General features: G+C 45.3%; 1 protein-coding gene and 1 pseudogene across 1 annotated transcript; one reads left to right on the forward strand and one right to left on the reverse strand.

The window, feature by feature from the left end:
• Positions 1 to 26426: 26426 nt before the first annotated feature.
• Positions 26427 to 98507, forward strand: LOC123426137 (annotated as a pseudogene).
• Positions 98508 to 109330: 10823 nt separating this feature from the next.
• Positions 109331 to 110916, reverse strand: LOC123425845. The gene is made up of 3 exons (XM_045109591.1): positions 110714 to 110916; positions 109931 to 110061; positions 109331 to 109635 (listed from the first exon to the last, which is right to left on the reverse strand). The coding sequence occupies exons 1-3, from the start codon at positions 110834 to 110836 to the stop codon at positions 109518 to 109520; spliced, it is 372 nt and encodes a 123-aa protein (XP_044965526.1). The 5' UTR covers positions 110837 to 110916; the 3' UTR covers positions 109331 to 109517.
• Between the last annotated feature and the right edge of the window lie 33263 nt (positions 110917 to 144179).

The following is a 144179-nucleotide window of genomic DNA, read 5'->3' on the forward strand; positions in this document are numbered from 1 at the left end:
CTGGCCCCCCTCTTTTGCTATATGAAGGATTTCGTTCCAGAAAAAAATCAAGGGCAGCTTTTTCGTGGTTTCGCCGCTGCCACGAGGCGGAACTTGACCAGATCCAATCTAGAGCTCCGGCAGGACGATCCTGCTGGGGAAACTTCCCTCCCGGTGGGGGAAATCGTCGCCATCGTCATCACCAACACTCCTCTCGTCAGAGGGGAGGCATCTTCATCAACATCTTCATCAGCACCATCTCCTCTCCAATCCCTAGTTCATCTCTTGTAACCAATCTCCGTCTCGCGAATCCTATTGGTACTTGTAAGGTTGCTAGTAGTGTTGATTACTCTTTGTAGTTGATGCTAGTTGGATTACTTGGTGGAAGAGTTTATGTTCAGATCGTTGATGCTATTCATTACACCTCTGATCATGATTATGATTATGCTTTGTGAGTAGTTACTTTTGTTCCTGGGGACATGGGATAAGTCATGTTAATAATAGTCATGTGAATTTGGTATTCGTTCGGTATTTTGATATGCTGTATGTTGTCTTTTCCTCTAGTGGTGTTATGTGAACGTCGACTACATAACACTTCACCATATTTCATCCTAGAGGAAGGCATTGGGGAGTAGTAATTAGATGATGGGTTGCTGGAGTGACAGAAGCTTAAACCCCAGTCTATGCGTTGCTTCGTAAGGGGCTGATTTGGATCCACTAGTTTAATGCCATGGTTAGACGTTGTCTTAATTCTTCTTTCGTAGTTGCGGATGCTTGAGAGAGGGGTTAATCATAAGTGGGATGCTTGTCCAAGTAAGGGCAGTACCCAAGCGCCGGTCCACCCACATATCAAACTATCAAAGTAACAAACGCGAATCACATGAACATGATGAAACTAGCATGACAGAAATTCCCGTGTGTCCTCGGGAGCGTTTTTCCTCCTATAAGACTTTGTTCAGGCTTGTCCCTTCCTACAAAAGGGATTGGGACACTTGCTGTACCATTGCTACTACTTGTTACTTGTCACTTTTCGCTTGCTACGTTTCACCTCACTACATCATCACTTGTTACCGCTACTTTCAGTGCTTGCAGTTATTACCTTGCTGAAAACCGTTTATCAGAGCCTTCTGCTCCTCGTTGTGTTCGACACTCTTACTTACCGAAAGGACTACGATTGATCCCCTATACTTGTGGGTCATCAAGACTCTTTTCTGGCGCCGTTGCCGGGGAGGTAAAGCGCCTTTGGTAAGTGGAATTTGGTAAGGAAACATTTATATATTGTGCTGAAATTTATTGTCACTTGTCACTATGGAAACTGTTCCTTCGAGCAGTTTGTTCGGGGTATCTTCACCACGAACGGAAGCACGAGGAGATGTTCCTCAACTTGAGGTACCTACTTAAAATATCTTTTATGAAATTCCTTCGGGTATGCTTGAGAAACTGCTGGCTAATCCTTTTACAGGAGATGGATCTTCACATCCAGACTTGCATCTGATCTATGTAGATGAAGTTTGTGGTTTATTTAAGCTTGCAGGTTTGCCTGAGGATGAGGTAAAGAAGAAAGTCTTTCCTTTATCTTTGAAAGATAAGGCGTTGACATGGTATAGGCTATGTGATGATACTAGATCATGGGACTACAATCGGTTGAAATTGGAATTTCATCAAAAGTTCTATCCTATGCATTTAGTACATCGTGATCCGAATTATATTTATAAATTTTGGCCTCGTGACAGGGAAAGCATAGCTCAAGCTTGGGGGAGGCTTAAATCAATGCTATATTCATGCCCCAATCATGAGCTCTTGAGAGAAATTATCACTCAAAACTTTTATGCTCGGCTTTCTCATGAAGATCGTACCATGCTTGACACTTCTTGTACCAGTTCTTTTATGAAGAAGGATACTGACCACAAGTGGAATTGATTGGAAATAATCAAATGTAACTCTGAAGATTGGGAGCTGGAGGAAGGTAAGGAGTCAGGTATGAATTTCCAGTTTGATAGCGTTAAATCTTTTGTTGAGGCAAACACTTCTAGAGATTTTAGCGCTAATTATGGAATTGACTCTGAGATAGTAGCTTCTCTATGTGAATCTTTTGCTGCTCATGTTGATCTTCCCAAAAGAAGTGGTTTAAGTATCATCCTTCTATAGAAATCAACATAGTCAAAACCAATCTAGTTGAGGAGAAAGTCATTGCTTTCAGTGATCCTCTTGTTCCTTGTGCCTACGCTGAGAAACCACCTTACCCGGCTAGGAAAAAGGATTATTCTAAAGCTCCAACTGTGATACGTAGGGGTTACATTAGACCACTTGCACCCCCTAAGGAGATTAGAGTTGAACCTAGTGTTGCTATTATCAAAGATCTCTTAGCTGAAAACATAGATGGGCATGTTATCAAATTCTGTGAGGACTCCGCTAGAATTGCTAAACCTCACGCGAAAGACAAATACGGACCTGTAGTTGGCCTGCTCGTTGTTTCTGTCAAGATAGGAGATCACTGTTACCATGGTTTATGTGATATGGGATCTAGTGTTAGTGCAATACCCCGTTCCGTATATGATGAAATCAAAGATGAGATTGCACCTGCTGAGCTAGAACCCATTGATGTCACTATTACGCTAGCTAATAGAGACACTATCTACCCTCTGGTAATTGTGAGAGACATAGAAGTCCTGTGTGGTAAGACGAAGTATCCTACTCATTTCCTCGTCCTTGGTACTGCACAAGATAGCTTTTGCCCCATCATAATCGGTAGACCCTTTCTCAACACTGTCAATGCTCACATGATTGCATTAAGCAGACTCCCACAATTACTTTCGAGGGTGTGTCTCATGAATTTAACTTCTCCAAGTTTGGAAGACAACCCCTTGAAAAAGAGTCGTCTGGTAGGGATGAAATCATTGCTCTTGCCTCTATTGCCGTACCTCCTACGGATCCCTTAGATCAATATTTGCTTGAGCATGAAAATGATATGCATATGGAGGAAAGAGATGAGATAGATAAAATTGTCTTAGAACAATATCCTATTCTCAAGAATAATCTGCCTGTTTAACTGCTTGGGGATCCTCCCCCACCAAAGGGTGATCCTGTGTTCGAGCTTAAACAGTTGCCTGACACTCTTAAGTATGCCTATCTTGATGAGAAGGAGATATATCCTGTTATTATTAGTGCTCTCCTCTCAGAGCACGAAGAGAAGAAGTTACTTAAAACTCTGAGGAAGCACCGTGCTGCTATTGGATATACTCTTGATGATCTTAAGGGTATTAGTCCCACTCTATGTCGGCACAAGATTAAATCCGATCCTGATTCTAAACCAGTTGCTGATCATCAAAGGAGATTAAATCCTAAGATGAAACAGGTCGTTAGAAAAGAAATATTAAAGCTTCTGGAAGAAGGAATCATTTATCCTGTTGCTCATAGTGATTGGGTAAGTCCAGTACATTGCGTACCTAAGAAGGGAGGTATCACTGTCGTTCCTAATGATAAGAAAGAATTAATCCCACAAAGGATTATTACTGGCTATAGGATGGTGATAGACTTCCGGAAACTGAACAAGGCAACCAGGAAAGACCATTATCCTTTGCCGTTTATCGACCAAATGCTAGAAAGGCTATCCAAACACACACACTTCTGCTTTCTAGACAGTTATTCAGGTTTCTCGCAAATACCTGTTGCACAATCTGATCAGGAGAAAACCACTTTCACCTGCCCCTTCGGTACCTTTGCTTATAGACGTATGCCTTTTGGCTTATGCAATGCACCTGCCACCTTTCAAAGATGTATGATGGCTACATTCTCTTACTTTTGTGAAAAGATTGTCGAGGTTTTCATGGATGACTTGTCCGTTTACGGGTCTTCCTTTGATGATTGCCTCAGCAACCTTGATCGAGTCTTACACAGATGCAAAGATACCAACCTCGTCCTGAATTGGGAGAAGTGCCACTTTATTGTTAATGAAGGCATCGTCTTAGGACACAAAATCTCTGAAAGAGGCATTGAAGTTGATAAGGCTAAGGTTGATGCAATTGAGAAAATGCCTTGCCCTACAGATATCAGAGGTATACGAAGTTTCCTAGGTCATGTTGGTTTCTATAGAAGGTTCATTAAAGACTTCTCTAAGATTTCTAGGCCTCTTACCAACCTCTTGCAGAAGGATATTCCTTTTGTTTTTGATGAGGATTGCGAGGAAGCTTTCGAAATACTTAAGAAGGCTTTGATAACCGCACGTATTATTCAACCACCTGACTGGAACTTGCCCTTTGAAATCATGTGCGACGCTATAGATTATGTTGTTGGTGTTGTTCTAGGACAAAGAGTTGACAAGAAGTTGAATGCTATTCACTACGCTAGTAAGACTCTAGACAGTGCCCAAAGAAACTACGCCACTACGGAGAAGGACTTTTTAGCAGTCGTGTTTGCATGTGAAAAGTTCATATCTTATATAGTTGACTCCAAAGTCACTATTCACTCTGATCATGCTGCTATTAAGTACCTTATGGAGAAGAAGGACGCTAAGCCTAGGCTGATCAGCTGGGTTCTCCTGCTACAGGAATTTGATTTGCACGTTGTTGACCGAAAGGGTGTTGATAACCCTGTAGCAGATAACTTGTCCAGGCTAGAGAATGTCCTTGATGACCCACGACCTATTGATGACAGCTTTCCTGATGAGCAACTTAATGTCATCCGCACTTCACATAGTGCACCGTGGTATGCTGATTACGCAAATTATATCGTAGCCAAATACATACCACCCAGTTTCACCTATCAGCAAAAGAAGAAATTCTTCTTTGATTTGAGACACTACTTTTGGGATGATCCTCACCTTTGTACGGAAGGAGTAGATGGTGTTATTAGATGTTGTGTGCCTGAACATGAATAGGGACAGATCCTGCAGAAGTGTCATTCCATAACCTACGGAGGACACCACGCTCGAGATAGAACTGCTCATAAGGTATTGCAATCATGTTTCTATTGGCCCACTCTCTTCAAGGATGCCCGTAAGTTTGTCTTGTTTTGTGACGAATGCGAAAGGATAGGGAACATCAGCAAACGTCAAGAAATGCCTATGAACTATTCACTTGTCATTGAACCATTTGATGTCTGGGGCTTTGATTATATGGGACCCTTCCCGAGTTCCAATGGGTACACTCACATCTTAGTTGATGTGGATTACGTCACTAAGTGGGTAGAAGCTATCCCCACTAAAAATGCTGATCACCACACCTCTATTAAGATGCTTAAAGAAGTCATTTTTCCAAGATTTGGAGTCCCTAGATATTTGATGACTAATGGCGGTTCACACTTCATTCATGGTGTTTTCCGCAAGATGCTCGCTAAGTATGATGTCAACCATAGAGTTGCATCACCTTATCATCCTCGGTCTAGTGGTCAAGTGGAGTTGAGTAATAGGGAGATCAAATTGATCCTACAAAAGACTGTCAATAGATCTCAAAAGAATTGGTCTAGTAAACTTGACGATGCACTATGGGCTTATAGGACTGCTTATAAGAATCCCATGGGCATGTCGTCGTATAAAATGGTTTACGGTAAGGCCTGTCGTTTACCTCTTGAGCTAGAACACAAAGCTTATTGGGCAATCAAAGAGCTCAACTTTGATTTCAAACTTGCCGGTGAGAAGCGGTTGTTTGATATCAGCTCATTAGATGAATGCAGGGCCCAGGCATATGAGAATGCCAAGTTGTTCAAGGAGAAGGTTAAGAGATGGCACGATAAACGAATACAAAAAACGAGAGTTCAATGTAGGTGATTATGTCCTCCTATACAATTCTCGCTTAAGATTCTTCGCAGGCAAGCTTCTCTCTAAATGGGAAGGTCCTTACGTTATCGAGGAAGTATATCGTTCCGGTGCTATCAAAATCAATAACATGGAAGGAAATTTTCCTAGAGTGGTAAATGGGCAAAGAATCAAGCATTATATCTCCGGTACTCCCATAAATGTTGAGACCAATATCATCAATATCATAACTCCAGAGGAGCACATAAGGGATGTTTATCAGCCTGTTTCAGACCCTGAAAACGAAGAGGTATCTGTTTCGGTAAGTAATTGGACTCCGAAGCTTTTCCAATAGGAAATTTCATCCATTTTGGAATTTTTGGAAAATTAGAAAAATAAAAAGCAGTCTGGAGAGCGTACGAGGAAGCCACAAGCTTGGTAGCCGCCACCTACCCCCTGGTGGCGGCTAGAGGGCTTGTGGGCACCTCGTGTGCCTCCCGGACTCCGTTTTCTTGCGGAGCACTCCTTCTGGTCCAGAAAAAATCATTATATATACTCCCGAAGGTTTTGATCTCCGTATCGTGCAGTTTTCCTCTATTTCGTTTCGAGCTTGTTGTCTGCCGCAAATTTAGGTCAAGATGTCTTCTCAAGATTCAGAAGAAGAGATCTACGTGGCCGATGATCATGCTAACTCTAGCACTAATGGGGACTTGGAACCATATGGCTGGACCACTCACGAGGAAGAGGACTATGAGCCCAAGGGGAAAGAACAAACGAGTTCCGATGAAGAGGAGGCTCCTTTACCTCAACCTTCAAACACCCATGTGGAGTTCAAGAAGTCAAGCCTACCCAACCAAAGGAAGAAGCCTAAGACCTTGTTTATCCCTTCTCTTTTCTTGCAGGAGAGTAAGCAGGAACTTTGCCATAGAGTGTTGAAGCTTGAGGAGGAAAATGACGATCTCAGGGAGCAGAACTTTTTGCTCAAGTGGAAATTAGACAAGCTCAAGACTTCTTCAACAACTCCACCACCATCACAACCAAAGGAAGACAACTAAGCATTGGTATGGGCAATCCCCTTGGCTTTTGCCAAGCTTGCGGGAGTTGCCCTAGTATCGTATCACCTTTATATCTTTTGCTTTTAACTTTGTTTTAGTTCTTTCCTTTTCAGTTTTTATTTCTTCTCTTAGAGGAATAAGTCTTTAGTGTTTAGTTTGAGTCTTTTGCCTTGTCTCTCCCCCAATGTATTCGAGCTTGCAAGCTATATAATAAAGAGTATCGTAGTCAAGGGCTTTGCCTTGTGTCTTGATCAAAAGTATGAAAAGAACGATAGCATGAAAGATCATGAGATGATCTTATGGAGAGTGATAGCTTCACATATGACACATATGATGATTGAAACTTGTTGAGAATAAATCGACATAGAACTCAGTCATTGTTGCAATTAATAAGAAGTAATAAGGAAAGAGAGGTTCACATAAAAATATATCATCTTAGACACTTTTTACAATCATGAGCACTCACCAAACTATTACATGCTTAGAATTAGATGTTGGACAAGGAAGACAACATAATGAATTGTGTTTTCTTGGTTCCAAACAATGTTATATGATTAGAGATCCCTTAGCATGTGACGATTGCTTCCACCTCATATTAGCCAAAACTCCCGCACCAAGTAGAGATACTACTTGTCCATCCATAAATCTTCAACCCAGTTTTGCCATGAGAGTCCACCATACCTACCTATGGATTGAATAAGATCCTTCAAGTAAGTTGTCATCCGTGCAAGCAATAAAAATTGCTCTCTAATATGTATGATCTGTTAGTTTGTGGAAAATAAGATTTGTACGAACCTGTGATGACGAAGACATAAAAGCGATAGACTGCATAATAAAGTTCTTTATCACAGGAGGCAATATAAAGTGACGTTCCTCCGCACTAAGAGGACACGCATTCAAACCTCAAAAGCGCATGACAACCTCTGCTTCCCTCTGCGAAGGGCCTATCTTGTACCTTTACTTTTTGCCCTTGTAAGAGTCATGGTGATCTTCACCAATTCCCTATTTTTGCCTTTGTCTTGGCAACCGTCACATGCTTGGGAAAGATCTATATTCATATATCAACTTTGAGTTGAGTACTTATGCTTTATTATTGTTAACTTTACCCTTGAGGTAAATAGTTAGGAGGCAAAACTATAAGCCCCTATCTTCGTGTGTGTCCAGCTGAAACTTTGACACCATGAGTACCACGTGAGTTGTAACAATTGTGGAAAATAAAAGAGATGATTGAGTGTGTGGGTTTGCCTTACAAGCTCTTATTTGATCTTTGTGATGTTATGATAAATTGCAATTGTTTCAATGACTTTGGACTGTTGTTGGTTACTTCTCGGTAAGGTTTTTTGCTTCATACTTTGCTTTGTGAAGGAATTGTTACTTTCCCATAAGAATCTTTATGATGTATTGATGTTCTATGTGTGATCATGATGCCCTCATGTCCGTATTATGTTTTATTGACACCTTCGTCCCTAAACATGTGGACATGTTTATGGAACTTGGTTTTCGCTTGAGGACAAGCGAGGTCTGAGCTTGGGGGAGTTGATACGTCCATTTTGCATCATGCTTTTATGTTGGTATTTATTGCTTTATGGGCTGTTATATTACTTTGTGGTACCATATTTATGCCTTTTCTCTCTTATTTTGTAAGGTTTATTTGAAGAGGGAGAATTCAGGCAGCTGGAATTCTGGACTGGAAAAGGAGCAAATCTGAGACCTCTATTCTGCACAACTCCAAATACCCTGAAAACTTACGTGGAATTTTTTGGGAATATATAAAAAATACTTGGCGAAAGAAGTACCAGATGGGAGCTACCAGGGCGCCACAAGCCTGGTAGCCGCCACCCCCCTGGTGGCGGCTACAGGGCTTGTGGGCTCCCTGACGGCCCACTGGCCCCCCTCTTTTGCTATATGAAGGGTTTCGTTCCAGAAAAAATCAAGGGGGAGATTTTTCGTGGTTTTGCCACCGCCACAAGGCGGAACTTGACCAGATCCAATCTAGAGCTCCGGCAGGACGGTCCTGCTAGGGAAATTTCCCTCCCGGATGGGGAAATCGTCGCCATCGTCATCACCAACACTCCTCTCGTCGGAGGGGAGGAATCTTCATCAACATCTTCATCAGCACCATCTCCTCTCCAATCCCTAGTTCATCTCTTGTAACCAATCTCCGTCTCGCGACTCTAATTGGTACTTGTAAGGTTGCTAGTAGTGTTGATTACTCTTTGTAGTTGATGCTAGTTGGATTACTTGGTGGAAGAGTTTATGTTCAGATCCTTGATGCTATTCATTACACCTCTGATCATGATTGTGGTTATGCTTTGTGAGTAGTTACTTTTGTTCCTGAGGACATGGGATAAGTCATGTTAATCATAGTCATGTGAATTTGGTATTCGTTCGGTAATTTGATATGTTGTATGTTGTCTTTTCCTCTAGTGATGTTATGTGAACGTCGACTACATAATACTTCACCATATTTGGGCCTAGAGGAAGGCATTGGGGAGTAGTAAGTAGATGATGGGTTGCTGGAGTGACAGAAGCTTAAACCCCAGTCTATGTGTTGCTTCATAAGGGGCTGATTTGGATCCACTAGTTTAATGCTATGGTTAGACATTGTCTTAATTCTTCTTTCATAGCTGCGGATGCTTGCGAGAGGGGTTAATAATAAGTGGGATGCTTGTCCAAGTAAGGGCAGTACCCAAGCGCCGGTCCACCCACATATCAAACTATCAAAGTAACGAACGTGAATCACATGAACATGATGAAACTAGCATGACAGAAATTCCCGTGTGTCCTCGGGAGCGTTTTTCCTCCTATAAGACTTTGTTCAGGCTTGTCCCTTCCTACAAAAGGGATTGGGACACTTGATGCACCATTGCTACTACTTGTTACTTGTCACTTTTCGCTTGCTACGTTTCACCTCACTACACCATCACTTGTTACCGCTACTTTCAGTGCTTGCAGTTATTACCTTGCTGAAAACTATTTATCAGAGCCTTCTGCGCCTCGTTGGGTTCGACACTCTTACTTATCGAAAGGACTATGATTGATCCCCTATACTTGTGGGTCATCAGAGATCTCAAGCTCTTTTCATATATGATGTAAGTATGATTTTCATCAGTCATATTCATTCTCCAACATCATTTTAAATTTATTATTTTCATCATTGCATCAACCTTTTCATATTCTTTATTTCGGAATGTCTCGGGAATTTTTGGTGGTGTTCTTCGCAAAATTCTGAGCTTGAAGACCGAATGAGTGTTTCTCTCAAATCTTTGTCCATTCTTTTGAAGATTGTTATCTCAACTTCGTGTTATATTCTCAATTCTTTCCACTGATGAGTAATTCCTTCCATATCTATTCGGTGCATTTCAGAATTGTTTTTTTTTCTTGATCCTCCAAAGGCCATCATTTCAGAAGATTTCTTCGTTCTCAGCTTTCAGCTTTCAATCTCAAATTCTTCTCAATTGTTGTCTCTTCATTCGTATCTCAATTATTCTGGTGCCTCATTGAAATTTTCTGTTAGGAGGCTCGAGATCTCTTCATTCTCATGTTTTCCATTCATTTCTAATATCCCCGTATGTTCTCAGTTCTTCGGGTTGATCATGATCTCTTCGTTCTCATGTATCTTAATTCATTATTGGTGTCCCCATTCGTTCAAAATTCTTACCGGTGGCTTGTTTGAGTGTTCTCAAATCGAATCATGCTATCTTTGTCCTCATTGAGCCGAGTTCATTTGTATTATCCTCAGTCGTTTGTGAATTCTTATCGGTGGTTCCTTCAAGACTTTTTTAGTGTGTGCCTTATCTATCTCTCTCTTCAATCTTTTTTTCAAGAAGAATAAGTGGTGTGCTAAATCCGTTGCTTGTCATCAATTTAAACTTGATGAAGGATAAGCATAAGATACTTCTTACTCTTGTTCATCAAGGTGATTTCAATCCTTCTTCCCGAGTTGTTCATGATATCAAATTCTTTATCCCGAGTCTTCCTGTCTTTTCTTTTCTAGACTTCCAAGTTTTCTCATGTATCTCTTCGTGAAGCTTCATCTAAATCTTGCATGGCTTTAATCTTATTGTTTTCTACCTTAAATTCCTTTCTATCATCCTTTCATTCCGGTGTTCTCCAAGAGGTTCGTCATGGTGGTTCTTCAAGGTTGTAATTCTTTCTCAATGGGTTCTTCAAGATTCTTGTTGGAGTACCTCAAGTATTCTTTGTCTTGCATTTCAAAGTGCAATTATTCCTTCTTTATCCTTTGAGGTGGTGTTATAGCGTTCTTGTTAGTGGAGGAGTCTCCAAGAGAATTTATTTCAGGAATGAGATATTTAAATCCACCAATTCTTTGACCATGAGATATTTTCAACCCATGATTTCTTCATTGAGCTATCTTGGTTTAGATTTTACCTAAAAAAATTTCTAAGGATTGTAGCTATTATGGTGATTATCATTGATCCAAGTTCTCAATGTATCCTCTTGGTGAAGAAGTTCTGAATATATTTTTGCTTCCAAGCAATCATTGTTCCCGTTAATGTTTGGTTGTCACCTCATTATTTGAGATGGTTCTCATAAGTCCTCTACAAGCTTGTTCTTTTCATTGTGGTTTTCCAACAACTCCGTTCAATTCTTCTTTCTAAGGGTGCTCTTCTAGTTCAGTTGTGGTAGAATGTGTCATTTTCTTCTTCATTTTTTCTTTCCAATGCTCTAGTTTCTATTCTCTTGTTCCGGAGATGTTGTGATGTTGCTCTTTTTATATCAATCATCTCGGGTTGTCAAGATCATGTTCTTTCCTCTTTTAACAATTTAGTTGGTTTGTGGTGAATCTTGTCAACATCTTTCCATCTTATCAATTTTTTACCTCAATTTCTTACCGAAGTACTCCTGAAATTTTGTTTGAATTCTTGCTTGCTCTTCATGTCATTCTTCAGCCTCTTTGCATACCTCAAGGATCGCTGGTTTCACTCGTTTGTCAAAGAAGCAACTAAGTTTTTACCTCTTGCTTTCTCTTCGTTTTCCCCTTTCATTCTTAGATCTCTGGGCGAGATCTCTTGTTAGTGTAGGAGAGTTGTAACAACCCGGAACCGATGCTCTAGAAGATTCCCCTTTTATTCCTTTGTCATCGTGTGATTTATTTGTTTGTCGCATCATTCACATCATCCGCATTGCATTGGCACTCTGTTGTCGCTAGTTTTCAAACTTGCATTCGTTCGTAGTTGCCAGTTCTCTCCATTTTCCTTGTTGGCCATTTTGAAACCAACCACAACGCACGCGCCCACGGCACCATTAAAATATTATTTTTAAAGGTGTGTATAAAATTTTCTCGGATTGGGTTGAAACTTGGCGTGCGGTCTTATTGTAGTGTAGGAAGGCATCCTGCCAAATTTTATCGCAGTCGGAGTTTGTTTGATACCCGAACCGTTAAACCTATAGCAGCACTATAGCCAGTCAATTGCTAGACGATTTGGTATTTTAAATTTTGTCGCTGGGTTGCCTGTTTTTCCTATCTTCTATCACTAGCCCCTCTGCACGGTGCACACACCCTAGCCTATATTTCTCGACGGTCGCATTTCAATCGTAGGGACAGATGGCCCTACCAGTCCACGTGCTATAAATATGAGACGAAACCCTAGACCTAGGATGTGCCATTCATTCCTCCCTCAATTCCCGCAGCGCAGCTGCCACCGTCTCCCTCGGGATCTCCTCCCGACCAACCAGCGCAAGCCATGCACAGCCAGCCAACCTCAATCCTCCTATGCCCCAGTGGACGCGTCCAGCAGCCCGCAGCCGTCGTCGGCAACCACCCGGGTAGACCCCATGCCCAACGCCTCCTCTTCTCCTTCCATGTGGTCGCCTCCTTTCTCTCCCGTAATCCCCTTTCTTTGTGTCTCTTGGCCCTGAGCAGGACCCTGAGCCGAGCCCCCGCCATGGACCTTGTAGCAGCTCCATTCCTGAAGTCCGTCCGCGCCGTCGTTGCTTCGATCCGATGCTGACTGAACGGATCCTCCCGTTTCGGAGCCATGCTGGAGCCGCGTTGCCCCATGGCCACCGGAGCAGTCGCCCCAGGCACGCCTCTCCGTGGACAGGAGGTCCCAAATGCCGCAGCCATGGCGCCAAGAAGAACTGCAACCATCGTTGCAGCGTGCCATGTGATGCTCTCTCGCGGTAAGATGTACCCCTGCTGATCCTCCATTTTTTTCTTCTCGTGACTCCTCTGCCTCACTTCTTCCTCAATGTACTGACGCAGCACCATGGACGGCTGCAGCCTGAGCACCAAGTTCTCCAACGCGGCCTCCAGTTGCTCACCCCGTTGGCCTTGATCTGAGGGTCCCTTCAATCCCCAGCCTCGTCGGAGACTGCCTCCCTGCATGCAGCTTCTGCCGCTTGCCGTACTTTGTCTGCACGAGCGAACGTGAGATCCCATGCGTTTGTTTTTAATCAAGGCTTTGCCTTTGATTCGGTTCAAAGAAACTAACGCTCGTAGTTGTCCCACAAGTACCGCACAAGCGCAGTGGTTAACCCCCATATCCTCAAAACCGACGTGTCTTGCCTGTTTGTTATGATATTGGTTCAGGTTGACTGCTTACATAGATTCATATCTTGCAAACCCCCTTTGTCATAGTTTCTTCGTAGCCCAGCTGACTAGTGAGCAGCGCTAGCACCCTCGAGTTCGTGGGTTCGAATCCAGTTCACCCTGCATTTTTATTTATTTTGATTGTCTCGGTTGCACGTATGGTTTTTATAGGACCGAATCCATCCCGACGGCCTCTCTTCTAATTTCATCCTTTGTATTTATTTTTCTTTTGCACGCATGTTGCATCCATGTCATTTGATCTTGTGTTGCTCGTATCTCTTAGGCCCTAACTTCGTTGGAGATGAGCTATATATGTAAATCGATTAGAATGACGTATTGTTTCACGCGCTCCACTTTATTTTGTCCGTTTAACAAACATAAAATATGTTTAGGACAGATCTGGACAAATTCGAAGTTAACACATTGGATCGTTTTGAAAATGCTATATGTCATTTCCGACCTTATTTAAAATGCCTAGATAGGTAGTTTAGTGTGCCTCGCCTATTGCCATGTTTAAACAACATTTAATATTGCCGTGTACCTAAATGGGAGTGAACTAAATAATTTGAATGTGGAGTTTCGTCAATATGCAACTCGTTGCATATTGAGCTTCACTTAATGTGTAGTGTTTGATTGTTGTGAATTGCCATGCCATGCCTTGCACAATTAAACCGATCATGCATCATATGTGTTGTGCATAATATCATGCATTTGCGGTGGTGTTATCGTGTGTTGATTTTTATTCCGGTTTGTTTCTTCTCGGTAGAGTGCCGCAAGCGTGTCGGAATGCGAGGATCCATTCGATTACGTCGGTTTGCCTGCTTCACGGATTCATTTTCTTCCAAGCGGGATCATAGGCAAGATGACCATTTACCTAGATACCATTACTATTAATGCCATGCTAGTTGTCTCGTTTCTTTCAATATGTCTCGCTGCTTACCACTTAAATGTCAGCCTCCCAACATTGCCATGAAAACCTCTAACCTTTTCCACAACCCAGCAAACCACTCTTTGACTATGTTACCGCTTGCTCAGCCTTTTGATAGCATTGCTAGTTGCAGGTGCAGTTGCTCCCATGTGAAACATGGGTTCCTTGCTATATCACCATATAATTGCTATTTAATTTAATGCACCGACCTATATACTTGGTAAATGGTGGAAGACTTGGCTTTCTAGCCTGGTGTTTTCTTCCATCTTTGCCGCCTTAGTTTTGGCAACCGGTGTTATGTTCCATAAATGAGCGCTCCTAACATGCTTGGGGTTGTTATGAGGACCCTCAAGATTTTCGTTTTGGGATAAAACTCGTCTGGCAAGGCCCAACATTGGTACTATATTTACCCAACATAATAATACTGAAAAACATAGGGCGTCGTGAACCCGAGGAGTAATTCAACATGATACAGGGAGGGCCAATGCTGATGGTGCTGGTCTTAAACAGAGCACTGTGCGGGGCCAACCCGGGGCAAGTTGGGAGATTTCTATCAGGCCACTGTACGCTTCGATCATCCGTTGTGTCCTGAGAACGAGATACGCGGCTCCTATTGGGATCGTCCACACGCTTGGCGGCCTTGCTGGACTGTTTTACCTTTCTCGAGCGTCTTGTGCGAGGGATTCCGAGGATACTTTGAGATATCTCGAGGCTGAGATTTACCAATAGGAACCCGAGGAGATCACGGGCTTTCCCTGATCGAGGTCATTCCGGCGCAGCATGTGGTAGTTTGTGATGGACTAGTTGGAGCACCCATGTAGGGTTAAATCTTTCGGAAAGCCATGGCCGCGGTTATGTGGACAACTTGGAAACTTGTTTAACATCCGGTTCTAGATAACTTAAAGTAAATTTAATTAAAACTTGCCAACTGTGTGCGTAACCGCGAATGTCTCTTCTCGTGAGTTCTGCGTCCGGAAGAGGACATAGTGGGGTTATGTCTGATGTAAGTAGGTGTCCAGGATCACTCATTTCATAATCATTAGATCACGTCCGCTATGCGTAGATCACCCCCTCTTTATTCTTGTACTCGTAAGTTAGCTACTCAAATAAATGCCTAGTCACTTGCTGCAGCCTCACCACGGAACCATACCTCACCCATTAAGCTTTGCTAGTCTTGATACCTTGGAAATGAGATTGTTGAGTCCCTGTGGCTCACAGATTACTACAACAATAGTTGCAGGTACAGGTAACGAGTTACTTTGACGTAAGCGCGATGATTGTTCTATTTGAAGTTTCTTCTTCTTCATCGTCGATCTAGGATGGGTTCCAGGTCGGTAGCCTGGGATAGCAAGGATGGACGCCGTTCTTTTATCGTTTCTTTTCGTCCGTAGTCGGACCTTGGTCTTCTACATGGTGATTGAATATGTTATTGTATTGATCGGATCTTGTTGTATCTTGTGGCGAGTGTAAGCCAATTCCATATACTCATCCCTTATGTACATGTCGGTGAATACTCACAACTTATGCCATAGGTAGGCTAAAGTCGGTGAGAACCGAATGGACAAAGGAGGGCGCTGGGAACGAGGTTGGTACACCCAAGGAACGCACGATGTACCCAGGTTTAGGGCTCTCCATAGAGATAAGACCTACCGGAGTGTTTGATGTGTATGAACAGAGTACAGAATTGCTCCTGGAGCTGTGTTGGGAGGAGGAAAAGGGGAGCAGCCGGCTCGTCTCTGCCTCTCTCTATGTGGTTGGTGAGTGTGTAGTATTGTTCGTCCGTGGAATGATCCCCCCTGCATGGAGGGCGACCGGGGGGTTTTATAGACGAACCGGCCGGCCTACAATATGGATAAAGGGTACAAGTGTGGGACCCGGCTGGCAACATCGTCGGCTGGCTAGGGGCCCACTAAAGTCTTGTCTTGTCGCTTGAGGGGCCCGCCGGCTGCATGGTCTCGATTGGCAGTGGGACCCGCCGGCTGGCCAATGAAGCTCTCGCGTAAGGTTGACGCCGAGCACGCGTTGTACGTCGAGCGTCGTCCAGCGAGATTCGTCATGGGTAGGTAGTACGACCTCCTCCATTGTTCCCCACGCTGAGTGCAGTAATGGAGTGGGAGTGTGATGGTCCAACACTATGCTAGGTGATGGATCAGAGCCGGGTAGGTCAGCGGCGTGGCCGCCGACGCTCGTACCTGCCGGACGCCCCGATCCAGTACCTTTGCTGACGCGTAGCTACCTCTAATCGTAAGGTCACATCCTGACCTACGATCTGATGTGACTTGTGATCCCCGGCCGGCTAGCCTGCTTGGCCAGCCGGCCTGGGCATGGCCGCCTCGTTCCTAGCCGGCTGGTTGGACCAGGCTGGCCTAGAAGAGGTAACCGCCTCGACTCTAGCCGGTAGGGATTGCGTGGCCGGCTAGAGAGATGGCCGCCTCGTCCTCTAGCCGGTAGGCGCAGCCTAGCCGACCAGAAGACTTGGGCCTTAGGAGACTGTATATGTTCATGTCCTTTGGACCAGAAATGAAGAAGCAGGCTTGATGAGCCTAGCCCGGGGTTATCCCCCTGACAGTAGTCCCCGAAGCTGGAGAGGCCTGCCACCTGCGGGCGGTCGGCCTCACCGGCTTGCTCATTTGTCTTGGTATTTTCGCGGCTATTCGTGACGAGGAACGCCGGCTCCGAAACCGGCTGGCTTCGAAACGACACCTCGGCTTCGTCGTAGGTCGCCCAGAGATCGCCACGTGTCAGGCCCCGCCTGACGTAATGATGGTGATTATTGGTGATGGGACCGGGCTTGGGCCTTGGGTCCCGCCACGAGGCCCCCTCAGCCTCGGCGCGAGAGATACTCTGTGGATTTACTCCGCGACGGTTGGGCTTAGGGAAGCGTAACCGCCCGTAATGCACGGGGCTGGTGGGGGTCCCGCACGCACCAGATCCCCTCCCCACGATGCTTCGTGGGGGTTTAAATGGAATGCGGGGGTTCCGAGGAGGCCATTCGCCCCCCTTCTCGCCCCGCATCCATGCTCTCTTCCTCCCTGTGCCGAGAGAGAAAGAGCTCGTCTTCTTCGTCTTCCTTGCCTTCGTCGCCGCAAAGCCACCAACCCCTTTGAGTTTCAGCCGCCCGCAGCCATGGTCGGAGGCTCTTCCTCAAAAAGGTCTTCGTCGCAGAAGGCATCGTCGCAGGGAGCCTGGCTGGGCAGCGAGGTTGGCGAAGAGCACATCGAGGCGCTTCGTCATCACCGGCTGCTGCCCCCAGCCTCCTAGGTGCTGGTGCGACTCCCTGGCGCCGAGACCGCTCCCACACCTGCCGTGGGAGAGGTCGTGGTCTTCATCGAACATTTCTACCGGGGCTTAGGGCTTCCGGCCAACGCCTTCTTCTCCGAGTGCCTTCGCTTCTTTGGCCTGCAGCCGCATCACCTGGTGCCGAACGCCATACTGCAGGTGTCGGCCTTCGTGATCCTGTGCGTGGGCTTTGTGGGGATCGAGCCCCGCGTCGATCTGTGGCGCAACTTGTTCTTTTTCAAGCAGCAATCCATCGCAATGGAGAAGTCCGAGGTGGAGAAGCTCAAGGGACCGCGCCCGATGACGCCGTGCGGAGCCGCGCTGGTGCATCACCGCTCGAAGTCGTGCTTCCCCCAGATGCCACTGCAGGAATCCATCACGCAGTGGCAGAAGGGCTTCTTCTACGTGAAGAACGCCGACCCCGCCCTGGACGCCCTCAACATTCCCCCGTTCAACATCGACCCGCCGACGCGGTTGAACTGGGCGGCGAAGACCCCCAAGCCGATTCCCGAGGTTGCGCTGATCTGTGCCCACCTCGAGACCTTGGAGAAGGCCGGCCTCCTCGGCCGTGACCTTCTCACCACTATGGTGACCCGCCGGATCCTGCCGCTGCAAAGGCGGCCACATCTGGTTTGCCAGATGAGCGGCCGGCATGATCCCTGCAGGTTGTCCACCAAGAGGCTCACCCCCATCGTGGTAGCGCGCAGGGTGAACTTGATCTCCACCGCCCGCATGGACGACGGCGGGGAGTGGTCGTGGGGGATGACCCCCTTCAACAGGTCCCGTCCGCCTCCAATGGTAAGCGGCCTCTTCGTTTTTTCGTTGTTTGTCTTGTAGCCGGCCATCTTGCTGAGCTGGCGATCGAATCCCTTTTCGTAGTTGTTCGAGAGTGTGCAGGGATCCCTCCGTCCGCCTACTCCCGACGTGGATATGTCCGACGCCTCGGAGATTGAGGACAAGGGCATGATTGAATCCCGCTCGGACTCATCCGTGGGCTCGGAGAACCCCCTGGAGTCGGAGGGGACAGAGCCGTCTGGTGAGTACCCACGGCCCTCCATCGCAGACTGGATGGATGACGGCGGTACTCCATCATTCTTCTCTGGTGCAGCCTTCGAGGAGGACTCTGATGGGGTGGAGGAGGTCACCAGCCCGCCATTAACGCGCGGCCGGCGTCAAAGGGCCGGACCAACCGTCGTCAACAAGGCGGCCGGGAGGAAGGGCAAGGGTGCCACAGCATCCAAGCCGGCTCCCAAGCGGCCGGCGCCCGGTCCTGCCGCTGGAGCACGGGCCGGTGGCATCAAGAAGCGCCGCAGGGCCGGCCAGAGGCCGGTGCCTATGGTCGCGGGGTAAGATTCTCTCCCCCCTTTCCTTGCTTATTTTGTGGGAAGCTTCGTTCCTTGAATCTTCGCTTGACAGGGAGGCGGAGGATGTGGAGGAAGACACCGCCTCCGCAGCAGAGCGGGCTGGCTGGGCAGCAGCTGATGCTGCCAAGAGGGAGCTTGAGACGCAGTCCAAGCGCCGGTGGGACATGGCCGTGGGGAAGACGGTCGTGGGCTAGTTTCGCCCCAGCCGGACCGAGAAGCCGGAGGAGAAGCGTGCGAAGGCTAGACATGACCCCTCCACGCATGCTCGCGTGGAGGAGCCAGCTAGCGAGGCGGCTTCAAGGCACGCCCTGAGGGCCGAGGGGGCCCAGCCCTCCGAGCCGGATACCTCGACGCCGGTGGATCTGGAGACGATCCCTGACTCCCCTAGGGCCGAGGCGGCGCCCAATGCGTCGGAGCTGATCCTGAACGTGCCGGACGCGCCCCCTGAAGCGCCAGGGGTGGCCATGGATGCGCCGAATGCGGCCCATCTACCTCCCATGGAGGAGGCAGCGCCGGCCGGGAAGATGGCGGAGCCGGCTGCCGAGCAGGCACCTGGAGCCGGCACCATCGTCGTTCCCCACCACGGCCCAGTCGCGCCGGGAGATGGAGACCGGGTCGGGAGCCGGCCCATGAAGACATGGCGGGTGGCCAACCTGGCGCGCCTGCGACTACCCGCCGGCACCGCGCTCACCGACGTCCCGGAGGTGGTGTCGTTGTTTACCAGTGGCCGGTCCAAGGTGGAGCAGTCGGCCCGCGTGGTGTGCAGCGATATGGAGCGCCTGGAGGCCTACACGCAGGTAGGTGCCTCCTCTTTGGGTTTTAAATTTCTCCTCTTTTACGTCAGTCGGGGCGCGACAGCGCACCCACTGGGTGTAGCCCCCGAGAATCGGGCCGGCCGATCGTCGGCCGGTCCGAATCTCTTAGAGATTATTTTCCTTGTTTTGCTTGTTTAGTGAGGGCACGCTACCGCACCCACTGGGTGTAGGCCCCGAGAATCGGGCTGGTTAAGTTTTAATCAGGCCGAATCTTAATCTTGCTTCTTTTTTGCTTTTTGGCAGGAGCTTTATGACGCTCAGGCGTAGGCCTATAATGAGCTGCGAAATCAGCACCTGGCAGCTGATGGCCAGATCGCCGAGCTCGAACTCCGGCTGGGCGAAGTTGCCACGGAGCGGGATGCTCTGCCTGGTGCCGGCAACCGGCTCCAGGAGCATCTGGCCCTTCTCCAGACGGAGAAGAAGGAGCTCGAGGCGGCCAGTCGGGTCGAGCTGGATCAGCTGCGCGGCACGCTGCAGGAGAAGGAGGCCTCCTACTCTGCTGACGTGGACCGCCTTGCATCGCTTCATCTCAAGGAGATGACCCTCAAGGACGCCGCCTTGAGCGAGAAGGAGGAGGCCCTTGTCCAGAAGCAATCGTAGCTGACCAAGGCCTTGGAGTCAGCGGCGGCTCTCCACGAGGAGGTTACCCGCCTTACTCATGCAAGCAAGGTGCGGGAGCTCGAGGTCCTCGAGAGCGCCCATGAGACCGATGGCGCCTTCCATCGTGAGTCTCTCTCCTTTGCTTTGTCTTTAGCTTTTTGGCCGTCTCCTCTTCTCACTGCGCCCTTGTGCCCTGGCTTTGCTATCTCAGGTCTCTTCCCTACGATCCAGGTTGCAGCCGACACTGCCGTTGAGGTGAGCCGTGAGGAGTGCCGCGCGGCTGGGCAGGAGGTAGATACTACCTCCGGCTGGAGTATTGAGGAGATCGGGGTGGGCCTTCGGGCCCGCCTGCACTCCCCGGGCAAGTCTGTGGCTCAGCTCCAGGTTGCAGGCTCATCGATGTTGGCAGCTCTATGGTCGGAGGGCGTGGAGCCGGCATCAATGAGCCGACTCGCCCGCTGGCTTGCAGCTGGCGGGGAACACCTGGATGCCTGGCGCGCCTCTGCTGCGCGCGCTGGAGCCTACATGGCCCTGCGCTTGGCCAAGTCCTGGTATCGAAACCTGGACTTGGGCAAACTCGTTGCTAAGCGTGACGGCTCGGAGGCGGAGCTGCAGGGCGTGGAGGAGGCGCTGCGTGTGAGGGCCAACGGCATCGCCGAGTACGCCGCTTGGGACGATTTTGTTTTGGAGCGGGGTAAATATGGCGGTGTGATCCCTGAAGATCTGCACGGCCTTCAGCCCTATGACCCCGATGGCAGCTCCGGCAAGGCGGCCCACGCTGTGGAGTCTACTGTCGCCTCCAGCAGTGCGGGGTACGCTGACTCCGGTGATGATGGAGCCGTGAGCCCTCGCGATGGAGACGGCGCAACCGCCTCGGGAGCAACCGGGGATGGTGAAGCCACCACTTCAGGAGTAGCGGCCGGGGCGACCGATGAGGCCGCAGCCCCGTAGTCGGTGTCCTTTTTGTTTTGTTCCACCCCGTGAGGGATGTAATGAACGTGGTCCGTGGGCCAATGCTTTTTTGAATGTATGTATTCAGCATTATATTCGTATTGCCATGCATGTTGTTTTACATCTTTATCTTTTGATTCCTTGTTGACTCCTTTTTCTCCAATCCTTGTATTCCCAAGCTTCCACCCCGCCAGCCCGACAGCCGGGAGCCGGTCTATGGCTGGGTCGAGGTTTCTGACCTTAGAACACAATAGTTAGATTTTTGGAAGCCATCAAGATTTAAAGATTAAGACATAAACCAACAGAGGCCGGCTTGAATGAGATCGTAAATATGATCGAGCCGGCGACCCTTTTGTAGTTGAACTTTGCATGCATCCGGCCTGACCTGGCGTCACCTCGCAAGCCAGACGGTCGGAGCCAGTCTGCAAGCTCGTACAAGGTGACCAGGGATCGGTCGGCTTACACTATGTGTTCTCCTATAATATAGGGAAGGCGTCCGAGCGGCTAGCGAGCCCCCGAGCTTGTTAAAATCAGCAAGGGGCATCCGCTACGTAGCCCCCGAGCTTGATGAAGCCAGCAAGAGGCGTACGCGGTGTAGCCCCCGAGCTTATTGAAGCTGGCAAAGGGCGTAGACGGAGTGAAAACTCTTAATAAAAAGAAACATGAGGCATGCTCTTTTTATTGCATCCCTGAAGAGGGAGAAAGATACATATGCATGCTCTTTCCCTTGTTTGATACTTGCCTTCTAGCAATAGAACGGGCGAAGCAGCGCCGCGTTCCATGGACGTTCCGTCTCCTGGCCGGAGTCGTCCCTCTTGCGCTTCCTGGGCTTTTGGGCATTGATCAAGTAGTAAGCATTGTTGTGCAACGCCCTACTGATGATGAAGGGTCCCTCCCATGGGGATGAGATCTTGTGCTGGCCGACAGTGCGCTGGATTCTTCTGAGGACCAAGTCTCCCTTTCTGAAAGAGAGAGCCTTGATCTTTTTGCTGTGGTAATATCTCAGCTTCTGTTGATAGATGGCCGTCCGACTCAAGGCCAAGTCCCTTGCTTCTTCGAGGAGGTCCACACCGTCTTCTCTTGCCTCCTTCGCCTCCATTTCTGTGTATAGGGTGACCCAAGGCGAGTCGAGCTCGATATCCGTGGGAATAATAGCCTCGGCCCGTATACAAGAAAGAACGGAGTGAAGCCTTTCGACCGGTTCGGCGTGGTGCGGAGGCTCCATAACACAGCCGGGAGTTCTTCAATCCAGCAGCCGGCCGATCTGACCAGTGGTGCCACCAGTCTTGGCTTGATGCCGGCCAGAATCAGGCCATTGGCCATCTCCGCTTGGCCATTCGACTGGGGATCTGCCACTCACGCCAAATCGAGCCGGATGCCTACCTTGGAACAGTAGGGCGCCAGAGCGCCTTTGGCGAAGTTGGTGCCGTTGTCGGTGATGATGCTGTGGGTAACGCCATATCGAACAGAGATGTGTGTGATGAACTTGACGACCATGGGGCCGTCAAGCTTCTTGATAGGTCTGGCTTCAATCCACTTGGTGAACTTGTCGACGGCTACAAAGAGGTGGGTCATTCCACCACGAGCCGTCTTGAAGGGCCCTACCATGTCCAGTCCCCAGACGGCGAACCGCCATGACAGGGGGATGGTTTTGAGGGCCGAAGGCGGCATATGGCTCTTTGCACTGAAGAATTGGCAGCCTTCACATTTGTCGACCAGATCCACGGCCTCCTCGAGGGCTGTGGGCCAGTAGAATCCATGGCGGAACGCCTTGGCCACCAGGGTTCTAGAGGCGGCATGATGCCTGCACTCCCTCTGGTGAATGTCTCTGAGGATCTCATGTCCCTTTTCAGATTCGATGTAGCGTTGGAACACGCCAGTCACGGTACGCCGCACCAGCTCGCGATTGATGATGGCGTAGGCTGCAGACCTGCGCTGGATCTGCCTCGCCTCCGCCTCGTCCTGAGGAAGCTCGCTGTGAAGGAGTAAGGCCAGGATAGCTTGAGCCCACAACGGAGCCGACACAAGGGTCGCCCCGCCTCTACCTGACTGTTAGGGGCTTCTGCAGCCCCCGAGCTTGATGGAGCCGCAGTCCTGGACTCGAGACAAGGTGTCTCTGGTGTTGCTGTGGCAGTTGGCTCGCCGTCTACCTCCATGACGTCCACCCACTGGGTGTCGAGACGACAGGATTCAAGACAAGGTGGAGCCAGAGTTGTTGTTGTAGCCGGTGCTGCTATTGGAGTCGGCGCGGCCAACGTAGCCGGCATAGGAACTGTAGCCGGCGTAGTTGGTGGAGCCGACGGCGTTTGCACCGTGGACTCGGCCGCTGCCACTATTGGAGTCGTCACAGCCAGCGTAGCCGGCATAGGAGCTGCGGCCGGCGTAGCTGGTGGAGCCGACGGCGCTTGCACCGCAGAGTCAGCCGACACGAAGATCGATGCCGACTCGGGAGGCGGCCTGATAGACGGCTTATGGAGTTGCTCGAGGGAGACATCGGCTGGAATAGCCTGTCTCGTGGAGCCGATCCTTGCCAGTGTATCAGCCGCCTCATTTTCTGCCCTGGGAACGTGGTGGAACTCACATCCCTTGAAGGGGCCGCTGAGCTGCTGGATGACGAAGCGGTAGCTTGCCATGTAGGCGTCCCTGACGTCCCATTCGCCAGAGACTTGCTGTACCACCATGTTAGAATCGTCGAAGCAAATGAGCCGCCGGATGCCAATCTCCTTGGCGAGCCGGAGGCCGTGAGCAAGTGCTTCGTACTCGGCGACATTGTTGGAGGCGGGGAAGTGGATCTGGAGAGCATACTTGAGCTGGTCCCCTTTCGGAGACGTCAAGACGATGCCGGCTCCCAGTCCTGTCCGCATCTTCGAGCCGTCGAAGTGCATCCGCCAATGCGTGGAGTCTGGAGGCGGTGGCTCAAACTGGGTCTCGGTCCAGTCGACTAAGAAGTCGGCCACCACCTGAGATTTGACGGCGGTGCGAGGCTCGTACAGAATATCATGGTCCGCCACGGCGATGGACCATTTGGCAATCCTGCCCGTGGCATCACGGTTGCCCATGATCTCTGAAAGTGGAGCAGTGCTTACCACAGTGATGGCATGCTCTTGGCAGGATTGCTTCAACTTCTTTGCAGCAAGGTAAACACCATAACATATTTTTTGGTAATGCAGGTAGTTCTGCTTGGAGGCGGACAAGACCTCGCTAAGGTTGTAGACAGGGCTCTGCACTAGCAGTGCCTTACCCTCCTCCTTGCGTTGAACTACCAGCACTATGCTAACCACGCGAGTGGTCGCTGCAATGTATATGAGTATGGGTTCCCTTTCCAACGGCGCTGCCAGGATTGGCAGGATCAAGATGACCCGCTTGAGGTCGCGGAATGCTTCGTCTGCCTGGTCGTTCCACTCGAACTTCGTTGTCTTCTTCATGAGCTGGTAGAGTGGAAGGGCCTTCGCGCCAAGCCGGTTGACAAACCGGCTAACGGACGCCAGGCAGTCAGCGAACTTCTGGACGTCAAGGATTCGAGTCGGACGCAACATCTGCTCGATGGTGCCGATCTTCTCGGGGTTCGCCTCGATGCCGTGGGCGGACACGAAGAACCCCAAGAGTTTGCCGCCTGGAACCCCAATAACGCAGTTCTCCGGGTTGAGCCGGATCTTGTACTCACGCAGGTTGGCGAACGTCTCCCGCAAGTCATCAAGGATGCTGAAGTGCTGCTTCGTCTTGACGACGATGTCATCCACATAGACGTGGATGTTTCTGCCGATCTGTGGCAGTAGGCACTGCTCCATGCAGCGTTGGAACGTCGCACCTGCGTTCTTCAGACCGAACGTCATGGTGGTGTAGCAGTAGGCCCCGAAGGGCGTGATGAAGGAGGTCTTCAGGCGATCAGCTGGATCCAACTTGATTTGATGGTAGCCGGAATAAGCATCTAGAAACGACAGCAATTCGCAGCCTGCAATGGAGTCGATCACTTGATCTATCCTAGGCAACGCGAAAGGGTCTTTCAGACAGGCCTTATTCAGGCTAGTGTAGTCGATACACATTTGCCAGGTGTTGTTCTTCTTCAGCACCAGGACTGGGTTAGCCAGCCAGTCCGGGTGGAAAACCTCCATGATGAAGCCGGCTGCAAGGAGTCGGGTGATCTCTTCTCCGATTGTGCGTCGCTTACCCTCGGCGAAGCGGCGCAAAGGTTGTTTCACCGGCTTTGCATCCGGTCGCACTTGAAGTTTATGCTCGGCGTACTTCCTCAGAACACCCGGCATGTCCTTTGGGGACCATGCAAAGATGTCCCGATCCTCACGGAGGAAGTCGACGAGCTCGCCTTCCTATTTGGGGCTGAGGCCAGCCCCGATGGTGACGCACTGCTTGGGGTTGGCAGGGTCGAGTGGGACCTGCTTGGTCTCTTTAGACGGCTTGAAAGAGCCATCGCCGGCCGACTGGGACGGATGAGAAGGAATCGCCGGCTGCTGAGTAGCCTGGGCCACGAGCCGGTCGATCTGCCGCTTCTCCTCAGCAATCACCAAGGCGTCGGTGAGGCGGCTGCTATCTTGGGCACACTCGAGCGACTTCTTGTAGTCGCCAGCAACAGTGATGATGCCCTTGGGACCCGACATCTTCATCTTTATGTAGGTGTAGTGCGGTATGGCCATAAATTTGGCCAGAGCCGGTCTTCCCATCAGCGCGTGATACAGGCTGCTGAGGTCCACTACCTCGAACCATATGGACTCTCGGCGGATGTGAGCTTTGTCGCCGAAGAGGACGTCCAGCTGGATCTTACCAATGGGCGAGCAGGACTGCCCAGGCACAATGCCATGGAAGACAGTACTGGTCGGCAGGACGTCCGTCTCCTTGAGCCCGAGCTTGAGGAGAGTGTCGAGGTAGAGGATGGTGATGCTGCTGCCGCCATCGACCAACACCCGGGAGAATCGGCAGGTGAGCCTCTTGGAGGCGAACGTGGGGTCGAGGACAAGCGCGTATGACCCCGGGTTGGGTAGCACCGCAGGATGGTCCACCCAGCTCCATGTAATTGGTTTGTCTGACCAATGCATGTACTGGGGAACCGGGGGAACCATGGCATTCACCTCGCGCCGCCTCTGGCGCAGGTTGTGCTTGTCGTCGCCTTCACTGGTGAAGACGACGAATGCTCCGTCTTGATGTGGGTAGTCGTCATGGAGGTGGCCGCCGTCGCGAGGCGGCCGCGGAGCCGGGGCAGGACCAGGAGCCAGTGCACGTGGTGCCTCCTGCGCACCTGGGATAGCCGGCAGGCCATCCCCTTGCGACAGCCGGCGCGCAAAGCTGCACTGTTGAAGGGTATGGGTGGACGGCTGCGCCCCATAATGTATCCTGCAGGGGGCATCGAGCAGTTGCTCGAAGGACTGCCTGGGCAGCCAATTGGTGTTGTTCCTGTTGGAACGCTCCCGCGGAGGCCCGGCTTGAGGAGCCGACGTCTCGCCCTCTATGCTGGCTACCAACTTGTTGTTGGAGCGCAAAACCATCTGATCCGCCTTGCGCTTATTGTTGTTCTGGCCGCCTCGGTTGTCCCCAGCCGGCTTGAGAGTAGCCGACGTAGGGACAGCCTTGTCCGAGGCGGTCACCTTGACGCACATCGCCGAGTCGGCCGTGGCATTTTTGTCCGCCTTGGCCATGAGCACCGCCAGAGAGGTGGGCTCGGAGCACATAAGCTTGTGCTTGAGGAGGGTGCCGTCTCGGCAACCGTCGAATAAGTACTGGATGGCTTGTACCTCATGCACCCCCTCGCAGGAGTTGCGGAGCTCGGTCCACCGGGTTACATAGTCGCGAAGGGGTTCGTCGGGCTTCTGGACGCACATGGCCAGCTCGCGGGGCCGGCCAGGGCGCTTGTAGGTGCCAGTGAAGTTGCGGACGAACGCCTCCTCGAAGTCCACCCAGGAGTTGACGCTGTCGGTCGGAAGGCTGATAAGCCAAGTCCGAGCCGAGCTGGCCAACATGAGCGGCACGTAGCGGACCGCTACACGCTTGTTGCCCCTGGCAATGCCGACGGCCGTGGTGTAGTCAATCAGCCAGTCCTCCGTCTTGGCCGTGCCGTTGTATTTGGGCCTGTCCCGAGGCAAGGTGAAACCTCGGGGGAACGGCTCCCCTCGGATCCGGGGCCGAAGCAGGCCGGACCGATGGGACCATCTTCCTCTAGGAGGGTTGACTAGGCCAGGACGATGAGACGCCGGCGGGCGTCCCGATCATCCTGGGAAGTGTGAGCGCCAATCCGCGTGGCGAGAGGAGAGGCGCCTCGCGAACCAGAGACATGAGTTCTTTGCGGGTGAAGAATCTCACACTCCGAATCGCCCTCGTCGCCTCCGCGATGCATGCCCGAAGTGTGCTCGCTCTGGCGCTGGGAGTGCCGGTCTTGACTTCCCTTGCCCCTCCGGCCGGAGGGGCGATGCGAGGAAGATCCTTCCGCATGATGCCGAGCGCTAGGGTTGCGGCGTGCTCCGGGGTTGGGTCCTGGAGAGTCTGACTGGGCTTGACCGGGGTCAAGCCGAGTGTGTTTCTGGTTGGCGGCGTCAAGGAGATCCTTGACCCGCTTCTCCTGGAAAGCGCGCTCCTCGCTTTCCAGGCTTCCCATCTCTTCCATGGCCGCCTGCGCTGCTCGCATGTTGGCTGTAGGGGTCTCGTAGGTGGGCAGGTTGCCACCTAGGACTTCGGCAATGAACCGGCTGCGGCTGCGGACCGATCCAAGCCAGCTAGGGGCCTCGGAAATCGGAGTGACGCCGTATGCGGAGTTATACTCGTGATGCGTGGCCTCCATCCGACGCTTTGCCGAGGCGACAGCGATGCCCTCCTCCAAGATACGCTTGCGAGCCTCCTCAAGTGAGGCCCGGGCGTTAGTAGGGTTTGCGGAAGCAGCGATGGGTGTCTTCAGGCCGGCGATGGTGTCCCGAAGAGTATCTGCGGTGGCAACAGCAGGCTCATCAGTGTCTGCTGACGCTTTGCCATGAGCCGCACTGGTGCCAGCGCCGATAACCATCACCTCCACGACGTTGGAAACGGCAGCAACGTGGTATGGGGTGAAGAACCCCACCGACGGCGGAGGGCCGTCGAAGACGAGGACGTGGCTGGGATATACGTCATGGACACGCGTCTCAGCGATAGAGAGCCTACAAAAGCTGGCGGAGAGTGCCTCAACGTCAAAGTCCTCGCCGAAGTAGCTCGGACCGTCGTTGAGACGTAGGTCGCTGAAGAGAACGTGAGGTTCTCCATAGCAGCGAGACGACGTTAGGAAGCGCCTCATCATTAGAATCTTTGTCCGAATCCGCATGGAGGACGGGGACGTTGATCATCATCGGTGTTGCCTCGTCGAAAGAGGGCTCCACGGGCATGTAAGCTAATCCGGACGCGATGCATCCGGTGGTGTAGGTGCGGGGCCCAGCCCAGCGCGTAAAGCCAGCCCATGCCGCGATCAGCCCCATGGTGGGCGCCAAATGTCAGTGAATACTCACAACATATGCCATAGGTAGGCTAAAGTCGGTGAGAACCGAAGGGACAAAGGAGGGCGCTGGGAACGAGGTTGGTACACGCATGGAACGCACGATGTACCCATGTTCAGGGCTCTCCGTAGAGATAAGACCCCTAGTCCTGCCGGAGTGTTTGATGTGTATGAAAAGAGTACAGAGTTGCTCCTGGAGCTGTGTTGGGAGGAGGAAGAGGGGAGTAGCCGGCTCGTCTCTGCCTCTCTCTATGTGGTTGGTGAGTGTGTAGTGTTGTTCGTTCGTGGTATGATCGCCCCCCTGCATGGAGGGCGACCGGGGGGTTTTATAGACGAACCCGCCGGCCTACAATACGGATAAACGGTACAAAGTGTGGGACCCGGCTGGCAGCCTCGCCGGCTGGCCACGGGCCCACTTGAGTTTTGTCTTGTCGCTTGAGGGGCCCGCCGGCTCCATCGTCTCGATTGGCAGTGGGACCTGCCGGCTGGCCAATGAAGCTCTCGCGTAAGGTTGACGTCGTGCACGCGCTGTACGTCGAGCGTCGTCCAGCGAGATTCGTCATGGAAGGTAGTACGACCGCCTCCACTGTTCCCCACGCCGAGTGCAGTAATGGAGTGGGAGTGCGACGGTCCAACATTATGCTAGGTGATGGATCAGAGCCGGGGTAGGTCAGCGGCGTCGCCGCCGACGCTCGTACCTGCCGGACGCCCCGATCCAGTACCTTTCCTGACGCGTAGCTACCTTTAATCGTAAGGTCTCATCCTGACCTACGATCTGATGTGACTTGTGATCCCTGGTCGGCTAGCCTGCTTGGCCAGCCGGCCTGGGCGCGGCCGCCTCGTTCCTAGCCGGCAGGGATTGCTTGGCCGGCCAGAGAGATGGCTGCCTCGTCGTCTAGCCGGTAGGCGCAGCCTAGCCGGCCAGAAGACTTGGGCCTTAGGAAATTGTATATGTTCATGCCCTTTGGGCCGGAAATGAAGAAGCAGGCTTGATGAGCCTACCCCGGGGTTATCCCCCCGACAGTACATGTACTTTTTACGATATCCATTCTTGAGAAACGACGAGATGCGCTTCTATCCTTGTCGAGGCCCTCGTGCCAAAATAAGGATAACATCGCATCTTGGGTGTTATAGAGGGCCCCTGGCGTGGCCTGGTACCTCCTCGGGCGCCTGTGCCATCACCTCTAAGCTCTATAAATACCTCAATATTCCAGAAACCTTAAAGGAGTCGACGAAAAATCATTTCAGCCGCCGCAAGTTCCAAAATCCACGAAATCCAATCTAGAGCCCGTTCCAATGATGCGTGAGTAGTTCATATCAGAACTGCGTGGAGGAGTTTTTCATCCTCATTGGTTCTCCTCCAATGATGCGTGAGTAGTTCATATCAGAACTACGTGTCTGTAGTCGGTAGCTAGATGGCTTTCTCTCTTGTTTTCCTTCTCAATACAATGGTCTCTTGGAGATCTATTTGATGTAACTCTTTCTATTGCGGTGTGTTTGTTGGGATTCAATGAATTGTGAGTTTATGATCAGATCTATGAAATTATATTCATGCTTAGTTATTTTAGCCTCGTATTTCTTCTCTGATCCTTGGTTTTTGTGTGACCAACTTGATCGTTTGTCTTGCAATGAGAAGAGGTGCTTTGTGATGTGTACGATCTTGTGGTGCTCAATCTAAGTGACAGAAAGAGAGGTGTCACGCATGTATCGTTGCTATTAAGGATAAAACGGATGGGGTCTATTCCTACATGAATAGATATTGTCTACTGTTGGAAATACGCCTAGAGGCAATAATAAAATAGTTATTATTATATTTCATGTTTCAAGATAATCGTTTATTATCCATGTTATAATTGTATTGAATTGAAACACAAATGCATGTGTGGATATATAGACAAAACAATGTCCCTAGTGAGCCTCTAGTTGACTAGCTCGTTGATCAAAGATGGTTAAGGTTTCCTCGTCATGGAAATGTGTTGTCAGTTGATAACGGTGTCACATCATTAGGAGAATAATGCGATGGACAAGACCCAAACTATAAATGTCGCATGTGATCGCGTTATTTTGTTGCTATTGTTTTCTGCAAGTCAACTATACGTCCCTATGACCATGAGATCATGGAACTGACTGACACCGGAGGAAGACCTTGTGTGTACAAAATGTTGCAACGTAATTGGGTGACTATAAAGGTGCTCTAGAGGTATCTCCGAAGGTGTCCATTGAGTTAGCACGGATCAAGACTGGGATTTGTCACTCCGTATGACGGAGAGGTATCTCGGGGCCCACTCAGTAATACAACATCACAAACAAGCCTTGCAAGCAATGTGACTAAAGAGATAGCCACGGTATCTTGTATTACGTAACGAGTAAAGAGACTTTTCGGGAATGAGATTAAAATAGGTATACAGATACTGACGACCGAATCTCAGGCAAGTAACATACCAAAGGACAAAGGGAATATTATACGGGATTAACTAAATCCTTGACATAGAGGTTCAACCGATAATATCTTCGTAGAATATGTAGGATCCAATATGGGCATCCAAGTCCCGCTATTGTATATTGTCCGGAGAGTGTCTCGGTCATGTCTACATAGTTCACGAACCCGCAGGGTCTGCACACTTAAGGTTCAGTGACGTTTTGGTATAGTTGAGTTATTGATGTTGGTAACCAAATGTTGTTCGGAGTCCCGGATGAGATCCCGAATGTCACGAGGGTATCCGGAATGGTCCGGAAACGAAGATTGATATATAGGAATGTTGCATTTGGCTTCCGAAAAGATTTCGGGCATTACTGGTAAAGTACCGGGAGTGACGAATGGGTTCCGGGGTTTTACCGGGAGCGGCCACTCACCTGGGAGAAGACTGATAACCCACAAGTATAGGGGATCGCAACAGTTTTCTACGGTAGAGTATTCAGCCCAAATTTATTGATTCGACTCAAGGGGAAGCCAAAGAATATTCTCAAGTAATAGCAGTTGAGTTGTCAATTCAACCACACCTGAAAGATTTAGTATCTGCAGCAAAGTATTAGTAGAAAGGTAGTGTGATAGCAATAGTAGCAACAGTAACCAGTAGCAGCAAAGTAACAGCAGTATCAGGAGAGTAACAGCAGCAGCAGCAAAGTAACAGTAGCAGAAGTGACAGCAGTAGCAGCAGAGTAACGTAGCAAGGACCAGTAGGAAAACTCGTAGGCATTGGATCGGTGATGGATGATTATGTCGGATGCTATTCATCATGTAAGAGTTATAACACAGAGAGATAAGTAACAAGCTCCAGTTCGTCAATCTAATGTGGGCATGTATTCCGTATGTAGTCATACGTGCTTAGGGAAAAGAACTTGCATGACATCTATTGTCCATCCCTCCCGTGGCAGCTGGGTCCTAATGGAAACTACGGGATATTAAGGTTCTCCTTTTAATAAAGAACCGGACCAATGCATTAACACTTGGTGAATACATGAACTCCTCATACTATGGTCATCTCCGGGAGTGGTTCCGCCTATTGTCACTCCGGTGTTGCTGGGTCATAACACATAGTAGGTGACTACAACTTGCAAGATCGGATCAAGCACACACATATATTGGCGACAACATAATAGGTTCAGATCTGAAATCATGGCACTCGGGCTCTAGTGACAAGCATTAAGCATGGAAAAGTAGTAGCAACATCAATCTCAGAACATAGAGGATACTAGGGATCAATCCCCGTCAAAACTAACTCGATTACATGATAGATCTCATCCAACCCATCCCCGTCCAGGAAGCCTACGATGAGATTACTCACGAACGGTGAAGAGCATCATGGAACTAGCGATGAAGGAAGGTTGATGATGACGATGGCGATGATTTCCCCTCTCCAGAGCCCAGAACAGACTCCAGATCTACCCTCGAGAGGAAGAACACGAGGTGGCGGCGCCTCCGTATCGTAAAACGCGATGAACTCTTCTCTTTGATTTTTTTTCTAGACGAAAGAGGCTAAATAGAGCTGAGATTGGAGGCGGTGGAGCGTTGTGGGCCCCACTAGCCTGCCATGCGCGGCCAAGGGGGGGGCGCCTGGTGGGCTTGTGGGCTCACAGCTCCACTTCCTCCAATGATTCTTGCGCCAGTTTTTTATTATATTCCACAAAAATTCTCCGTAAATTTTCACGTCATTCCGAGAACAACACCATGGCAAGTCTGCTGAAAACAGCGTTAGTCCGGGTTAGTTCCATTCAAATCATGCAAATTAGAGTCCAAAATAAGGGCAAAAGAGTTTGGAAAAGTAGATACGATGGAGATGTATCAACTCCCCCAAGCTTAAAACCTTGCTTGTCCTCAAGCAATTAAGTTGACAAACTGAAAGAGACAAAAGAAAAACTTTTACAAACTCTGTTTGATCTTGTTGTTGCAACTATGTCTAACTCATATCCAGAATTTCAACAAGATCACAAGCAAACCACATAAGCAAATGACATCTAGGTCTCACTGTAAACTCATATCAATGGCAAAATCAACTAGTGAGCAGATAATAATAAGTTTCAAATGTCAACACTTCAATCAGAACAATCATGAAGCGGTATGAACAGATGGTATCTCGCTAGCTCATTCTGAGACCACAAACCATAAATGCAGAGTACCTTCAAAGACCAAGGGCTGACTAAACATTGTAAGTCATGGCAAAGAAGATCCAGTCATAGTCATACTCAATCACAATTAAAAGAAAAGCATAAAAATGACAGAGGTGCTCTCTAATTAGTGCTTTTATAATAAGAGGAGGACTCAACATAAACATAAATAGACAGGCCCTTCGCAGAGGGAAGCATTGATTTGCAGAGGTGCCAGAGCTCAATCTTTGAAAACAGAGATAATAATTATGGGTGGCATGCTTTCATTGTCAAAGCAATGACCAAGAGTTCTCACCATCTTCCACGCTACACATGCTATAGGCGGTTCCCAAACAGAAAAGTAAGGTTTTGACTCCCCCACCACCAATCAATCACACTCCACGACTAGCCGAATACTCGGGTGCCGTCCATACCAACATCAATCCTGGGGGAGTTTTGTTTGTAATTATCTTTTTGATTTGAGCATGGACCTGGGCATTCCAATTACCGGCCCCTTTCTCGTGAATGATAGTGAATAAACACATATCGAGGATAACATGCATAGCATGGAAGATACTAATACCCCTTGTCATGAGCGGTTCGGGCATGCAAAACAGATTATTTCTTGAAGGTTTAGAGAGTGGCACATGCAAATTTACTTGGAACGCCAGGTAGATACCGCATATAGGTAGGTATGGTGGACTCATATGGAACAAATTTGGGTTTATGGAGGTGGATGCACAAGCAGTATTCCCGCTTAGTACAAGTGAAGGCTAGCAAAAGACTAGGAAGCGACCAACTAGAAAGCGACAATAGTCATCAAAATGCATTGAGATTAACCAACAATGAGTGCAAGCATGAGTAGGACATAAATCACCCTGAACATGAATATCATAGAGGCTATGTTGATTTTGTTTCAACTACATGCGTGAACATGCGCCAAGTCAAGTCACTTGAATCATTCAAAGCAGGATACTATCCTATCATAATACATCATAGTCATCTCAAAATTCATGTTGGCATCCAAGGCAAACCATTATAAGCTCCTAGCTAATTAAGCATGGCATCAGAAACTATGATCTCTAAGTCGTCATTGCAAACATGTTTCTCTCACAACAAAGCTGAATCAGGAACGATTTAGCTAGTCATATTTACAAAAACAAAATAGATCGAGTTCATACTAGCTTTTCCAGGCTCAGTCACTTCATCATATATCATCATTATTGCCTTTCACTTGCACGACCGAATGATGTGAACAATAATAAGAGTGCTCGTGCATTGGACTAAAGCGGGAATTTGCAGGCAAACACAAAGGAGAAGACAAAGTAATATGGCTCTTTGACAGATAAACAGATATGCATGCGAGAGCCACTAAACATTGTAACCATAGTCTTTTACCTTGACCCAAAGAAAAAGAAAACTATTTACACGGGAAAGCTCCCAACAAGAAAAAGAAGAAAAAGAAAATCTTGTTGGGTTTTCTCAAACTAGACAAACACACGAAAAGAAAACGAGAAAAAGAAAATAAATTAGCATGGATGATACAGTGGCAAAGTGTGAACACCGACTAATCAAAGTGAAAGCATAAGCAAGAATATAAAGTGGGTGAGAAACACGTACTCCCCCAAGCTTAGGCTTTTCGACTAAGTTGGTCTACTCCCATGGATGGTCCGGGCGATACCCAAAATCATAATGAGGGTTGTACGGGAGCGCTGCAGCCACTGCCTGAATAGCTGCCTCACAGAGACGAGCAACCTTTGACTCCCTCTCATACTCCTCTGCCTCTCCTCTGGTTATGTAATATCTCCGTTTTACCTGAAACTCAAAGAAGGCAGGAGCAGAAAGGGTAATATGGAAAACATGCTGTCGGTTAAATATTAACCGGTATAGGATGGATTCATCATCCCTCTCAAGGAACTGATAGTGTGTCAAAGCGGTGCGATCAAGGAAAGCTGTATGGAGCGGGGGATCTCCTTCGCGGATGGGTACTCCAAGAAAATTTGCTATGCGAGTGGCATAGATCCCACCAAATAAATCCCCTTCATTACCATTATTATTCAGCCTCCTTGCTATTATAGCTCCCATGATGAAACTTCTAACACCCGTTACTGCGCTCTTAAGAATACTAAGGTCGGGTGCGCAGAGGTGACAATGCTCAATCTTGCCATTAATGCATCTGCCTATGAAGAGGGCAATATAGTGCAAGGCAGGAAAATGAATGCTCCCCATGGTAGCCTGTGTAATATCTCTAGTTTCTCCAACAGTTATACTAGAGAAAAGAATCTCTAACTGAAGATTTAGGAGGATCATTGAGACTACCCCGAACAGGTATCTTGCAAATTCTATTGAAATCCTCTAAATCCATGGTATATGATTTGTCATAGAGATCAAATAGTACGGATGTGTCACGGCCAACTGAAAATTTGAATCTAAGAACAAAAGAGGCAGTGAGAGCAACATACTGTTCACATTTATCGGAGATGAATTCTTCGAGTCTGACGTTGTGAACAAGTGTATCAAACTCGTCTTTGAAACCTTCCTCAATCATGAATTCGTCAGAAGGCCATTCACATGGTTGTACATGTGCGTTCCTCGGTTGGTAAGGATCGGGCTCCTGAATCGCAAGACATGGACCTCTCTTGCTTGTGGCCCACTGGTGCAGCCCCCTGACTAGCTCTTCGTCTCATTATTTTTCAAAAATTCCAGAAAAAATCATACTTGATTTTCAGGACGTTCGAAGAACTTCTATTTTCGGGGTACTTTTCTACGGAACGCTAAAACAGAAAACAGGGAAAACTAAACTAAATCTATCATTTTTCTTCTAAGCAACCGAAGATGAAAGCTTGGAACAGAGGTTTGTGGCTCCTCGATTCATCCATCCCGTGGTCATCGAAAGAAATTCGTCAATGAGGTTGATCAAGTCTCCTTGACAAACTTTTTCGAATAGCAAAAGAGAACGGAGAATTTTTTAATAGTCACTAGGTTACCTCAATGGGGATGTGAATCTCCCCAACAAGCAAATCATACTTCATCTTAACACGAGGAATAGGGCATTCAAAGCTCCCAATAAGAATCGATGAAGTTTTTTTTTATAGCATTGATGCAATGTACTCGATATTGTTTCTTCGGAAAGTGCACTATATGCTCATTACCGTTGACATGGAAAGTGACGTTGCCTTTGTTGCAATCTATAATGGCACCTGCAGTGTTTAAAAAGGGTCTTCCAAGGATGACCGCCATGGCATCGTCCTCGGGAATATCCAGGATAACAAAGTCCGTTAAGATAGTGACGTTAGCAACCACAACAGGCACATCCTCGCAAATGCCGATAGGGAAAGCAGTTGATTTGTCGGCCATTTGCAGAGAGATTTTAGTGGGTGTCAACTTATCCAGTTCAAGTCTACGATAAAGAGAGAGAGGCATAACACTAACAACGGCTCCAAGGTCGCATAAAGCAGTTCTAACGTAGTTTCCTTTAATGGAGCAAGGTATAGTGGGCACTCCGGGATGACCTAGTTTCTAAGGAGTTCCACCCTTGAAGGTATAATTAGCGAGCATGGTGGAAATCTTAACCTCAGGTATCCTCCTCTTATTAGTCACAATATCCTTCATGTACTTAGCATACGGAGACATTTTGAGCATATCTATCAAATGATACATCTCAAACGTATCTATAATTTTTGATGGTTTCACGCTATTATCTTGTCAACTTTGGATGTTCTGCTTACCTTTAATATCTTTTTTGGGACTAACTTATTAATCCAGTGCCAAGTGCCAGTTCCTGTTTTTCTATGTTTTCGACTCTTTTCAGATCTGATTTTGGAACGGAGTCCAAACGAAATAAAATCCCCGAAATAAATTTTTCCAGAACGGAAGAAGATCGGGAGACTTGAGGGCCAAGGCAGGGGGCCCATAGGGAGCCCACAAGCCATGTTGCCGCAGCCAGGGGGGCCCGCGGCAACCAAGCTGGTGGCCTCCCTGGCGCTCCCCTGCCCTAGCTCTTTGGCCTATAAATTCCCTTAAAATCCAGAAAAAATCAGGGCATCCACGAAAACACTTTTCCGCCGCCGCAAGCTTCCGTTTCCGCGAGATCTCATCTGGAGACCCTTCCCGGTGCCCTGTCGGAGGGGACATTGGAGTTGGAGGGCTTCTACATCAACATCATCGCCTCTCCAATGACTCGTGAGTAGTCTACTTCAGACCTACGGGTTCGTAGTTAGTAGCTAGATGGCTTCTTCTCTCTCTTGGATCTTCAATAAAAAGTTCTCCTTGATCTTCCTGGAGATCTATCTGATGTAATCCTCTTTGGCGGTGTGTTTGTCGAGATCCGATGAATTGTGGATTTGTGATCAGATTATCTATGAATTGTATTTGAGTCTTTTCTGATTTCTTATATGCATGATTTGATATCCTTGTAAGTCTCTCCGAGTCTTGGGTTTTATTTGGCCAACTGATGTCAGTTGTGCTTCCCCGGCAACGGCGACAGGAATAGTCGTGTCGACAGCACCAGGAATCCTTCTACTATAGCTATGGAGCCTTTCATTGGTGTTCCCTCGAAGCGGAAAGGGTGATGTAGCACAGCGGTGGTAAGTATTTCCCTCTGTTTGAGAACCAAGGTATCAATCCAGTGGAGGAGTATCACAAGATCCTGCACAAACACAAAGAACTTGCTCCCAACGCTATGAAGGGGTTGTCAATCCCTTATAGATTGTTTGCCAAGTGAGAACTGAAAGCAACAAAGTAACAAAGCAAAGTAAAAGAAGAGGTGTAAACGGTATATGTGAATAGACCCGGGGGCCCTAGAGTTTACTAGTGGCTTCTCTCATGGAAGCAAGTAGACGGTGGGTGAACAAATTACTGTCGAGCAATTGACAGAACCGCGCAAAGTCGTGACGATATCTATGGCAATGATTATATATATAGGCATCACGTCCAAAACAAGTAGACCGATACTGTCTGCATCTACTACTATTACTCCACACGTCGACCGCTATCCAGCATGCATCTAGTGTATTAAGTCCAAAAGAATAGAGTAACGCCTTAAGCAAGATGACATGATGTAGATGGACAATCTCATATCAATGACAGAGCCCACCTTGTTACCCTTGATGGCAACTACTTAATGTATGCCTTGCTACCCCTACTGTCACTGGGAAAGGTCACCACATGGTAGAACCCAAAACCAAGCACTTCTCCCATTGCAAGAATCATAGATCTAGTTGGCCAAACAAAACCCAAGACTCGGAGAGACTTACAAGGATATCAAATCATGCATATAAGAAATCAGCAAAGACTCAAATATATATCATAGATAATCCGATCACAAATCCACTGTTCATCGGATCTCAACAAACACAACGCCAAAGAAGATTACATCGGATAGATCTCCATGAAGATCATGGAGAACTTTGTATTGAAGATCGAAGAGAGAGAAGAAGCCATCTAGCTACTAACTACGGACCTGTAGGTCTGAAGTGAACTACTCACGAGTCATCGGAGGGGCGATGATGATGATGAAGAAGCCCTCCAACTCCAAAGTCCCCTCCGGCAGGGTGCCAGGAAGGGTCTCCAGATGAGATCTCGCAGAAACAGAAGCTTGAGGCGGCGGAAAAGTATTTTCGAGGCTCCCCTGATTTTTTGTCGTATTTTAGGGAATATATAGGCCAAAGATCTAGGTCAGGGGCGCTCAGGGAGGCCACAAGCCCTGCCACTGCCGCCTCCCCCCTGGTGGAGGAGTGGGGGCTTTTGGGCTCCCTGGAGCCCTCCTGGCTTGGCCCACAGGCCCCCTGATCTTCTTCCGTTTGGGAAAAAATCATTTCGGGGATTTTATTCCGTTTGGACTCCGTTCCAAAATCAGATCTAAAAAGAGCCAAAAACACAGAAAAAACAGGAACTGGCACTTGGCACTGAATTAATAAGTTAGTCCCAAAAAAGATATAAAAGGTACATAAAACATCCAAAGATGACAAGATAACAACATGAAACCATCAAAAATTATAGATATGCTTGAGACGTATCACCAACTAGATCTATGATTCTTGCAATGGGAGAAGTGCTTGGTTTTGGGTTCATACCGTGAGGTGACCTTATCCAGTGACAGAAGGGGCAACAAGGCACACATCATGTTGTTTCCATCAAGGGTAACAAGATGGTCTTTTATCGTAGATATGAGATTGTCCATCTACATCATGTCATCTTGCTTAAGGCGTTACTCTGTTCTTTTGGACTTAATACACTAGATGCATGCTGGATAGCGGTCGACGTGTGGAGTAATAGTAGTAGATGCAGAAAGTATCAGTCCACTTGTTTTGGACGTGATGCCTATAGATATAATCATTGCCTTAGATAACGTCATGACTTTGCGCGGTTCTATCAATTGCTCGAAAGTAATTCGTTCACCCAGCGTCTACTTGCTTTCATGAGAGAAGCCACTAGTGAACACTACGACCCCCGGGTCTATTCAGAACTATCGTCTCCACTTTCACTTTTACTTTGCTTTGTTTTATTTGTTGCTTTCAGTTCTCAGTTTGCAAACAATCTATAAGGGATTGACAACCCCTTTGTAGCGTTGGGTGCAAGCTTTTTGTGTTTGTGCAGGTACTTGTGACTTGATGCAATCCTTTCTCTGGTTCGATACCTTGGTTCTCAAAATTGAGGGAAATACTTACCGCCGCAGTGCTACATCACCCTTTCCGCTTTCAGGGAACACCAAAGCAAGGCTCCAAGGCCACGGGGGAATCCTTTGGATATTTGCCAAGGAAGTCCCTAAAGGCGTAGCCGTAGCAGAAGGATTCCTGGTGCCGTTGCTGAGGAGTATCAAGACAAGAATAGTCTCCCGTCAACACGCTTGTTTCTGGCGCCGTTGGAAGATCTTTTGATGCAGTAGAAGAAGTATTTCTGGCGCCGTTGCCAGGGAAGGAGAGATCAAGACCTATCCAAGTAGGTGTCACAAACTCATCTCTTGCATTTACCTTTTTTGCCAGTTGCCTCTTGTTTTCCTCTCCCCCACTTCACATTTGCCGTTTTCATTTGCCTTTTTGTCTTTCTCCTTTGTTGTTCTCTTTTGCCTTTGCCGTTTTACTTTAATGGTTTTCTTGCTTGCTTGTGTGCTTGTTTGTTTGTTGAAGTCATCATGGCTGAAAACACCAAACTTTGCGACTTCTCGAGCACTTATAATAATGATTTTATTAGTACTCCGATTGCTCCCGCCACTAGTGCGGAATCGTATGAAATCAACGCAGCCTTGCTGAATCTTGTTATGAAAGAGCAATTCTCTGGCCTTCCTAGCGAAGATGTCGCATGCCATCTCAATACCTTCATTGAGCTTTGCGATATGCAAAAGAAAAGAGATGTGGATAATGACGTGATTAAGTTGAAGCTTTTTCCTTTGTCGTTGCGAGATCGCGCAAAAACTTGGTTTTCTTCTTTGCCTAAAAATAGTATCGATTCTTGGGATAAGTGCAAGGATGCTTACATATCCAAGTATTTTCCTCCGGCTAAGATTATCTCTCTACGTAACGATATCATGAATTTCAGGCAACTTGATCATGAACACCTTGCACAATCTTGGGATAGGATGAAGTTAATGATCAGAAATTGTCCCGCTCATGGCTTGATTTTGTGGATGATTATACAAATCTTTTACGTTGGTTTGAATTTTTCTTCTCGCAATATCTTGGACTCCGCCTCAGGTGGAACGTTCATGGAAATCACGTTAGGAGACGCTACAAAACTCCTAGACAGTATCATGACCAACTACTCTCAGTGGCACACTGAAAGGTCACATGCTAGCAAAAAGGTACACGCTATAGAAGAAATGAACTCGCTTAGTGCTAAGATGGACGAGTTGATGAATTTGGTTGCTATTAGAAATGCTCCTTTAGATCCTAATGGCATGCCACTATCTTCCTTGATTGAGAGTAGCAACGCTAGTTCGGACGTTATTTTGTTGGTAGGAACAATTTTGGCAACAACAATGCTTTTAGAGGAAACTATGTTCCTAGGCCTTTTCCTAGTAACTCCTCTAACAATTATGGCAATTCCTACAACAACACTTATGGAAATCACAACAAATTACCCTCTGATTTAGAGAGTAAAATCAAAGAGTTCATCAACTCTCAAAAGATTTTCAATGCGTCCATAGAGGAAAAACTACTCAAAATAGACGATTTGGCTAAGAGCATTGATAGGATGTCTTGTGATATTGATGCTTGGAAAGTTAGATCTGCTTCTCCCAAGGTCAACTTGGATGAAATTTTAAAAGCTATGCGTGTCTCCATGAATGAGAGCAAAGAATGAACTGCCCAAATTCGCGTTAGGCATGAATGGTTTAAAAGGGTGTGTTCTAGTGATGCAAATCACGAAGATCTTAAAGTGCTTGGTGTGACTCCTCTTGAATCTTTGTTTTCTCGTGTCAAACCTATTGATGAAGGGGTTGGATATGAAACCACTTTGGTTGAAAAACGCCCCAATGATTCGGAGCCCACCTATCTTGATGATAAAGGTGTGGAGAGTGGAGTAGAAGAAATCAAAATTTTGGGTAGTAATGAAACTCCCACTTTGGATTTCAAGGAATTCAATTATGATAGTTGCTCCTTGTTTGAATGCATTTCTTTGATGCAATCCATTGCAAACTCTCCACATGCTTATAGCCAAAGCAAAGCCTTTAGCGCACATATCGTAGATGCTATGATGAAATCTCTTGAAGAGAAGCTCGAATTAGAAGTCTCTATACCTAGAAAACTTCATGATGAGTGGGAACCTACTATCAAAATCAAAATCAAAAACTATGAATGCAATGCTTTGTGTGATTTGGGTGCTAGTGGTTCCGCGATTCCAAAGTCTTTATGTGATATTCTTGGTTTTCATGAGATTGAAGAGTGTTCTCTTTATTTGCATCTTGCGGATTCTACTATCAAGAAACCCATGGGAAGGATCGATGATGTTCTTATTGTTGCAAATAAGAACTATGTACCCGTGGATTTCATTGTACTTGACATAGATTGCAATCCTTCATGTCCCATTATTCTTGGTAGACCTTCCCTAAGGACTATTGGTGCTATCTTCGATATGAAGGAAGGGAATATTAGATTTCAATTTCCCCTAAAGAAGGGCATGAAGCATTTTCCTAGAAAGAAAATAATATTTCCTTATGAATCTATGATGAGGGCTACTTATGGTTTGAGCACCAAAGATGACTATACGTGATTCCATCACCTTTTGCCTAGCTAAGGGCGTTAAACAATAGCGCTTGTTGGGAGGCAACCCAACGAATCTATCCTTTTTCTTTCTGTTTTGTGTTTTCCACACTTTCATAATTCTGTTATGATTCTGTTTTTTGTGTTTCTTTTTGCGTTTGTGCCAAGTAAAACCGTTATGATTAGTCTTGGGGATGATCGTTTGGTCATGCTGGAAAAGACAGAAACTTTCTGCTCACGAAAAGAATTTTCATTTTTGTTCTGTAAGAGATTTTGAGTTGATTCTTTTTTCTGCTGATTTCTACGAAAATTATTCAGACTGTCGTAATGTTTTAGAATTTTTGAAGTAACATAAGTATACGAAGTATACAGATTGCTACAGACTGGTCTGGTGTTAACAGATTCTGTTTTTGTTGAGTTAGTTGCTTATTTTGATGAAACTATGGATAGTATCGGGGGGTATTAGCCATGGAAGACTGAAAATACAATAACCCAACATCAACATAAGTAGAATTTAAGTTTGCTACAGTACCTAAGGAAGTGGTGGTTTGCTTTCTTATACTAATGTTATCACGAGTTTCTGTTTAAGTTTCGTGTTGTGAAGTTTTCAAGTTTTGGGTGAAGTTCTTATGGAGAAAGATATAAAGAGTGGCAAGAGCTCAAGCTTGGGGATTCCCAAGGCACCCCAAGTTGATTCAAGGATACCGTAAAAGCCTAAGCTTGGGGATGCCCTGGGAAGGCATCCCCTCTTTCGTCTTCAATCCATCGGTAACGTTACTTGGTGCTATATTTTTATTCACCACATGTTATGCGTTTTGCTTGGAGCGTCTTTTATCGTAGGAGTCTTTTATTTTTGTTGTGTCACAATCATCCTTGCTTCACACCTAGAGATAGAGACATGCACTCACCGTAATTTTGTCGAGTTTCACTTATATCCTTTGGTTAGACAATTCAGCTCACATGTGCTTCACTTATATCTTTGGAGCTAGTTGATTTTGCTCTATGTGCTTCACTTATATATTTTAGAGCACAGCGGTGTGTGGCTTGGTAGTTGATCTATGCTTTGATAGTAGTCTCAAAAAGGGTAGTTATCCAAAGGGATATGAAAACTTCCACCTTCATGTGCATTGAGTAGTTAGAGAAGTTTGATTCATCTCAATTAGTTTTGAGTTGTGGTTATGGTAATATTGAAGTTATATTAGTGAGGTGTTGTGGATCTAGAAATACTTGTGTTGAAGTTAGTGATTCCCGTAGAATTCACGTATGGTGAACCTCTATGTGATGAAGTCTGAGCATGATTAGTCTATTGATTGTCATCCTTAGTGTGGCGGTCGAGATCGCGCGATGGTTTATACGTACCAACCCTTCCCCTACGAGTATGCGTTGAATGCTTTGTTTCGATTACTACTAAAACTTTTGCAACAAGTATATGAGTTCTTCATGACTAATGTTGAGTCCATGGTTTAGATGCATTTTCACCTGCCAACATCATTATCTTCTTTAGTACCGTGCAACTTTCGCCGGTGCACAAAACCCACCAATAGCCTCCCTCAAAACAGCCACCATACATACCTACTATGGCTTTTTCAAAGCTATTCCGAGATATATTGCCATGCAGCTACCACCATGACATGTACCACAACTCCTACATTGCCATTTCTTGATCGTAAGATACCTAGCATGATGTTTCCACTAATGTCTACGCCATGCTAGATCATTGTCACGGTACACTACCGAACACATTCCATATAGAGTCATTATTGCTCTAAGATTTGAGTTGTAAGTGTGATGATCATCATTGACGGATCATTGTCCCATGTGAGGAAATAAAAGAGGCCAAAGATGCCCACCAAAAAAAAGAGGCCAAAGAGCCCACCAAAAAAAAAGAGAGAAAAAGAGAGAAGGGACAATCCTACTATCCTTCCACACTTGTGCATATTAAGCACCATGATTTTCATGATTGAGAGTCTCTCATTTTGTCACCACCATATAGCTAGTGGGAAATTTTCATTATATAACTCGGCTTGTATATTCCAATGATAGGCTTCCTCAAAATTCCCTTAGGTCTTCGTGAGCAAGCAAGTTGGATGCACACCCACTAGTTTTCTTTAAGAGCTTTCACATACTCTTAGCTCTAGTGCATCATTTGTATGGCAATACCCACTCATTCACGTTGATATCTATTGATGAGCATCTCCATAGCTCATTGATATGCCTAGTCAATGTGACTATCTTCTCCTTGTTTGTCTTGCAACCTCGACCACACTCCACACCACTTATAGTGCTTAAACCATGGCTCACGCTCATGTATTGCGTGAGAGTTGAAAAAGTTTGAGAAAGTAAAGGTGTGAAAACAATTACTTGGCCAATACCGGGGTTGTGCATGATTTATATTCGTTGTGCAAGGATGATAGAGCATAGCCAGACTATATGATTTTGTAGGGATAACTTTCTTTTGGCCTTGTTATTTCGAAAGTTCATGATTACCTTGTTAGTTTGCTTGAAGTATTATTGTCTCCACGTCAATAGCAAACTATTGTTTTGAATCTAATGGATCTGAACATTCACGTCACATAAGAGGAGTTACAAAGGAACTATATGCTAGGTAGCATGAAAGCATCAAAAATTCATTCTTTATCACTTCCCTACTCGAGGACGAGCAGGAGTTAAGCTTGGGGATGCTTGATACGTCTCAAACGTATCTATAATTTTTGATGGTTTCACGCTGTTATCTTGTCAACTTTGCATGTTTTGTTTACCTTTTATATCTTTTTTGGGACTAACTTATTAATCCGGTGCCAAGTTCCACTTCCTGTTTTTCTGTGTTTTTGACTCTTTTCAGATCTGATTTTGGAATGGAGTCCAAACGGAATAAAATCCCCGAAATAATTTTTTCCACAACAAAAGAAGATCGGGAGACTTGAGGGCCGAGGCAGGGGGCCCACAAGCCCTGTTGCCTCGGCCAGGGGGGGCCGCGGCAACCAAGCTTGTGGCCTCCCTGGTGCTCCCCTGCCCTAGCTCTTTGACCTATAAATTCCCTAAAAATCCAGAAAAAATCAGGCATCCACGAAAACACTTTTCCGCCGCCGCAAGCTTCCGTTTCCGCGAGATCTCATCTGGAGACCCTTCCCGGTGCCCTGCCGGAGGGGACTTTGGAGTTGGAGGGCTTCTACATCAACATCATCGCCTCTCCAATGACTCGTGAGTGGTCTACTTCAGACCTACGGGTCCGTAGTTAGTAGCTAGATGGCTTCTTCTCTCTCTTGGATCTTCAATACAAAGTTCTCCATGATCTGCATGGAGATCTATCCGATGTAATCCTCTTTGGCGGTGTGTATGTCGAGATCCGATGAATTGTGGATTTGTGATCAGATTATCTATGAATTATATTTGAGTCTTTGCTGATTTCTTATATGCATGATTTGATATCCTTGTAAGTCTCTCCGAGTCTTGGGTTTTGTTTGGCCAAGTAGATCTATGATTCTTGAAATGGGAGAAGTGCTTGGTTTTGGGTTCATACCGTGTGGTGACCTTTCCCGGTGACAGAAGGGGCAGCAAGGCACACATCGTGTTGTTGCCATCAAGGGTAACAAGATGGGCTTTTATCGTAGATATGAGATTTTCCATCTACATCATGACATCTTGCTTAATGTGTTACTCTGTTCTTTTGGACTTAATACACTAGATGCATGCTGGATAGCGGTCGACGTGTGGAGCAATAGTAGTAGATGCAGAAAGTATCGGTCTACTTGTTTTGGACGGGATGCCTATAGATATAATCATTGCCTTAGATAACGTCACGACTTTGCGCGGTTCTATCAATTGCTCGACAGTAATTCGTTCACCCACCGTCTACTTGCTTTCATGAGAGAAGCCACTAGTGAACACTACGGCCCCCGGGTCTATTCACAACTATCGTCTCCACTTTCACTTTTACTTTGCTTTGTTTTCTTTGTTGCTTTCAGTTCTCACTTTGCAAACAATCATAAGGGATTGACAACCCCTTCATAGTGTTGGGTGCAAGCTTCTTGTGTTTGTGCAGGTACTTGTGACTTGACGCAATCCTTTCTCTGGTTCGATACCTTGGTTCTCAAAACTGAGGGAAATACTTGTCGCCGATGTGCTACATCACCCTTTCCGCTTCGAGGGAACACCAATGCAAGGCTCCAAGGCCACGGGGGAATCCTTTGCATATTTTCCAAGGAAGTCCATAAAGGCGTAGTCGTAGGAGAAGGATTCCTGGTGCCGTTGCTGAGGAGTATCAAGACCAGAATAGTCTCCCGTCAACATGCTTGTTTCTGGCGCCGTTGGAAGATCTTTTGTTGCAGTAGCATCAAATGCATTTGCAGAAAGACAGGTCTAATCATTTCAACAAATCGCTCAAAATCCTCATCATCTTTTTTCTTGGATGGTTTGGGAGGAAAGGGCATGGGTTTCTGAACCCATGGTTCCCTTTCTTTACCGTGCTTCCTAGCAGCAAAGTCATTCTTATCGTATCTCTTATTCTTATGTTGTGGGTCATCAAGATCAGGTTCAATCTCCACATCCTTATCATTGCTAGGTTGAGCATCATCATGAACATCACTATTGATATCATCATTAGGCTCATGTTCATCACTAGATTGTGCTTTAGCATCAGAGACAGAGACATCGTTTGGACTCTCAGGTGTAGCAGCAAAAGGGTCGCTAGCGTGCAAATCCCTATCATCTTTCTTCTTCTTTCTAGGATGAGCATCATGATACCAAGGTTCCTGAGTCATTCTACTGCCTCTAGTGACGACTCTGACAGAATTGTCATTCAACTCATTGAGCAAGTCATTCTGAGCTTTAAGTACTTGTTCTACTTGAGTAGTAATCATAGAAGCATGTTTACTCAAAATCTTAAGATCATTGACATTTCTGTCCACACAAGCACTTAAATGACTAAGCATACGAGCATTCTTTTAAATTGTTTGCTAAGATAATCATTGAAACACTGTTGTTTGGCAACAAAGTTATCAAATTCATCCAAGCATAAGCTAGCAGGTTTATCAAAAGGAATATCACTCTCATCGAATCTACGAAGAGAATTTACTTCTACTACCTCTATCGGGTTATCAAGACCATGGATCTCTTCGATAGGTGGTAGATTTTTGACATCTTCAGATTTAATGCCTTTCTCTTTCATAGATTTCTTATATTCTTGCATATCTTCGGGACTGAGGAATAGGATACCTCTTTTCTTAGGAGTTGGCTTCGGAGGTGGTTCGGGAATAGTCCAAGCATTCTCATTGCACAAGATATTGTTTAGTAGGATCTCAACTTGTTCTACTGTTCGTTCCCTAAAAACACAACCGGCACAACTATCTAGGTGGTCTCTAGAAGCATCGGTTAATCCATTATAGAAGATATCAAGTATTTCATTCTTCTCCAGAGGGTGATCAGGCAAAGCATTCAGTAGCTGGACGAGCCTCCCCCAAGCTTGTGGGAGACTCTCTTCTTCAACTTGCGCAAAGTTATATATTTCCTGCAAGGCAGCTTGCTTCTTATGGACAGGGAAATATTTCTCAGAGAAGTGAACCAGCTGGGGGCTACGCACACAACCAGGAGTAAGAGAAGTGAACAAAGTCTTAGTGTCATCCTTTAGTGAGAAAGGAAACAGCTTGAGGATATAGTAGTGGCGGATCTTTTCCTCATTAGTGAATAGGGTGGCTATATCGTGTAGTTTGGTAAGATTGGCTACAACCGTTTCAGACTCATTACCGTGAAAAGGATCAGATTCGACCAGAGTGATTAACTCAGGGTCGATAGAGAATTCATAATCCTCATCGGTCACAAAGATAGGCGAAGTAGCAAACTTCGGGTCGTATTTCATCCTAGCGTTCAGAGATTTTTCTTTCCACTTGCGCAGTAATTTCTCAACATCATAGCTATCCTTACACACAAGAAAGACCTCAACTATCTCACCCTCCATAACATAACACTCAGGCATATCAGGCAATTCATATCTAGGAGAGCTAGTTCTAGCACAAAATAGCAGGTTCTACTTCAATAGTATCGGCAGTTTCAGAAGTATCATCACATCTAGCAGCAACTCTAGCAATTTGTGCATCAAGGAATGCACCTAGTGGCAAAGCAGTATCAAGCATAGCATCATCAGGCAAAGCAGTATCAAGCATAGTATCATCATAAGCATCATGGGCAGCAGAAGTAGCATCATCAAGCACAGGTAACATATCAAGATTTCTAGCAGGAGGTGGTGTCACAAACTTACTCATAACTGAAGGTGAATCAAGTGCACAGCTAGATGGCAGTTCCTTACTTGTCCTCGTAGTTGAGGGCAAGACTTTAGTTCTTGGATCTTTCGGATTTCTCATAGTGACCAGCAGACGTAAATCCCAAGTGACTCGGAGAATATAGCTATGCTTCCCCGACAACGGCGCCAGAAAATAGTCTTGATAACCCACAAGTATAGGGGATCGCACCAGTTTTCGAGGGTAGAGTATTCAACCCAAATTTATTGATTCGACTCAAGGGGAAGCCAAAGAATATTCTCAAGTATTAGCAGTTGAGTTGTCAGTTCAACCACACCTGAAAGATTTAGTATCTGCATCAAAGTATCAGTAGCAAGGTAGTGTGATATCAACAGTAGCAACAGTAACCAGTAGCGGCGAAGTAACGGCAGTAGCAGCAGAGTAAAAGCAGCAGCAGCAAAGTAACAGTAGCAGCAGTGACAGCAGTAGCAACAGAGTAACGTAGCAAGGACCAGTAGGAAAAACTCGTAGGCATTGAATCGGTGATGGATGATTATGCCGGATGCTATTCATCATGTAACAGTTATAACACGGAGAGATAAGTTACTAGCTCCAGTTCGTTAATCTAATGTAGGCATGTATTCCGTATGTAGTTATACGTGCTTAGGGAAAAGAACTTGCATGACATCTATTGTCCATCCCTCCCATGGCAGCGGGGTTCTAATGGAAACTACGGGATATTAATGTTCTCCTTTTAATAAAGAACCGGACCAACGCATTAACACTTGGTGAATACATGAACTCCTCATACTATGGTCATCTCCGGGAGTGGTTCCGGCTATTGTCACTCCGGGGTTGCCGGGTCATAACACATAGTAGGTGACCACAACTTGCAAGATAGGATCAAGAACACACATATATTGGCGACAACATAATAGGTTCAGATCTCAAATCATGGCACTCGAGCCCTAGTGACAAGCATTAAGCATGGCAAAGTAGTAGCAACATCAATCTCAGAACATAGTGGATACTAGGGATCAATCCCCGTCAAAACTAACTCGATTACATGATAGATCTCATCCAACCCATCACCGTCCAGCAAGCCTACGATGATATTACTCACGAATGGTGAAGAGCATCATGGAATTGGCGATGAAGGAAGGTTGATGATGACGATGGCGACGATTTCCCCTCTCCGGAGCCCAGAACGGACTCCAGATCTGCCTCCAGAGGAAGAACAGGAGGTGGCGGCGCCTCCGTATCGTAAAACGCGATAAACTCTTCTCTTTGATTTTTTTTCTGTACGAAAGAGGCTAAATAGAGCTGAGATTGGAGGCGGTGGAGCGTTGTGGGCCCCACAAGCCTGCCACACGCGGCTAGGGGGGCCCGCGCCTGGTGGGCTTGTGGGCTCATAGCTCCACTTCCTCCGTTGATTCTTGCGCTAGTATTTTTTATATATTCCACAAAAATTCTCCGTAAATTTTCAGGTCATTCCGAGAACTTTTATTTCTGCGCAAAAACAACACCATGGGAATTTTGCTGAAAACAACGTTAGTCCGGGTTAGTTCCATTCAAATCATGCAAATTAGAGTCCAAAACAAGGGAAAAAGAGTTTGGAAAAGTAGATGCGATGGAGATGTATGAAAGACCTAATAGGCCTATGGGTGGCGCACCAGCCCTTTGTGGGTTGGTGAGGCCAGCCCAATAACCTATTTCTGGTGAAGGCAAAAATAAAAGGAAAAAGGAAAAAAGGAAGGAGGTGGAGAAGTGGGAGGGAGTCCTCCACCAAACCGAATTGGAGGAGGACTCCTCCCCTTGGCTCGGCCGAACCCTCCTACTTTGAGTAGGAGGCAAGCCAACCATCCCTCTGGTTTCACCAATATATAGTGGAGGTTTGAGAGGCTTTTTACACCCCAAGCCATAGTGCAACCCTCTCTCCCTCCACCACTTCATGAGAACCCGTAGCTAGTTTGGTACGACACGACGAAGCCCTGGCGGAGTTGATCCACCACCATCACCGCCACACCGTCATGTTGTCGGATAATTCAGCTACCTCTTCGTCTCTCTTGCTGGATCAATAAGGCGGAGATCCTCATCGAGTTATACGTGTGCTGAACGCGGAGGTGCCATCCGTTCGGTACTAGATCAGGACGGAGTTCGTGGGACGCTTGTGATTCGGATCGCAAAGACGTTCGACTACATCAACCGTGTTTCTTAACGCTTCTAGCCTAGCGATCTACAAGGGTATGTGGATCCGATCTCTCCTCTAGTAGATGAGCATCACCATGATAGGTCTTGCGTGTGCGTAGGAATTCTTTTTCCCCATGCTACGTTACCCAACAGTGGCATCAAGAGCTAGGTTCATGCGCAGATGATATCTTGAGTAGAACACAAAATAGTTTATGGGTGGTGATGTTCAATTTGTTGTCCTCGTTAGTATTTTCTTGATTCAGCGATATTGTTGGATTGAAGCGCCTAGACCAACATTACTCGTACGCTTACGAGAGACCGGTTTCATCGACTAACATGCAACTTGTTGCATAAAGATGACTGGCGGGTGTCTGTTTCTTCCGCTTTAGTTGAAACGGATTTGACCGGGGCGGTCGTTGGAGAATATTAAGTAGCAGTTTTCATATCACCGTTGTGGCTTTGCGTAAGTAAGATGCGATCATACGAGATACACATAGCAGCCACATAAAATTTGCAACAGCCAATTAGAGGACGTCTAACTTGTTTTTGCACGGTATGCATGTGATGTGATATGGCCAATGACATGATATGATATATTGGATGTATGAGATGATCATGTTCTAATAGTTAAATATCGACTTACACGTCGATGCTGCGGCAAACGGCAGGAGCCATAGGGTTGTCTTTAATTATTCTGCGCTTGGAGATACTTTGCTTTATCACCAGTACTAGCTTTAGTAGTAACAACATAGTTAGCGCGACAACCTCGATGGTAGCATGATGATGGAGATCATCGTGTGGCGCCGGTGAGGGTGGAGATCATGTCGGTGCTTTAGTGATGGAGATCGAGAAGCACAAGTTCATGGCCATATCATGTCACTTATGATTTACATGTGATGTTAATCCTTTTATGCACATTATTTTGCTTAGGACAACGGTAGCATTATAAGGTGATCTCTCACCAAAATTTCAAGATAAAATTGTGTCTCCCCGACTATGCACCGTTGCGATAGTTCATTGTTTCAAGACATCACGTGATGATCGGGTGTGATAGAATCTACGTTCACATACAACGGGTGCAAAACAGTTGCATTTGCAGAACACTCGGGTTAAACTTGACAAGCCTAGCATGTACAGACATGGCCTCGGAACACAAGGGACTGAAACTTCAAGCATTAATCATATAGTTGATATGATCAGAATGGAGATTTTTACCATTGAAACTATACTCAACTCACGTGATGATCAGACTTGAGTTAGTGAATTTAGATCATGCAACACTCGAATGACTAGAGGGATGTCAATTTGAGTGGGAGTTTATAGGAACATGATTAGCTAAACTCAATTGTCTTGAACATAGTCTAAGTAATCTTTGCAAAATTTTATGTTGTAGATCAATGGCTTGCGTAATAGCAACCCTGAATTTTAATGCGTTCCTAGAGAAAGCTAAGATGAAAGATGATGGAAGCAACTTTGTTGACTGGGCTCGTAATATTAGGTTTCTCCTCACGGCTGCCCAAAAGCAATATGTCCTTGATGCAGCGCTAGGTGATGCACCACCCGATATGGCGACCCAAGACGTTTTGCACGCTTGGCAATCACGTAAGGATGACTACTCATTAGTTCAATGTGCAGTTTTGTATGGCTTAGAACCGGGACTTCAAAGACGTTTTGAACATCATGGAGCATATGAGATATTCCAGGAGTTGAAGTTTATCTTTGAGAAGAATGCCCGGATCGAGAGGTATGAAACCTCTGACAAGTACTATGCTTGCAAAATGGAGGAGAACGGGTCTGTCAGTGAACGCATACTCAGAATGTCTGGGTACTCTAACCGTTTAGCTGAGTTGGGGATTTCTCTCTCGCAAGAGGCTATCACTCAGAGTTCTTTAGTCACTACCACCTAGCTATAAGAGCTTCGTGTTGAACTATAACATGCAAGGGATGAATAAGTCACTCGCCGAGTTGTTTGCAATGCTGAAAGTGGCAGAGTCAGAAATCCAGAAAGACCATATAGTGTTGATGGTCAATAAGACCACCAGTTTCAAGAAAACGACAAGGGAAACAAGGGTAACTCCAAGAAGAGTGGCAAAGTTGTTGCCCCTCCGCCGAAGAAACCCAAGGCTGGACCCAAGCCGAAAAATGAGTGTTATTATTGCAAGGGAACTTGTCACTCGAAGCAAAACTGCCCCAAGTATATGGCCGATAAGAAGGCGGCCAACGCCAAACAAGGTATATTTGATATACATGTTGTTGAAGGCTGGCGAAGGATGAAGTGACGATGCGCGTGGGAAATGGTTCCAAGGTTGATACGGTCGTTGTCGGCACGATCTCACTTTAGTTACCATCGATATTAGTGATGAACTTGAATAATTGTCATTTAGTACCTGCGTTGAGCATGAACATTATATCTGGATCTTGTTTATTGTGAGATGGTTAGTCATTTAAGTCATGCACCCAATGTGAGGGGTTTCTTCATGTTGAATGTCGATAGCGATGACACTCATATCCATAACACTGAGACCAAAAGATGTATAGTTAGTAATGATAGCGCCACTTTCCTGTGGCACTGCCACTTAGATCATATTGGTGTAAAACGCATGAAGAAACTCCATGCTGATGGACATTTGGAGTCACTTGATTTTGAATCACTTGACACAGGGGAACCATGTCTCATTGGCAAGATGACTAAGACTCCGTTCTTTGGAACAATGGAGCATGCAAGTGACTTGTTGGAGAACATAGAAACTGATGTGTGCGGACCGATGAGCATAGAGGCACGCGGTGGATATCGTTATTTTCTCACCTTCACTGATGATTTGAGTAGATATGGCTATATTTACTTGATGAAGCAAAAGTTCAAGCAATTTCAGAGTGAAGTTGAAAATCATCGTAACAAGAAGATCAAATTCCTACGATCTGATCGAGGAGGTGAGTATCTGAGTTACAAGTTTGGTGCTCACTTAAGACAATGTGGAATTGTTTCACAGTTGACACCGCCTGGAACACCACAGCGTAATGGTGTGTCCGAATGCCATAATCGTACTTTATTAGATATGATGCGTTCTATGATGTCTCTTACCGATTTGTTGTTATCGTTTTGGGGCTACGCATTGGAGACAGCTGCATTCACTTTGAATAGGGAACCATCAAAATCCGTTGAGACAACACTGTATGAACTGTGGTATGGCAAGAAGCCAAAGTTGTCGTTTCTTAAAGTTTGGGGATGTGATGCTTATGTCAAAAATCTTCAGCCTGAAAAGCTGGAACCCAAAGCGGAAAAGTGTGTCTTCATAGGTTACCCAAAAGAGATAGTTGGGTATACCTTCCATCTCACATCCGAGGGCAAAGTGTTTGTTGCTAAGAATAGATATTTTCTTGAGAAAGAGTTTTTCTCGAAAGAATTGAGTGGGAGGAAAATAAAACTTGATGAGGTTTTAGATCCTTTGATTCAACCAGATGGTGGCGCAGGACAGAAAGAAGTTTCTGTCGAAGCTACACTAGTTGAAGAGGAAGCCAATGATGATGATCATGAAACTTCAGATCAAGTTCCTATCGGACCTCGTAGGTCGACAAGGGCACGTACTGCTCCAAAGTGGTACAGGAATCATGTCTTATTGATCTTGTTATTGGACAACAATGGGCCTATGAGCTATGGAGAAGCAATGGTGGGCCCAGATTCCAACAAATGGTTAGAGGCCATGAAGTCCGAGATAGGATCTATGTACGAAAACAAAGTATGGACTTTGGAAGTATTACGTGAAGGCTGAAGGCCATTCAGAACAAATGGATCTTTAAGAAGAAGACGGTCGCTGACGGTAATGCAACCGTCTATAAAGCTCGACTTGTGGCTAAGGGTTTTTCACAAGTTCAAGGAGTTGACTACGATGAGACTTTCTCACCCGTAGCGATGCTTAAGTCTGTCAGAATCATGTTAGCAATAGCTGCATTTTTCGATTATGAAATTTGGCAAATGGATGTCAAAATAACGTTCCTTAACGGGTTTCTTAAGGAAGAGTTGTATATGATGAAATCAGAAGGTTTTGTCGATCCAAAGAATGCTGACAAAGTATGCAAGCTCAAGCGATCCATTTATGGACTGGTGCAAGCATCTCGGAGTTGGAATCAGCGCTTTCATGAGGTGATCAAGGCGTTCGGGTTTATACATTTTTTTGGAGAAGCTTGTATTTACAAGAAAGTGAGTGGGAGCTCTATAGCATTTCTAATATTTTATGTGGATGACATATTGCTGATTGGAAACAATACAGAACTTTTGAGAAGTGTAAAGGATTACTTGAATAAAAGTTTTTCAATGAAGGACCTCGGAGAAGCTGCTTACATATTAGGCATTAAGATCCATAGAGATAGATCAAGATGCCTAATAGGACTTTCACAAAGCACATACCTTGATAAGATTTTGAAGAAGTTCAAAATAGAACAATCCAAGAAGGGGTTCTTGCCTGTGTTACAAGGTATAAAGTTGAGTAAGACTCAATGCCCAGTAACTGCACAAGATAATGAAACGATGAGTGTCGTCCCCTATGCTTCAGTCATAGGGTCTATCATGTATGCAATGTTGTGCACAAGACCAGATGTCAGCCTTGCCATAAGTATGACAGGCGGGTTTCAAAGTAATCCAGGAGTGGAACACTTGACAGCGGTAAAGAATATTCTGAAGTACCTGAAAAGGACTAAGGAAATGTTTCTCGTTTATGCAGGTGACAAAGAGCTCATCGTAAAGGGTTACGTTGATGCAAGCTTCGACACTAATCCAAATGACTCTAAGTCTCAAACTAGATACATATTTATTCTCAATGGGGTGCGGTAAGCTAGTGTAGTTCCAAGCAAAGCGTCGTAGCTGATTCTACATGCGAAACGGAGTACATAGCTGCCTCGGAGGCGGCTCAGGAGGGTGTCTGGATGAAGCAATTCATGTCAGATCTTGGAGTTGTGTCGATTGCACTAGATCCAATAAATATGTTTTGTGAAAACACTAGTGCCATTGCTCTAGCCAAGGAACCAAGATTTCACCTGAGGACCAGACACATAAAGAGGCGCTTCAATGCCATCCGCGATTACATCAAGGAGGAGGACATAAATATTTGCAAAGTGCACACGGATCTGAATGTTACAAATCCGCTGACTAAGCCTATTCCACGAGCAAAACATGATCAACACCAGAACTATATGGGTGTTAGATTCGTTAGATTGTAAATCACATAGAGATGTGAAGCTAGATTATCGACTCTAGTGCAAGTTGGAGACTGTTGGAAATATGCCCTAGAGGCAATAATAAAATAATAATTATTCTATTTCATGTTTCAATATAATCATTTATTATCCATGCTATAATTGTATTGAATGGAAACACAAATGCATGTGTGGATATATAGATAAAACAATGTCCCTAGTGAGCCTCTAGTTGGCTAGCTCGTTGATCAAAGATGGTTAAGGTTTCCTAGCCATGGACAAGTGTTGTCAGTTGATAACGGCATCACATCATTAGGAGAATGATGTGATCGACAAGACCCAAACTATAAACGTAGCATGTGATCGTGTTATTTTGTTGCTATTGTTTTCTACATGTCAAGTATACGTTCCTATGACTACGAGATCATGTAACTCACTGACACAGAAGGAATACCTTGTGTATAGAAAATATCGCAACGTAACTGGGTGACTATAAAGGTGCTCTACAGGTATCTCTGAAGGTGTCCGTTGAGTTAGCATGGATCAAGACTGGGATTTGTCACTCCGTTTGACGGAGAGGTATCTCGGGGCCCACTCGGTAATACAAAATCACAAACAAGCCTTGCAAGCAATGTGGTGAATGTGTGAGCCACATGACCTTCTCTTATGGAATGACTACAGAGACTTGCCGGTAACGAGATTGAAATAGGTATAGAGATACCGACGATCGAATCTCAGGCAAGTAACATACCGAAGGACAAAGGGAACATTATACGAGATTAACTGAATCCTTGACAAAGAGGTTTAACTCATAAGATCTTCGTAGAATATGTAGGATCCAATGTGGGCATCCAGGTCCCACTATTGGATATTGACCGGAGAGTGTCTCAGTCATGTCTACATAGTTCTCGAACCCGCAACGTCTGCACACTTAAGGTTCAGCGACGTTTCGGTATAGTTGAATTATTGATGTTGGTAATGGAATATTGTTCGGAGTACCGGATGAGATCCCGTACGTCACAGGGGATTTCTGAAATGGTCCGGAAACAAAGATTGATATATAGGAATGTTGCATTTGGATTCCGAAAAGATTTCGTCCATTACCGGTAAAGTACCGGGAGTGACGAATGGGTTCCGGGGTTTTACCGGGAGGAGCCACTCACCCTAGAGAGGACCTAATAGGCTTATGGGTGGCGCACCAGCCCTTAGTGGGCTAGTGAGGGCAGCCAAATGACCTATTTCGGCTAAAGGAAAAAATAAAAGGAAAAAGGAAAAAAAGGAAGGAGGTGTATGATGATCCAAAAGTATAGAGGATCAATCGTAGTCCTTTCGATAAGTAAGAGTGTTGAACCCAACGAGGAGCAGAAGGCTCTGATAAACGGATTTCAGCAAGGTAATAACTGCAAGCAGTGAAAGTAGCGGTAACAAGTCATGGTGTTGTTAGGTGAAACGTAGCAAGCAAAAAGTGACAAGTAACAAGTAGTAGCAATGGTGCAGCGAGTGGCCCAATCCCTTTTGTAGGAAGGGACAAGCCTGAACAAAGTCTTATGGGAGGAAAAATGCTCCCGAGGACACATGGGAATTTCTGTCATGCTAGTTTCATCATGTTCATATTATTCGCGTTCGTTACTTTGATAGTTTGATATGTGGGTGGACCGGCGCTTGGGTACTGCCCTTACTTGGACAAGCATCCCACTTATGATTAACCTCTCTCACAAGCATCTGCAACTACAAAATAAAAATTAAGACAAAGTCTAACCATAGCATTAAACCAGCGGATCCAAATCAGCCCCTTACGAAGCAACGCCTAGACTGGGGTTTAAGCTTCTGTCACTCCAGCAACCCATCATCTACTTACTACTCCCCAATGCCTTCCTCTAGGCCCAAATATGGTGAAGTGTTATGTAGTCGACGTTCACATAACACCACTAGAGGAAAAGACAAAATACATCATATCAAAATACCGAACGAATATCAAATTCACATGACTATTATTAACATGACTTATCCAATGTCCTCAGGAACAAAAATAACTACTCACAAAACATAATCATAATCATGATCAGAGGTGTAATGAATAGCATCAAGGATCTGAACATCAACTCTTCCACCAAGTAATCCAACTAACATCAACTACAAAGAGTAATCAACACTACTAGTAACCTTACAAGTACCAATCGGAGTCGTGAGACGGAGATTGATTACAAGAGATGAACTAGGGATTGGAGAGGAGATGGTGCTGATGAAGATGTTGATGAAAATGCCTCCCCTGCGGCGAGAGGAGTGTTGGTGATGACGATGGCGACCATTTCCCCCTCCGGGAGTGAAGTTTCCCCGGCAGGGTTGTCCTGCCGGAGCTCTAGATTGGATCTGCTCAAGTTCCGCCTCGTGGCGGCGGTGAAACCACGAAAAAGCTCCCTATTGATTTTTTCTGGACCAAAACCCTTCATATAGCAAAAGAGGGGGGCTAGTGGGCCGTCAGGGAGCCCACAAGCCCCCACTCTGCCACCTCGGGGGGGTGGCGGTGGCAGGGCTTGTGGCGCCCTGGCAGCCCCCCTCCGGTACTTCTTTCGCCCAGTATTTTTTATATAATCCCAAAAAAATCCACGTAACTTTTCAGGGCATTTGGAGATGTGCATAATAGTGGACTAAGATTTGCTCCTTTTCCAGTCCAGAATTCCAGTTGCCTGAATTCTCCCTCTTCAAATAAACCTTGCAAAATAATAGAGAAAAGGCATAAATATGGTACCACAAAGTAATATAACAGCCCATAAAGCAATAAATATCAACATGAAAGCATGATGCAAAATGGACGTATCAACTCCCCCAAGCTTAGACCTCGCTTGTCCTCAAGCGAAAACCAAGTTCCATAAACATGTCCACATGTTTATGCACGAAGGTGTCGATAAAACAGAATACGGACATGAGGGCATCATGATCACACATAGGACATCAATACATCATATATATTCTTATGGGAAAGTAACAATTCCTTCACAAAGCAAAGCATGAAGCAAAAACCTTACCGAGAAGTAACCAACAACAGTCCAAAGTCATTGAAGCAATTGCAATTTATCACAACATCAGAAAGAGTCAAATAAGAGCTTGTAAGGCAAACCCACATACTCAATCATCTCTTTGTTTTCCACAATTGTTACAACTCACGTGGTACTCATGGTGTCAAAGTTTCAGCTGGACACAGAGAAAGATAGGGGCTTATATTTTTTGCCTCCCAACGATTCACCTCAAGGGTAAAGTCAACAATAATAAAGCATAAGTACTCAACTCCAAGTTGATATATGAATATAGATCTTTCCCAAGCATGTGACGATAGCCAAGACAAAGGCAAAAATAGGGAATTGGTGAAGATCACCATGACTCTTACAAGGGCAAAAAGTAAAGGTACAAGATAGGCCCTTCGCAGAGGGAAGCAGAGGTTGTCATGCGCTTTTGAGGTTTGAATGCGTGTCCTCTTAGTGCGGAGGAACGTCACTTTATATTGCCTCCTGTGATAAAGAACTTTATTATGCAGTCTGTCGCTTTTAAATCTTCCTCATCACAGGTTCGTACAAAGCTTATTTTCCACACACTAATAGATCATACATATTAGAGAGCAATTTTTATTGCTTCCACCGATGACAACTTACTTGAAGGATCTTATTCAATCCATAGGTAGGTATGGTGGACTCTCATGGCAAAACTGGTTTGGAGGTTTATGGATGCACAAGTAGTATCTCTACTTGGTGTGGGAGTTTTGGCTAATATGAGTTGGAAGAAATCGTCACATGCTAAGGGATCTCTAATCATATAACATTGTCTGGAACCAAGCAAACACAATTCATTATGTTGTCTTCCTTGTCCAACATCTACTCCTAAGCATGTAATAGTTTGGTGAGTGCTCACAATTGTAAAAAGTGTCTAAGATGATATATTTATATGTGAACCTCTCTTTCCTTATTACTTCTTATTAATTGCAACAATGACTGACGTCTATGTTGATTTATTCTCAACAAGTTTCAATCATCATACGTGTCATATGTGATGCTATCACTTTCCATAAGATCGTCTCATGATCTTTCATGCTATCGTTCTTTTCATACTATAGATCATGGCACAAAGCAAAGCCCTTGACTAAATACTCTTTATTATATAGCTCGTAAGCTCGAATACATCGGGGGAGAGACAAAAGCAAAAGACTCAAACTAAACACTAAAGACTTATTCCTCTAAGAGAAGAAATAAAAACTAAAAAGGGAAGAACTAAAACAAAGGTAAACGCAAAAGATATAAAGGTGATACGGTACTAGGGCAACTCCCCCAAGCTTGGCAGAAGCCAAGGGGATTGCCCATACCAATGCTTAGTTGTCTTCCTTTGGTGGTGATGGTGGTGGAGTTGTCGGAGTAGTCTTGAGCTTGTCTAATTTCAACTTGAGCAAAAAGTTCTGCTCCCTTAGATCGTCATTTTCCTCCTCAAGTTTCAACACTCTATGGCAAAGCTCCTTCTTACTCTCCTGCAATAAACGAGAGGGGATAAATATGGTCTTAGGCTTCCTCCTGGAGTTGGGGAGGTTTGACTTCTTGAACTCGACATGGGTGTTTGCAAGTTGAGGTAGAGGAGCCTCCTCTTCATCGGAACTCGTTTCTTCCTTCCCTTTGGGCTCATAGTCCTCTTCCTCATCAGTGGTCCAACCATATGGTTCCAAGTCCCCATAGACCTTGGGGTTAGCAAGGTAATCAGCCACATAGCTCCCCACCTCTGAATCCTGAGAAGACATCTTGCCCTAGATCTGCGGCAGAAACAAACTCGAAACGAAAACAGAGGAAACCTGCGCGATACGGAGATCAAAACCTTCGGGCGAGTATATATTGATTTTTTCTGGACCAGAAGGAGTGCTCCGCAAGAAAACGGAGTCCGTAAGGCACACGAGGTGCCCACAAGCTTGCCCTCCGCCACCAGGGGGTAGGGGCGGTGGCAGGCCTTGTGGCCGCCTCGCGCGCTCTCCGGACTGCTTTTTATTTCTCTAATTTTCCAAAAATTCCAAAACGGAGGAAATTTCCTATTGGAAAAGCATCGGAGTCCAATTTCTTACCGAAACAGATACCTCTTCGTTTTCAGGGTCTGAAACAGGCTGATAAACATCCCTTATGTACTCCTCTAGAGTTATGACATTGATGATATTGGTCTCAACATTTATGGGAGTACCAGAGATGTAATGCTTGATTCTTTGCCCATTTACCACTCTAGGAAAATTTCCTTCCGTGTTATTGATTTTGATGGCACCGGAACGATATACTTTCTCGATAACATAGCGACCTTCCCATTTAGAGAGAAGCTTGCCTGCAAAGAATCTCAAACGAGAATTGTATAGCAAGACATAATCACCTACATTGAACTCTCGTTTCTGTATTCGTTTGTCGTGCCATCTCTTAACCTTTTCCTTGAACAACTTGGCATTCTCATATGCCTGGGCCCTCCATTCATCTAACGAGCTGATATCAAACAACCGCTTCTCACCGACAATTTTGAAATCAAAGTTGAGCTCTTTGATTGCCCAATAAGCTTTGTGTTCCAGCTCAAGAGGTAGATGACAGGCCTTACCGTAAACCATTTTATACGGGGACATGCCCATGGGATTCTTATAAGCAGTCCTATAAGCCCATAGTGCATCGTCAAGTTTGCTAGACCAATTCTTTCGAGATCTATTGACGGTCTTTTGTAAGATCAACTTGATCTCCCTATTACTCAACTCCACTTGAGCACTAGACTAAGGATGATAAGGAGATGCAACTCTATGGTGGACATCATACTTAGCTTGCATCTTGCGGAAAACACCATGAATGAAGTGTGAACCGCCATCAGTCATTAGATATCTAGGGACTCCAAATCTTGGGAAAATGACTTCTTTAAGCATCTTAATAGAGGTGTGGTGATTAGCATTTTTAGTGGGCATAGCTTCTACTCACTTAGTAACGTAATCCACAACAACTAAGATGTGAGTGTACCCATTTGAACTCGGGAAGGGTCCCATATAATCAATGCCCCAGACATCAAATGGTTCAATGACAAGTGAATAGTTCATAGACATTTCCTGACGCTTACTGATGTTCCCAATTCTTTGGCATTCGTCACAAGACAAGACAAACTTACGGGCATCCTTGAAGAGAGTGGGCCAATAGAAACCTGATTGCAATACCTTATGGGCAGTTCTATCTCCAACGTGGTGTCCTCCGTAGGCTTCGGAATGACACTTCTGCAAGATCTGTCCCTATTCATGTTCAGGCACACAATGTCTAATAACACCATCTACTCCTTCCTTATAAAGGTGAGGATCATCCCAAAAGTAGTGTCTCAAATCAAAGAAGAATTTCTTCTTTTGCTGATAAGTGAAACTGGGTGGTATGTATTTGGCTACTATATAATTTGCATAATCGGCATACCACGGTGCATTATGTGAAGTGCGGATGACATTCCGTTGCTCATGAGGAAAGTTGTCATCAATAGGTAGTGGGTCATCAAGGACATTCTCTAGCCTAGACAAGTTGTATGCTACAGGGTTATCAGCACCCTTTCGGTAAACTACGTGCAAATCAAATTCCTATAGCAGGAGAACCCATCTGATCAGCCTAGGCTTAGCGTCCTTCTTCTCCATAAGGTACTTAATAGCAGCATGATCAGAGTGAATAGTGACTTTTGAGTCAACTATATAAGATCTGAACTTTTCACATGCAAACACGACTGCTAAAAACTCATTTTCCGTAGTGGCATAGTTTCTTTGGACACTGTCTAGAGTTTTACTAGCGTAGTGAATGACATTCAACTTCTTGTCAACTCTCTGTCCTAGAACATCACCAATAGCATAATCACTAGCGTCACACATGATTTCAAAGGGCAAGTTCCAGTCAGGTGGTTGAACAATAGGTGCGGTTATCAAAGCCTTCTTAAGTATTTCGAAAGCTTCCTCACAATCCTCATCAAAAACAAAAGGAAGATCCTTCTGCAAGAGGTTGGTAAGAGGCCTAGAAATCTTAGAGAAGTTTTTAATAAACCTTCTATAGAAACTAGCATGACCTAGGAAACTTCGTATACCTCTGATATCTGTCGGGCAAGGCATTTTCTCAATTGCATCAACCTTAGCCTTATCAACTTCAATGCCTCTTTCAGATATTTTGTGTCCTAAGACAATGCCTTCATTAACCATAAAGTGGCACTTCTCCTAATTCAAGACGAGATTGGTATCTTCGCATCTCTGTAAGACTCGATCAAGGTTGCTGAGGCAATCGTCAAAGGAAGACCCGTAAACGGAGAAGTCATCCATGAAAACCTCGACAATCTTTTCACAAAAGTTAGAGAATATAGCCATCATACATCTTTGGAAGGTGGCAGGTGCATTGCATAAGCCAAAAAGCATACGTCTATAGGCAAAGGTACCGAAGGGGCAGGTGAAAGTGGTTTTCTCTTGATCAGATTGTGCAACACGTATTTGCGAGAAACCTGAATAACCGTCTAGAAAGCAGAAGTGTGTGTGTTTTGATAGCCTTTCTAGCATTTGGTTGATAAACGGCAAAGGATAATGATCTTTCCTGGTTGCCTTGTTCAGTTTCCGGAAGTCTATCACCATCCTATAGCCAGTAATAATCCTTTGTGGGATTAGTTCATCCTTATCATTAGGAACAACGGTGATACCTCCCTTCTTAGGTACGCAATGTACTGGACTTACCCAATCACTATGAGCAACAGGATAAATGATTCCTGCTTCCAGAAGCTTTAATATTTCTTTTCTAATGACTTCTTTCATCTTAGGATTTAATCTCCTTTGATGATCAGCAACCGGTTTAAAGTCAGGATCGGTTTTAATCTTGTGCTGACATAGAGTAGGACTAATACCCTTAAGATCATCAAGAGTATATCCAATAGCAACACGGTGCTTCCTCAGATTTTTTAGTAACTTCTTCTCTTCATGCTCTGAGAGGAGAGCACTAATAATGACAGGATATATCTCCTTCTCATCAAGATACGCATACTTAAGAGTATCAGGCAACTATTTAAGCTCGAACACAGGATCACCCTTTGGTGGGGGAGGACCCCCAAGCAGTTCAACAGGCAGATTATTCTTGAGAATAGGATATTGTTCTCAGACAATTTTATCTATCTCATCTCTCTCCTCCATATGCATATCATTTTCATGCTCAAGCAGATATTGCTCTAAAGGATCCGTAGGAGGTACGGCAGTAGAGGCAAGAGCAATGATTTCATCCCTACCAGACGACTTCCTTTCATGGGGTTGTCTTCCAAACTTAGAGAAGTTAAATTCTTTAGACACACCCTCGAAACTAACTATGACAGTCTGCTTAATGCAATCAATGTGAGCATTGATAGTGTTGAGAAAGGGTCTACCGAATATGATGGGACAAAAGCTATCTTGTGCAGTACCAAGGACGAGGAAATCAGTAGGATACTTCGTCTTACCACACAGGACTTCTACGTCTCTCACAATTCCCAGAGGGCAGATAGTGTCTCTATTAGCTAGGTAACATGAAAGTTTCTACCACAATATTTTCCTCTCTCATAGCAATTACATGTGGGATCACATTCGAATTCAACAATGTAACTATCACAAAAGATATTCTTTTCATGATCCACATGCATGCAAAGTTGACGCTCTTCAAAAATAGTGGGATTGTCATCAACCAAAGTCATGACTTCTCCAATCCCACTTTCAATATTGTTGCAAATATCATAATCATCATGAGGCTTCAACAAATTTTCAAGATCATCACCCCAATCATGATTATTGTAACAACTAGGGGACATAGCAAAACTAGCATCCCCAAGCTTAGGGTTTTGCATATTTTTAGCATGATTGTCACTAGTAGGATTTATAGTGAAACCATTGCAATCATGCTTTTCATTCAAGGAGCCCTCGTGAATCACTTCATAAATTTCTTCATCACAATTTTCAGATTCACACATCTCAAGCAAAACTCCATAGAGAAAGTCAAGTTGTCACATCCCTGACACCTTAATCAAGTTAGCTTTGTGCTCATGTTTTCTTTGCAGTGCATCTAGGAAATTTTCAACAAGAACAAAGTAAGTGGTGAAGGAAAACTCAAAAACCCTAGCCACTTCTCAAATTAAAGGAAATTTCAAACTAGTTAAAATCAATGAACCCAAAATGGCCTCAAGAAAAGTTCAACTTTTCTGATAATCCTTGGAAACAAATAAGCAATGAAGGAAAACATTTCTTTTATACTCTTGGCATTTTAAATAAATGCAAAAAGCTACTGGTTTCAAGTTTAAAATTTGAATTCAAAAACTTTAAGTTTTCACAAATGTTGAAAACTTTAGGAATGGTTGGATACATTCCAACTAATATTCTGGGGTGTTCAAAATATTTTTTTAAACTATTTTGGAGCTGAAATAAAAAGCAAATCAAAATAGTTAGCAAATCAGAAAAACAAAACAGAAAGAAAAGAGAAAGAAAAGAGGAAAACCTTACATGTCGCCCTGAGGAGGCCCAGCCCACCAGGGGCAGGGTCGTCTTCTTCCTCTGCCTTCTAGCAGAGGGGAGATCGACCACGGCGGCCCCCTCCACCTCCTGCTTTGCCGTGGCGACCTCCGGTGCCCCCCAGGGCAGCGCGACAGCGGGGATATCCACCCCGAGCCCATCTCTATCCGTTCCCCTGCTTCAGTTCCCCCCCCCCTCTCGGGATCTCTCCTCCCTCCTTCTGCCGCCATTGCCAAGAGCTCGAGCTCGAGCCGCCGAGCCTCTAGCCACAGGACCTCCCTCCCGAGTAGTCCAGTAGCTCCGCCTCGACGAGTTGTTTCTCTCTACAAAGGCCGAAGCCTCCCCGAGCTCTGCAAAGTCCCCAACGCCATCGTCTTCAACCTTCGGTCGCCGGCAAATCGACGGTGAAACACCAGCTACAACCCCTCCCTGACCAGTCTGAGCCTAGCTTCACCTCCACCGTGAGCCTGCGATCATTTCCCCTCTCCTTCCCCTCGGATATGTGCCCTCTACCCACTGGACCATCGAACCCATACTCCGACAGCCGCCCTAGCTTGTCGCCGGCTTGCTCCGGCCACCTATATCCCTCCCTGAGGCCAGCGCTGGATGAGGTCGAGCCTCGGGATCATCCCAGTGCTCTCGGCATCCTTTTCCGAGCACCACAGCACGATATAGCGTGTCTCCGGCGAAGTTCTGCCGCGGATCTGGTCGCCGCCGGCCAGGCTCCGGTGGGGAACGACGTGGCCAGCTTAACCCAGTAGTTTAAACCCTAATCGCTCACTGACAGTGGTCCCAAGGCCAAGTCAAACCCACTTAGGGGTTGGTCAGCGCGGGATTAGCACATGAGATGCTGACCAGTGGGTCCCCCCCCCCCTGTCAGGTTTGACCTGATCAGGTCAGTTGACCTGCTGACGCCATGATGATGCAGTCATCACGCAATAAGTGAATTTCTGATTTAAAAGAATTCCAGAAAAATGCCAAAACTTCTAAAAATCATAGAAATTAATTTGTAACTCCAATGAAAATAACTTATATATGAAAAAGTATCAGAAAAATTCAAGGGATCTGAATATGTCATTTGCAAACATGTTTGGAAATGTTACTGAACCCAAACATGTAGATTAATGAATAAGTTAATTCTTATAAATACTTTGGAGATGGAATTTGGAAAATATTTAAATTTCACTTCACATGATATGATCAAACACTGTCCAAAGTACAAACCAGCAACCTAACATGTCATACCATGCATGTTAAAAGCAAGTTGATCTGAGCATCAGGTCGAATCAATTAAAATGGTATCCGAGAATACCTCGTTTGAAGTGATATTTGAATTTGATTCAAATCAACTTCAAACCTAATACATGTTAGCTATAATAGTATACCACCTTGCATCCTCATGCCATGCTCATGCATCATCTTGATTGCATATGTTTGATATGGATTGTTGTCATTCCTTTCGGTAGGCTCCGCTCCCCCGGATTCCACCGAATATCCGTCTGACGGATATTGTCACTCCTCTGAGCAACAAGGCAAGCAACCATTTTGATCATCCCGATAAATCCCATGTTCTCGCTCCTGCACTTACTTATTGCATTAGGATCAAATGCTTCAAATGCTTTTGCCACGTTAGTTGAACCCACTTCCTTTGCATGACCTATCCTTGTCACAGTAAATAGCTGAACCTTGCAACCTAGCATACCTGGTAGTTGCTTGAGCCATGATGTGCCTTATCCTGCTATGCATGCTATGCTTAGAGTTGTGTATGGTCTGTCATCTGGGAGATGAACAGAATTGTGAGAATGTGTTCGGTAAGCAAAGGTTGTGTGTTAAACCTGATTTTGTAAAGGTACCGGTGAAAGGCTGTGTAGGAGTACATGGCGGATTGTTTCATTGGAACCGTCCTTAGGAACTTAGTTCTGTGTATGTAATCCAAGTCGAGATACTACCACATGTTGGCCCTGAAATATGACCCCGCTCGACTTATTAATTGCCTAGTACTCGGTCCAGGAGTTGCAAGTAGTTTCTGGTGTTTATAGTCATGCTGGAGGCCGTGCATGGTGCTGACCTAAGAGGTGGGATGTGATGCGATAGGCAGTGGCACGGTGTACCAAGTGGCACCCGGATGGTGGGCTTGGGAACCCTGCGCACATCGTTTGGGGCCGTGGCGGAAACCTTGGCTGGACTTCCGTGCGGGTTACCCTCAGATAGGCGATAGACCTAGACTAGGTACTAATGTGGTTAACGGTCGTGGCCGACTCCCTCGCTGGGCTTCCGCTTGAAGGTTGCCGAGGTGCATGACGTGCACATGGCGATAAGTGGCGAGAGCGTGTGTGAAGAAGTACACCCCTGCAGGGTTATGATCTATTAGAATAGCCACGTCCGCGGACATGGACTACTTGGAGACATATGTTGTTCATAGATAACTTAAATGGCTACTCACAAAATTGTCAAGATAAGCGTGAGTGTCGGGGATGGCATTTCCGTATGGAGACGAAATGATTCACGATGGAGTATTGTTGTGGTGTTAGTGGACTCGAGTGCGAGAAATCAAGTAGTCAAAATTATTTAAAAATGCAAGTTGTCTAGCCACGAGTCAAATGCTGGCTTTCCGCATGAAACCCCACAATACCTTATTGATACATTGCATGAGTAGATAGTTATCCTAAAGTCTTGCTGAGTACCTCCGTACTCATGTTTTCTTAATAAATGTTGCAGAGGTTGCTAATGACCCTGACGGAGGGTTCTTCATAGACATCGACGACGACGAGTAGCTGGTGTCCTAGCTACGATCTGGCCCTAGGTTGGGTCTATAGTATAGTCAGGCCATGTGCCTTCTAGTTTCACGTGTCTGTACTCAGACAGTTTTAAACACTTCCGCTGGCTTGTAACTGAATGACTGCTATTATGGGTCGTGAGACCCTTACTGTGTAATACTATGTGTGTGGCTCTTCCGAGCCTCTTAAAAAAAGCTTGTATGTTTATGGTTATGTTGTGATGCCATCGATGTATCTATACATATCGGTATGCCATGCGTACGTGTGTCGTACTTGATATGTATGGGGTTCGATTACCTAGCCGTAAACTTTAGTAGCACTCCTTACCGGGAAATGCCCCTTTGTGATCCAACGAGCCATGGTAGCTCGCTACTGCTCCGGACACATTGGTTGACCGGCATGTGTCCTTCTTAGCTGTTGTGTCTGTCCCCTTTGGGGAAATGTCACGCGATGTAATGAAGTCCTTGTAGCTTGCTACAACTCGTCTACATTCGCTGGTGACCGACACCTGCTTTGTTGGGTCATGTATGTCTGTCCTTGTGTGGTACTGCCACTTTGGTTTATGGCTAGACTTGTCGATCCGGGTTCTTTGACATTGGAATGCTAGCGACACAATTGCATACGTGAGTCAAAAGGCACAAACGGTCCCGGCTAAGGTAAGGCTGCAGCCGTGGGGTTAACCGTGCGTGAGACCGCAAAGGGATGCGATGTGTTACAGGCTGGATTCCTATGGCTTAGGATCGGGGTCCCGACAGTGTTGGTATCAGAGCCTGACTGACTGTAGGATTACTGAGCCAAACTGGTCGAAGTTGAGTCTAGAATTGCTTTAGTTATATATAAGGGAATTGTTTGTTGGAAGGGAACGTAAGAATCTTGTTCTCTTCTCAAGTTATTCTATTCTGGTCATCCTCGTCTTTTTTGCGGGAATTAAGGACTAGGTTACTCATCTTCTTCTAGGCTTGTTTTTCTGATCGGTAGATTATAGGACTACGGGACAAGAGATATTTGGGTTTCTTTCATTCCTAGGAAAAAGGAAGTAAGTTTGATGATCAGAGAATTGAACTTGATAGTTGAGTGGTTACGCTATTCCATTTTGGGTTGTCTCAAAATTTGTTTTTGAGCATTTACAGCCGTTATGCTGCCCAATTTTGCATTCAGAGCTCTAATGCTTTTGCATTACTCTCTATTTTCAGATGCCTGGCCGTCCTTCTCGTCAGGTGGTACTCCTCACCAGGTGCATTGATGTGCCGGATCATACGGCCATGCTGGTCAGGGTGATGTTGGTGTGCGGTTACCGCTGGTACCCCGAGTACACAGTGGAGGAACAGTACCGAGACTTCCACCAGAGCCAGTATATCTGCACTGTTAGGGTATTTCCAGACTACCCTGGAGCTGAGGAGCCAATCCATTGGTCCTATGGGTTGGGAGTCACTGTTGACATGGCAGTACAAGATGCTGCCTATTCAATGCTGACCATTATGAGGGCGAGACATGGACTGCTGCAGAATTCAGAGTTCTGCTATGTTTCGGCCTCTTAGTCTGGTGAAGAGGGATACCTCAGCGGAGTCTATTTTGATTCTTCTATGGAGGATCCACTACTGCAGTCCACTGTTGAGATGCTAGAGAACAGAGACACGGATGCTCGTGCTCTCCGCATGGAGCTTTATGCTACCCGTGCCCGTCTGTGGACGGCTTTGACGCAGCTGGCACCGGTAGTCCAGACAGGGTACGGAGATATGGAGATGTTGAACCCCGTTAGGACCCATCTTCCGGCCCACGTTGACTGGCCAGCTATAGGAGGAGTCACCCCTCTTCGGGGACCCCTACAACCACCAGTCACGGGACCAAGGCCACATCCGTGTCCTTATGGATCCCAGGGATCTCATGCCAGAGTGTTTCCTGATCCGCAGGTTGAGCTTCCAGGCCATGGAGGTAATCTCTATGAGATGTTCTATGCGGATGCCTGAGCTGTGAGCGGAAGGATAGTATGGTAGTAGCCGTACGTTCACAGTCCTGTGTGACTTGTGAAGTATGCCTGTGATGTGAAATGAATTCCGGAGGCCTAGATTAATAATGTATAGGAAGCTTGTAAGCCTCTGATGAGTAGTTTCATAATTTCAATAGTTGCTTTTTGGTTAAGGTTGTACTGAACTATGTAAGGGTGTGTATGAACCATGGTGTATATATAGCAGTTGCTTGTTACCATGTTGTTCGGATATTCATTTCCGAATTCTGTGTGTTCAGTACATTCTTAATCCATAGCTAGTATTGTTATGATATTGGTCTACGCTGTGAGTTTGTTTGTCAGGATGGTGTTCACGAGGTTGAATCGTGCCCCTGCTCATGAGCAAGGCGAGTGTAGTCAAGCGTCGCAGGAAGACCTGCCTCACCCGCCCTCTCTGGCGGAAGTTATGCTTGAGGCAGAGAGAAACAAAAGGGAGACCAACCGACTGTTAGAGCGTGTTGAGCAGAATATGTCTCGTCAGCCTAGGAATGCTGCAGTGTCCCTCAACGACTTTGTGAAGCTGAATCCTCCAAAGTTTCATCACTCTGTCGATCCCCTCGACACTGATGACTGGCTGTGCAGCATCTCACGCAAGATTCGCTCTGCCAATGTTTCTGAGGCCGACAAGGTGACCTTTGCGGCGTATTTCCTGGAAGGACCCGCCAATCTGTGGTGGGAGAACTTCGAAGCTATGCGTCCTGCTGAACCAGCAACCACATGGGCAGACTTCAGTGCAGCCTTTCGTCTGCACCATATTCCAGAGGGCCTGATGGACAGAAAGAGAGACGAGTTATGTGCTTTCACTCACGGCAAGTTGACCGTGGATGCCTATAGCCGCGAGTTCGGTAACCTCGCCCGCTATGCAACAGAGGAGGTGTCTACTGACGCCAAGAAGCAAGCAAGATTCCGTAAGGGACTGAGCCCTGAGCTTCGTCGTGATTTGCGCCTCCGCAAGTGTGCAAGCTTTCAAGCCCTGGTCAACAAGGCGATCACTGCCGAGACTGGTCATACTGACTTTGAAGCCAGAAGGAAGCACTCCCGTGACTTTGGCTCGTCATCTGGATTCGCGTTTCCAAAATGCAGGTTGTGGGTTCCAAACAGTTCTCTGCCACCAAGATACACTCCGAGGCCATCCTACGTGGCGCCTCAAACGAATCAAACCAACCCTCCAGCAAAAACTTATGGTGGTCCAGCTAGCAATGCTGCACCACGTGCCAACCAAGTGATATGCTACAAGTGTGGAGAACCAGGGCATTATTCCCGTGAGTGTCCTCAAAATGTGGGTGCAAAGCAACCCGGAAAATCCGTCGGGCAAGGCAAGTCGGGCAAAGCTTACTATGTGAAGCCAACTCCTGCACGTGGCCGAGTGAACTATGTCTCAGCAGAAGAAGCTGCAGAGGATCCCGACATCATATTGGGTATGCTTCTTGTTAATCATCACCCAGCGTATATTCTCTTTGACACTGGGTCTTCTCATTCCTTCATTTCAGAAAGTTATGCACAGTTGCATAACATGTCTTTTTGTGATATGCCAATTCCATTGGTTGTCCAAACTCCTGGTAGTAAATGGCAAACCTCTAGGATAACCTATGATAATGAAATTCTAGTAGACAGGCTAGTTTTCTGGCCTCATTGATAGCCTTGAAATCTTCGGATATTAATATCATCTTGGGTATGGACTGGATGTTAGCTCATTATGCCAAGATTGATACCCATTCTAGAAATGTTCAGCTTACCCATCCCTCGGGTGAGATAGTCAATGTCTCTACTCGAGTTACCAAATGCCAACTCTATTCCCTAAATGCCAACCCTCTTCCGGAACTTGAAGATATTCCGGTAGTCCGTGACTTTCCGGATGTTTTTCCAGAGGAACTGCCAGGAATTCCACCTGACAGAGATGTAGAGTTCGTGATAGATCTTGTTCCCGGAACTGTCCCAATAGCCAGAAGACCATATAAGATGGCACCCCTGGAGCTAGCCGAACTTAAGAAGCAACTAGATGAGGCCTTGAATAAAGGTTTCATTCGTCCTAGCTCTTCTCCTTGGGCTTTCCCCGTCCTTTTCGTCAAGAAGAAAGACGAAACAGATCGGATGGTTGTAGATTACCGACCAATTAATCTGGTCACCATAAAGAACAAGTATCCGCTCCCCACGATCAACGATCTGTATGATCAGCTCGTTGGGTCCTCAGTCTTCTCCAAAATGGATTTGAGGTTGGGATACCATCAAATCAAGATCAAGAACAGGGACATTCCAAAACCGGCTTTTGTTACTCGTTATGGCCAATACGAGTACACCGTCATGTCCTTCGGGTTAACCAATGCCCCAGCCACCTTCTCTCGTCTGATGAATTCAATCTTCATGGAGTATTTGGATAAATTCGTCGTGGTATACCTTGATGATATTCTCATCTACTCGAAGAACGACCAAGAACATGCCGAGCATCTAAGGCTGGTATTGATGAAACTTCGAGAGCATCGCCTTTATGCCAAGTTTTCAAAATGTGAATTTTGGTTACCAGAAGTGACCTATCTAGGTCACGTAATCTCTGGTAAGGGTATTTCTGTCAATCCCGAGAGAGTTCAAGATGTCCTTGATTGGACTCAACCTGAATCGGTTAAGCAAGTTAGGAGTTTTCTTGGTCTAGCGAGCTATTGTCGCCGCTTTGTCGAGAATTTCTCCAAGGTTGCAAATCCTCTAACTGAACTCCTCAAGAAGGATAAAAAGTTCGAGTGGACACCACAGTGTGAGCATAGTTTTCAGGAACTGAAAAGACGCCTGACTTCCGCACCTGTGTTGCTACCACCAGATTTTTCTAAGGAATTTGTTATCTATTGCGACGCCTCACGACAAGGATTAGGTTACATTCTCATGCAAGATCGTCATGTGATCGCATACGCATCTCGACAGTTGTGTCCACATGAGGATAATTGTCCCACACATGACCTTGAGCTTGCAGCTATGGTCCATGCACTAAAAACCTGGCGACATTACCTTCTGGGTAATCGTTGCGAAATTTTCACTGATCACCAAAGTCTGAAATATATCTTCACCCAGCCGGATTTGAATCTCAGGCAAAGACGGTGGGTTGAGTTGATCTCGGATTACAACTTAGGGATAACTTACACCCCGGGGAAGGCCCATGTTATGGCCGATGCACTAAGTCGTAAATCTTATTGTAACAATTTGATGCTACAACAAGGTCAACCACATCTCTATGAGGAATTTCGGAAGTTGAATCTTCATATTGTTCCTCAAGGATTCCTTTCTACCCTGGTGGCGAATCCTACCCTTAAGGATCAAATTATAGCTGGCCAGAAGCGTGACAAGGGTTTATCACGGATCAAGGAGAATATTTTTAGCGGAAACGCTAAAGAATTCTTCATGAACGATCAAGGTGTTGTGTTCTTCCAGAATCGTCTAGTGGTTCCTAAGAACCTACATCTAAGGCAGTTAATCCTTAAGGAGGCCCATGATTCTCCTCTCACCATTCATCCCGGTAGTACTAAGATGTATCAGGACCTACGCGAGAGGTTCTGGTGGACTAGGATGAAGAGAGAAATTGTTGAGTTCGTTGCTAACTGCGACGTTTGTCGTCGAGTTAAGGCAGAACATCAAAGGCCTGCTGGCACCCTTCAACCTTTAGCTATTCCTGAATGGAAATGGGATAAAGTTAGTATGGATTTCATTACCGTATTTCCCAAGACCAAGAAAGGAAATAATGCTATCTTTGTGGTCATTGACCGACTCTCCAGAGTGGCTCATTTTCTTCCCGTTCGTGAGAGTATAACAGCTAGTCAGCTAGCGGAGTTATATATCTCTTGAATAGTGTCTCTTCATGGTGTTCCCCTGGAGATAAACTCGGACCGTGGAAGTATCTTTACTTCTCGCTTCTGGGAAAGTTTTCAGAATGCCATGGGGACTCACCTATCTTTTAGCACTGCTTTCCATCCTCAATCAAGTGGTCAAGTAGAAAGAGTGAATCAAATCCTAGAAGATATGCTCCGAGCTTGTGTTATATCATTCCGTATGAATTGGGAGAAGTGCCTCCCATTCGTCGAATTCGCTTATAACAATAGTTATCAGTCAAGCTTGGGCAAAGCTCCTTTTGAAGTTCTCTATGGACGAAGATGTCGAACACCTCTTAATTGGTCAGAAACCGGAGAGAGGCAACTCTTTGGCCCGGATATGATCCAGGATGCAGAAGAGCAGGTTCGCATTATTCGTGAAAAGTTGAAAACAGCCGAGTCTCATCAAAAGAGCCAATATGATCGTCATCATAAGGCTGTAACCTTTGAAGTTGACGAGAAGGCTTACCTTCGGGTTGCACCTTTGAAGGGTACCCATCGATTCGGTATCAAGGGCAAGTTGGCTCCTCGTTACATTGGTCCTTTTCGCATTCTTGCCAAACGAGGAGAAGTTGCCTACCAGTTGGAACTTCCTCCGCATCTTTCCAAGGTTCATGATGTCTTCCACGTCTCGCAACTCAGGCGTTGCTTTTCGGATCCTATCCGTGAAGTGCACCACGAAACGCTTGATCTCCAAGATAACCTTTCATACCGAGAATACCCCGTGCGTATTCTTGATCAAGCTGAGCATACCACTCGACGTTGAAACTCAAGTTTCTTAAAGTTCAATGGTCAAATCATTCTGAAAAGGAGGCAACTTGGGAAAGAGAGGATCGTCTCCGACTTGAGTGTCCTGCGTTATTTCCGACGACTTCTAAATCTCGGGACGAGATTCTTTTGAGTGGGGTGAGTTGTCACATCCCTGACACCTTAATCAAGTTAGCTTTGTGCTCATGTTTTCTTTGTATTTCATCTAGGAAATTTTCAACAAGAACAAAGTAAGTGGTGAAGGAAAACTCAAAAACCCTAGCCACTTCTCAAATTAAAGGAAATTTCAAACTAGTTAAAATCAATGAACCCAAAATGGCCTCAAGAAAAGTTCAACTTTTCTGATAATCCTTGGAAACAAATAAGCAATGAAGAAAACCATTTCTTTTATACTCTTGGCATTTTAAATAAATGCAAAAAGCTACTGGTTTCAAGTTTAAAATTTGAATTCAAAAACTTTAAGTTTTCAAAAATGTTGAAAACTTTAGGAATGGTTGGATACATTCCAACTAATATTCTGGTGTGTTCAAAATATTTTTTTAAACTATTTTGGAGCTGAAATAAAAAGCAAATCAAAATAGTTAGCAAATCAGAAAAACAAAATAGAAAGAAAAGAGAAAGAAAAGAGGAAAACCTTACCTGTCGCCCTGAGGAGGCCCAGCCCACCAGGGGCAGGGTCGTCTTCTTCCTCTGCCTTCTGGCAGAGGGGAGATCGACCACGGCGGCCCCCTCCACCTTATGCTTCGCCGTGGCGACCTCCGGTGCCCCCAGGACAGCGGGACAGCGGGGATATCCACCCCGAGCCCGTCTCTATCCGTTCCCCTACTTCAGTCCCCCCCCCCTCTCGGGATCTCTCCTCCCTCCTTCTGCCGCCATTGCCAAGAGCTCGAGCTCGAGCCGCCGACCCTCTAGCCACAGGACCTCCCTCCCGAGTAGTCCAGTAGCTCCGCCTCGACGAGCTGTTTCTCTCTGCAAAGGCCGAAGCCTCCCCGAGCTCTGCAACGTCCCCAACGCCATCGTCTTCAACCATCGGTCGCCGGCAAATCGACGGCGAAACGCTGGCTACAGCCCCTCCCCGAGCAGTCTGAGCCTAGCTTCACCTCCATCGTGAGCCTGCGATCATTTCCCCTCTCCTTCCCCTCGGATCCGTGCCCTCTACCCACTGGACCATCGAACCCGTACTCCGGTAGCCGCCCCGGCTCGTCGCCGGCTTGCTCCGGCCACCTATATCCCTCCCTGAGGCCAGCGCTGGATGAGGTCGAGCCTCGGGATCATCCCAGTGCTCTCGGCATCCTTTTCCGAGCACCACAGCACGATATAGCGTGTCTCCGGCGAAGTTCTGCCGCGGATCTGGTCGCCGCCGGCCAGGCTCCGGTGGGGAACGACGTGGCCAGCTTAACCCAGTAGTTTAAACCCTAATCGCTCACTGACAGTGGTCCCAAGGCCAAGTCAAACCCACTTAGGGGTTGGTCAGCGCGGGATTAGCACATGAGATGCTGACCAGTGGGTCCCCCCCCCCCTGTCAGGTTTGACCTGATCAGGTCAGTTGACCTGCTGACGCCATGATGATGCAGTCATCACGCAATAAGTGAATTTCTGATTTAAAAGAATTCCAGAAAAATGCCAAAACTTCTAAAAATCATAGAAATTAATTTGTAACTCCAATGAAAATAACTTATATATGAAAAAGTATCAGAAAAATTCAAGGGATCTGAATATGTCATTTGCAAACATGTTTGGAAATGTTACTGAACCCAAACATGTAGATTAATGAATAAGTTAATTCTTATAAATACTTTGGAGATGGAATTTGGAAAATATTTAAATTTCACTTCACATGATATGATCAAACACTGTCCAAAGTACAAACCAGCAACCTAACATGTCATACCATGCATGTTAAAAGCAAGTTGATCTGAGCATCAGGTCGAATCAATTAAAATGGTATCCGAGAATACCTCGTTTGAAGTGATATTTGAATTTGATTCAAATCAACTTCAAACCTAATACATGTTAGCTATAATAGTATACCACCTTGCATCCTCATGCCATGCTCATGCATCATCTTGATTGCATATGTTTGATATGGATTGTTGTCATTCCTTTCGGTAGGCTCCGCTCCCCCGGATTCCACCGAATATCCGTCTGACGGATATTGTCACTCCTCTGAGCAACAAGGCAAGCAACCATTTTGATCATCCCGATAAATCCCATGTTCTCGCTCCTGCACTTACTTATTGCATTAGGATCAAATGCTTCAAATGCTTTTGCCACGTTAGTTGAACCCACTTCCTTTGCATGACCTATCCTTGTCACAGTAAATAGCTGAACCTTGCAACCTAGCATACCTGGTAGTTGCTTGAGCCATGATGTGCCTTATCCTGCTATGCTTAGAGTTGTGTATGGTCTGTCATCTGGGAGATGAACAGAATTGTGAGAATGTGTTCGGTAAGCAAAGGTTGTGTGTTAAACCTGATTTTGTAAAGGTACCGGTGAAAGGCTGTGTAGGAGTACATGGCGGATTGTTTCATTGGAACCGTCCTTAGGAACTTAGTTCTGTGTATGTAATCCAAGTCGAGATACTACCACATGTTGGCCCTGAAATATGACCCCGCTCGACTTATTAATTGCCTAGTACTCGGTCCAGGAGTTGCAAGTAGTTTCTGGTGTTTATAGTCATGCTGGAGGCCGTGCATGGTGCTGACCTGAGAGGTGGGCTGTGATGCGGTAGACAGTGGCACGGTGTACCAAGTGGCACCCGGATGGTGGGCTTGGGAACCCTGTGCACATCGTTTGGGGCCGTGGCGGAAACCTCGTCCGGACTTCCGTGCAGGTTACCCTCAGATAGGCGATAGACCTGGACTAGGTACTAATGGGGTTAACGGTCGTGGCCGACTCCCTCGCTGGGCTTCCGCTTGAAGGTTGCCGAGGTGCATGACGTGCACATGGCGATAAGTGGCGAGAGCGTGTGTGACGAAGTACACCCCTGCAGGGTTATGATCTATTCGAATAGCCGCGTCCGCGGATATGGACTACTTGGAGACATATGTTGTTCATAGATAACTTAAATGGCTACTCATAAAATTGTCAAGATAAGCGTGAGTGTCATGGACGGCATTTCCGTATGGAGACGGAATGATTCCACGATGGAGTATTGTTGTGGTGTTAGTGGACTCGAGTGCGAGAAATCAAGTAGTCAAAATTATTTAAAAATGCAAGTTGTCTAGCCACGAGTCAAATGCTGGCTTTCCGCATGAAACCCCACAATACCTTATTGATAGATTGCATGAGTAGATAGTTATCCTAAAGTCTTGCTGAGTACCTCCGTACTCATGTTTGCATAATAAATGTTGTAGAGGTTGCTAATGACCCTAATGGATTGTTCTTCATAGACATCGACGACGACGAGTAGCTGGTGTCCCAGCTACGATCTGGCCCTAGGTTGGGTCTGTAGTATAGTGAGGCCATGTGCCTTCTAGTTTCACCTGTCTGTACTCAGACAGTTTTAAACACTTCCGTTGGCTTGTAACTGAATGACTGCTATTATGGGTCGTGAGACCCTTACTGTGTAATACTATGGTGTGGCTCTTCCGAGCCTCTTAAATAAAGCTTGTATGTTTATGGTTATGTTGTGATGCCATCGATGTATCTATACATATCGGTATGCCATGCGTACGTGTGTCGTACTTGATATGTATGGGGTTCGATTACCTAGCCGTAAACTTTAGTAGCACTCCTTACCGGGAAATGCCCCTTTGTGATCCAACGAGCCATGGTAGCTCGCTACTGCTCCGGACACATTGGTTGACCGGCATGTGTCCTTCTTAGCTGCTGTGTCTGTCCCCTTTGGGGAAATGTCACGCGATGTAATGAAGTCCTTGTAGCTTGCTACGACTCGTCTACATTCGCTGGTGACCGACACCTTGTTTGTTGGGTCATGTATGCCTATCCTTGTGCGGTACTGCCACTTTGGTTTATGGCTAGACTTGTCGATCCGGGTTCTTTGACATTGGAATGCTAGCGACACAATTGCATACGTGAGTCAAAAGGCGCAAACGGTCCCGGCTAAGGTAAGGCTGCAGCCGTGGGGTTAACCGTGCGTGAGACCGCAAAGGGATGCGATGTGTTACAGGCTGGATTCCTATGGCTTAGGATCGGGGTCCCGACACAAGTGCACTCAACTCACTAGCAATTGGATCAACATAATTGGATCTCTTAAATAGATTAGCAAGTGGATGAGGATCCATATCACTAGATTTTCAGCCAGCGAAGATGCAAGCATATTGAAGGCACATGGCAACACAAGCAACCACAAAACAAGCGAAAGAAAGGGGGAACGAAAAAGGCAAACGAAAAAGGAAAATGTGAAGTGGGGGAGAGAAAAACGAGAGGCAACTGGCAAAAAAGTAAATGCAAGAGATGAGTTTGTCAGACCTACTTGGATATATCTCTCCTTCCCCGGCAACAGCACCAGAAATACTTCTGCTGATGCAACAAAAGACCTTCCAACGGCGCCAGAAACACGTGCTGATGGGAGACTGTTCTTGTCTTGATTCTCCTCAGCAACGGCACCAGGAATCCTTCTGCTACGGCTACGCCTTTAGGGACTTCCTAGGCAAATATGCAAAGGATTTCCCCGTGGCCTTGGAGCCTTGCGTTGGTGTTCCCTCGAAGCGGAAAGGGTGATGTAGCGCAGCGGTGGTAAGTATTTCCCTCAGTTTTGAGAACCTAGATATCGATCCAATGAAGGAGTATCACAAGTACCTGCACAAACACAAGGAACCTGCACCCAACGCTATGAAGGGGTTGTCAATCCCTTATAGATTGTTTGCCAAGTGAGAATTGAAAGCAACAAAGTAACAAAGCAAAGTAAAAGCGGAGGTGTAAACGATAGGTGTGAATAGACCCGGGGGCCATAGTGTTCACTAGTGGCTTCTCTCATGAAAGCAAGTAGACGGTGGGTGAACAAATTATTATCGAGCAATTGATAGCACCGCACAAAGTCGTGACGTCATCTATGGCAATGATTATATCTATAGGCATCACGTCCAAAACAAGTAGACCGATACTTTCTGCATCTACTACTATTACTCCACACGTCGACCGCTATCGAGCATGCATCTAGTGTATTAAGTTCATGATAACAGAGTAACGCCTTAAGCAAGATGACATGATGTAGATGGACAATCTCATATGTACGACAAAGCCCATCTTGTTACCCTTGATGGCAACTACACGATGTGTGCCTTGCTGCCCCTACTGTCACTGGGAAAGGTCACCACACGGTAAGAACCCAAAACCAAGCACTTCTCCCATTGCAAGAATCATAGATCTAGTTGGCCAAACAAAACCCAAGACTCGGAGAGACTTACAAGGATATCTAATCATGCATATAAGAAATCAGCAAAGACTCAAATATATATCATAGATAATTTGATCATAAATCCACAATTCATCGGATCTCGACAAACACACCGCCAAAGAAGATTACATTGGATAGATCTCCATGAAGATCATGGAGAACTTTGTATTGAAGATCTAAGAGAGAGAAGAAGCCATCTAGCTACTAACTACGGACCCGTAGGTCTGAAGTGAACTACTCACGAGTCATTGGAGGGGCGATGATGTTGATGAAGAGGCCGTCCAACTCCAAAGTCCCCTCTGGTAGGGCACCGGGAAGGGTCTCCAGATGATATCTCGTGGAAACAGAAGCTTGCGGCGGCGGAAAAGTGTTTTCGTGGATGCCCTGATTTTTTCTGGATTTTTAGGGAATTTATAGGCCAAAGACCTAGGGCAGGGGAGCGCCAGGGGGGCACAAGCTTGGTTGTCGCGGCCTCCCCCCCTGGCCGTGGCAACAGGGCTTGTTGGCTCCGTGTGGGCCCACTTGCTTGGCCCTCAAGCCTCTTGATCTTCTTCCATTCTAAAAAAATCATTTTGGGGATTTTATACCGTTTGGACTCCGTTCCAAAATCAGATCTGAAAAGAGTCAAAAACACATAAAAACAGGAACTAGCACTTGGCACTGAGTTAATAAGTTAGTACCAAAAAAGATATAAAAGGTAAACAAAACATCCAAAGTTGACAAGATAACAGCGTGAAACCATCAAAAATTATAGATACGTTTGAGACGTATCATGCGCTACGTGAAGTATTGATGACATTCAATTGCTCATCAGGAAAGTTATCATCAATAGGTTGTGGGTCATCAAGAACGTTCTCCAACCTAGACAAGTTATCTTCTACGGGGTTATCAGCACCCTTCCTATTAACAACATGCAAATCAAATTCTTGTAGCAAGAGAACCCATCTGATAAGTCTAGGTTTAGCGTCTTTCTTCTCCATGAGGTACTTAATAGTAGCATGATCAGTGTGAATAGTGACTTTCGAATCAACTATGTAAGACTTGAACTTTTCACATGCAAACACGACTGTTAAAAATTCCTTTTCCGTAGTAGCATAGTTTCTTTGGGCACTGTCTAGAGTTTTGCTAGAATAGTGAATAACATTCAACTTCTTATCAACTCTTTGCCCTAGGACAGCACCAACAACATAATCACTAGCATCACACATGATTTCAAAAGGCAAGTTCCAATCAGGTGGTTGAACAATAGGTGCAATTATCAAAGCCTTCTTAAGTATTTCGAAGGCTTCCTCACAATCATCGTTAAAAACAAAAGGGATATCCTTTTGCAAGAGATTGGTAAGAGGCCTAGAAATCCTAGAGAAGTCTTTAATGAACCTTCTATAGAAACCAGCATGACCAAGGAAACTTCTTATACCTTTCATATCTATGGGGTATGGCATTTTGTCGATTGCATCAACCTTAGCCTTATCGACTTCAATACCTCTTTCAGAAATTTTATGTCCTAAGACGATGCCTTCATTAACCATAAAGTGGCACTTCTCCCAATTCAAGACAAGATTGGTGTCTTTACATCTCTGCAAGACTCGAGGCAATCATCAAAAGAAGACCTGTAAACGGAGAAGTCATCCATGAAAACCTCAATAATCTTTTCACAAAAGTCACAGAATATAGCCATTATGCATCTTCAAAAGGTACCAGGTGCATTACATAAGCCAAAAGGCATACGTCTATAAGCAAAAGTACCGAAAGGATAGGTGAAAGTGGTTTTCTCTTTATCAGATTGTGCAACTGGTATTTGGTAGAAACCAGAATAACCGTCTAGAAAGCAGAAGTGTGTGTGTTTAGATAGTCTTTCTAACATTTGGTCGATAAAAGGCAAAGGGTAATGATCTTTCCTAGTGGCTTTATTCAATTTCCTAAAATCTATCACCATCCTATAGCCAGTAATAATCCTCTATGGGATCAATTCATCCTTATCAGTAGGGACTACGGTAATGCCTCCCTTCTTAGGGATGCAATGCACCGGACTCACCCAATCACTATGAGCAACAGGATAGATAATACATGCTTCCAGGAGCTTTAGTATTTCTTTTCTTACTACCTCTTTCATCTTAGGATTTAATCTCGGTTGATGATCAGCAACTGGTTTGGAATCAGTATCGGTTTTAATCTTGTGCTGGCATAGAGTGGGACTAATTCTCTTGAGATCATCAAGAGTATATCCAATAGCAGCACGGTGCTTCCTCAGAGTTTTTAGTAACTTCTTTTCTTCATGTTCTGAGAGGCTAGCACTAATGATAACCGGATATATCTCTTTTTCATCAAGATAAGCATACTTAAGAGTATCAGGCAACTGTTTAAGCTCGAACACAGGAACACCCTTTGGTGGGGGTGGATCCCCAAGCAGTTCAACAGGCAAATTATTCTTAAGGATAGGATATTGTTTAAGACAACTCTATCTATCTCATCCCTTTCATCCATATGCATATCATTTTCATTCTCAAGCAAGTATTGCTCTAAGGGATCAGTAGGAGGCACGGGAATAGAAGCTAAGGCAATAGTTTCATCCTTACTGGGCAACTTTTTTTCATGAGGTTGTCTACCAAACTTGGAGAAATTGAACTCATGTGACACGCCTTCAAAGCCAACAGTGACAATTTGCTTTTCAGAGTCAATATGAGCATTGACAGTATTGAGAAAAGGTCTGCCAAATATGATGGGACAAAAGCTATCTTGGGTGGTAGCTAGAACGAGGAAATCAGCAGGATACTTCCTTTTACCACACAAGACTTCAACATCCCTAACAATTCCCACATGGCAGATAGTATCTCTATTGGTAAGCTGAATAGTGACATCAATAGGTTCTATCTCAATAGGTGCAATCTCATCTTTGATTTCATCATATAAGGATTGAGGTATTGCACTAACACTAGCACTCACATCAAATAAACCATGATAACAATGATCCCCTATCTTAATAGAAAAAACAGGTGTGCCAACAACAGGCCTTTGTTTGTCTCTAGCGTGTGGTTTAGCAATTCTAGCAGCATCTTCACATAAGTGAATATCATGGCCATCAACATTGTCGGACAGGAGATCTTTGATAATAGCAATGCTAGGTTCAACTCTAATTTGCTCAGGGGGTGTAGGTGTTCTAATGTAGCCTCTATGTATCATAGTTTAATCTTTAGAATGATCCTTTATCCTAACAGGGAAAGGTGGTTTCTCAATGTAAGCACTGGGAACAATAGGATCATTGTAGGCAATGACTTTCTCTTCAAGTGGATTGGGTTTAACTTACTTCTAAGGGAGGATGATATTTAAACCACTTCTCCTTGGTGAGATCAATATGAGCAGCAAAAGATACACACAATGAAGCTACTATCTCAGAGTCAAGTCCATACTTAGCACTAAAATCACAAAAAGTATTTGTTTCAACAAAGGATTTAACGCAATCAAACTTGAAATTCATACCTAACTCCTTACCTTCATCAAGCTCCCAATCTTCAGAGTTGCGTTTAATTCTCTCCAATAAATTCCATTTGAAGTCAATATCTCTCTTCATAAAAGAACCGGTACAAGAAGTGTCAAGCATGGTGCGATCATCATGAGAAAGCCGAGCATAGAAGTTCTGAATGATAATTTCTCTCGAGAGATCATGATTGGGGCATGAATATAACATTGATTTAAGCCTCCCCCAAGCTTGATCGTTGCTTTCTCTGTCACGAGGCCAAAAATTATAAATATAATTCCGATCACGATGTACTAAATGCATAGGATAAAACTTTTGATGAAATACCAATTTCAACCGATTGTAGTTCCATGATCCAGTATCATCACATAGCCTATACCATCTCAACACCTTATCCCTCAAAGATAAGGGAAAGACCTTCTTCTTGACCTCATCCTCACGCAAACCTGCAAGCTTAAATAAACCACAAACTTCATCTACATAGATTAGATGCAAGTCTGGATGTGATGTTCCATCTCCTGTAAAAGGATTAGCCAGCAGTTTCTCAAGCATACCCAAAGGAAATTCAAAGCAAATATTTTCAGTAGGTGCAGAAGGTTGAGGAGCAACTATTTGTGCTTCCGTTCGAGGTGAAGATACCCCGAACAAGCCCCTCAAACGATTAGTTTCCATAGTGACAAGTGACAATAAATTTCAGCACACTATATGAATGTTTCCTTACCAAGTTCCACTTACCAAAGGCGCTTCACTCCCCGGCAATGGCGCCAGAAAAGAGTCTTGATGACCCACAAGTATAGGGGATCTATCATAGTCCTTTTGATAAGTAAGAGTGTCGAACCCAACGAGGAACAGAAGGATCTGACAAGTGGTTTTCGGAAAGGTAATATCTGCAAGCACTAAAATTATCGGTAACAAGTAGTTGTGTGGTGAGATGATTCGTGGCAAGTAGCAAGTAGCAAAAGTAACAACGGTGCAGCAAAGTGGCCCAATCACTTTTGTAGCAAGGGACAAGCCTGGACAAAGTCTTATAGGAGGAAAAACGCTCCCGAGGACACACGGGAATTTCTGTCATGCTAGTTTTCATCATGTTCATATGATTCGCGTTCGTTACTTTGATAGTTTGATATGTGGGTGGACCGGCGCTTGGGTACTGCCCTTACTTGGACAAGCATCCCACTTATGATTAACCCCTCTCGCAAGCATCCGCAACTACGAAAGAAGAATTAAGATAAAGTCTAACCATAGCATTAAACTAGTGGATCCAAATCAGCCCCTTACGAAGCAACGCATAAACTAGGGTTTAAGCTTCTGTCGCTCTAGCAATCCATCATCTACTTACTACTTCCCAATGTCTTCCTCTAGGCCCAAATAATGGTGAAGTATTATGTAGTCGACGTTCACATAACACCACTAGAGGAAAACAACATACAACACATCAAATTACCGAACGAATACCAAATTCACATGACTATTTATAGCATGACTTATCCCATGTCCTCAGGAACAAAAGAAACTACTCACAAAGCATAATCATATTCATGACCAGAGAGCTAATGAGTAGCTTCAAAGATCTGAACATAAACTCTTCCACCAAGTAATCCAACTAGCATCAACTACAAAGAGTAATTAACACTAATAGCAACCTTACAAGTACCAATCGGAGTCGCGAGACGGAGATTGGTTACAAGAGATGAACTAGGGTTTGGAGATGAGATGGTGCTGATGAATATGTTGATGGTGATGAGTCCCCTCAGATGAGAGGAGTGTTGGTGATGACGATGGCGACGATTTCCCCCTCCGGGAGGGAAGTTTCCCCGACAGGATCGTCCTGCCGGAGTTGTAGATTGGTTCTGCTCAAGTTCCGCCTCGTGGCGGCGGCGAATCCTCTGAAAATCCTCATCTTGATTTTTTCCAGACCGAAACCCTTCTTGTAGCAAAAGAGGGGGGGCAGTGGGCCAGCAAGGAGCTCACAAGCCCCCTAGGCGCGGCGAGGGGGTGGCCGCGCCTAGCAGGCTTGTGGAGACCTGCTGGCGCCCCTTGGCACTTCTTCGGCCCGGTATTTTTTATAAATCCCAAAAAAAATCATCGTTGATTTTCACGACTTTTGGAGTTGCGCAGAATAGGCATCTCAAACTTTCTCCTTTTTCAGGCCAGAATTCCAGCTGCCGGCATTCTCCCTCTTCATGTAAACCTTGCAAAATAAGAGAAAAAAGGCATAACTATTGTACCGTGAAGTGAATAACAGCCCAAGAACAGATAAATATATCATGAAAGCATGATGCAAAATGGACGTATCATTATGTTCTCACCCTCACTGATGACTTAAGTAGATATGGGTATGTCTACTTAATGAAACACAAGTCTGAAACCTTTGAAAAGTTCAAGGAATTTCAGACTGAGGTAGAGAATCAACGTGACAAGAAAATAAAGTGTCTACGATCTGATCGTGGAGGAGAATATTTGAGTCACAAATTTGGCACACACTTAAGGAAATGTGGAAATGTTTCACAACTCACGCCGCCTGGCACACTGCAGCGTAACGGTGTGTCTGAACGTCGTAATCGCACTCTATTAGATATGGTGGGATCCATGATGTCTCTTACCGACTTACCGCTATCATTTTGGGGATATGCATTGGAAACTGTCGCATTCACTTTAAATAGGGCACCATCTAAATCCGTTGAAACGACACCGTATGAATTATGGTTTGGCCAGAAACCTAAGTTGTCGTTTCTGAAAGTTTGGGGCTGCGATGCTTATGTGAAGAAACTTCAACCAGAGAAGCTCGAACCCAAAGCGGAGAAATGCGTCTTCATAGGATACCCAAAGGAAACTATTGGGTACACCTTCTACCTTAGATCCGAAGGCAAAATCTTTGTTGCCAAGAACGGATCCTTTCTAGAGAAAGAGTTTCTCTCGAAAGAAGTAAGTGGGAGGAAAATAGAACTTGATGAGGTGATCGTGCCTCCTCTCGAACTGGAGAGTAACGCAGCGCAAGAAAATGTTTCAGAGGTGCCTACGCCAGCTAGAGAACAAGTTCATGATGATGATCATGAAGCTCCAGATCAAGTTGCTATTGAACCTCGAAGGTCGAGAAGGGTACGCTCTGCACCCGAGTGGTACGGCAACCCTGTCATGGAAATCATGTTGTTAGACAACGGTGAACCTTCGAACTATGAAGAAGCGATGGCGGGCCCAGATTCCAACAAATGGCTTGAGGCCATGAAATCCGAGATAGGATCCATGTATGAGAACAAAGTATGGACTTTGGTGGACTTGCCCGATGATCGGCGAGCCATAGAAAATAAATGGATCTTCAAGAAGAAGATAGACGCGGACGGTAATGTGACCATCTATAAGGCTCGACTTGTCGCTAAGGGTTATCGACAAGTTCAAGGAGTTAACTACGATGAGACTTCCTCACCCGTAGTGATGCTGAAGTCTGTCTTAATCATGTTAGCAATTGCCGCATTTTATGATTATGAAACCTGGCAAATGGACGTCAAAACGGCATTCCTTAATGGTTTCTTTAAGGAAGAATTGTATATGATGCAGCCGGAAGGTTTTGTCGATCCTAAAGGTGCTAACAAAGTATGCAAGCTCCAGCGCTCCATCTATGGGCTGGTGCAAACATCTCGGAGTTGGAACACTCGCTTTAATGAGGTGATTAAAGCGTTTGGGTTTATACAGACTTATGGAGAGGCATGTATTTACAAGAAAGTGAGTGGGAGCTCTGAAGCATTTCTCATACTATATGTGGATGACATATTGTTGATGGGAAATAATATAGAACTCTTGGAAAGCATAAAGGCCTATTTGAATAAGAGTTTTTCAATGAAAGACCTTGGAGAAGTTGCATACATATTAGGCATTAAGATCTATATAGATAGATCGAGGCGCCTCATAGGTCTTTCACAAAGTACATACCTTGACAAGATATTGAAGAATTTCAATATGGAAAATGCAAAGAAGGGGTTCTTGCCTGTATTGCAAGGTGTGAGATTGAGTAAGACTTAATCACTGACCACAGCAGAAGATAGAGACAAGAGGAGTACCATCCCCTATGCTTCAGCCATAGGCTCTATTATGTATGCCATGCTGTGTACCAGACCTGATGTAAACCTTGCCGTCAGCTTGGTAGGGAGGTACCAAAGTGATCTCGGTATGGAAAACTAGACAACGGTCAAGAATATCCTTAAATACATGAAAAGGACTAAGGATATGTTTCTCGTGTATGGAGGTGCCGAAGAGCTTGTCGTAAAGGGTTACGTCGATTCTAGTTTCGACACAGATCCGGACGACCCTAAGTCACAAACTGGATACTGTATGTTCTGAATGGTGGGGCAGTGAGCTGGTGCAGCTCCAAGCAAAGCGTTGTGGCGGCATCTACATGTGAACCGGAGTACATAGCTGCTTCGGAAGCAGCTCAAGAAGGGATCTGGATGAAGGAGTTCATCATCGACCTTGGAGTGCTTCCAAGTGTGTCAGGCCCGATGGCACTCTTCTGTGACAACACTGGAGCTATTGCCATAGCCAAGGAGCCCAGGTTTCATAGGAAGACCAAGCACATCAAGCGCCGCTTCAACTCCATTTGTGATTACATTCAGGAAGGAGACATAGATATTTGTAAAGTACATATGGATCTGAATGTCGCAGATCCGTTGACTAAACCGCTTCCACGAGCAAAACATGATCAGCACCACAACTCTATGGGTGTTCGATACATCACAATGTAACTAGATTATTGACTCTAGTGCAAGTGGGAGACTGTTGAAAATATGCCCTAGAGGCAATAATAAAGTGGTTATTATTATATTTCCAGTTCATGATAATTGCCTATTATTCATGCTATAAGTGTATTATCCGAAACAGTAATGCATTTGTGAATACATAGATCACAATGTGTCCCTAGTGAGCCTCTAGTTGGCTAGCTCGTTGATCAATAGATGATCATGGTTTCCTGATCATCGGCATTGGATGTCATTGATAACGGGATCACATCATTGGAGAATGATGTGATGGACAAGACCCAATCCTAAGCATAGCACTAGATCGGGTTGTTTGTATGCTATAGATTTTCTAATGTCAAGTATCTTTTCCTTAGACCGTGAGATTGTGCAACTCCTGGATACCGTAGGAATACTTTGGGTGTACCAAACGTCACTACGTAATTGGGTGAATATAAAGGTGCACTACGGGTATCTCCGAAAGTGTCTGTTGGGTTGGTACGGATCGAGACCGGGATTTGTCACTCCGCATAGCGGAGAGGTATCTCTGGGCCCACTTGGTAGAACATCATCATAATGAGCTCAGTGTGACTAAGGAGTTAGCCACGGGATGATGTGCTACGGAACGAGTAAAGAGACTTGCCAGTAATGAGATTGAACAAGGTATGGGGTTACCGACGATCAAATCTCGGGCAAGTATCATATCGATAGACAAAGGGAATCGTATACGGGATTCATTGAATCCTTGACACATGGTTCATCCGATGAGATCATCGAGGAACAAGTGGGAGCCAACATGGGTATCCAGACCCCGTTGTTGGTTATTGATCGGAGAGTGTCTCGTTCATGTCTGTGTGTCTCCCGAACCCGTAGGGTCTACAAACTTAAGGTTCGATGACGCTAGGGTTATAGGGAAATGATGTACGTGGTTACCGAAGGTTGTTCGGAGTCCCGGATGAGATCCCGGACGTCACGAGGAGTTACGGAGTGGTCCGGAGGTAAATATTGATATATAGGTTGAGTGGTTTTGGACACCGGAAGTGTTTCGGGCTCCACCGGCAAAGTGTCGGGACCACCGTAAGGGTTCCGGGGGTCCACTGGGAGGGGCCACCGGCCCCGGGAGGCTACATGGGCCAAGTGTGGGAGGGAACCAGCCCCTAGGTGGGATGGTGCGCCTCCCCACCCAGCCCAAGGCGCAGCTTGAGAGGAGAGGGGGCAAACCCTAGGCGCAGGAGAGGCCCAAAGCCAACCTAGCCCCCCCCCTCTCCCCAGCCCTGGCCGCCGCACCTCCCATCTGAGGGGCTGCCGCACCACCTAGGGTGGGAACCCTAGGGGTGGCGCACCCCCTCTCCCCTCCTCCTATATATATTGAGGTTTTTGGGGCTGCAACAACACAAGTTCTTCCTCTCTCTCGGCGCAGCCCTACCTCTCTCCCTCCTCGTCCTCCGCGGTGTTTGGCGAAGCCCTGCCGGAGTACCACGTAGCTCCACCGCCACCACGCCGTCGTTCTGCCGGAGCTCTTCCCCAACCTCTCCCCTCTCCTTGCTGGATCAAGGCGTGGGAGACGTCACCGGGCTGCATGTGTGTTGAACGCGGAGGTGCCATAATTCGGCACATAGATCGGAATCGACCGCGATCTGAATCGTTGCGAGTACGACTCCATCAATCGCGTTCTAGCAACGCTTCCGCTTAGCGATCTTCAAAGGTATGAATATGCTCTTCCGCCTTGCTCGTTGTTGGTCTCTTCATAGATAAATTGCTGTTTGGCGTAGGAAATTTTTTGAAGTTGCTACGTTCCCCAACATGAGGCCCCTTGGGGCGTGACACCCCTCCAGATGGTCCCCGGCACCCCTCCCGGCACTCCCGGTACACTACCGATGAGACCGAAACTTTTCCGGTGACCAAAACAGGACTTCCTATATATCAATCTTTACCTTCGAACCATTCCGAAGCTCCTCGTAATCCGGGATCTCATACGGGACTCCGAACAAAACTTCGGTCACCAACACCTATAACTCAACTATACCGAAACGTCACCGAACCTTAAGTGTGCACACCTTGCGGGTTCAGGAACTATGTAGACATGACCTGAGACACCTCTCAGTCAATATCCAATAGTGGGACCTGGATGCCCATATTGGATCCTACATATTCCACGATAATCTTATCGGTTGAACCTCTATGTCAAAGATTCATATAATCTCGTATACTATTCTCTTTGTCCTTCGGTATGTTACTTGCCCGAGATTCGATCGTCGGTATCCAATACCTATTTCAATCTCGTTACCAGCAAGTCTCTTTACTCATTATGTAATACAAGATCTCGTGGCTAACTCTTTAGTCACATTGCTTGCAAGGCTTGTTTGTGATGTTGTATTACCGAGTGGGCCCCGAGATACCTCTCCGTCACACGGAGTGACAAACCCCAGTCTTGATCCATGCTAACTCAACTGACATCTTCAGAGATACCTGTAGTGCACCTTTATAGTTGCCCAGTTACGTTGCGACATTTGATACACACAAAGTAGTCATCTGATGTCAGTGAATTACATGATCTCATGGTCATAGGAATATATACTTGACATGCAGAAAACAATAGCAACAAAATGACACGATCACATGTTACGTTCATACCTTAGGTCTTATCCATCACATGATTCTCCTAATGATGTGATCCTGTTATCAAGTGACAAAACTTGTCTATGGCTAGGAAACCTTAGCCATCTTTGATCAACGAGCTAGTCAACTAGAGGCTCACTAGGGACAGTGTTTTGTCGATGTATCCACACATGTATTTGAGTTTTCAATCAATACAATTATAGCATGGATAATAAATGATTATCTTGAACAAGGAAATATAATAATAACTAATTTATTATTTCTCTAGGGCATATTTCCAACAACAACTACCCTACATGGGCTATGGATGTTAAAATCGGTCTTTCATGTTGTGGAATTGCAGCTGCACTCATACCTCCTCCAGATCCCCCTCAAGAGGGAGTTGCACAATTAACCGAGCAGCAACAATATGGTGCTTTATACATAATAAGACACCATATCCATCCAGATCTGAAATCACAATATTTGATGGACGAATCTCCAAGCAATATGTGGCAATCCCTTAAGACTAGATATGAACAACAAAAGGCAGTTATACTACGTGAAGCTAGTCATGAGTGGACCCATTTAAGACTCCAAGATTTCAAATCCATCGGAGTGTATAATCATGAGGTTCATGAAATTTGTTCTAAGTTGCGGTTTTGTGAGAAGGAGCCTACAGAAGCAGAGAAGATAGAAAAGACTCTATCAACTATGCTCCCGGACGACACGATCCTACAACAACAATATCGTGCCCACAATTATACAGCTTATCCAGAACTTATACATGTGCTCCTACAGGCTGAGAAACACGATGAACTTTTGTTAAAGAATAGTCATCAACATCTAGTTGGGGCTACTCCTCTCCCTGAAGTACATGCAAATTTTCAAAACAACATTAAGTCCAATGGTTCTCCCAAAGTCCAAAACAAGAACTTTAAGGGTAAGAACAACCACAACAAGAAGAACAAGCCCCAAAATTCAGACAAGTGGAAGGGCATAACAAAGAATAAGTTTGATAAAACTAAACTTTGCCAGAAATGTGGATGCTACAAGCATGTCACCAAAAAATGCCGCACCCTAAGACATCTGGTAAACCTTTACCTGCAATCCATGGGACGTAACAAACCTGCCCAAGGAGCAAGATATGAATCCCACTTGAATCTTCAACCTGACAACAACATGGAAGCTGGTTGTTCGCAAGATGTTCAAGGAGCACCAAGTAACAACAAGGAATTCCATCAACCACAGACTCCGTGGACACGGAGGATATGATGACAGAATACGCCACTGACATGTTCGGGGACTTTGACTAGTCAATTGACACCATTTAGATATTTTATTAGTGTGCATCCATCACATTGTTGTAATAAAAACATATTATTAATATTATTGTTGTAGTCATCCTTTCTATATTGTAAAAACACACAATGTATACTGTATCAGCACTTTGATACCAATAAAGTTATATGTACTCTATATATCCAATAAAGTGTTTTCATTAACTCAAATTCCACATTTCAATATATAGATTTCTACGGGAATTAATCCAATGGAGGAGGAAATATGCCTTGTGGACAGTGACACCACAAACTCTATACTTAGGGAAATCAAGTATTTCCAAACTCTTACAAAGTTGAATGGAGATATTTTAACAATCGTTGGACGCGATGCGGTAATTGTTGGCACTCGACGTGCCATATTTACCCTCCCTATGGGTAGACAAATTGTAATTGAGGATGCTTTATTGTATCGTGATTCAACTCGTACCCTCATAGGTTATAGAGATATCCGCAAAAATGGTTTCCACATTGAAACTCATGAAGACAATAAACAGGAATATCTCCTCTTTACCAAAAACAATGGATATGGCAAACGAATATTTGAGAAAAATCTCTCTTTAACATCAGGATTGTACTACACTTACATAAAACCCGTAGAACACGTTGCGTATAAGGTAATTTTTCAGAATGTAAATGCATTCCAAACTTGACATGATCGGCTTGGTCATCCTGGTATCGGGATGATGAGGAAAATTATGTGCAATTCCAATGGTCATGACTTAAATGAAGCTAAATTCCCACAATCTACGGATTTTATGTGCACTGCATGTGCTACTGGGAAACTCATTTTAAGACCCTCATATCTTAAAATTCAAGCAAAACCACTCCAATTCCTTGAATGAATTCAAGGCGATATTTGTGGTCCTATCCAACCATTGTGTGGACCTTTTAGGTATTTCATGGTTCTAATAGACGCATCTACGCGATGGTCTCATGTGTGTTTACTATCTACAGGAAACCATGCATTAGCCAAAATAATGAGACAGGTTATCAAATTGCAAGCTCATTATCCCGAGAATCGAACTAAATCAATTCGACTGGACAACACTCCTGAATTCTCCTCCCATGCCTTTAATGATTATTGCATGGCATTAGGCGTTGAAGTTCAGCACTCAGTCCCATATGTCCACACTCAAAATGGATTGGCCGAATCTTTATGTAAGATAATTAAGCTCATTGCACGACCCTTACTAATGAATTGCAATTACCAACTTCTTGTTGGGGTCACGCAATTTTACACGCCGCTACTTAATACAATTGCGACCAACTCCATATCACAGCACTTCCCCTGTGCAATTAGTACGTGGAAATCAACCAAATATTTCTCATCTGCGTAAATTTGGATGCGTCACATATGACCCAATCTCACCACGACACCATACATCCATGGGCCCACACGGGAAATTGGGGATCTATGTGGGGTACAAATCAGCGTCAATAATCAAGTACCTTTAACCCCTCACGGGGGATTTGTTCACAAACCCTCACGTTGACTGCATCTTCAATGAGGACCATTTCCCAGCATTAGGGGGAGACATCAAGTACCAAAAATAATGCCCGGAATTCGATAGGAATGCCCAAGGCATTTCCTCCTCTCATCCACGTACTCAAGAAACTGAACTTCAAGTTTGGAAAATAATTAATTTGCAACACATTGCAAATAACTTGCCAGATTCATTTACTGACTATAAAGGTGTTACCAAATCCTACAATCCTGCCAAAAACGCTCCCGAAAGAGTAGAGGTACCAACAAAAACTACTCAACCCCGTGTTCAAAGGAAGAGGGGGAGAAGTATGGTCACGGAACAGGATTCAGCTCCTCACAAGCACCAAAGGAAACAGAAAAAGAAACCCTTCGAACCAGTAAACAAAAATCAACCTATTGTTGATAATCATCAAATGGGTAATATACACCCAATGGGCGGACAACCCCCACAACCCAACTTAGTTGTGCACTCGGTGACTAGGACATCGGAAAACCCTGACTCAATCGTATTAGGAAACCACGACCAGTCAACATGGGTAAATGAAATTTCCACGAACTATATAGATTCTAGAGAATGTTACAATCGTAAGTCTACAATTGTCGACATATATTTCTCAACTACAGTTGCAGACAACCTTCTAAATGATCATGATCCAAAGACCATGGCAGAGTGCAAGAATCGCTCCGACTAGCCTAAATGGAAGGATGCAATCCAAGTAGAGTTAGCCATGCTCAATAATCGAAAGGTATGCACTTAAGCAATAGCTACACCTCCCAGAGTTTTCCGTGTGGGATTCAAAAGGGTTTTTGTCCGTAAAAGAAACGAGAACACGAGGTGGTGAGACCAGGCACTGATTTCAATGAAACATACTCTCCAGTAATGAGTGGTATTACTTTCTGGTACCTTATTTCTTTGGCAATACAAAATCGTCAATCTATGTAGTTGATGGACGTAGTGACCGCTTACCTTTACGGTTCACTTGATTCGAACATATACATGAAGGTTCCCGATGGAGTCCCAATCCGGAACCCAAACGCAAAAAGCAACGCATATTGTGTAAAACTAAACAAGTCTTTATACGGCTTAAAACAGTCGGGTCGCATGTGGTACAACCGACTTAGTGAGTTCTTTGTGAAAAGAGGATACTCCAATAATGATGATTGCCCATGTGTTTTCATAAAAAAGTCCACAACTGGATTTTGCATTATTTCAGTGTATGTTGATGATCTTAACATCATTGGAACCATAGAAGATATGGATGAAGCACGCAATCACTTAAATACGGAATTTGAGATGAAGGATTTGGGTAAAACCCAATTTTGCTTAGGATTACAACTTGAGCACCTTCCCTCGGGTATTTTGGTTCAACAAACCGCCTATATCCAGAATGTATTGGAGAAATACAATATAGACAAATCCTATCCATCCAAAAACCCTATGGTAGTTCGATCTCTAGACGTAGAGAAATATCAATTTAGACCAATGAATGATGCAGAAAATATATTAGGACCTGAAGTTCCATATCTTAGTGCCGTTGGAGTGCTCATGTATCTTGCAAATTACACGAGGCCTGATATTGCATTTGCATTGAATTTACTGGCTAGACATAGCGCATCTCCCACTAAACGCCATTGGACTGGAGTTAAGAATATATTTGATATCACCAAGGCACAAAGGATCTTGGCCTATTCTTTCAATTTCAGATAAATTTGGACATTGATATGATTGGGTATACAGATGTTGGCTACTTATCTGACCCCCACAATGCCAGATCACAAACCGGTTTCATGTTCCTACATGGTGGGACAGCCATATCATGGAAGTCTTCCAAGCAGACCCTAGTGGCTACATCACCAATCATTCCGAAATAATCGCATTATATGAGGCGTCACGTGAATGTGTATGGCTTCGCAGAATGATAAACCACATACAAAAATCATGTGGCAAAGGTTTTATCGAATCTCCAACCATTATCTACGAAGATAATGCTGCTTGTGTTGCTCAAATGAAAACGGGTTACATAAAGAGCAATATCACTAAGCATAATTCTCCTAAATTATTTTTCCCCATCAATTACAGAAGAAAGGGAAGACAAAACATTTAGCAAGTCAAATCGTGTGATAATCTCGCTGACCTATTTACGAAATCACTCCCAGCTTCAACATTTGAAAAATATGTTCATGGGATAGGTATGCGACGACTTCGGGGTTTGCATAGATCAAGGGGAGTTTCTCTTTGAAAAAATAACCCGTTCAAACATTATATTGCACTCTTTTTTCCTTTATGAGTTTACTCTCATGGTTCTCATCAAGGTTTTTAATGAGGTAATATCAACATAAGAATATATGTCATACATCCTATTTTCCTCCACCGGGGTTTTTAATGGGTATATACAAGACATAGTAATTGTCCTCTAAAGCTTAACAGTGAGTTTTATCCTCTCAAGGTTTTCTCACATAAGTTATCAAAAGGACAATAACATATGTTGTATCATTTTCTTTTTCTTTTTTCCATCGGGTTTTAACAGAGTTTTAACAACATATCGAATGTTGTTCTCCTTATATTTTTCCCAAAGTGTTTTTGAAAGAGTTATTTAAGATAATACATGCTGGTAGTTAAAGAGCAATCTCTACTCCTAAAGAGTCAGTTGGTAGCCAGATCTCACCGGCTAATTTTTGTCCATCAATTTTTTTTGTCACCGTTTTCTTTTCGTCCTTGCATCCCACCCGCCCGTGCCCCCTGCCCTCCATCTCTTCCTCGAGTCCCGACCCTGTGCTAGGGTTCCATCCGCCGCCGCCCCCGCCCCCATCTCCTGCTCCGACGCCCCCGCCAATAGACATATATGCCGAGCAGCGGCGGCGGAAAAAGAAGATGGAGGAAGACGCGGATGCCGAGGAGCAGCGGCAGAAGAAGAAGATAGAGGAAGACGCGGAGGCCGAGCAGCGGCGGCAGAAGAAGAAGCTGGAGGAAGACATGGGGGGGGGGAGCGGCTCGAGGACGAGATGGAGCGGCGCCGGTGCCGCGTCAGGGAGTGGCAGGAGAAGAAGCGCCGCGAGCAGCAGGACGGTGTCGGTGGTGTCGAGGCTGATGGCATCGACAAGTCTGGGACGAAGTGGAGCTTGGACGGCGAGGAGTCGGATGAGGATGTCGGCGCCATGGACGTGCCGAACGGGGAAACTAGCGGGGCTAGCATGGAGGAGGACGAGATTGACCCCCTCGACGCGTTCATGAACTCCATACAGTTGTCGCCGGCGACAACATCAAGGGAGAGCGCGACTGCTTATTACGGGGAGTATCATGGAGGCGGCATGGTCTCCAACGATGCCGCCGGCAATGATGATAAGAAAACGCCGATGAAAGCAGCACCCACGGGGAGAATCATGCAAGGGGATGAATCTGACTCAAATTACAGCGACGAGGACCCTCAGGGTGGATCAGAGCTGATAAACCCTGTCAAGAAGACCAAGGCAGAGAAGCTGGTCACCGCCGACCACTCCAAGATCGACTACCAGCCATTCCGGAAGAACTTCTACACAGAAGCGAAGGACATCAAGGAGATGTCGGCCGAGGTCGCCGCCGCCTACCGCGAGTAGCTGGACCTCAAGGTGCGCGGCAAAGGCGTCCCGTAGCCGATAAAGGCGTGGATACAGAGCGGCCTGACGAGCAAGCTACTCGGCACCATCAAGAAGCTCGGCTTCGACAAGCCGATAGCGATCCAGGCGCAGGCGTTGCCGGTGATAATGAGCGGACGCGACTGCATCGGCGTCGCCAAGACCGGGTCCGGCAAGACCCTGGCGTTCGTCCTGCCCATGCTGCGCCACGTCAAGGACCAGCCGCCCGCCGCGCCCGGGGACGGCCCCATCGGCCTCGTCATGGCGCCCACCAGAGAGCTCGTGGTGCAGATCTATTCAGACATCAAGAAGTTCTCCAAAGCGTTCGACGTCAACTGCGTGGCCGTGTACGGAGGATGCGCCGTTGCCCAGCAGATTGGCGAGCTGAAGCGCAGCGCCGAGATCGTCGTCTGCACTCCGGGCAGGATGATCGACGTCCTCTGCACCAGCGCCGGCAAGATCACCAACCTCCGGAGAGTCACCTTCCTGGTGCTGGACGAGGCCGACAGGATGTTCGACATGGGGTTCGAGCCCCAGATCACCCAGATTGTCCAAAACACTCGGCCGGACCGGCAGACGGTGCTCTTCTCCGCCACGTTCCCGCGGCAGGTGGAGATGCTGGCGCGCAGGGTGCTGGCCAAGCCCGTGGAGATCCAGATGGGCGGTCGGAGCATCGTGAACAAGGACATCGCGCAGCTGGTCGAGGTGCGGCCGGACGCCCAGAGGTTCCTCAGGCTGCTGGAGCTGCTCGGCGAGTGGTCTGCCAATGGCAAGATCCTCGTGTTCGTGCGCTCGCAGGACAAGTGCGATTCCTGCTCAAGGAGCTGTTCCAGCACGGGTACCCCTGCCTGTCCCTCCATGGCGGGAAGGATCAAATTTTGGAATATTAATTCACCTTATATTTTGAAATAGAGAGGGTAATTGTTGGTACCAGATCCATGCACCATGATGTGAAACCCACGTATTCATGAGGTGTGACGTTAATTTTAACCAATCCGTCCATGGATGGAACTTCAATACCATGATTGATAGACCAACCCATACAGAATTCCTGCAGACTAACATATATGCGCTAATTTTTTTTAAATATTACATTTTTTATTCTTTTTGAAAAATAATGCATCAAATTCAAAAATTAGAAAAATATACCTGCCTCGGCCACTCTGTGGCCGACTGGAGCTTGTCGGCGTTGCTGCGGCCGACAGGGGGCTGTCGGCCTCGCCAAAGCCGACAGGGAGCTCTCGGCCACGTGGAGGACGATTAGTGGCCGGCCACTGCCACTCGGCCTTGGGAAAGCCGATAGGCCATTCGGCCTGGCCGTGGCCGAGTAGTGGCCAGCACCAGCCCCTTCCCCCCCCCCCTCCCCCTCCTTTCTCTATTTCTTCTCCCTCCTTCTCCCATTCTCCTTATTTCTTCTCTTATTTATTTTTGTTGTTTTGGACGGAAGTGGCATCTTTTTTCCTCTTTGGAATAATCATTCTATTAATTCTAAGAAGAATTCAAACAATGAAAAAATGATACTAAAATGATGTACTCCTTTTCTTGGAAGCAATAGACACATGGAACTAAAATTACAATTTCCTACCTCTTGAACAGATAACAACTAGATTTTGAACATTCGTAAAAAAAGATTAAATTTCGTAAAACTAAATCTGTCACTATTGTCTTTCTCATATTGCTTAGAGCAATGCTACACCCACGAACTATTTTTAGAGGATCAAAGGACAAGCTTACATGAACTGTTTTGAACGTCTCACTCGCGATGATATTTTATGTTGTGTAAGGAGAAGGGCATCAAAACTATATGTCTCACTCGCGATGATATTTTATGTAAGAAACTTATGTGTATTTTGAATGTTAGCTATTTTGCCTACTCCATTTCCCGTCCATATTCCCCCAATCGGCCACGCCATTTTGTTCCCTCCTCCGTTGCCGCAAATATTTCCACGTCTCCATTCCCGCCTAATTTTTTGCACCACCTTTCCCGCCAAATTTTGCCCGTTTCGTTTCCCGGCACCTTTCCCGCCAACTATTTACCCTCTTATTTCCCGTCAAATCTTTCCCGCCTCATTTCCCTCCTCGTTTTCCCGCCATATTCCTGGTCATCTAAGTCTATAAAAGGAGGCATTGGACTGCCTTCCTCCATCATCCAGCCTCACTTGAGAACACTAGAACTGCCTTCCATCCTCCATCATCCAGTGAATATGAGTTTGCCTTGCTCGGATCAGAGCATCAGGCCTAAGAAAATGCAGAGTGCGAGTTTGCCTCGGGGTGTGGAAGCAGTTCGATGTTGCTGCGGTGATCTCTGCAAGGTGAAGGAGGTGACGGATTTTTCAGATTGGTTGGGCATGAAGTTTTTCATGTGCGCCAATTATGAATCTGAACCGCACGTATCTATTTCTGCGTGCCTCAGGCCTCCGGTATGCTCAAGTTATCCAGAGTAAATATGTTGTTGATATTATTGTTTACTTGATATATATATATATATATATATATATATATATATATATATATATATATATATATATATATTGTAGTCTCCTCCTCCTCTCTGCATGTACTATCGTTGGATTGACACGGAAATGCCGGACTGGGCGGTGACCGAGATTCGTGAAAGAGGTCGCCGTGCATGGGCTAGCTTGGACTTGGAAGAGCGCCGCGCGAAGGCTAAAGCAGAGGAGAAAGCAGAGCAGAAGAAAGAGTGGGAAGATTATTGTGTGGAGCAGAGGGCTTTTATTGATGAGATGATAAGGAAGAACCAAGAAGAGAAACTTCGGTTGGAGGAGGTTTACAGACAGCGGGAACAGGCCCGTGAAGCTGAGAGGGAGAGAAAGAGAGAAAGGGCGCGTGCGGCCAAAGCAGCAGAAGAAGCCGGTGATGGAAAAGGGAAATATCCACGCTGGACTCAGTAGATTTATTATAATTTCAGCAAGTTGTATCTTAATTCCAGCAAGTTGTGTCAGCACGTTGTATCTTAATTTTAGCAAGTTGTATTTTAATTCCGGCAAGGTCTATCTTAGTTTGTCTGTAATCTCAAGTTATTGGTAGTATATGTGTTATCCACGAAGAACCAACTAAGCATTTTTGTTCCCGCCTTGCTTTCCCACCATTTTGTTCCCGCCTTGCTTTCCCGCCATTTTGTTCCCGCCTCGCTTTCCCGCCATTTATTTCCCGCTCTTCGGCACCTATAAAACCCTCTCCACAGCAAGGTTGGTAAGGAGTGTGCTCAAAATGTCTCATTATCCTTTCGATCATAGTTTTCACAGTGGTATGTCGGAGTGTCTTCTACGCTTGGCTAGCAATTTCAAGATAGACAATAGAATAGTTTCATGGGACGAACTCATCAGTAGTGACACGCTACTGAATGAGGTTGCTCATGCATTAGCTAGGAAGGGGTGGCCTGCAAGGACATATGAGGAGATTCGGAAGGAACTTCTGCGGTTGAATGAAAGGTGGAAGAAGACAGGCCAGCACATACGCGGTGGAGGTGGAGTAAAACATCCCTTTTTATGGATTGACGATAGCGAGGACGAACACGATATCTTCATGCCGAGTAGCAAGGACAAGAGGGCAGCATCAACGAGTGCCAAGAGTACCGCTTCGTCGAAGGGCCAGAGCTCTGCATCATCGAAGGATGACGACGACTTTATGTAGTTCTTGTTTTATGTATCTCATTTCATGTATCTTATTTCATGTATCTTATTTTATGTATCTTATTTCATGTATCTTATTTTATGTATCTCCGGAATCTTACTTTGTTTGTAATCTCAAGTTATTGGTAGTATATGTGTTATCCACGATGAACCAACTCAGCATAGAAATAGATAGGAATATGTCTCATAGATAAAATACACATAAGTCTCATAGATAAAATACACATAAGTCTCATAGATAAAATACACATAAGTCTCTTACGTAAAATAGACATAAGTCTGAAGTGATACATAGCAGGGCAAAGAGTTTGCTTCACTCACGACGTCTCGGTTGGCGCTCTGGGGGTGTGGGGGGTGTACTCCATCCCCACATGTGGGGGGGCCTAATGTTACGAGGAGGAATCTCGGATCCACCCTCGTCATACTGTGTATCCTGTGTGGGCCAGGGTGGAGGAGTCGAAAACATGTCCAACCACATGTTTTGCTGCGATTGTGGCTCATCTGGTTCACTCCCTAAGCCGGATCCGGACGCCGACACATCATGATATGCAGGAGCGACCATACCTGTTGGATGTGGATGAAACATGAAACCAGGAGTAGGATTGTGATGTTGCGGAGTTGGCTGAAACATGAAGCTCGATGACGAAGCGTGGTGTTGTGGCTGATGCCACGCTGAACTGCCAGGCTCGTCAGGTGGGGGTGGATGTGGCGTCGGTTCCACTCCTTGTAGACGTGGACGTGGCTGATGTCGATGCACAGAGGGACGCGGCACTGGTGTAGGCTATGGCTGGTGATGCACAACATCCGAAGTGCGCGTGCACGTGATAGCTTTATAGATATCTCTTATCCTCTGCTCGAGCCTCTTGAGCCATGGTTGAATCTGAGACCGAGGTACCATAAGAGGTGCGGATGACAATTGTCGATCAAAGTTCATCACGTCAGTATGAAGACTGCGCCATCTCCTCAACAAAGACATCGAAGATAATCTTCGATTTCGTCATCCAGTAACCCCGATCTCTCGTGCATAGCACAGAAATACCATCGGGATATCTAGAAATTCTGGCTGCTTCCGTGTACGGTTGCAAAATAACTCCCGTGTACGTATCAAACTGCTCATTTAGTGCAGTGTAGGCTCGCCTAGTTTGTTCACTAGCATACCGTCTCTGCGCAAGACATAAGTTAGTTTCAACAATAGTGTAAACTAAGAAGGTGGATAACATTATACCAGGGGACATACCTTGCGACGCGTCCAACACAGGCCGAAAGTTGGCAAGTCGATGTCATCACCATCAAGCATGTTGCCCACATGATAACTGTGGTCCACATCTATGTTTGGTCGTCCAATAGAGAACCTCTCCCAGGACCACAGTTGTAAAAACAGCGGGCAACCAAGAATGGCCGACTTGGCCGTGGAAAGCTGACAACCGTTGCACGGTAGCAGCTAATACCGCAGATCCCCAACTCCTCGGTGTGATCTGTTCAGCTGACTCAGCAGTCGCGATTTCCAGTGCAATGGGGATGTAACGCGCACTCAAAGTAGTGACATGGTTCTCTGTGAACATCACCTTCCCGAGAAGCCACAATAGGTACGCCTCCAGGCTACCAGTAATCTGTATAGCACTCAAAGGGACTTGTGAATAACCTGGAAATCTCTCGATCTGCAATCATGTAAGGACAAAGGGACTTGTGAATAACCTGGAAATATTGCAACTTGAAACATTTACCTTTGATAGATATGCGAGGTAGGAACTAACCCTGAAATGTTGTAACCAATCATACTTAGGTCCGTGCGCCTCTGTCACCAGTATTGGAGCCCCATCATATATATTGAAGAAACGTGCTGCCAAAGTTTGTTGCCAATCTGGTGGGTCCTCCAATGGTCCTATCGCATTTCCCACCAACGAAAGTCCGAGCAACATTGAGACATCTTCCAGAGTAGGAGCCATCTCACCCCATCTGAAGTGGAAAGTGTGGGTCTCAGGCCTCCATCGGTCCACTAAGCAAGTGAGCAAAGAAGAGTCAATGCTGAGGTGCCGCGAAGTCTCAGTGGCCTCAACTAGACGTGCGAACGCTAAAAGCCCGGCCCATTTGAGTCTGCATATCCACCAATCATAAAATTTATGTCACTTACAATGCATATTTAATACAATGATTAAAGTTTAAAATAAAAACATTTTTACCTTTCAACCCACAGCGGATGTATACTCCAGTCCACCATAGAAGTACGAGTGACTAGCTATACAATACAAAACGTAGTGCAACACATAGTACAAAATTAAAACGTAGTGAGAGTACAAACTTAAAACATAGTGCTCGTACAAACTTAAAACATAGTGATAGTACAAACTTAAAACATAGTGCTCGTACAAACTTAAAACATAGTGATAGTACAAAATTAAAACATAGTGATAGTATAAATGTTAAACTCTTCCTCCTCCTCTTGCCCTCCCTCTTCCTCCTCTTCTTCCTCGGTTGCCTCGTCCACGCCTAGTGCCCCTTCCAGTGACGAAGGTGGGACAATCAGGATCCCTATGCCCAAATTCATTACATAGAATGCATTGCACGGTGCGCCCGTCGGCCTCGGATTCATCCATGTCATTCCGGATGCGCTGACTCTGCCGCCTCCCTCTACTTGTACGCATATGCGCAGGATGTGGAATGTATCGCCTTTGAGCAGGCTCAACAGTGTTGAAGTTACCCATTGATCGGAAACCCATCAACTCACCTCTCCAGGTATTGAGGACAGCCTCTTTCAAAAAATACGGAGACACAAAAGAGATTGTGTCAAGACCTATGAGCCCGCAAGCAGCAAGTACATGTGAGCAAGGTAGGTGAAGCAACTTTGGTTTGTTGCATGTGCATTCGCACGTTGGCCACAATTCATTTCCAATTTTCACCTCGTGTGTTCTCATCTCATTTGCACATCCGAATTTGTTGTTAGCTAAGCGAACCTCAAACCTTCGCTCTAGATTTCCAATGGCGACAACACTGTGTGACCGGGCTTTCTTCATCTTTTCATCCATGTACTTCATAACCCTTTCACAATAACGTGTGTTCGGATTGTTTGTCATATGCTCCGCAGCAATTTGACGTCTTTCCCTGAAATACTTCACTATGCCATAGAAAATGCCCTCAATGATCGCTGTAAGTGGCAAAGCTCTGTTTCCTCTTAGCACAAAATTATATGTTTCAGCCAGGTTGGTAGTCATGACACCGTACCGGGCTCCATGTGTGTCATGCAAGAGAGACCACCTCTCCAATGGCTCATGCTCTATCCACTGATCGAAGGTTTTAATCTTCCTCGCTAGCCTTCTCCTTGTACCAGGAGGGTCAAATCCTGGCAAGTCACAAAGCCCAACCGGCTCTTCCTCCACGGTAACAGCTCCAGTTGCTAATTGTGCAGCTACTTCTTCAACATGTGCCCTGACAGCAGCATCTCTTGCAGCTCTCCTGTCCCTAACATGTCTCTGTGTGCAAACATTTAGTCTCTTACGTATAAGCTCATATTTCCATTGTTGGTTCTGCTTGTAGAGTTTCTTGAATAGATTCATGAGGTTCTTATTTCTAAACTGCGAGAAGAAATTTGCCCCTAGATGGCGCATGCACCAACGACTCTGAATGTCCTGCCAAGGAGTTTGTTCACCGGGAGCAGGGTTTGACAATGTCTTGATCACGTTGAGTATACCTGCATGCCTATCATGAAGGATGCACACATTCTGCTTATCTTGCACAACAGCTATTTTCAACTGCCTGAAGAACCATGTCCAACTATCGATGTTCTCGCTCTCCACAAAAGCAAATGCAAGTGGGACGACTTGATTTTGCCCATCTTGACCTATGGCTGTGAGGATCTGACCCTTGTACTTGCCAGTGAGAAATGTGCCATCAACACATATCACCGGTCGACAATGTCTGAAAGCTTCAATGCAAGCACCGAAAGAGAAGAACATCCGATGCAACACCCTAACCGTTGGGAACTCTGGCAGGTACAACTCTTGGATGTCAACATACGTGCCAGGATTCCGGTTCTGCAGTGTCTGCACGAGCCGAACAACAGAGTCATATGCATCAAAATATGAACCAAATATGGTCTCGAGTGCCTTCTGCTTAGCCCTCCAAGCCTTGCCATATGATATGTTGTACTTTAACCTGACAAAGACTTTTTTCTGGATAGCCTTCACTTCCATCGCCTTGCACTCCACAATCTCGTTGTAAAGCAAGCGAGCTATCACAGTGGAAGTAAGGTTGGGATGATCTTGAGGGATGCATGGAATAACACAATTATGACTAACTAAGTCACTTATGACCCAGCTTGTGTCGTACTTAGGGTGATATCCATGCACCCTTGCGGGACAACCCTGATTTCTACAAACCATTGTCAACTTATCCGGACAAGAAACTTGAGCTACAAATACCCTTTGAGTGGACATTGCCCAATTAAGGATGGCATCCTTCAGAGCTTGTTTGTTCGGGTAGAGGGCACCTGTCGCAATGTTGTTCTGGTGATACTGCCAGGCAGAATCATGACCGTCATTCACCAACATTGCAGATGAGAAGTCCTGATTCCATGATGCAGGAATAGGCACTTCATGTGCGTGCTCGTCTCCATCAGATTCGGCGGATCCATCGGAAATATCACCCGCTATATCTTCTTCATGCATCTCGTTTTGCATGTGCCCATCTATCTCGTCGGCATCCGCCTCACCGCTGAGATAATCATCTGCATCTCCCCCTTCGGCCTGACTACTCTGGCCTGCTTCGTAAAAAGCATTCCCAACATGGGACGCATGAATTGACTGTGAATCATGCATCCCTACACTGCTCTCACCATATTCAGAGCTACGTTCCACTTCAGGTTCAGTAACCGGCTTTAGCACGGGGAGAAGTAAGGCCACAGGATGACATCCCCTACGCTCGCAAGATTGTAACAAGCGCACCCACTGGTCGTCCCGCCCTATAGGCTTCAAATACCAGAAAATATTACCAGTGGACCGGGTCCATAATGCATGAACACTGACGGTGTTTGTTTCAGTATTGAACCCTAAACATCGCGCAAGCCATTCTGTCAACTGACTAACAGACCATGTTTTAGGGGAGGACACCTGCACCTCTGTGTACTGACATTCACTAAGATCAGCTCCCATCTCATTTGTTTGAACGGTACCACGACCATAGTGCAAACATAACGTCACTAAATCAGACATCTCTACTGACCTAACATATTATTCAACAAGGAAAAAAATTAGAAGAACGACAAACCGAAATATATTTTCCAAATCTATCGGAGAACCTAAAAATATTTAAACTACTTCATTTACTAAACTAAATTTATACTAATCTATCGGAGCACCTAAAACTAGTTAAACAACTAAATTTATACTAATCTACCGGAGCACCTACAACCAGTTAAACAACTCAATTTATACTAATCTACCGGAGCACCTAAAACTATTTAAACAACAAAAATATTTTACCCTTGAAGCGTGCACAGAAACGATGAACGACGAACGACTCTTGACGAACACCGAGATTAATCCCACACCACCACCTCCAACTCCACCAAAACAACCAACTTCACCCACACCACCACCACCACCACTACAACCTCCACCTCAACCTCCACCACCACCACCAAAAATAGCTTCAAAACAAGCACCACAAACTACCCCATCGCGAGTGAGACGGATAGTTCGGATGCCCTCCTCCTTACACAACAAATGTACGGTTCAAAAAGTGGAAATGGAAGATTTTTTGTGGGGGGAGAAGGTAGGAGGAGAAAGAGAGAAAGGAGATAAGGTGGAAAGGGGAAGGAAGAAAGAGGAAGGAGGAAGAAAGGAGGAAGGGGGAAGGCTGGCTGTCTCGGCTGGCTGGCCACTAGTCGGCCTCCCCCAGGCTGATAGCCTTATCGGCTACGCCAAGACCGACAGGCAGGGCCGACTGGGCTATCGACGTGGCCTGGCCAGTAGTCGGCCGCCACGTGGCCGAGAGGCACTTATCGACCGGGCCTAGGCCGACTGGCCTTCTATCGGCCACGCCGACGCCGACAGCATCCTGTCGGTCACGCCAGGGCCGAGGCAGGCCTACTTTTGTAAATATTCAAATGGGCGCATTATTTTTCAAAAAGAATTAAAAAAATACAATATTAAAAAAATTAGCCATATATGCCGAGTTCATCTTGTAGTATGTCCTTGAACTTTTCTAATTACAATGCACTTAGTTGGTATGCCATCACGTTCCAAACCAAACCAAACGTGTGAGCACTTTAATCATCAATACATTAAGATAACTTTTGCATAAAGATTTTGTCGTAATCCGTCCGGTGTATTTGAAGGTTGCCATTTTAGGTGGGCCAAACAGCCAATGAGCTTTTGTCAAAATAAGCATGACATCCATTTGATTCTTTTAGGGATCACTACATGGTGAAAGATACTCAGGCACACATCATTGTTGGGTTTTCTCATGTCATGTCATACTTGGTTCGAACTGAATCTTGAGAATTCATTGGATGTTCCACCAGTATGCAATCAAACTTGTATGCCTTGACATACAAATGCATTATTCATAATGAAAATAATATCATTGTATGTGCTTGAGAACTTATGTCACGATACTTTAAAAAATGGCATCCTCTACTAGATAATGAAGTGATAGTGGTAAAAATAAATAATTTCTTTGAGCAGTCTCCATATGTGGAAGGTTGGAATGTTTACATATTAGGAAACGTGCATTCATTCTCCCAATGAAAAATCGACCGGCTAGGGAATGAGAATAGCGATAAGAAAAGGGTAAGATGTAAAAAAAATGATGTATGTCTTGATAAAAGTTTGAAGAAATACGGATAACATTGTCCGCACACCACCGATACACACATGCACTCACACATGGATGGGTATGATCATTATCCTAACCATTCAACTATTGATTGGTTCCAATAACATTTGGTTTACTTGCCAATAACATATTATTATGTTTGATAGTATGATTTCTATTAGTTAATTGTAAAAAAGAGACGGCGTTATTCTTGGTTATTTTAGCTTCGTGAATTGCATCTTAAATTTTAGAAAAGCCCGTGGCAACGCACGAGCATTCTACTAGTATTCCTAAAAGTATATACAACGATACAAGAAGCAACTTTGTACTTCCTCCGTCCGAAAATACTTTTCCTGGAAATGGATATAATGTATGTATCTATAACTAAAATAAGTCTAGATACATTCATCTCTAAGACAAGTATTTCCGGACGGAGAAAGTACAAGTTTGTACAAGGGGGAATGTTACGAAACGAGACAGTGTCTCTACCGAAGGACCGAAGGGCATGATTAGCGGACGTCGTTTAGATTAGGCGTGTCCAAAATACCGATCGGGCATGTCCAACAACTGTCATCTCTTGTAAACAGGCGCCTCTACGAAGGCATCCCAAACTCCACAGTCAATAAACGCAAGTTACAATCAATTTGTTACAGTCAATAAACACGAAGTTACAATCAATTTGTTACATTCAATAAAACAGTCAATAAATACAAGTTACAATCAATTTGTTACACGCTACCGATCGGGCATGTCCAACAACTGTCATCTCTTGTAAACAGGCACAACTGTCATCTCTTGTAAACAGGCTCTACGGAGGCATCCCAAACTCCAAAGTCAATAAACACAAGTTACAATCAATTTGTTACAGTCAATAAACACGAAGTTACAATCAATTTGTTACATTCAATAAAACAGTCAATAAACACAAGTTACAATCAATTTGTTACACGTGAAACCCACCGCACGTTCAAATTAAAAAAAAGCCGTCGCTGACTTGTGGAGGATGGAGGCCATCATAAACTATGTTGACCGCGATGGTTGGGACAGACACTGAGAAGGCGAACATGGCGTCCGTTCCGCGTCGACGCAAAGCGAACTCGATTTTGGGTCGACGCGTTGGAGATCCTCTTTTGTCCACGCCGACCCAAACAAACAGATGCGAACAAAATGGGTCGCCCCATTAGAGTTGGGGTAAGTTTTGTATCTTAAGAAATCGATGAAAAATGAATGGATATATATGCAAAACGTGCTTAGCATAAATACGTCCATTAGGATTAATAATAATGTCAAACCAACTCAGACACATAGATACTTGTTACCTCAGAACCTGAGTCACTGCAACCATTCAAGCCTAGCATATACTACATACACAAACCATGATAGGGTTCCTTAACCCAGTAGATAATAAGGTTGCTTATCGAACTAGAAGAAATAAAACTACAGAGACATAAGAAGCAGGACAGTTGTTGGCACCAGCACAATAAGAGCAACGTCGCACGCCGTCTCAATTTTATTGAGCTTCTTGCGGTATTTTGCATAGTCTTCATTGCGAAGCCTGCACATAAAGGGCAAATATGTTAGAAGATAAAAAAGGCAGATATGATTTTTTACAACTAATACAAAAATATCACAAAGTACAAAGTTTATAACATAGCCCTACTTTGCGTCTGAAAAACCAGAGTAGTCTGCTTAATAAACATGAGATCACTATTTTGACTAACATTCTGCAACACATACATTGTGTTAATTTTATGTTCTGATCCAAAAGCAATTAACCATTTCTGTGAAAATACAGCGATCATAAACAGTACTAGGGTAAAAAAGCTCGTCCGGTTGGATACGGAATTTACCTCTCAGCTTCTTCCATAGCATCCAGATTCTCGTGTATCTCCTTTATATTCTTGTCAAACTCTGCAGTCATGCGCTTTATGACCTCACGGTGTTTGGCCTCATCATCATCAGAATAAACCACTGGGCCCCCCTATAATTTTTTAATGACATGTGTAAATATTACAAATGCTAGAAATTTATAAAAAAGTTGCAATACAGTAAATTCAGCATGCATGGCTCTCAAGAGGCTAAAAGATCCAATAAATGTCACCCCAAATCTAAATAAGTAAACACTAGTCCATCCGTTCCATCATACTCATAGTGCATATAGATTTTTTGACCAAATTTATATACAAAACTATTTATATCTATCTATAATACTAAATAGATATAATAGTATGAAACTATGTCTTATGATGAATCCAATGATATATGTTAGGCACTCCAGATGTAAATATGTTTTTACACAAACTTGGTCAAAGTTGATTAAGTTTGACTTTTTCAAAATCCCATATTTATATGCACTACATTATGGAATGAAGTGAGTACTTAAGAATGGATAATCATTGCCCAGAAAGATTTTCGTCATCCAAACATCCACCAAAAAGTAGTATAAGGGTGATTGATTTCTCTAAAAAGATGATAGTAGAGGGGAGGGGGCAAAACCGCACCAGCTCGGATCGGATCTAACTTGACTTGTCTAAAAAGTTGTACGTAAATTAGATGAAACGAGAGAAAAAGTAGAGCAAAATCGGACCAGCCAGCGGGGATCAGATGGCGAGAAATCGAACAGAAGTGCTTACCGTGCCACCCTGGGACATGAAGCGAAAACCAGTCGCCGGCGAGAGAGCGTGGACGGGGCGGCCCATCGCTGGCGACCTGGCACCGAGGGCCGGCATCTTCCTAACAAGAGAGCGCAGCGCCATCTGGTTTATTGGAGGCGGCGGCGGCGGCGGCGGCGGCGGATACTAGGGTTTGGCTGGCAGGAGGACTGGTTTCGTTTCGCTTCGAGACACGAACAGGATATATATCACATGAGTGAACGGGCCAGGCCGCTCTCCGACTAAACTTGGTAGTGCAGTCCCATATCCAGCCCAACTCTATCCTCTTCTTATTTTTGAGCTGAAGCCCAACTCTATCCTCTCTTTTTTTTGTTTTTTTGAGCTGAAGTCCAACTCTATCCTCTCTTTTTTTTTTGAGCTGAAGCCCAACTCTATCCTCTCTTTTTTTTTGAGCTGAAGCCCAACTCTATCCTCTTTTTTTGTTTGTTTTTTCGAGCTGAAGCCCAACTCTATCCAGATCGACCTAAAAGGGGAAAAGGGTAACCGGAGAAAGATTAGGGGCGTGCTACCCTTCAGTCGGCGGATTTTTTTAAATATCCGCTAGCTCGCGAGCCGTCAGATCTCTCGCATCGAGCGACAGAGAAACTTTTCCACTTTTGCAACTTTGGTCCAGTTACAGTTTTTCTGCAACTATAGTTTTGTTGTAGATTTTTTGGCAACAAAGATCTTATTGTAATTTTTTTTGCAATTAAAGTTTTGTTATAGATTTATTTTTTGCAATTGAGATTACGTTGCAGAAGCGTCACGTCGTTGTATTATCTAAATTTAAGAATTCAGATTCTGCAACAGAGCCGTTGTTGCGATGAAAAATTACAACAACATGCTAGTTGCAAAAAATTTTGATGATGATCATGAGGCAAGTGACGTATAAAGAAGAGGGCGGATGCGAGCGTGCGATCGGCCGGATGATTTATAGCGTTTTCTTAGGTACGTACATACGTACAGTATCTACTCCAGTTTGCGTGCCCTAAAACTTTCTCCGACACGCTAAAGTTTCTGCATCAGTTTAACGATCTTGCCTCCCTTCCCTAGCGGCCCACCAACGTCATCCAACAACAAATCCCAGAAAGCGCTTCCCTCACGGTTTCAATAGATTTTTTTTTCTCTGGAATCCACTTGGGTCTAGTCCTTCCTTGTCTCTTTTTACAACAACACATGAAGTTTTTCTACTGCAAAACTAGATGTATTCCTTTCTTTTTATTTGCGGGTGCAAAACTAAATGCTCCCTTCGTTCTTAAATATAAGACCTTTTAGAGATTTTTATACATACACTAGCAAAAGACCTTGTGCGTTGCAGCGGAAGAGAAAATAACACACGCTATGAACGCAATATATTTTCACATGGCATCACATTTGTGTTGTCGAAGATGGCCTCAGTGCTCACACAACGAAAACGCGTTTGAATGTACAGTCACTCGGAATAAGATGAGAAATATGTTGTTTCTCCCCATGAGGTTTTTCAAAGGTGTGCATGTGTGGTTAACGATGTTTTCTTTCCTCTCAATTTGATTTTAATTTAATGGATGTTTATTGCAATTCGTATCATCGTCAACGATGTTTCTTTCCTCTCTACGATGTTTCATATATAACATGTTAAAATCGAAGTTATGGTTTAAAAGATATGGATAATTTTGTTTTAGGTAAAATCTGAATTGATTAACTGAAAAGTCAGGTTTTTTTGTTAAAACGAAAAAAATATTTCGGCTGATTAAATAAGGATGGTGGGTTGATTACCTGAAACATCAGGGTTTTTTTTTAAATCGTAAAATAACGGTTCGGCTTGACTTACACAAGGACTGCAGGTTGAATATGAAAAAATATAGGGGCTTTTATGCAAAATAGCCATAACGGACGACATAAGCGATCCGTGCTTTATTATTAGGGAGAGATATGTATATAGACATATTTAAAGCATATATTCATTCATTTTGCTCCGTATGTAGTTTGTAGTGAATTTGCTAAAAGATCTTATATTTAAGAACGGAGGAAGTATATTTCAAAGTTTCAGAGGACGGGGTCATAGCCCAGTAGCTGGGATCACACTGGAACACCACTGAACATATCTGGGATTCACAATAACAAGTGTGGATGACCCTGTTGTCCCGACTTTGTCATCTCCAATGACCCGAACCCTACCGCCACAGGGAGTGGCGGTAGGAAAAGGTCAGATCCAATTTTTTTTCATGAACAAGGTCAGATCAGGTTAAACTACGTTAAAAGGGTCAAAACAGTGAAATCGGCCGCTAGTTGTACGTGTACCAGGTGACAACTGATGGAAACGTTGTTGTCAAAAACTTTTAGGCCCTTTTTGATTTGCGGGATTTTTTAAAACGAAGGAATAGAAAAAATGCACGGTTTGAGTGGCATGTACATTTGATTCCTATAGGATTAACATAAAGTGTTTGATGCCACCGAAAAAACAAAAGAATTAGAAAAAAATTGGACTGGATGCTATATTTCCAATGAAATGTTGTAAATTTGATATGACGGGAAAAAAATCCTATAGGATTCAAATATGTGAATCAAACGACAAATATAGAAAAAAAAAACTTACCCTATAAATTTTATTATAAAATTCTTTTGAATTAAAGGAGCCCTTAGCATGAAGATGATGACGGTGCTTTATCAGTGTCGGGCCCATAGTGGTACCAACTGTGCAGTCTGCACAGGGCCCATAAATTTGGGGGCCCAAATTTCTTACATAAGCCTACTAGAAAAAGCTCCATCATGCAGTGTCATGTAAACGCTGCTCTCTCCGTCCCCATCACTAATAGAAAAGCGGACCATCACATGACCTAACCTTGGCGGCGGCTAGGGTTTAGGGTTGATCTACTCCGGTGGCAAGCTGCCGCCGTTGAGGCTCTCTCTTACGCGACGCGACCGCGGATCCAGGCTTCCTCCTACGGCACGCTCGTGGGGCGATCGGGGGGTTAGATCCGACGACCATGGCTTCTTCATCAACGACTGACGCCCCATGGGGCTCGTCTTCGGGGGCGGGAAGGGGAAATCGCCGATCGATTAGAGACGACGATGAAGAACATGAAACTGAAGGAATCCGAGTTGGATGCAGTGATGGTGGGAGACGATGAGATCTCCAAGTTTGCAGAGGAAACGCGTTGTCTAACAGTAGCTAAGGTGAACACAACCAAAGCTTATAGTGTTGAATCCTTCAAAAACAACAATGAAGTTCATATGGCGGCTGGCGTATGAACCTGCGATCCGCGAGGCGGACGATAATCTCTTCATTATTCAGCTCTTCTGTGTTGGAGACTGGAACAGGGTTATGCACCAAGGTCCTTGGATCTTCAGGGGTCTAATGGTGGTTATCGAGGAGTACGATGGCAAGGGCAAACCGTAGGCGGTGGCTCTGGATCGGATACCGGTATGGGCTCAAATACATGATACCCCAGAGTTTCATCGCAGTGAAGTGGTGCTCGACCAACTAGCACGGAGGATTGGGCAGGTAAAGAGCGTGGAGATGAACCCTGTAGGGTTTTTGAAGGAAACTATGTGAGGGTTCGAGTCAAGATTAGAGTTGACGAACCACTAGTTCGGTTCACCCCGCTAAAAATCAGAGGGGAGGAAATTCAGTTGCTGCTAGTTAAGTATGAGAAAATCGGTTTCTTCTGTGAGGTATGTGGTGTTATGGGACACAATCTGGAAGAGTGTGGAGACGGTGTCCATGGCCCTGATGAGGTCGAATATGGGCAATGGATGATAGCTAAAAGGAGAACACTACCTTCAAATTAGTACAGCCAGACTAGCCACTCAAACCCTCCCCGCAATCGTCGTGGAAGGGGAGGAAGATCGGCTGGGGCTACTAGACCAACTCACACAACCAAGAAACGTTCGTCTCAGAAGGCAGGTTTGAGCGACAATGAAAACGTGGATGACACAGCCGAGAGCCCCATGAAATGTATGCCGAAGGAGCAGGAGGATGGAGAGGGAGCACATCCACCATATGCAAACCCTGCAGCAAAGAAAAGACTCGACTTGTCAAACACAACACCTATAGCAACGGAGCAGGCGAGAACTGGGGGAGGTGAGCAGAATCCTTTTGCCATGCCAGAGACCTCGCGGACCGAGCAGGTTCCGCCACCACCACAGGAGTGTGTGGCGCCAAGGGACAGGAAGAAGCATCGAGCGGGGATGTCTCCCCTTAAAAAGACAAACTCACATAGCAAGTTGGCGGGCTCCTTCGAGGAGCGCCGCCGGGCTCAATGAGTGTGCTTTGCTGGAACTGTCGAGGGGCTGGTAGACCTGAGACAGTTCGCGAGCTTCGCAATCTAGCGAGGCAGTATACTCCACTAGTGGTGTGCATTGTGGAAACTCAGCTTCCTGGGGGGCGAGTAGAGAGCTTAGCAAGTTCACTAGACTATGATTGTTCCTTTGCAGTTAGTAGTTCTGGCAGGAGTGGTGGTATTGGTATTTTTTGGAATAATTCAATAAAGATCGATACTTTTGGTTACTCGAACTATCACATTGATGCTCTAGTTACCATGCGAGGGGTTCCCGAATGGAGGTTGACAGTATTTTATGGGGAAGCACGAGTTGAGGAAAGAGGTATAACGTGGGACCTTCTGCGATCCCTAGCCTGTGCGAGTAATCGTCCATGGTTATGCATTGGAGACTTCAACGAGGTCTTACGACTGGATGAATACGTGGGATCAAGCCACCGCAGTATGACTCGGGTAAATGGATTCCGTGATGCCATCGATGTCTGTGGACTAAATGATCTCGGCTTCTCAGGACCAAACTAGACCTTTGAGAGAAGAGTTGCAGGAGGGACATACACTCGTGTTCGATTAGACAGAGCACTTGCGGATGGGGAATGGTGTAGCATCTTCCCACACGCGATGCTGCTGCATAAAGTGGCAGCCACTTCGGATCATAACCCCATCCTGCTTCAGACCGAAGGTGAACCGCGAGACCTACAATCTCGTCAAAAACAATTCAGGTATGAATTGATGTGGGAGTCCCATGATGGTTTCCAAGAGGTGGTACAACAACATTGGCAGGGCCCAGGTACTACCACAGTTGAGGCCTAAGGGTGAAAGTTGATGCTCTGTCAAATGGATTAGGACGATGGAAGAATCACTTTTGGCAATGTCCGTACACAGATTAAACGGTTAAATGGAGAGCTTGCTCACCTTCAGGCTGACCCTAGTTGAATGGAACCTACCCGCATTGAGATTAAAATCAAGGACCGTTTAGCGGAATTATATCAAAGGGAGGAGATAATGTGGCGTCAGAGATCACACATTACATGGCTTGCTGCAGGAGACAAGAACACAAAATTCTTCCACTTACGAGCGAGGAAACGGAGACGGAAGAATAAAATAAAAAGCTTGTAAGGGAAGATGGCACTATAGTGGATGATGAAGTGGAACTGGAACAAATGGCAACTGATTTCTATCACCACCTCTACACATCCGAAGGTACAACGAATATGGAGGCAGTGACTAGTACGGTTCCTCGGAAAGTTACCGATGAAATGAATCTTACACTGAACTCTGCATATACCAAAGAGGAAGTGAAGTCAGCCCTTTTCCAAATGGCACCTACTAAAGCTCCGGGGGCTGATGGTTTTCCCGCCACTTCTTTCAACGGTATTAGGGTGTGTGTGGAAATGATATCACTACCATCATCTTAAAAATTCTGAAAGGGGAAGAAGAGGTAAAGGACTTGAATGAGACTATCTTGGTTTTAATACCTAAGGTAACTAATCCCACTCTCCTTGCTCAGTTCCGACCAATAAGCCTATGTAATGTCATTTACAAGATTGCTTCCAAAGTTCTGGCTAATAGATTGAAAACTATCCTTCCAGATATTATATCAGAAGAGCAGTCTGCATTTGTAGGGGGGCATGCTTATGCCGGACAACATTATGTCTGCCTATGAGTGCCTTCACTTTATGAAGCGGAACAAGTCAAAACAGAATGGTTTTTGTGCCTTAAAACTGGACATGATGAAAGCTTATGATCGCCTCGAATGGGACTACCCGAAAGCCATGATGACAGGTTTGGGGTTTTCACCGGCTTGGATTGATACAATCATGAGGATGGTGAGCTCGGTTCAGTTTTCTATCTTATTTAACGGGAAGAAGCTTGAACAATTCACACCTACAAGAGGAATTCGACAGGGAGATCCGTTATCACCCTATCTTTTCTTGTTGGCAGCAGAGGGCCTTTCGTGCCTCCTTAAAAGTCAGAATGAGTCATCGCCTACCAGGGGAATTAAAGTGGCACCAACGGCCCCTCCGGTCAGCCACTTACTTTTTGCCGATGATAGCCTGCTGTTTTTCAAGGCTAGTAGTGAGGGAGCTACTCTGGTATGTTCTTTGTTGGAGACCTACTGTATGGCCTCGGGACAGAAAATTAAGCAAGCCAAATCGTCGGTTTTCTTTAGCAGAGGCTATGCACCCGAGGTGAAAGAGTCTATCAAGACTATCCTGAATGTGCAGAACAAAAGTTTGAATGAGAAATACTTGGGCATGCCCACAGATGTGGGGAACAGCAAGAATGGAGCCTTCAAGTATCTGAAGGACAGAGTTTGGAGCAAAGTTAAGGGTTGGTTGGAGACGATGCTATCATCTGGAGGAAAGGAGGTACTCATAAAATCAGTAGCACAAGCAATCCCGGTATTTTCAATGGCGTGCTTCAAATTGCCGCGAGGACTCTGTCTCCATATCAATTCGGTGATTCGTAAATTCTGGTGGGGCAGAAAAAATGGTGAAAGAAGGACAAGTTGGGTCTCTTGGGAAGTGATGACACGCCCCAAATATGAAGGCGGGTTGGGGTTTCGAGATATCAAACTGTTTAATCTCGCCCTCCTCGCAAGACAAGCTTAGCGCATACTTCAAGCTCCGGAAACACTGAGTGCAAGGATCCTCAAAGCACGCTATTTCCCCTCAGCTCAGTTTTTGGATGCTGAACTTGGCAACAACCCTTCACAGATTTGGCGGGCAATAATTGAAGGAAAAGATGTCCTCAAAGTTGGTCTTATTAGGAGAATTGGTGATGGCACCAGCACTCATATCTCGAACCAGAATTGGCTCCCCAAGGAGGCATCTATGCGACCAATAGCCTGCCTTACTCCTCATCGACCGACTATGGTGTCAGAACTCATCGACAGCACCTCCGCAAGATGGCGACAGGACCTGGTTAATACAACCTTCTTACCAATTGATGGCAATGTGATTCTTAACATACCCCTACCTACTCGACAGAGTGAGGACTTCTGGGCATGGTCACAGGAAAGGAAGGGGGCTTCACTGTCAGATCCTGCTATCGCATGCTTATCACGACGAAACTTAGACGGGAAGCATGGCTAGAGGGTCGCGGGGGGCCTGCTGACAGTAGCAGAGAGAAGAAATGTTGGGACAAGCTGTGGCATATCCCGGTGCCGTCGAAGATCAGGGTCTTCCTGTGGAGACTGACACAAACCTCTCTTCCCACAGCGGATATTCGGCACCACCGACATATGGCGTCGTCCCCATCTTGTGCAATATGTGGCGCCGAGGACTCATGGTTCCACTCCCTATTAAACTGTACAATGCCACGCTGTGTCTGGGCACTTCATGACCCGCAGCTGGTCGAACATATGCTAGTCACTGCGGAAGCAGACGCACGCTCATGGCACTTCAGCATGATATCTACGATTGCAGAAGGGGAACTGGTTAGCATGACGGTCACATTGTGGGCGATTTGGTTTGCCCGGAGGAAACTAATCCATGAAGGAGAACATCAAAGCCCACTGGCAACCTATTCTTTTGTCAACAAATACATCGCCGAGCTGGAAGTGACCAAGCCACAACGCTCATTATCACATGTGAGGCCGGCGCAGGTTGCTGCAAAAAGATGGATACCGCCTCCTGCTGGATATGCCAAGGTTAACGTTGATGGGGCGATCTGCAAGGCCCCTCCCATTGGCGCTGTGAATGCGGTATGTCGAGATGATCAGGGGATGTATTTGGGAGCATCAACCGTGGTCTTTCATGGGTTAACTGACCCTCATATTTTGGAAACACTGCATGTCATGAAGCCCAATCCCTAGCCAGGGACCTACTTCTCCACAGCCTCGTTGTGGCGTCGGACTGCCTCTCAACGGTAACTGAGATCAACTCTGGCACTTGTGGTATTACTGGCCCAATTGTCAAGGAGGTTAAAGAACGAAATTTGGACTTTCAGAGTATATCCTTTGTACACGAAGGTAGAGCCTCTAATATGGAAGCTCATTATCTAGCTAAGCATGCTTTGCATTTGGGGGAAGGACGCCATGTGTGGCTCCTACAACCTTTTAATACTCATGTAATCCCTGTATCCCGTACTATTGATCAATAAAACAAAGCATTTACCCCTAAAAAAATGTAGTGTCATGTAAATGTGGTTACTGCATACGTATTGTTGCTCACTGGAACGCTGCATATGATGCTGCATACGTCAGTGGTCAGATGTGCACGCTCGTGCTGGTAACCTCTACGATTCGTCTCGTGCATGGATGGATCATGCATGTATATATGGACACAATGTTGCAGTGCTCTATTTTTGTTATTTGTTTCTTCATATTTCAATCGGTTTTGTTCTAAAAAATGGTTGTTTGAACTCTTTTTCAGGATTTGAAATATTTGTAACCTATTCCAAATAAAATATATACTCCCTCCGTCCGGAATTACTTGTCCACAAATGGATAAAAATGGATGTATCTAGAATTAAAATATATCTAAATACATCCACTCTTGTGACAAGTATTTCCGGACGAAGAGAGTATTTATGAAAGGTTCATAATTTAATAAAATATGTTTAGTTTGTGTATGAAAAATGTTCAGCGCGTATTTAAAACAATATTACCGTGTATTATAAAATGTTCATTGTATATTAAGAAAATGTTCACCATATATTACAAAAAGTTTACTATGCATTATATAAAATTTTCATCATATATTAAAAAATTGTTCAACATATATTACAATTTTTTTAATTTGCATTTAAAATATCTTCAACATATATTACAGGAAGTTTGATATATTAAGAAAAGTATTCACCGTATGTAAATAAAAGCTTATCGTGCACTAAAAAAGTTCACTGTAGGTAGAAGAAATGTTCAACATACATTAAAAAAATGTTTGTATGTATTTGAAAACATGTTGACCATATACTGAAGCATATATTAAAAAAAATAGTCTGGTTCCAGGTTCAAGAAACGCAATAGAAAAGTTATGTAGAACATTACGTCATATATATTAGAATTGTTTAGTAGTTCAATCTTTATGAGATAGGGCCTCATTTTAGGCTTTCACACAGGGCCATGGATTTTGCCGGCCCGGTCCTGTGCTTTACTGCCGTGTCACGCTGGCGCATGTTAGGTCCTAACTAATGCAATGGTTGTCAGATATAGACTAACCCTAGCGACGGCTAGGGTTTAGGGTTTTCTACTCCGGCGGCGCCTCGCCGTCGTTGAGGGTTTCCTTCCGCAAATACCAGTACTGATCAGGGTTTCCCTCGGATCGGGGGCTGGGCTTCGCGAGCATGGCGTCGGCCTCGACTAAAACCCCGGGAGGATCTTCTTCGGGGAGCAAGAGGGGGAAGGCGCCGATCGATCTAGAGTCCGCGATGAAGAACATGAAACTGAAGGAGTCAGAGTTAGATGTAGTAATGGTGGGGGAGGAGGAGATCGCCCAATTCACGCAAGAAAATCGCTGGTTAGCAGTAGCTAAAGTGAACACGAACAAGACTTTCAGTGCTGAACCGTTCAAAACTACGATGAAGTTCATCTCGCGGCTGGCTCAGGAACCATCGATCCGTGAAGCGGATGATAATCTCTTCATTGTGCAAGTCTTCTGTGTCGGGGATTGGAACAGGGTTATGCATCAAGGTCCTTGGATCTTCAGGGGACTCATTGTGGTATTGGAGGAATACGACGGGAAGGGTAAACCGCATGCGGTGGCTCTTGACCGGACACACGTATGGGCCCAAATCCACGACACCCCGGAGCTATATCGCAGGGAAGGAGTGCTCGATTAGTTAGCAAGGAGGATCGGACAGGTCAAGAGCGTAGAGTTAAATCCTGCTAGGGTTTTTGAAGGGAACTATGTCAGGGTACGAGCTAAGATAAAGGTTGGTGAATCCCTGGTTCGGTTCACTCCGTTAAAAATCAGTGGGGAGGAGATCATGTTGCTGCCAGTAAAGTATGAGAAGATTGGTTTCTTTTGTGAGGTATGTGGAATTATGGGGCATAGCTTGGAAGAGTGTGGCGATGGTGTTCATGGCCCTGACGAAATTGAATATGGCCAATGGATGTTAGCTAAAAGGAGAGCTATACCTTCCTACCAGTATAGCCAAGCTAGTTATTCAAATCCACCTCGGAACCGGGGACGGGGAAGGATATCGGCGGGGAACGCTAGAGCAACTCCTACAGCTAGGAAACGCTCCTCACATGAGGCTGATCTGAGTGATAATGAGAACATAGAGGACACAGATGAGATTCAAATGAAAACGAGTCCGGATGGACAGGAGGATGGAGGGGAAGCACAACCACTAATGGTTGTTTCGTCAGCAAAGAAGAAGCTGGATCTGGCTACTACATCATCTGCCGATGATGGAGCTGGGGTGGAGGATGCGATTACATCTGAGAGGGTTCCACCACCCCCGCATGGTTATGTGGCGCCTCGGGACAGGAAGAAGCATCGAGCGGGATCGTCTCCCCTGAAGAAGACAGACTCACAGAGCGAGTTGGCGGGCTCCTTAGAGGAGCGCCGCCGGGCTCAATGAATATACTTTGTTGGAACTATCGAGGGGCTAGTACACCTGAGACAGTTCGTGAGCTTCGCAACCTAGCGAGGCAGCTTTCTCCACTAGTGCTCTGTGTGATTGAGACTCAACTCCCTGGAGGCCGAGTTGAGAATCTAGCGAGTTCACTAGGGTTTGACAGTTCTTTTGTTGTTAGTAGTTGTGGAAGGAGTGGAGGTATTGGTATGTTTTGGAACAATACAATAAACCTTGAGACTTTTGGTTACTCAAACTATCACATTGATTCTCTAATAAAAGTGCCAGGGACTCCCCAATGGAGGTTAACAGTGGTCTATGGTGAAGCGCGAGTTGAGAATAGAAATATAACTTGGGACCTTATGAGATCCTTGTCTTCTGCCAACACACGCCCATGGTTATGCATTGGCGATTTCAATGAGGTTTTGCGCTTGGATGACTACGAAGGGTCGAGCTATCGTAGTTTGACACAGGTGAATGGTTTTAGGGATGCAGTTGATGTTTGTGGTCTGAATGATCTTGGTTTCTCGGGAACAAAATGGACTTTTGAAAGAAGAGTGGCAGGAGGAACATATACCCGTGTCCGTCTAGATAGAGCTCTGGCGGATGGGGAATGGAGCACGCTATTCCCGCAGGCAAACCTATCACATAGAGTTGCAGCCACTTCAGATCACAATCCAATCCTGCTCCAGTTGGATGGTGACTCGCCCGGCACCCAGCCTTACAGCAAACAATTCAGATATGAGGTGATGTGGGAGGCGCATGATGGGTTCCAGGAGGAGATACAGCAACACTAGCAAGGTCCGGGGGCCACAACAGTTCGAGGACTTAAAGCTAAGCTTGATTCGTTGTCTAAAGGACTTCACCGGTGGGACAAAACCACCTTCGGCAACGTTCGCTCTGAGATTAAGCGACTGAATGTGGACCTGGCAATACTTCAGGAGGATCCGGCCCGCACTGGTCCTACTCAGCGTGAGATCAAAATAAAGGACCGACTAGCAGAACTATACCATCGAGAGGAAATCATGTGGCGACAACGATCCCGCATTACCTGGCTTGCGGCAGGAGACAAGAACACCAAATTCTTTCATTTGCGAGCCAGTAAACGGCGACGCAAAAATAGAATTAAATCACTGGTAAGGGAGGATGGTTCTGTGGTCGACGATGAAACGGAATTGGAGCACATGGCAACTGATTTCTATCACCACCTTTACACGTCCGAGGGTACAACTGATATGGAAGCAGTCACTAGTACAGTCCCGAGACGTGTGACTGATGCAATGAACCAACACCTGACTTCCGAGTATACCAAAGAAGAAGTAAAATCAGCCTTGTTTCAGATGGCCCCTACGAAGGCTCCGGGAGCGGATGGGTTTCCCGTCCATTTTTTTCAGCGATATTGGGGTGTCTATGGTGATGAGATCACGAACATCATACTGAAAATACTGAAGGGTGAGGAAGAGATACATGGCCTAAATGAGACTATCTTGGTTCTTCTACCAAAGGTAAACAATCCTACCTTGCTTGCTCAGTTCCTTCCTATCAGCCTATGTAATGTCATTTATAAAATAGCCTCCAAAGTCCTAGCTAATAGATTAAAAAACATCCTGCCGGAAATCATATCAGAGGAGCAGTCTTCGTTTGTAGGAGGCAGGCTGATCACAGACAACATCATCTCGGCATACGAATGCCTTCATTTCATGAAACGAAATAAGTCAAAACAGAATGGGTTTTGTGCTTTGAAACTAGACATGATGAAAGCCTATGATCGCCTTGAATGGGACTACATGAAAGCTATGATGCTAGGTCTGGGGTTTGCTCCAGATTGGATTGCTACAATCTTAAAGATGGTGAGTTCAGTACAGTTCTCCGTATTATTCAATGGAAAAAAGTTGGAACAATTCAAACCTACAAGGGGAATTCGACAGGGAGATCCTTTGTCACCCTACCTTTTCTTGATAGCAGCAGAGGGCCTTTCATGCCTCCTAAAAAATCAGAACGAGTCATCGCCTTCCTATGGAATTAAAGTGGAGCCAACGGCCCCTTTGGCCAGACACCTACTTTTTGTCGATGATTGCGTGTTGTTTTTCAAGTCAAGTAGTGAGGGCGCTACTGCCATATCTGCACTGTTGGAAACTTATTGTAGGGCATCAGGACAGAAAGTTAATCAAGCAAAATCATCGGTTTTCTTCAGCAGAGGATGTGCAACAATGCTAAAAGAGTCCATTAAAACTATCCTCAACGTGCAAAATGAAAGCTTGAATGAAAAGTATCTGGGCATGCCCACTGATGTGGGAAGCAGCAAGAATGGCGCTTTCAAGTATCTAAAGGACAGAGTCTGGAGCAAGGTCAAAGGTTGGATGGAGAAAATGATATCATCTCGAGGGAAGGAGGTGCTAATTAAATCTATTGCGCAAGCAATCCCGGTCTTTTCTATGGCATGTTTCAAACTGCCGCGGGGGTTATGTCTTCATATCAATTCGGTGATCCGTAAGTTCTGGTGGGGGAGTAAGAATGGAGAAAGAAAAACATGTTGGGCATCCTGGGAAGTAATGACCCGCCCCAAGTATGAAGGTGGACTGGGGTTTAGGGATATAGAACTCTTCAACATCGCCCTCCTGGCAAGACAAGCATGGCGGCTTCTTAAATCTCCGGAAACAATCAGTGCTAGGATCCTTAAAGCACGATATTTTCCCTCCTCTGGATTTTTGGAAGCGGAGCTGGGCAACAATCCTTCGCTGATTTGGCGGGCAATCATGGAAGGGAAAGAGGCCCTCAAGGTTGGACTGATTAGAAGAATTGGAGATGACACAGACACTAACATCTGGAGTCAGAATTGGTTACCTAAGGAGGCTTCTATGCGCCCAATAACATGCCTTACAACTCACAGACCTATGATGGTGTCGGAGTTAATTGATAACACGGCTGCTAAGTGGAAACATGATGTGGTCAATGCAACCTTCCTTCCAATTGATTCAGGTGTGATCTTAAACATACCCCCCCTACCAGACAAAGCTCGGACTACTGGGCATGGTCACAAGAAAAGAAGGGACAATTTACTGTCAGATCGTGTTACCGTATGCTCATCACGACGAAGTTAAGAAGGGAAGCATGGTTAGAGGGGCGCGGAGGCCCTGCCGATAATACCAGAGAAAGAAAGTGCTGGGATAAACTCTGGCATATCCAAGTGCCGTCGAAGATCAAGGTATTTCTGTGGAGACTAGCATGCTCTTCTCTCCCTACAACAGATGTGCGCCACCACCGGCATATGACCTCGACACCCTCTTGTGCAATATGTGGCGCCGCAGACTCGTGGTTCCATTCGTTGATTACATGCACTATGGATCGGTGCGTATGGGCGCTACATGATCAACAACTGGTTGAACATATGTGAGCTACTGCGGAACCGTCTGCTCGCTCCTGGTTATTCAGTATGTTTGCTTCTGTCTCCCAGGAAGAACTGACTCGCATGACAGTCACCTTGTGGGCAATCTGGTATGCACGAATAAAGCTCATTCATGAGGGAGAGCACCAGAGTCCAGTAGCAACGTTTTCTTTCGTTACCAAATTCATTGATGAGCTGAGAGAGACAAGACCGGTACGGCCGTTATCGCATGCTAGAGTGACCCAGGCAACATCAACAGGTTGGAGACCACCACCGTTGGGGTTTGCAAAGATCAACGTTGATGGGGCAGTCTACAAAACCCCTCCTATTGGCACGGTTAGTGCAGTTTGCCGGGATGACCACGGGAAGTACCTGGGTGCATCTGCCATGGTGTTTCATGGGCTCACTCATCCTCACATTCTGGAAACCTTGGCATGTCGGGAAGCACAAGCTCTAGCAAGGGACCTTCTCCTTCAGAATATCGTCGTTTCCTCAGACTGTCTCACAGCGGTAATGGAGATCATCTCGGGTACACAAGGAATCACATGCCCAATAGTGGAGGAAGTTAAGGCTGGAAATTCAGATTTTCAACATATTTCTTTTGTTCATGAAGGGAGAGTTTCTAATAGGGAAGCTCATCTCCTAGCTAAGCATGCTTTGCATTTGGGGGAAGGACGCCATTTGTGGCTCCTACAACCCTTCGATTTACATGTAATTCCTGAACTTCGTATTATTGGTCAATAAAGCAAAGCATTTACCCCTAAAAAAGAAGTCCTAACTAACGCTAATTTTAACCCTGTAACTGGTTTCGTTAAGCTCAAACACATTCCGGTAGTATGATTTCGTTTATGTGCCAACTGCGATGCTATAACATGTCAAATTGAAAAACTATTAACGCTCAAGTTTTTCACCCAGCTATCTAGCCCTGGCGCGTTTTGTCATCCGAGAGATCGAACTCGTTGGCATGAGCTTAATCTAAATCTGACTACTCATATTTACAAAAAAATTGACTATTATATATCTATATCTATCTACACCTATACCTATACCTATTCTACCCTACTATTTAGGAAAAAGTTTCCATTCAACCGACCAATCTTTCATCGCATCCACCGCTCACGCGGCCGTCAAATTACCCATAACTTAAGCTCACTATAGCGGACGAAGGCGTTGTCGGTGAAGCAAATAGAAGATATTTATTTTTGCCACAAAGGGCTGTTGCAATTCTTTCCACAAAAGGACGATGTTGCACCATAAAAAAACTCACATAAATAATTCTGCAACAAGACCATTGTTACGAAAAATGTCAACAACAAAACATTTGTTGTAAAAAACTCATAAAAATGATTCTGCAACAAGATTGTTGTTGCAAAAAAATTCTGCAATAAAACCACTGTTAAAAAATCTGTAACAAAAGCTCGGCTTTAAAAAACACCGTAACAATGCACTTGTTGCAAAGATGACCCATTACATAGGTAGATCACATCTCCATCATCATTTTATAACAGCCGCCGGCGGACACATAGCGTCACTCACGATGGAGTGTTTCTGCCTGTATTTCGTTGGACATTTTTAAAAAAAAACCTACAGTTTTAGGTAATCAACCTGTAGTACGTATTTAAATCAAAACGAATCATTTTTTATTTTTACAAAAATCCCCTTGACTTTTACAATAATAAACCTGCAGTCCGAGCGAATCGTTTTTTCTATTTTTACATATAACACCCTAATATTTACGTTAGACAATCCATAGTCCTTCTGCAATAGATATTTTAAAAAATAATCATAACTTTTGAACCCTAACTTCATTTTTAACATATTATATATGAAATTTGACTAGAAAAATGCGTAGAATCTGAATATGATGTAATTATTAATTATTACTTATTTAAAAAATAATCTATTTAGGGTGCAACATTCTAACTATACTAAACCTGGCTAGGTTTCTTTTTTCTGATTTTTTGAGTTTTTTTGGCAGACAAAAACCGGCCAATAGGAAGGTGATAGCTTTTTTATTTGGGGGCTTGGCTGGGTATGCCTCGGGTGTATCTAGCCAGAGGCGGAATTAGCATGGGGTTATGCCTAGGGCTAAATTAGATTGAGTGGTGTACTTTAGAAATTTTTGTAGTTCATAAGAAGATATTACACACACTATTGTCACTACAACTAGGGCTATAGCCCGATTTGCCCTAGGCTTGTTTCCGCCACTGTATCTAGCGTTTCTTCTGGGCTGTCGTTACAGCCTTTTTATTGATTTTAAGCGGTGAAGGTGAGATATTTCGGTTGACATGTTCTCCTCTAGATCTGTCTCTCGTGTTCGAGAACGATCCCATCAAAACTATGTCACCGCTTCACTGACAGCCTCGATTCGTATCCTAGCTCGTGTGAGAGCGAGCTTCGCTTCAACCAAATCTTTCATACCCTCAGCTTTACTCAAGTTAGCTTCGGCTATTTCAAGTGCCTTTTGAGCTTCTTGCGGATCAATGTCACTACCCAGCTCTGCATCATTTCCTAAAATGATGATCTCATTATTAACTATTCTCGCAAAACCGCTCCACACAACCGCCGTCTGCATGTACAATGCATAGCCTTAGGATGATGCTTCGTATGACTTGTAGGATCGGATGTCAGAAAAAAGTAGGTTCGGATAAGGAAATGGCGTGGTCCGGTTTAAAAAGGCTGAAAAAGTTAAAAGTGGAAAGTAGAGTTTCATATGTATTAGAGTCTTTATATATATATATTATTCTTTGATGAGGCACCCTGATGGTTGCTTTCATTGGAGAGAAAAAATCAATATAGATGCTTCAAACTATTTTTTGTCATGCCCCTCTCTGCCGCTAAAAGTGCGATTCACCAAATCCAGCACTCCTAGTCCCATCCCGTCCGGGACCGTCTCATCTCATCTGCCGGCGCTGGCCATCGTTTCCCTTCAACATGGCCGAGGTGAGGGGGTGCACAGAAGAAAGATATAGCATACAGAAGAGACGAGCATGAGCATGGAGGCCAGCGGCAGCGGACGGGAGCAGCGGCGGCGGATCGATACATCAACGTGGCCCTCTGCCTCGACTAGCCCTTGGGGAGACGCGCGGCGACGGCGACCCAGCGACAACAACGGCCAGCGCCCTCTTCCAGCTTCTCCTAGCAGCAGAAGGACATCATTTGGTCATGCTCATCTCGTGCGTTCCCCGGCCCATCCGTTCCCAGCCATCAAGCAAGAGCAGGCTCTGGTGAGGTGAATCGCGGCAACCTTCTGCTCCTCGCCAGAGAGATCCTCGGACGACAGGACGCCGTTGCCAAGGCCACCTTCACGATGGATCATCCCACCGCGACGGAGATGATGGGCCACGGCTGTGAAGACGAGCACCAGGACGATAAAATACTCGCTACTTTCCGCTGCGAGTTTTGACGAATTCCCCATAACCGGACCCCGGGGTTCCTGAAACGTTCGGAACACAACGGGACCCAAAATCGATGAGTAATAGCATACAAAACTGGCCAGAATAGGCCAAAACTGCGAGTTTTGACGAGTTCCCCGTAATTGGACCACGAGGTTCCCGAAACGTTCGGATCACAGCGGGACCCAAATCAGTGATTGATTGCATACAAAACTGGCCATAATAGACCAAAACTGCAAGTTTTGACGAGTTCCCTGTAACTGGACCCCGGGGTTTTCGAAACGCTCAGATCACAGCGGGACCCAAAATCAGTGAGTAATTGTATACAAATTGGCCGGAATAGGCCAAAACCGTGAGTTTTGACGAGTTCCGCGTAATCAGGGCGCGCTTGGATTGTCGGTTCGGTTCTAATACCGATGTATAATTGCTACAGACCTGGGACGGTCGTTTTTATTCCGGGCATAAATTGCACTACGGCCGGTAATATACACTTATAGATTAAATCCGTGTGTATAAGTTTACACTTATTCCAAACGGAGCCTGAACTGTATGCTGATCCCTGAATTTCTATGGTATGTTTAGCTATTTATTCAGAAATAGGTTTGCACTACTCATATCTAGAACATCTAGAATTATATGAATGATGAATTTGTGGGACTTCCATTGTGTATGCCAAGAACTTTAGGATTACATTTGTACATAATTGGTTTGATGTGTATGCGGCCTTTGTTCTGATGTTAACTTTGCTCTGTTGCCCTTCTAGCGAACTACTCCCTCTGTTTCTAAATATAAGTCTTTTTAGAGATTTCACTAGAAGACTATGTACGGATGTATATAGACATATTTTAAAATGTAGATTCTCATGTTGTTCCGTATGTAGTCCTTTAATGAAATCTTAAAAAGACTTATATTTAGGAACGGAGGGAGTATATGTGCATGCTTTCGTGTTATTTTACTATGTGAGCCGTGCTCTGTTTTAGAAATGATTCACATTACATGTGTGATATTCATTCTCGTACAAGCTTTGTTTTAACACAATGGTTTCAAGCTGGATTATGGGCCCTTTTTCCATGCTTACATAAGAGCTCGCAGAAGATTGCTTAGGAGAACTGCAAAAGCAAATTGTTGTAGATTTATTCACAGTTACTCCTTTACACATGGAAGGTTTACTGCTGAACGATAGAATTATCACTACTGTGGCATATGGAAATATGAGTATTTAGCCACATATTTTGCTTTCATGATATAGGTATCGCCAGCTGTCCTCACAGCCGTGCCGCTGGATGGTGCATGCTTGCTAGGTTGTACTTTCTCTGTTTTTAAATATAAGTTTTTTAAAATATTTCACTGATGGTCTATATACATTTGTATGTAGTTTACTATTAAAATCTCTAGAAAGACTTATATATAGAAACTGAGGGAGTATATGGACATGCATGTCGTAAATCTGCTTATAATAATTTTCAGTACTGAAGTTTGTTCAAATGGGTTCATATCTTCAGTAAAATTTGCTTCCCTGTTCCATGGTCGGCATCTACGATGGAGCGGCGTTCCTTGTGACCCATCGACGTCGTGGAGTCTCGGCGGCGAGGCGTAGCAAAGTCTCGGCGACAGATGCGTGATGATGAGCGCGCGTAGGGAGGAGGCGCTGTCTGGCGCCGTGGGGGCATCGACGGCAGGCCTTGCAAGGTCGATGCGTCAGTAACTCTTCTGAAGATGGATTGATGATAAGCGGCGGCGACGACCTATGAGGGTGCGTTGGACCGGTTTGTGCCCCTGACCCGGTATGTGGCTCGGTCGGGGCCTCCGCTTAGATGTTAGGCTAGGTGAGAGGTCTGGGTATGTGGCTCACACTTTCTACACCCCTTCATCATTGGATAGGAGTAGCGACAAAAATTGTCAAGAGGGCGGCTTCAGATATATTGATGTATTGCTCTGTAAGATCTTTATGAATAATTAATAAAATGGCTGCATGCATCTTCCTGCAGAGGCCGGAGATCATCCTCCTTTTCTAAAAAAAAATAAAAAATGGCAGAAATTTTGGAATGCAAATTATTCACCTTCAGAATAGCAGTACCAGCAAGCTATATACTAAATTATTTGTTAATTACAACAACGTTTTATTTAGTTGTGTTTTTTATTCCAGGTTTTTGAACAACCTTTCATTGACTGGAACAAAGGGAGATATGTGGAATCTTTGGTAAGATAGCTATGATCTTGCATTGTGGTGTCTCTGTTCATCACGCTTTGAATGTTGCTGCTGTGAACTTGCATGTATATTAAACAGCTCTTTCTTAATACATTTGTTTCCAAAAATCGTACTTTCTCTGGAAGAGGAGATAGGAATGCAACCTGCCACTTTCTATTGCCCACTAAGGCTTTTGTTCGATGTTGCTATTGTGCATCATACTGGCTCATGAACAGAGACACCACCTAGGATGGCATACATCTTTATTCCTCGCTGAGATCCTGATTTTCTCTAGTATTTTAAATATCAAGAAGTTCGTTTATTTTCACTACCTAGGATCGGAGCATCTCACTGACTGGGCAGGACCTTCCTATTTTCACTACCTAGGATAGGAGCATGTGAGTGACTGGGCAGGACCTTCTGTCAGTTGAGAAAATATTGATCGCATGCCCTAGGCCGCAATTACCATGGAGTTTTTCTAATTGATAGGTTTCCGGTGGATTTAGCATCTCCTTGACAATATTACACATTACGGGAATATTTAGCTAATTCTGGGGTCTGATTTCAACATAGCACATCCTACGCGGATATACTTTTACAAAAAGCACGTATTAAAAGAACATATTTGTGTATACTTTTTTTACAAGTGTTTTAGAAAATTTAGTTTGGAGTTCTTCTGTTTTCTGATTTCTATAAATTGGTCATTCCTTTTATCACTGAAATACAGTAAGATGGATGTCAATTGTGAGTATGATTTTTCTTAATCACCATGGTGATGCATCTAACTGACTTAGGAGGCCATCTATATAAGCCAAGTAACCTTATTATATAAATTGGTCTTTTTAATGAGTCTTAACAATTGATTTTATTCAGAGGTCGTTGATGCTTGATTTCTCGCTACCTTTTACAGTATACAGTCTTCTCAGGGAATTGGCAGCCCATAATTAGTTTATATGCTGATCAAAGTAGTTATTTGATTTGTTTCCCGAAATGTTCAGGTACAAGAACACTTTATTTGGGCAAAGGGTAAAGCCCACGAGGTTTTAGGAAGGTGCAAAAGGAGTTTTGCTAAAGCGAGGGGCTAGACACCACGGACCCTCGCGTTTGGGGCAAGACACCAAGGACTTGGCGTCTTGTCCTGGAGTCCCAGGAGGACTCTTGCCTTGCGTGCCAAACCGACTTTGAGGAGACTCTTTCTTTAAGAAACGACCCCATGACTTAACATATAAACAGAGGGGCAAGGCTAGCACCCAGGACACATCAATATTTCCCCAAGCTTTGTGCGGGCAACCTCGCCCCTCTAGTTCTTCCTTCGTCATAGTTTCCGTTATGTTGGCGAAGCCCCGCGGAGATTATTCTTCACCACAAACGTCACCATGACGTCATGCTGCCGGAACTCATCTACTACTTCGCACGTCTTGCTGGATCAAGAAGACGAAGACGTCATCGATCCGTACGTGTGCTGAACGCGGAGGTGTCGTCCTTTCGGGGCTAGGTCGGGATCGGATCACGGGACGGATTGCGATTTGGATCGTAAAGACGTTCGACTACATCAACCGCGTTATCTACGCTTCCGCTTAGCGATCTACAAGTGTATGTAGATGCACTCCTCTCTCGTAGATGTTAGTCTTCATAGATTGATCTTGGTGATCGTAGGAATTTTTTGTTTCCCATGCGACGTTCCCCAACATCAACCTCGTTAGCTCCCCCACCTCCTTCGATCCCCCAACTCCCTTGGTCGCGGGTAAAAAAGTCGCCAGAAGAAACCCCACTTGACATAAAAAAATTTTACAGGTCTTCCATAAAAGAAAGTAGTTCGGCACGTCCTCCACCTTCACCCCTCACCTGGAGTCCTCTCCTCCAAAACTCTCTCAAATTAAAACCACCCGACGCTGTCGCCTCATCTCCCCCGACCACCAGCGTGCCTCACCACACTTCCGCTCGAGGCAGCGTACAACCATACCCCTATCCCATATGCAACCGCATACCGTCTTTCATGGAGTTCATGTTTCCTTTTAGTTAGTCGTGACCAGTATTGCGTATGTTTCCTTTCAACTAAGTGACTACCATAAAAGAGGGCAACACAATATTTTAAATCACTGAAAATATATAAATATATAATACAAGATCTTGAAAAGAGGGCTTATAGTGTGGCAAGAAAAAGGTGAAGGAAAAGAAATGGCAATGAAAAAAATATTGCTTTATCTTCTTACGAGGAGAGAGTGGTTGAAGAGACACGACAATTGCATATGAAGGAAGAAGCATGAGGGGAGAAGCGTATAAAGAATCAATTTGTTGATATAGATATCAAAATCACATGCTATCATGTTCCACATGCATTTCTTAATTAAAACAATTATTATTTTTTGAAATAGAGGAAAGAGCTTTGCCTCATCTCATTAATAAAGAAGAAGAAAATTTCCCCATTGATTAACGGAAAACCGGGCGAAAACAGTTGCAACTGTTGGGGAACGTCGCATGGGAAACAAAAATTTTCCTACGCGCACGAAGACCTATCATGGTGATGTCCATCTACGAGAGGGGATGAGTGATCTACGTACCCTTTGTAGATCGTACAGCAGAAGCGTTAGAGAACGCGGTTGATGTAGTGGAACGTCCTCACGTCCCTCGATCCGCCCCGCGAACAATCCCGCGATCAGTCCCACGATCTAGTACCGAACGGACGGCACCTCCGCGTTCAGCACACGTACAGCTCGACGATGATCTCGGCCTTCTTGATCCAGCAAGAGAGACGGAGAGGTAGAAGAGTTCTCCGGCAGCGTGACGGCGCTCCGGAGGTTGGTGATGATCTCGTCTCAGCAGGGCTCCGCCCGAGCTCCGCAGAAACGCGATCTAGAGGAAAAACTATGGAGGTATGTGGTCGGGCAGCCGTGAGAAAGTCGTCTCAAATCTGCCCTAAAAGCCCCATATATATAGGAGGAGGGAGGGGGACCTTGCGTTGGGGTCCAAGGGATCCCCAAGGGGTCGGCCGAGCCAGGGGGGAGGACTCTCCCCCCCCCCAAACCGAGTCCTACTTGGTTTGGTGGGAGGGAGTCCTTCCCCTTTCCCACTTCTTCCTTTTTTTTTCCTTTCCTTTGATTTTTTCTCTCTTGGCGCATAGGGGATTGGTGGGCTGTCCCACCAGCCCACTAAGGGCTGGTGTGACCCCCCAAATGCCTATGGGCTTCCCCGGAGTGGGTTGCCCCCTTCCGGTGAACTCCCGGAACCCATTCGTCATTCCCGGTACATTCCCGGTAACTCCGAAAACCTTCCGGTAATCAAATGAGGTCATCCTATATATCAATCTTCGTTTCTGGACCATTCCGGAAACCCTCGTGACGTCCGTGATCTCATCCGGGACTCCGAACAACATTCGGTAACCAACCATATAACTCAAATACACATAAAACAACGTCGAACCTTAAGTGTGCAGACCCTGCGGGTTCGAGAACTATGTAGACATGACCCGAGAGACTCCTCGGCCAATATCCAATAGCGGGACCTGGATGCCCATATTGGATCCTACATATTCTACGAAGATCTTATCGTTTGAACCTCAGTGCCAAGGATTCGTATAATCCCGTATGTCATTCCCTTTGTCCTTTGGTATGTTACTTGCCCGAGATTCGATCGTCAGTATCCGTATACCTATTTCAATCTCGTTTACCGGCAAGTCTCTTTACTCGTTCCGTAATACAATATCCCGCAACTTACACTAAGTTACATTGCTTGCAAGGCTTGTGTGTGATGTTGTATTACCGAGTGGGCCCCGAGATACCTATGGCCAGGAAACCTTGACCATCTTTGATCAACGAGCTAGTCAACTAGAGGCTTACTAGGGACAGTGTTTTGTCTATGTATCCACACAAGTATTGTGTTTCCAATCAATACAATTATAGCATGGATAATAAACGATTATCATGAACTAAGAAATATAATAATAACTAATTTATTATTGCCTCTAGGGCATATTTCCAACAGTCTCCCACTTGCACTAGAGTCAATAATCTAGTTCACATCACCATGTGATTCCAACGAATCCAACACCCATATAGTTATGGGGTCTGATCACGTCTTGCTCGTGAGAGAGGTTTTAGTCAACGGTTCTGAAACTTTCAGATCCGTGCGTTCTTTACAAATCTTTATGTCATCTTATAGATGCTGCTACTACGTGCTATTCGGAAATGCTTCAAATATCTACTCTACTATATGAATCCGTTTCACTACTCATAGTTAATCGGATTAGTGTCAAAGCTTGCATCGACGTAACCCTTTACGACAAACTCTTTAACCACCTCCATAATCGAGAAAAATTCCTTAGTCCATTAGTTACTAAGGATAAATTTCGACCGCTGCTAGTGATTCAATCACGGATCAGTCTCTGTACCTCTCAACATACTTTGAGTCAAGGCACACTTCAGGTGCGGTACACAGCATGGCATACTTTAGATTTTACGGCTAAGGCATAGAAGACGACCTTCGTCTATTCTCTTTATTCTGCCGTGATCGGGTTTTGAGTCTTACTCAAATTCACACCTCACAACGCAACCAAGAACTCCTTCTTTGCTGGTCTATTTTGAACTCTTTCAAAAACTTGTCAAGGCATGCATTTTGTTGAAACTTCTATTAAGCGCTTTCGATCTATCTCCATAGATCTATGACGCTCAACGTTCAAGTAGCGTAATCCAGGTACTCCTTTGAAAACTTCTCTCAAACAACCTTGTATGCTTTACAGAAATTCTATATTACTTCTGATCCACAATATGTCAACCACATATACCTATCAGAAATTCTATAGTTCTCCCACTCACTTCTTTGGAAATACAAGTTTCTCATAAACCTTGTACAATCCCAAAATCTTTGATCATCTCATCAAAGTATATATATTCCAACTCCGAGATGCTTGCACCAGTCTTTTTGAAGGATCACTGGAGCTTGCATACTTGCTAATATCTTTTAGGATCGACAAAACCTTCTGGTTGTATCACATACAATGTTTGCTCAAGGAAACCGTCGAGAAAACAATGTTTTGACATCCTATGTGCAATATTTCATAAATAATGCAACAACAACTAACATAATTCTAACAGACCTTTAGCATCGCTACGAGTGAGAAAGTCTCATCATAGTCAACTGTTTGATCTCATCGAAAACATCTTTGCGATAAGTCGAGCTTTTCTTAATAGTGACTTATCACCATCATCGTCTGTCTTCTTTTAAAGATCCATTTTACCCAATAGTCCCATGACCATCAAGTAGTTCTACCAAAGTCTACACTTTGTTTTCACACATGGATCCTCTCTCGGATTTCACGGCTTCCAGCCATTTGTCGGAATCTGGGTCCACCATCGCTTTCTCCATAACTCGTAGGTTCACTGTTGCTCAACAACATGACCTCCAGGACAGGGTTACCGTACTACTCTGCAGCAGTACGCGACCTTGTCGACCTACGAGGCTTGTAGTAACTTGATCCGATGCTTGATGATCACCATCATCAGCTTCCACTTCAATTGGTGTAGGCGCCACAGGAACAACTTCCTGCGCCCTGCTACACACTGGTTGAAGTGATGGTTCAATAACCTTATCAAGTTCTACTACCCTCCCACTCAATTCTTTCGAGAGAAACCTTTCCTCGAGAAAGGATCCGTTTCTATAAACAAACACTTTGCTTTCGGATCTGAGATAGGAGATGTACCCAACTGTTTTGGATATCCTATGAAGATGCATTTTATCCGCTTTGGGTTCGAGCTTATCAGACTGAAACTTTTTCACATAAGTGTCGAAACCCCAAACTTTCAAGAAACGACAATTTAGATTTCTCTAAACCTCAGTCTATACTGTGTCATCTCAACGGAAATACGCGGTGCCCTATTTAAAGTGAGTGCGGTTGTCTCTAATGCATAACCCATAAACGACAGTGGTAATTCGATAAGAGACATCATAGTATGCATCATACCAAATAGTGCGTGGCTATGATGTTCAGACACATCATCACACTATGATGTTCCAGGTGGCATGAACTGCGAAACAACTTCCACATTGTCTTAACTGCGTACCAAAACTCGTAACTCAGATATTCATTTCTATGATCATATCGTAGACAGTTTATCCTCTTGTTACGACGAACTTCACTCTGAAACAGAATTGAACTTTTCAATATTTCAGACTCGTGATTCATTAAGTAAATACTCTAGCATCTACTCAAATCGTCAGTGAAGTAAGAACATAATGATATCCACTGCGTGCCTCAGCACCCATTGGACTGCATACATCAAAATGTATCACTTCCAACAAGTTACTATCTTATTTCATCTTCAATGAAAACAAGGCCTTGCTCATGTGGTATGATTTGCATGTCACTAGTGATTCGAAATCAGGTGAGTACAAAGATCCATCAGCATGGAGCCTCTTCATGCAATTTATACTAACATGACTCAAGCGGCAGTGCCACAAGTAAGTGGCACTATCATTATTAACTCGTATCTTTTGGCACCAATGTGTAACACTACAATCGAGATTCAATGAACCATTGAAGGTGATTATTTAAGCAAATAGAGTAACCATTATTCTCTTTAAATGAATAATCGTATTGCAATAAACACGATCCAATCATGTTCACGCTTAACGCAAACACCAAATAACAATTATTTAGGTTCAACACCAATCCCGATGGTAGAGGGAGCGTGCGACGTTTGATTATATCAACCTTGGAAATACTTCCAACACGTATCGTCACCTCGCCTTTAGCTAGTCTTCGTTTATGCCGTAGCTTTCATTTCGCGTTACTAATCACTTAGCAACCGAACCGGTATCCAATACCCTCGTGCTACTAGGAGTACTAGTAAAGTACACATCAACATTATGTATATCACATATATACTTCTCTCGACTTTTTCCAGCCTTCTTATCCACCAAGTATCTAGAGTTGCTCCGCCTCAGTGACTGTTCCCCTTATTACAGAAGCACTTAGTCTCGGGCTTGGGTTTAATCTTGGGTCTCTTCATTAGTGCAGCAACTGTTTTGCCGTTTCACGAAGTATCCCTCCTAGCCCTTGCCTTTCTTGAAACTTAGTGGTTTTACTAACCATCAACTATTGATGCTCCTTCTTGATTTCTACTTTCGCAGTGTCAAACATCGCGAATCACTCAAAAGATCATAGTATCTATCCTTGATATGTTATAGTTCATCACGAAGCTCTCATAGCTTGGTGGCAGTGACTTTGGAGAACCATCACTATCTCATCTGGAAGATTAACTCCCACTTGATTCAAGCGATTGTCGTACTCAGACAATCTGAGCACACGCTCAACGATTGAGCTTTTCTCCTTTACTTTGTGGACAAAGAATCTTGGTTGGAGGTCTCGTACCTCTTAATAAGGGCACAAGCATGAAATCACAATTTCATCTCTTCGGAACATCACTCATGTTCTGTGACGTTTTACAACGTTTTCGGCACCTTGCCTCTAAGCCATCAAGTATCTTGCACTGAACTATCGTGTAGTCATCAGTAACGTGTATGTCGGATGTTCATAGCATCCACAGACGACGCTCGAGGTGCAGCACACCGAGTGGTGCATTAAGGACATAAGCCTTCTGCATAGCAACGAGGACAATCCTCGGTTTTACAGACTCAGTCTGCAAAGGTTGCTACTATCAATTTTCAACTAAATTTTCTCTAGGAACATATAAAAATAGTAGAGCTATAGCGCAAGCTACATCGTAATTCGCAAAGACCATTAGACTACGTTCATGACAATCAGTTCAATTAATCATATTACTTAAGAACTCCCACTCAAAAAGTACATCTCTCTAGTCATTTGAGTGGTACATGATCCAAATCCGCTATCTCAAGTCCGATCATCACGTGAGTCGAGAATAGTTTCAGTGGTAAGCATCCCTATGCTAATCATATCAACTATACGATTCATGCTCGACCTTTCGGTCTCATGTGTTCCGAGGCCATGTCTGCACATGCTAGGCTCGTCAAGCTTAACCCGAGTGTTCCGCGTGTGCAACTGTTTTGCACCCGTTGTATGTGAACGTTGAGTCTATCACACCCGATCATCACGTGGTGTCTCGAAACGAAGAACTGTCGCAACGGTGCACAGTCGGGGAGAACACAATTTCGTCTTGAAATTTTAGTGAGAGATCACCTCATAATGCTATCGTCGTTCTAAGCAAAATAAGGTGCATAAAAGGATTAACATCACATGCAATTCATAAGTGACATGATATGGCCATCATCACGTGCTTCTTGATCTCCATCACCAAAGCACCGGCACGATCTTCTTGTCACCGGCGCCACACCATGATCATCCATCAACGTGTTGCCATCGGGGTTGTCGTGCTACTTATGCTATTACTACTAAAGCTACATCCTAGCAAAATGGTAAACGCATCTGCAAGCACAAACGTTAGTATAAAGACAACCCTATGGCTCCTGCCGGTTGTCGTACCATCGACGTGCAAGTCGATATTTCTATTACAACATGATCATCTCATACATCCAATATATCACATCACATCGTTGGCCATATCACATCACAATCATACCCTGCAAAAACGAGTTAGACGTCCTCTAATTTTGTTGTTGCATGTTTTACGTGGTGACCAAGGGTATCTAGTAGGATCGCATCTTACTTACGCAAACACCACAACGGAGATATATGAGTTGCTATTTAACCTCATCCAAGGACTTCCTCGGTCAAATCCGATTCAACTAAAGTTGGAGAAACCGTCACTTGCCAGTCATCTTTGAGCAAAGGGGGTTACTCGTAACGATGAAACCAGTCTCTCGTAAGCGTACGAGTAATGTCGGTCCAAGCCGCTTCAATCCAACAATACCGCGGAATCAAGAAAAGACTAAGGAGGGCAGCAAAACGCACATCACTGCCCACAAAACCTTTTGTGTTCTACTCGAGAAGACATCTACGCATGAACCTAGCTCATGATGCCACTGTTGGGGAACGTCGCATGGGAAACAAAAATTTTCCTACGCGCACGAAGACCTATCATGGTGATGTCCATCTACGAGAGGGGATGAGTGATCTATGTACCCTTTGTAGATCGTACAGCAGAAGCGTTAGAGAACGCGGTTGATGTAGTGGAACGTCCTCACGTCCCTCGATCCGCCCCGCGAACAATCCCGCGATCAGTCCCACGATCTAGTACCGAACGGACGGCACCTCCGCGTTCAGCACACGTACAGCTCGACGATGATCTCGGCCTTCTTGATCCAGCAAGAGAGACGGAGAGGTAGAAGAGTTCTCCGGCAGCGTGACGGCGCTCCGGAGGTTGGTGATGATCTCGTCTCAGCAGGGCTCCGCCCGAGCTCCGTAGAAACGCGATCTAGAGGAAAAACTATGGAGGTATGTGGTCGGGCAGCCGTGAGAAAGTCGTCTCAAATCTGCCCTAAAAGCCCCATATATATAGGAGGAGGGAGGGGGACCTTGCCTTGGGGTCCAAGGGATCCCCAAGGGGTCGGCCGAGCCAGGGGGGAGGACTCTCCCCCCCCAAACCGAGTCCTACTTGGTTTGGTGGGAGGGAGTCCTTCCCCTTTCCCACTTCTTCCTTTTTTTTTTCCTTTCCTTTGATTTTTTCTCTCTTGGCGCATAGGGGATTGGTGGGCTGTCCCACCAGCCCACTAAGGGCTGGTGTGACCCCCCCAAATGCCTATGGGCTTCCCCGGAGTGGGTTGCCCCCTTCCGGTGAACTCCCGGAACCCATTCGTCATTCCCGGTACATTCCCGGTAACTCCGAAAACCTTCCGGTAATCAAATGAGGTCATCCTATATATCAATCTTCGTTTCCGGACCATTCCGGAAACCCTCGTGACGTCCGTGATCTCATCCGGGACTCCGAACAACATTCGGTAACCAACCATATAACTCAAATACACATAAAACAACGTCGAACCTTAAGTGTGCAGACCCTGCGGGTTCGAGAACTATGTAGACATGACCCGAGAGACTCCTCGGTCAATATCCAATAGCGGGACCTGGATGCCCATATTGGATCCTACATATTCTACGAAGATCTTATCGTTTGAACCTCAGTGCCAAGGATTCGTATAATCCCGTATGTCATTCCCTTTGTCCTTTGGTATGTTACTTGCCCGAGATTCGATCGTCAGTATCCGTATACCTATTTCAATCTCGTTTACCGGCAAGTCTCTTTACTCGTTCCGTAATACAATATCCCGCAACTTACACTAAGTTACATTGCTTGCAAGGCTTGTGTGTGATGTTGTATTACCGAGTGGGCCCCGAGATACCTCTCCGTCATACGGAGTGACAAATCCCAGTCTTGATCCATACTAACTCAACTAACACCTTCGGAGACACCTGTAGAGCATCTTTATAGTCACCCAGTTACGTTGCGACATTTGATACACACAAAGTATTCCTCCGGTGTCAGTGAGTTATATGATCTCATGGTCATAGGAATAAATACTTGACACGCAGAAAACAGTAGCAACAAAATGACACGATCAACATGCTACGTCTATTAGTTTGGGTCTAGTCCATCACATGATTCTCCTAATGATGTGATCCCGTTATCAAGTGACAACACTTGCCTATGGCCAGGAAACCTTGACCATCTTTGATCAACGAGCTAGTCAACTAGAGGCTTACTAGGGACAGTGTTTTGTCTATGTATCCACACAAGTATTGTGTTTCCAATCAATACAATTATAGCATGGATAATAAACGACTATCATGAACTAAGAAATATAATAATAACTAATTTATTATTGCCTCTAGGGCATATTTCCAACAGCAACACGTTTACACAGGACACACAGAGCGACCTGACAACCTGCATAAAAACGCACACACGTCGCCGAGGAGAGAACCCCGTTGAGGCTGCAACCCGGTGTCGTCACAATCACACCTACACAAGGGCGACTCCGAATCTATCATCGACGACCATCAATATAGCCCTCACCGCAAGCAAACGTCGAGGCCCACGCCGGCCACTGCCAAACAGTCAACCACACGTGACAACTACTAGGCAGCCCTGACTCTATCGACGAGCATTGTAGGAGAAAAACATTGAGCCTGAGTCGAGCCAACGCCAGAACCGACCACCCGCCTCGCGTCATCGTCGCCGCAACGCCCCTCCTCAGCAGCTCCGACTCCAGGAAGACAAAGTGAGGTGCAACAACCCCTCAAACACGCCGGATGGGACCGACTACCAGAACTCAGCAGCAAACCAACTCCGCCCAAAGCCGCCATCGTCACCGCACAAGAAGTTGCACCAACCACATCACCAGTCGAGCACCTGCGGACCACGAGTTCGTGTGTGTCCAGCTCCGGGAAAGCACGAAGGAGGCCAATGACCCTCAAGGCAACGCCCCCAAGGGGGTATAGCAACGTGGGAGAACGACGCTATCCACAACAACCCCCAAGGAGGAAAAACGACGTCCGCGAACGTCTAGGCTTTTGCCCGGAGCCACCTCGCCAAACACCCCCACGCAACTGATGGCGCAACACCACCGGATGCAAGCCCGTTGTCCCACACACCTCCTACGTGATGACGACGCCATTCTCATGCAGGAGCCACCGACCTCACTGCCTGTAAATGTCGGCGAACCGGAGCCGGCCAAATCTGGCGCCCACCACATCATTGCCACAGAGACCACCAAGCTTCAGTTGAGCAGGAAGGTGGGCTACCACCACACCCCCATACGTCGTAGGAATGCCTAGCCGAACCGAAGCCTTGGGATCTACCGACGCCGCTGGAGACGCTGCAAGGAAGGCACGGTGACGGCCAACACGGCCCGTTGGACAGAGCCCACCACCATGCCGCCAGCCACGTCCATAGGCTGCGCTACCCCACGCCAGCAACGCCAACCGACTCGCCGGCGTCCAGGTTCCGCTGTCGTGCATGAAGAACAGGCCTTCCGCGGACGAAGAAGATCCCGCCGCCGCCGGCCGACACCTCATGCTTTGTCCGACGGTGCCCGCAGACGACAGCGGGGGAGAGGGAACGGGTGGGGGTTTGGTGGCGACTAGGATTGGAGTGGGGGAAGAGGGAGCGGGTGCTTCCTTGCTCGGCTTGGAGGCATCGAGCTAGTGAAGTACTCCTATATTATAATAAGAAAAATAATAAATGAGTCACGTGGCCGGTAGTGCTCCACGTCCGAGTTTATTGAACTGGTGACCAGCCGGGCGAGCTTAATACTCCCTCCTTTCTGGTTTATAGGGCTCAAATCTGAAATCTCGTCAACCAAGGTGACTTGTGAGTGGATGACATTAGTTTTAACTAGCCAATGAAATATTTCTCACATATTCAATTTCCAAGGCAATAAATGTAGCATCCTCCTTCTCATTGGACTTGCATGATGGATGTAAAAAACGATGCATGCATAGCCACTCATCTTCTTTCTCTAAACTCTATGAATTAAATATGGCGTGGGACTCAAAGCACTTTAACTCAATTAGACTCAAATGAGCCTAATATAATGGAAATCTGAAAATTTTGAGATGAGCCCTATAAACCGAAAAGGAGGGAGTAGATTCCTTCATCCCGTGCCGCCAGTTGTATAGGGCTGCGAGCCGGAGCCACTATGCCTGCATAGGGCTGCAGCAGCTTTGCCGGTGTGCGTACAGTTCTAAGAGCATCTCTAGTAGAACCCTCAAATCCTTAAATCTAAAATCAGTTTTAAGGGTTGAGAATTGGCCATTTTTGACACTTTTAAGGGTTGAAAAACAGGGGCAAAGACTAGAACCCTCAAACCCAACCCTTATAACGGAATATTCCGTTATAAGGGTTGGGTTTGAGGGTTCTAGTCTTTGCCCCAACCCCAACCCTTAAAACTGTCATTTCATATGTCACACATTTCATCACATTTCATCATATGACATATCACAAATTCAATCACATTTGACATAAAACAATAATCATTCTAGTTATTATTACACCGCCGAATAAAACAATAATCATTCAAATCATTACAACAATGTTTGAGCAAATTACAACAATTGTTCAAATCAAATAGGACATAGAAAAGTAAAACAAAGATACATCATGGGCCAATGCGCCGCCGATCCAAATGCCAGTGGTGCTCTACTAGATCATCCCGGAGCCGACCATGAGTGGTTCCATCCTCAATCTCACGATGTGCTTGAAGAAAAGCTTGTATGCGAGAAGGGTTTCTTTTCGGTTGCACACGGGGTACCAACATTGTCATAGAAACAAGGGAGGTTTAACCCTCTCTCATCCTTTAGGATCATGTTGTGTAGAATCACACAACATTTCATGATGTTCATCAAGGTTTTTTTGTCCCAAAACCGAGCTGGACCCCGAACTATGGCAAACCTTGCTTGCAAAACACCGAAAACTCTCTCGATATCTTTGCGGGCTGCCTCTTGTGCCTTGGTGAAATGAGCATGTTTTCTTGTTAAGGGCACCCCATTTTTCTCCTTGATGGACTTCACAAGAGTTGCCCATTCGGGATAGATGCCATCGGTGAGATAGTATCCCATTGAGTACTCATTGTTCATGATTTTGTAGTTGCAAGCTGGAGCATCCCCAGAAATTAATCTTTTAAACAAAGGAGATCTATTGAGGACATTGATATCATTAAGTGTTCCCGGCAACCCAAAGAATGCATGCCAAATCCATGTGTCCTCCGATGCTACGGCCTCAAGCACAAAGGTAGCATCACGGCTTTTACCGCAATACATTCCCTG

Source organism: Hordeum vulgare, chromosome 2H (genome assembly GCF_904849725.1).
Source record: "Hordeum vulgare subsp. vulgare chromosome 2H, MorexV3_pseudomolecules_assembly, whole genome shotgun sequence".
In the NCBI taxonomy this organism is placed as follows: Eukaryota; Viridiplantae; Streptophyta; class Magnoliopsida; order Poales; family Poaceae; genus Hordeum; species Hordeum vulgare.

What these genes read in the sequence shown, in the direction of transcription:
- LOC123425845 (XM_045109591.1), bottom strand. Translation starts at nt 110,836, where the DNA reads ATGGCGCTGCGCTCTCTTGTTAGGAAGATGCCGGCCCTCGGTGCCAGG. An exon ending in TCATGTCCCAGGGTGGCACG is followed by an intron (nt 110,062 to 110,713) that starts GTAAGCACTTCT and finishes AAAAAATTATAG; the next exon opens with GGGGGCCCAGTGGTTTATTC. An exon ending in GCTATGGAAGAAGCTGAGAG is followed by an intron (nt 109,636 to 109,930) that starts GTAAATTCCGTA and finishes CTTTATGTGCAG; the next exon opens with GCTTCGCAATGAAGACTATG.